General features: G+C 37.2%; 1 pseudogene; it reads right to left on the bottom strand.

Annotated features, from left to right (window-relative positions):
- Positions 1-11,686: 11,686 nt before the first annotated feature.
- On the bottom strand, positions 11,687-13,612 carry LOC149832435 (mitogen-activated protein kinase kinase kinase YODA-like; annotated as a pseudogene).
- Positions 13,613-144,179: the final 130,567 nt, after the last annotated feature.

The raw sequence follows: 144,179 nt of genomic DNA, 5'->3' as shown, positions 1-144,179 counted from the left end.
ATAGAGAAGATACCACTACTTACAATGGAGCCTCACTCGATGCCATTACAAATACAAGGGATGACAACATGAAACCTGGAACTATGGATTAGAAAACACAATACCTCAAAAAGGCAAAGAACACTTCATGTGAATTTATTCCTATCCAATGCTGAAAAATAACCCAAAACTTGTGAAAGCATTACCTTCCCCCTTTTCTTTTTCTTAACCAACCATGAATACTTCACCTGCAATTTTTTTTTTTTTTTGAACTACCAACAAATAGAGGTGGTCGCTGGTAAGCATGACGCAATAGAACAGCAAATGAGATGCATTTGGGGATCACGATACTTGACGCAGAAATACAAATGCCTAAATGTAATAAATGAACAGACATACACATACAGTATGTAGACAGGGAAAAACATAAACAAGTAGTAATATAACAAAAGAAAGATTATGCAGAACGGGTGATTTGTGCTGTAAACTAAACTACTGTGAATGAAAAGGCTAGAATCAGTGCCAGTGCTTCTGAAAACGCAAAATGCAGAGATGGATTTTGATATTTGAAATCTATTGATATACAAACGCTGTAACAGGATTTGTAGCATCAGGTGACCTTATCGATGGATCCAGGACTAATTTCAGAAGGAACTACCAGGAAGAAAACCAGAGCCATTGATCTCTCAGTGGGGCATTTTCGGTGTGTTGCGGAAGATGTAAGTATCTACTTACTGGTTATAATCTTACCGTGGGATCACTGAAATTCTTACATCAGCCATATAGAAAAGACGACATCGTTATGAATTCCTTACAAAATTTTATAATATTCCTGGAGAATCGGATGTGGCCGATGATGAAACACAAAAGGGGCATTAGATCTAAACTGCCTAGACAGAGATTCACGCTTACATCAACACAAGTGAATGATAATACAGGGGCAACTGTTGAGAAGGAAGCTAACCAGAGGGAGAAGCATACAGGATTATAAAGCTTTTAAATATGAACAAAATCAAAGACGAACGGCTACTGACATCGGCCATCAGATGATAAAATATATTATAAACTCGGAGAAAATGAGAAAGCGTGAGATGACACAACAAAGGCTTAAAACAAAACAGTCCAGAATTAAATTATAAGAAAAAGTGAGGGAAAATATTGGAACATGCAAGTTCCGTTACTATCGCATTGTATAAACCGATTTACTATATGTAAATCAGATTTATAGGATATGCATTTGCTGGGACAAAAATGAGAAATCAAAAGGAAATTTAATATCAGAAGGGAGAGGAATCCTTACCTGGTTCAGCTTGCACTGTCGGAGCTAATGATCTTGCAACTCTACAGGGGGTTTGGATGAAAGGGGAGCCCGGTTGTGGAATTTCCTTCAGAACTAGTAGAGAATAAGAAGGTTGGGGTGAAGACGATGAAGGAGATTGTTGAAGGAAAGAGAGGGGTGTGGGGGTGAAACGAGGTCTTCTTTGCTCGATGTGAAGAACACCATGAAGAGGTGAATGGCGGATTGAGAAGAAGGGAGAAGGTGCGGAGGTGAAAACGGATCGTCAGTGAAGAAAAGAGGAGGCTATGTACAGGAAAGGGGAGGGGTGAAGGCGGTCCGTGAAGGAGAAATGGGGAGGTGAAGAAGCGGTCCCGTTTAGGGTTTCTTGAATCCCCTTTTATGGAGGAAGAAGGAGGATGCGGTTGAGGAATCGATGGTTGGAGATCGAGCTGTTGGCGATGGGTGGCTTGCGGAGGAGGGTTCGGCCATGGAGGAGAGAGAGAGGAAGAAAGTTCTGGAAAAAGGGGGGGGGGGAGGCGCCTCCGTCACTCTCTTCTATGAAGAGTCTTAATCAAAACCCTAAAGAAGGACAAATTTCAAAGGGACCCCTCATTTTCATGTTTTTTGCACATAGGGGATTCCCTAACAAATTTTTGCAAAAAGAATTTTTCTCAAAAACCCGATTTTTCAAAAAGGGTGTTTTCAAAAAGATTATTTTGCAAAGAATGTTTTTTTTTTTTTTCAAAAGAGGTTTTTTTCAAAAAACTAATTTTTTGTTTCTTTTCTATTTTGCATTTTCCAATGTTTTTGTATTTTTGTAATAGAAAACTAAAACTTTAAAAGAAAACAAAGTTTTAAACACTAAATTTTTGTATTTTTCTGAGAAATATTTACAAAGAGTATTTTTCTGAGAGTTTCAGACCATTTTGGAGAAATTTCTTCAGAAAATGGGGTTTGGACCCAAGGTTTGAGAAAAATGTTCGAATTTTTAAAACTCAAATCAAGGAATACAACGTAATGGATCCAAACGAATGTCGGATGAACTGTCCGAGCTATTTAAAGGCTATTTTGGTATTTTCTATAATTTTAATTTAAAATTTGAACAAGGAGACTCAGATTTGGATCTGGACAATGGATCTAGATCCAAAATCATTTTAAACATATGAAATGAATTTAATTTCAATAAAACTTGAGAAATGAACTGGAATTTAGATTTGAAATGGCTCATTTGCTCAAAAAATGAATTTAGGGGCAAAAGGGGAATATTTAAAAGAATTTGAAAAATTTGGGGTGTTCACAGATGCCCCTCTTTGCTGCTAAGCCGGTTGAAAGCCGAGCTTAGTGGCAAAGAAAATGCTCCAAATTTTGAAAAATGCCCCAGTCAGTAGATCTGAACTGGGTGTGGAAGAAGACATGGTTTCAAGCTTAATACCTTATCCTGAATGGCTTGGGGGAGCGAAATCCTCGACCATGATGTGACTGAATGATAGAGATGGGGAAATCGTGATGGGACTTTGGGTGAAGATCCCAAAATGATGAAAGGTAAGAATTTAGATCAAGTCTCGTGGGCGAGACAAGATCAATCTTTTAAAATGACTCAGGTTTTGCCCTTAACCTGGATGGGACGAAGATATATCAAAATAACCTGAATGGGGAAAGGAATATATGAGGACTTTGATGGGACATTTATGAGAGAAGGCCTTGTGAGATGTAGCTCAAATAGGATCCTGTCCTGGATGGATATACAAAGCATGAATTCCTCGATGGGAAGAACCATGATGGGACTTGAGGAAAACACCTCGTCAAAACGAGACTCAGGTTTAACACAAACCTGGAAAAGGAAGGTACCTCGATGCACGAGGTTCAGGCTTAACCCTTAACCTGAAGGGGACTACCAAATGGAATCCTCGGGTGAAGAGACCATGATGGGACCTTCGGAGTTTGGACGAACAAATCCGAAAGGGTTTTTGCGAAAGGTGGAAGATGGAATTCCCTGAAGCTTTGAAAAAGGAATGGTCTTGGGTGTCTGAATAGCTTTTGAATTTAATGACCTCTCACAGAAAATACAAGTTTTGACCCTTAACCTGAGTGGGAACAACCATACGGAATTTCTCAAAACCGTGATGGGACAGGAGAGACACTTCAATTGAATGAAGCAATTCTTCTGGGGAAAACAACGTTAGGTTGCACCAAAATGGATATTGAGTATTTATTTTATTCTTCAGAATATCTAGAAAATTTTGCCAATAAGATAAATTTATAGTTGACTTCAACGCTTGAAAGTGTGTACATGTGTGCAAAGATATTCCCTCTTTTACCCAGAGTATTTTCCTCAACGAGGTTAACTTCTCGGTCTTTAAGAGTCAAATTCAAAACTTCAGCGCTGATGATTTTCTTCAAGGAAGCTATCCATTTCCTTGATATGAGAAGAGAAGATATATTCTTAATTTCATAAAAGCAAGTGGTGAAGAGATATTGATAAAAGAATTTCGCATAAGAAAAGATGACTTCTGGCAATTTAGGCAGTTTGATATCTGGGTGTTTTTCCCATGATGATCTTCTTGCACTCTTTTTGAGTCATTGGGCTTTTCGGGCTTTTACATCATCCTTCATTTTGGATGTTCCTGACTTTTCTCTCTTTTTCAGAGAAGGGTACATCACAAACTCCTTCATCTTGAAGATGTTCCGATCCTTCATTTTCTCAGGGATTATATATGATATTGGCTCAAAAGTCTTTAGATGATAGCTGGAATCAAATATCATTTAGGGTTTGTCGGTAGGTCTATCACACTCACCTTCATCTCGACGGTGATCTGAACTTTCCCTGGAAGGATCCTTCACAAACTCCTTCATCTTGGTAGATGATCCAAATCTTCTTTGGCCCCAGGGGTCTACTCGCTTAATTCGCCTTCATCTTGACGACAATTGAGAGATCCCTTTTGCCGATATTTGATTGCATCTTTAAACTGGATAAGGTGATATGGATTAAGTGGATTCTTTTATGGCTCAGGATATTTCCACTGTCTAATTGCCAGGAAATCATCTTTAAACATGCATCATAGCTATGATCAATATCAATTCGCTTCCGGCTTTTCAATGTCATCGAATATTTATTTCACTAATCATACCGAGGATATTTCTTTCATCCTTTTGGTTGATCAACAGGAAAAAGATTTGAATTTTACCTCTCTTTCACAAAGAGTTTCACCTTTTATGAAGAAAATACTAGAGGTAATCTGAGGTAATTCTTTTGTGCAGTAAGATTTATTTGGAATCAACAAATATTCTTAGCAAATTGGCAAAGTTTTCATAACTTCTATGTGAAATATTTACTCAATATAGATTTTGATGCGACCTTTAGTTTTATAATTTATGATTTTGGATATTCTAACCGGTGAACTGAGACCTTTCATTTAACGACCAGCGAAGTAGCTGGAACCTTTCATTTAATGACCAGCGAAGTAGCTGGGACATTTCATTTAACGACCAGCGAAGTAGCTGGGACATTTCATTTAATGACCAGAAAAATCTGGGACCTTTCATTTAACGACCAACGAAGGAGTTGGAACATTTCATTTAGTGACCAGCGAAGTAGCTGGAACATTTCATTTAGCGACCAACGAAGTAGCTGGGACATTTCATTTAGCGACCAGCGAAGTAGCTGGGACATTTCATTTAGCGACCAGCGAAGTAGCTGGGACATTTCATTTAGCGACCAGCGAAGTAGCTGGGACATTTCATTTAGCGACCAGCGAAGTAGCTGGGATATTTCATTTAGTGACCAGCGAAGTAGCTGGGACATTTCATTTAGCGACCAGCAAAGTAGCTGGGACATTTCATTTAATCATTTAACGACCAGCAAAGTAGCTGTGACATTTCATTTAATCATTTAACGACCAGCGAAGTAGCTGGGACATTTCATTTAATCATTTAGCGACCAACGAAGTAGCTGGGACATTTCATTTAATCATTTAGCGACCAGCGAAGTAGCTGGGACATTTCATTTAATCATTTAGCGACCAACGAAGTAGCTAAGACATTTCATTTAATCATTTAGCGACCAGCAAAGTAGGTGGGACATTTCATTTAATCATTTAGCGACCAGCGAAGTAACTGGGACATTTCATTTAATCATTTAGCGACTAGCGAAGTAGCTGGGACATTTCATTTAATTATTTAGCGACCAGCGAAGTAGCTGGGACATTTCATTTAATCATTTAACGACCTGATTTAAGATTGAGACTTTTGAAAGACAACCAATACGAGGACTGAACTTGATCTTTAGAATTAAAAACTTTAAGTAAATAACCAGTGCGAGCACCGGGTTTTTCCAACCGAGAGTCGGGAAGGAGATCGGCCTATTTAAGATATTTAGAGATTGAAGCAAGAAGAATGGCTGGGGTTTCAGGATTATCCCTTACCCTGAAAGGAAAATAGAATAGACATTTTGAAGAGAATTTAGAAAAAGAATGATTCAGGTTTATCCCTTAACCTGAAAGGAAAATAGAAGATTTTTATGAAGAGATAACCTGAGACTTGAATTTAGATATGACAAGATTTAGAATTTAAGATCTATGATTTAGATGGACCAGGTATGTGACGAGGAATATAAAAAGAAATAAACTTTGAGAAGACAAAAGGATATAGATCTTTGAAAAAAATGTAGAACATTTGAGGGAATTGATTTATTTTGTGAAAAGAATTCTCACAGGTAGCATGGTTGCCCCTATGAGTGATCTCAGGATTATCCCTTATCCTCAATGGGGAAAAAGAATAGAATCTGAGAAAATATAATGAAGGGAAATTGATATAAATCTAGAAAATCAACAAAGATTGACAAAACTTGTATTTACAAAAGAATCCTCATAGGTAGCATTGTGGCTCCTACGAGGGGTTTTCAGGATTATCCCTTATCCTGAATGGAATCAAGAATAGAATTTAAGAAAATTTAACGAAGGCAAATTGATATAAATCTAAAAAATCAATAAAGATTAACAAAACTTTGTATTTACAAAAGAATCCTCATAGGTAGCATTGTGGCTCCTACGAGGGGTTTCAGGATTATCCCTTATCCTGAATGGGAAAAAGAATAGAATTTAAGAAGGTGAAGAGAAGTTGATATAAATTTTAGAAAATCAATAAAGGTTGACAAAACTTGTATTTACGAAAGAATTCTCGTAGGTAGCATTATTGCTCCTACGAGGGGTTTCAGGATTTTCCCTTATCCTAAATGGGAACAACAAATAGAATTTAAAGATATTTAATGAAGGAAAATTTATATAAATCTAGAAAATCAACAAAGATTAACAAAACTCGTATTTACAAAAGAATCCTCATAGGTAGCGTTGTTGCTCCTATAAGGGGTTTCAGGATTATCCCTTATCCTGAATGGGAACAACAATAGAATTTAAAGATATTTAATGAAGGAAAATTGATATAAATCTAGAAAATCAACAAAGATTAACAAAACTCGTATTTACGAAAGAATCCTCATAGGTAGCGTTGTTGCTCCTACAAGGGGTTTCAGGATTATCCCTTATCCTGAATGGGAACAACAATAGAATTTAAGAAAATTTAACGAAGGGAAATCAATATAAATCTAGAAACTCAATAAAGATTGATAAAACTTGTATTTATGAAAGAATCCTCATAGGTAGCGTCATTGCTCCTACAAGGGGTCTCAGGATTTTCCCTTATCCTGAATGGGAGCACCTCGGACAACGAGGGTCAGGTTTATCCCTTAACCTGAGCGGGAACACCTCGGACAACGAGGGTCAGGTTTATCCCTTAACCTGAGCGGGAACACCTCGGACAACGAGGGTCAGGTTTATCCCTTAACCTGAGCGGGAACACCTCGGACAACGAGGGTCAGGTTTATCCCTTAACCTGAGCGGGAACACCTCGGACAACAAGGGTCAGGTTTATCCCTTAACCTGAAAGGGGCCACAAAGAATATTTAGAAAATACCTCATGGGAAAGAGGCATCAGGTTTATTCCTTAACCTGAAAGGGAAAAGAATTGATAAAATTTAATGGAATTTTGAGAAAATATTTGATAAACTTGATAAAATTTGATAAAATTGATGTAAACTTGATAAAAATATGAATAAAATGAATGAAACTGATAAAGATATCAAAATTAACTAAATATTTACAAGATTTGAGAAAAAGGAGTTTTTCTGATCCTGCCTGCATATGGGATCTTGAAAAAGAATGTTTATTTAAAAGATAAGTGAGAAATCATTTTTGGGAAGAAAATTCAATTGTAAGAAGAACGGTCAGTGCGAGATCTGACCCTTTTAAAAAGGAGAATTATCATGAGAGATCATCATGAGGTTTGATTTCGAAGATAGTGATTTAAAAACCAATTTTGAAAGAGAAAACAAACATGAGATGATGATTTTGAAGACAAATGGTTCTCGAAACCTAATTTGAAAAAAGGAAAAATCAACATGTTGGTTTATTTAAAAGGGATTTAGATCAAAATATTTAAAATTTTGAAGAATTTTGCAGAAATTTTATGATTTTGAAAATCCTCACAGGTAATATCATTTCTCTCATGATGGAGAAAAACAAGTTTTGAAAAATAAATGACAAGGATTTAAAAATTTTGAAAAATAGCAGGCAGGATCAAAAAGATTTTGAAGAAATCAGAAAGAAAAGGCAATACACCTGGGGTTTTAAAAAGCGGAAATTTTGAATAATATATACCCAGGGTTTTGGAAAATATAAGGAAGATATACATATATATAATATCATAGACATACAAGCAAGGATGCATAAATAGCATTCCCTAAAGCTGACTCTATATGCAATATTTGAAATGGCTGATAGGACCTTAATCCTAACTCTAAGGTTTATATCATCTGATTTCCATCAAGGTACGCCGATATACTCAAGACGAAGCTCGAAGTACGTGGCATATAAGATATCTCTTCGGTTCTAAAGTAATGGCTTCCCAACATCCTTGAGCACCTACCGATATACCTCGGACTATGGCCCTTAGGTACGTGGTAGGGGGGCGCGAACCCAAATCAGTGGTCCAGTTGTGAGGCTCTCTCCCGAACTATGGTTCAGTGAGACAGCCCAGCAACGTGAAGACCGGGACAATATAGGTAGGGATGTTTTCAAAATATGATCAACATGCAATAAAATCAGAAGGCTCTAATGCAAGTCCTAAAGAGATAGATTTAAATAAAGAGAAGCATACACTTGCATACATTGTTTACATTCAATCCCTAGAATTGAGGAGAGTTGTATTTAAGACCTAAGTATAATGTGAGCATGGAATAATCTCCTCAATATAGTCCAACCAAACCATACTTAGATCCTATATGCAAATAATGTCAGCTTAGGACAGAGTCTAGGCTCATAAGGTTTGCATGAAAAATGTAGCTGACACATGTTAGAATAAAGACTTAGACAATATTAAGGCAAAGCAAAGGCATAATTCGACCAGACGGGGACGAGTCCCATCACGGTCGCCAAAACTGTGATCATCGCAAAATTTTTCCTCTCTTGTGGTTTCTCTCTCTTCCTTTTCTAACCTCTATTTTCCTCCTTTTTGAAGGGAGAAGAATAAAAGAAAGAAAAGAAAGAGAGAGGAGAAAAGAAAGAAAGAGAGAAGAGGAACTATTTTGCGCGGTTTCACTTGAGCTTGATTTGAAAAATATTTAGAAAATCACTCGCCTCCGTTTTGAAAATATTGCAGGAAAAATGGAGAGACGGGATTCGTTCGTCGGTACGAGGTTCGACCGTTCCTGGCGCCTTTACCAGGGGTAATCGAACCAAGGATCGAATCTATGCCTTTTGCCTTGCCTAAATGTAATCTAAGAATTTATCCTAAAAGATCTAAATGCACAGAGAATCATGCTTGTGCAATGCAAGGATGTCTGCTCTTTTTGAAAGATGATTTGGGAATATCCAAGTGCTTCTGAGATGAATTTGATAAGGGAGTGAAGAAAATGATTGAATCTAACTTAGAACTTGAGATAGATCAGAGAAGTTCTAAGTTTTTGAAATAAATCAGAGTTGGAAGAATAAATCTTGATTTTGAGAATGACTTGAAGCTTTGAAAGGAAGGAAATGAAGTCTTAAAGTTGGAAATGGTATTTGAACTTGAATTTAGGAAAGGAAATGAATACTTGAGATGGAATTGAATTTAAATTTTGAAGTTTGAAATTTAGAATGGATCTGAGAAATCCAAATGGTGTTTAAAAATAGAGACGAATTTAAGAAATTCAGATGTGATCTATAGATGGAATTGGATTTGAAATATAGAATTGGAAATGGAATTGAATTTTGGATCCTAAGATGGTTTTTGGATCTGAAGTCTGAGATCCAAAAGTGGAACTGGGTTCTGGATCCTAACATGGATTTGGATTTGAAGTCTGAGATCCAAAGTTGAATTGGATTCTGGATCCTAGGATGGATTTGGATCTGAAGTCTAAGATCCAAAATGTAGAATTGTATTTAGAAAACTGTATCCAAGTTGATCTAATTTTGGATTTGAGTTTTTGAAAGTCCAAATGGGACTTTTGAAGATGGATCTGGGTTTTGAAAACCCAGATTGAATTTAAAATTTAGAAAAGGCCAAGCTTTTGAGATTTCAGAATCAATCACAAACTTGGATTTTGAATTTGAAGATAAACTTGGTTTTGAATTCGAAGATGAATCAGAAGTTTCAAAGTTTAATTTGAACTTTGAAATTTCTTTTAGATTTTGAATTTTGGATATACAAATGGATTTCAAAGTCAAATTGGACTTTTGAATTTTGAAGTTTAGAATTTGGGATCATAAGATGAATCAGAATTTCCAATTGAATTTGGAAGATGAAATTTAGAAATTGAATCTTGAATATATAAATGAATTTCAAAGTCAAATTAGACCTTGAATTTTGAGCTTGAATTTGGAATTTTTTAGAAAATGAATCAAGAATCTCAAAGTTAAATTGAACTTTGAGTTTGATTGGAGTTTTGAATATAAATTGAATTTGGAATTTCAAAGTCAAATTGAACTTTGAAATCTGATTTAATTTGGAATTTTTGAATATAAAATGAACTTTGAGCTTGAAAAATGAAATAGAATTTGAAAATGAAAAGATGAATTGGATTTTACAAGAATTGATTGAAGAAGATATTCATATCACTTGAAGTTTTGAAAAGGAATTTTCAAAAAAATATGATGTAATTCTATCCTAAGTGATGAATGAATTTAAAGAATTTAAAATTGGATTTTGAAAAGCATATCCCATTCTTTAAATGAATTAAAATAAGAATAAAAATATAATACATCCTTGACTATGGTCATTGAATGTATTATATAATAATCTATATTTAAATTCAGATGAAGAATAAAACATATTTTTGTGCTTTTATAGAGTTTAAAATGAAATTAACTCTCAATATACCCTGACTATGTCCATTGGTATATATTTTGAGCTAATTTTAAGTTAAACTTTAATAAAAGAAGGAAATATTTGAAAATATGATGATTTTGAAAAATGATCCAGTGTGGATCCAATGTTATTTTATAAAAGATAAGAATCCTAAGTTTTGTTTACATGCTGACTATGGCCATTGATGTAAATCATCAACTTATGATTAGTTACCTCTTACGAAATGGTGCACGTGCTATTCGTGTTTCACCATTGTGGGATTTTGAAAAATGAAGAAAAAAATATGAGAATAAGTAATTCATGATATTTATAATGCTCATTCATTCTATCTAAAAGCTGGAAATTTAAGTTTCTCATTTATACCTAATTTATTACAACTTAGAATTGCAAATGTTAGAAATTTTTAGTCCAAGAGAAAAATTCAAGCTTCTTATATCTTCCTGCAAAACAGAGTTAACACAGGACATATAATAGACGGATGTTATATTAAGAACTGATATACATCTATGTAGGCAATGCACATGTATATGTATATATGTAGGTATATACATATATCTATATATAGATGTCCACGTATATATATATATATATAGAGAGAGAGAGAGAGAGAGGACTGGGTTTTGGTGGGGACTAGAGTTATAAGAGATATATTGGATATATATGAGATATAGCTGAACCCATCTAATGTTGAATAACCAATGCATAGTATTATTAAAAGGCGCCAGACACAAGTGCCTTCTGCTTTATTTATACAAGAGTTAGAACTTCAGCAAGCAAAGAATTGGAGCCAGCAACTTCTAATGAGAAAGAGGAGCTTCTCCAAGTTGCCCAATCATAAATGTTATCACTCATCAGGGATTAATGGGCAGCTATCCATTTATAAGCACAATTATCACACCATTGGTCTCTATAATGTTGCTCAAGACACTAACTTGGGTTTGATAGAGAGATTGCATAAAACTTTGGGTTACAACTATACATGAAGAATCCAGTCTGTTTCAAATCTGTAACTGTCCAACAATAAAGTTGATACTAAGCAAGGACAGGTTTTGCCGCTGCTATCTGCAGGCGCAAGAGTGTCATAGTACTCAACCAACACCTTACATCCACCTCGGTGTATGAACCCATCTGGTGGATTCTCTCGATTCTTTGCAAGTGTACGCATCCTAATTTAAAGTCAGTGAACAACCTACCTTTGCGGGATGACTTTCAGCAATTGTTAACAAAGAATGTTTGCAGAGTTCTGCAGGGAGCAAATGTTCCCTGAATGCTAACAAGGTGCAGGACCAAAGAGATTGAAGGAAACCAACATAGGAGAGTGATGCTAAAGTCCATAGGTCAAAACCACATGGATTATGCAAATAGCAATGTGCCAACACGGGAGATTATGCATACAAAATGTAAAAATAGAAAACCTATCATGAAGTATCATAGCAATTATACAATTACCTTGAAACTCAGACAAGGAGACACCTTGTAATTATCAACCAGCCAAGTAAGCATGACAACCAGGGGAAAGTGGCATTGGATTACCATCTCCCAGAAGTCCTCAAAAATCTCAGTTAATGGACCTTGTGTAGCTATAAACCAAGAAACATTTCCAACAGAAGCAGGCTACATGTGAAGTTATAACTGAAGTGGTTAAAAGGAATATACAGAACCAGATACCTTATGCATATTGTGTGAATGAATAATATACTCTGAATCAAACTAAGTTCTGCAATGCTATACACACACATGAGAACCATGTAAATACATACCATGATGAAGCTAGCATTGGTATAGCCATTTCCCAACAACTTGTCATCCTTACTCGAGTCAAGAACAACTCTTGAATTATCAAATGGTAAGACATCTTCATAACGGTTCTTCTTCAAATTTTCATCTTCAAGAGCAACTCTGCATCTTCTCAGCAGACCCATGTAACTTGCAATACATGTCTATAAGAGAGTTCAAGAATACTACCTCCTATAGTCATCCTTTCCCGAAAAACAGGAGGATATTCTGGTCGCACGCCACTGTAACCTCCATTTGCATAAGTTGATGAATGTCCCAAATGAAATGGGATTGCTTCATTACCACCAGCAAGTGGTGTGGATGAGCCAGAAGTAGTGCTTGAGAGTGATATCCGTCCATTCATATGGCTCGGGGATCTGGCCTGGAGAGGACTTCCAGTGGGAGATACGGGCAATGACATGTTCTGTGGTATCACTGGATGTCTGAAAAGATTTTTCTCCTCGATGTTGTTGAACAGTTTGTGGCTTCTATGTCAAATGGGGAAAGCTGTCTATCATATCCAACACCCATATGTCTCATCATGTTTGTAACATTATTATCTAATTCAGGAGGCTCCCCATTGAGATCAAACCTAGCCAATGGCGCAGTATTTTTAACAAAAGAGTGCTCCAGTAGTTGAGCTGTTGTAGGACGATCTGATGGATTTCGTTGCAAACACAGCTTCACAAAGTCCTTTCCTTCATCTGATAGGCTATTAGGAATTGCAGGAAGCTCCCTACTGTTTCCAATTTTAAATAGTGTAGCAAGCCCTGTATACTGGCTCCATGGTGGTTTTGTCGTAGCCATCTCCAGCACAGTATATCCAAGACTCCATGTACCCACAGTAAGATTATATCCATTTGAATTTCTAATAACCTCAAGGGCCAGTAATGTGCTTTGCCATTCCAAAATCTGCCAGCTTTACACGCCATTTGGATCCATAAGTATATTTGCACCTTTGTTATCCCTGTGGACAGTATTTTTCGCATGCAGATATGCAAGGCCAGAGAAAATTTGTTGAGCATAACTCCAAATTACAGGTTCACCGAATGCTCCGTGCTTTTGCAGCAGCTTGTGTATAGAACCACCAGAAATATATTCCAGGTATGTGTACAGTTTGTCATCTACTATCTCAGATCCATGGTACCATACTTCGTTTGGATGACGCAAGTGACTGAGGATACGATATTAGCTTCTCTTTCATTTCATCATGAACAAGGGAAATTTCTCCACTTAATGTTTGCTTGGAAGGACTGATAGAGAAGATACCACTACTTACAATGGAGCCTCACTCGATGCCATTACAAATACAAGGGATGACAACATGAAACCTAGAACTATGGATTAGAAAACACAATACCTCAAAAAGGCAAATAACACTTCAAGTGAATTTATTCCTATCCAATGCTGAAAAATAACCCAAACTAGTGAAAGCATTACCTTCCCCCTTTTCTTTTTCTTAACCAACCATGAATACTTCACCTGCAAATTTTTTTTTTTTTGAACTACCAACAAATAGAGGTGGTCGCTGGTAAGCATGATGCAATGGAACAACAAATGAGATGCATTTGGGGATCACGATACTTGACGCAGAAATACAAATGCCTAAATGTAATAAATGAACAGACATACACATACAATATGTAGACAGGGAAAAACATAAACAAGTAGTAATATAACAAAAGAAAGATTATGCAGAACGGGTGATTTGTGCTGTAAACTAAACTACTGTGAATGAAAAGGTTAGAATCAGTGCCAGTGCTTCTGAAAACGCAAAATGCAGAGATGGATTTTGATATTTGAAATCTATTGATATACAAACGCTGTAACAGGATTTGTAGCATCTGGTGACCTTATCGATGGATCCAGGACTAATTTCAGAAGGAACTACCAGGAAGAAAACCAGAGCCATTGATCTCTCAGTGGGGCATTTCCGGTGTGTTGCGGAAGATGTAAGTATCTACTTACTGGTTATAGTCTTACCGTGGGATCACTGAAATTCTTACATCAGCCATATAGAAAAGACGACATCGTTATGAATTCCTTACAAAATTTTAAAATATTCCAGGAGAATCGGATGTGGCCGATGATGAAACACAAAAGGGGCATTAGATCTAAACTGCCTAGACAGAGATTCACGCTTACATCAACACAAGTGAATGATAATACAGGGGCAACTGTTGAGAAGGAAGCTAACCAGAGGGAGAAGCATACAGGATTATAAAGCTTTTAAATATGAACAAAATCAAAGACGAACGGCTACTGGCATCGGCCATCAAGTGATAAAATATATTATAAAGCAGGAGAAAATGAGAAAGCGTGAGATGACACAACAAAGGCTTAAAACAAAACAGTCCAGAATTAAATTATAAGAAAAAGTTAGGGAAAATATTGGAACATGCAAGTTCCATTACTATCGCATTGTATAAACCGATTTACTATATGTAAATCAGATTTATAGGATATGCATTTGCTGGGACAAAAATGAGAAATCAAAAGGAAATTTAATATCAGAAGGGAGAGGAATCCTTACCTGGTTCAGCTTGCACTGTCGGAGCTAATGATCCTGCAACTCTACAGGGGGGTTGGATGAAAGGGGAGCCCGGTTGTGGAATTTCCTTCAGAACTAGTAGAGAATAAGAAGGTTGGGGTGAAGACGATGAAGGAGATTGTTGAAGGAAAGAGATGGGTGTGGGGGTGAAACGAGGTCTTCTTTGCTCGATGTGAAGAACACCATGAAGAGGTGAATGGCGGATTGAGAAGAAGGGAGAAGGTGCGGAGGTGAAAACGGGTGAGAACGGATCGTCAGAGAAGAAAAGAGGAGGCTATATACAGGAAAGGGGAGGGGTGAAGGCGGTCCGTGAAGGAGAAATGGGGAGGTGAAGAAGCGGTCCCGTTTAGGGTTTCTTGAATCCGCTTTTATGGAGGAAGAAGGAGGATGCGGTTGGGGAATCGATGGTTGGAGATCGAGCTGTTGGCGATGGGTGGCTTGCGGAGGAGGGTTCGGCCATGGAGAAGAGAGAGAGGAAGAAAGTTCTGGAAAAAGGGGGGGGGGGGAGGCGCCTTCGTCACTCTCTTCTACGAAGAGTCTTCATCCAAACCCTAAAGAAGGACAAATTTCAAAGGGACCCCTCATTTTCAGGTTTTTTGCACATAAGGGATTCCCTAACAAATTTTTGCAAAAAGAATTTTTCTCAAAAACCCGATTTTTCAAAAAGGGTGTTTTCAAAAAGATTATTTTGCAAAGAATGGTTTTTTTTTTTTCAAAAGAGGTTTTCTTCAAAAAACTAATTTTTTGTTTCTTTTCTATTTTGCATTTTCCATTTTTTTTGTATTTTTATAATAGAAAACTAAAATTTTAAAAGAAAACAAAGTTTTAAACACTAAATTTTTGTATTTTTCTGAGAAATATTTACAAAGAGTATTTTTCTGAGAGTTTCAGACCATTTTGGAGAAATTTCTTCAGAAAATGGGGTTTGGACCCAAGTTTTGAGAAAAATGTTCGAATTTTTAAAACTCAAATCAAGGAATACAACGTAATGGATCCAAACGAATGTCGGATGGACTGTCCGAGCTATTTAAAGGCTATTTTGGTGTTTTCTATAATTTTAATTTAAAATTTGAACAAGGAGACTCAGATTTGGATTTGGATAATGGATCCAGATCCAAAATAATTTTAAACATATGAAATGAATTTAATTTCAATAAAACTTGAGAAATGAACTGGAATTTAGATTTGAAATGGCTTATTTCCTCAAAAAATGAATTTAGGGGCAAAAGGGGAATATTTAAAAGAATTTGAAAAATTTGGGGTGTTCACAGCGCCTTTACCAGGGGTAATCGAACCAAGGATCAAATTTATGCCTTTTGCTTTACCTAAACATCATCTAAAAATTTATCCTAAATCTAAATGCACAAAGAATCATGCTTGTGTATTGCAAAGATGTATGCTTCTTTTGAAAAATGTTTTGGGAATCTCCAAGTTTTCTGAGATAGATTTGATAATAGAGTGAAGAAATGGTTTCTGGATGATAAAATCCAATCTTAGAATTTTAAGATAGATCAGAGAAGTTCTAAGTTTTTGAAGTAATTTAGAGTTGGAAGAATAAATCTTGATTTCTGAGAGAGAATGATTTGAAGCTGAAATGAAGTTTCAAAGACAGAAACGGACTTTGAATCTTAAATTCTAAACTTGGGTTTAGGAAAGGAAATGAATATCTGAAAAGGAGTTGAACTCTCACTTTGAAGTTTGAAATTTGAAAGAGATTTGAGAAATCTAAATAGGATTGAGAAATAGGATTGATTTGAAAGTTGGAGTTCAGAATGGATTTGAGAAATCCAAATGGAATTTAAAAATAGAAATGGGTTTTAAGAAGTTCAAATGGGATTTGAAAGTGGAATTTGGATTTGAAATCTAGAATCGGGAATAGAATTGAATTCTGGCTCCAAGATCTGGAATCCAAGATGGGATTGGATTCTGATTCCTAAAATGGGTTCTGGATCTAAAAATGGTTTTAGGATATGAAATCTGAGATAAAAAAATAGAGTTGGACTCTGGACTCTAAAATGGATTTTGGATCTGAAGTCTGAGATCCAAAGTGAAATTGGATTCTGGATCCTGAATAGAATTGGATCCAAGATCAGGAATCCAATATGGGATTGGATTCTGAATCCTAAAATGTATTTTGGATCCAAAGTCTGAGATCCATGATGGAATTGGATTCTGGACCCTAAAATGGAATTGGATCTGAAGTCTGAGATCCAAAGTAGAATTGGGTTCTGGATCCTAAAATGGATTTTTGGAGTTTAAATTCAGAAGATGAATCAAGAACTTCCAAGTTTGAATTGGACTTGGAAAATGAAATTTAGAATTTGAATCTTGAATATACAAATGAATTTCAAAGTCGAATTACACCTTGAATTTAAAGTTTGAATTTGGAATCAGAAGATGAATCAGAAATTTCAAAGTTTAAATTAAACTTTGAATTTTGATTGGAGTTTTGAATATAAGATGAATTTGGATTTTCAAAGTCAAATTGAACTTTGAAATCTGATTTGAATTGGAATTTTTGAATATAAAATGAATTTGAAATTTGAACTTTGAAATCTGATTTGAATTGGAATTTTTGAATACAAAATGAATTTGAAATCTCAAAGTTAAATTGGACTTTGAGATTGAAAATGAAATAGAATTGAAAATGAAAAGATGAATAGGATTTTACAAGATATGAAGATTGATTGAAGAAGATATTAACATCATTTGGGTTTTTGAAAAGGGAATTTTGGAAATATGATGCAATTCTATCATAAATGATGAATGAATTTAAATAATTTTGAGACTGGATTTTGAAAACCATATTTTATTCTTTACATGAATTGAAATAAGGTTGAAAATATAATACATCCTTGACTATGGTCATTGAATGTATTATATAATGATCTATATTTAAATTCAGATGAAGAATAAAACATATTTTTTGTGCTTTTATAGAGTTTAAAATGAAATTAACCCTCAATATACCCTGACTATGGCCATTAGTATATATTTTGAGCCAATTTTAAATTAAACTCTAATAAAAGAAGGAAATATTTGAAAATATGATGATTTTTTAAGAGGATCTAGTGTGGATCCAATGTTATTTTATAAAAGATAAAAATCCTAAGTTTTGTTTACATCCTGACTATGACCATTGATGCAAATCATCAACTTAGGATTAATTACCTCTTATGAAATGGTGCACGTGCCATTTGTGTTCCCATTCATGAATTTTTAAAAAACAAAGGAGAAAATATGAGAACAAGTGATTCATGATATTTATAATGCTCATTCATTCTATCTAAAGCAGAAAGTGTAAATTTTCATTAAAATCTAACTATTACAATACCCCAAAATTGAACTTACAACTCCCAATGATGATATCTTCCACATATTCCCTGCAAAACAAACTGGGTTAACATGAAAATAGAAGAAAAATGACATATATCTTATGGATATCTAAAAAAATGTTCATATACCAAGACATGAATGATGGAAAGATGATATATATATGCTTATACATATGTATATATACATGCATATGTTATATATATAGGTATATATATACATATAGATATATAGATATATATGACATGAGAGAGAAAATGAGCTAATGGACTGTAGGTAGTGGTGCTGAATGAAGGTGGTGGTAAGCTGGATTATGATGGTGAAGATGAATTGATAAACACACATGGTGAATATAATATAAGAAATGCAAATGCAGATATATACATGAATAGTAACCACAATTGAAATACATTAACAGTTATTTACTGTGAACTCGCTCCCATCACGATAGCCAATTGGCCTTAGTTCTGCATACCCACTTCTGAAAGCGGTTGCAGCAAGCACAACCACAAGTGGTGATCAATTCTCAGTATCATCTCAACAACCTCCGTAGCAGAGTAGTATTGCTTCCTTAGCCTCAAATCAATGTGATATTCCCAGCTTTTCCATGTCCTCAACAAAGCCAGAGATGACATCAATTCTAGCATTTATTTCATCCTTGTGGTGCTCAGCCCGAAGTTGTGCAATCAAATCCGTGTTGTCTGGACCTTCACCAATCATGATTTCTTCAATAGGCTTGTAGTGCAGTGAAGTGAAAGCAATGAAGAGTTACAGTGCAGTGCTGAACACTGCTATGGATAGCCAAATGATGGGCGGTAAGTGTAAACACCCCAAATTTTCCACATTCATTCTCAAACAACCCTCCTCGTGCAATGCCAACCCTGCTAGGTCAGTGTAGGAGTCAAACCCCGAGCCAGTTTCAGAAAATCACCATTTTACCAACTTTTATTAGGAAAATTACTATTTTACCCCTAGGTCATCCCGGACCCCAGTCAGTCGGAGTCAACCAAGCTCATTGGTCAGTTCAGAACAGTTAGAATATCAGTCATTTCAAGCTCATCTGAGCTCACAATGAACAGACCATTTTCATTTCTGACCATTCCTGCCAAAATGAGATCATTTCTTCAGAAATGAGCTCATTTCTCACTCAAATCCAAGCCAATTGTCTCCGAGTTAGTCATTTATAGTCAGTCATATTCCCCAAAGTATAACTTGAGCTCACCAGGAGTTCAAGTGCTCCAGTTTCAGTTCAAAACCATTTCCAAGTGTCCAGTAGCCCATTTTAGTCCATTTCAACTCTTTTAGCTGAAATTGAGTTGAGTTTAGCCAATTGAGCTAGTGTTCAAGCTTTGATTTTAGTTCATGTCAGTATCACTGACCTTTGTTCTAGCTCAAACCTAGCTCAGGTTCGTAATTCACTTCACTCCAGTAATCATTCCGTACCATTTCTCTAAAAATGGCAACTTTTCTTGAAAATTCAGTCGGAAAGGTCAGTTGAGTCAGTGCCTGGTCAGTTCATTTGAGTTCTGAAACTCTAAAACCCAGCTCAATCTCGCTCATCTCAGTTCAATCCAGCTTGAACCCCAATTTTTAGTGTCACTCTGACCCAGTAGAGTCCCGAAAACCATTTCTTGAGCTATTTTGCAAATTTTATCAATTTTAATACCTTTTGAACTGGTACAACTGCCAATCGGGGTTTAAAATCTAAAATTCTTCATTCAGGGTTAGCATTTCGCATGTCATTTCTCATCATTTCATATCATTTCTCAGCATTTCATAACATTTCATCACATTTCATTTCATTTTCGAAGTCTAGAACTCCAGTTTTATAAATTTCAATCCAGATCGAGTTTTTAAAAGCTTTCAGAAATCAATTTCAAACCCCGGGTTTCCAAAATTGACACTTTTACCCCCGGGAGTCTAAATTTAGAAATGTTTTCTCAAGAAAAATAATCTGGATTTATTTCAAACACAAATTTTTGAATTCTACACTGGATTTGCTTTGCAACGAGCTATTAAACTTCAAAATCCGAGCTTGTTTCAAAAACTGCCAAAAATAGCTCGTTTCGTTTTGAAAATATTTTCTCGAGAAAAATAATCTGGATTTCTTTCAAAATTAAATTTTCAAATTCTACATTGGATTTGCTTCGCAATGAGGTATTGAACTTCAAAATTCGAGCTCGTTTAAAAAACTGCCAAAAATAGCTCGTTTCGTCTGGAAATTTTCTAAAAAGACTATTTTACCCATCTAATCATCAAAAGGAATTTCAAAAGTGGAATTTGGACCCGCTCTGAGATGGCCCATCCATTTGCATTTTCTTGTTTTAATTTATAAGAAAAAAAAATTATCTTTTTCTTTTGGTTTCTTTTATTTTATTTATTTTAATTTTTTTTTTAATTATTTTTATTCTTCCTAAGGTGGGACCCACAAGGGGGTCACCCAAACCTCCAGCCCATTTCCTTTCTTTCTTCCTCCATTTTCTTTTTTTTTATATTTTTTTTTATTTTTATTTTCTTTTCTTTTCTTCTTTATTTCTTTTCTTTCTTTTTTCTTCCTTTTTCTTTCTTTTTCTTTCTTTCTTTCTTTCCTCCTTTCTTTCCTCTCCCTCCATTCACGTATAGTCTTTCCAGCCCCTCCTTCTTCTTCTTTCCCTCTCCTTTCTTCCCCTTTCTTTCCTTTTCCTTCTTCCCCTCTTCTTTCCTTTTTCTTCCCTTCCTTCTTTCCCCTTTCTTCCTTATTCCCCTTTGGATTTTCCCCAAAAGCAATGGCTGCAGTCATTCACGTATATTCCTTCATGAAATATTATTAGTAACTTAGGTTTTGAGTTAATCAAAACCTAAGTTATGATAAAAAGAAAAAAAGAAAAGAACGGCTGGGGGATTCCTATTCAACGTCTCTCTCTCTCTCTCTCTCTCTCTCTCTCTCTCTCTCTCTTTTGGCTGCAGCTATCCTTGGCTGCAACTCTCAGCCATTGAAGCCACTTTGAAGCACCACCTGCACCAGCCTTCTAGCAGCCCACCTTGCTTCACCTTCAGCTGCACCAAGGCAGCCACCACCTTGAACCACTACCTTCAACCACCACAGCCACCTTTACCAAGGAGCTTCAGCAACAGCCTCTTCCTCCCAGCTTCCTTCAACCAAGGCAGACTTCCAGAGCTCCTCCATTCAGCCATCAGCACAACCAACTGAAGACTCCACTCCTTCCAGCCAAAAAGATCTCTCTCATTCAACCTTCAACAAGGCACTTCCACCTTCAATTAGTTCCAGCCATAGTTACCCCATCTACAAGGTGCAGCCATCCATGCCTCCACGCCCAGCCGGCTCTCTCATTGCAGCGGCATCTCTTTGAAGCCTCCAAGTAGCAGATCTCCAGCCTCTGTTATACTCCACCAAGGGTTCAGTCCACCACTCGGCTACAGCCACTTCCTCCAAGGCAATAGCAAGAAGCGTCTCCCCTCCAACAGGTTCCCTAGTCATCTTGCTCCAACCGTTCCAGCCCTCTTCGTGGGTGTCACAACCACCACAACCCCGTCACTCCAACAGTCCAGCCTGCATCCATTGGAAGCCCCATTAACCATAGCTACCACCTTCAGCTGATCCAAGGAGGAACCCAAGGTGAGTCAATAGTTTCTATCGTCTCACCGATTTCTCTTGTTATTATTATTATTATTATTTTTTTATGTGTGTGTCATCTATTTATTAAAATGCCATGGATATTCTCTGTAGAAGGATGATTCTAAATGTGAAAGTCAGTTTAAAACTAGATCCATTGTGCTATTTTGTTTTCTTTAATGAATCTCTCATGATTAAGGCTAAGCAAGAGAGGTGGTCCATCCGATGCATGGATCGGACCCCCTCCATTAATAGCCTACATCAAATCGGCTTCATATCCCCTTGTTTTTTTTTTTCTTTTATTTCAATCATTAGTTTTGTATAAATTGAGTATTTTAGGCATTTTATTTGATTAATTTCACTGTTTTATAGGTAGTTTTGTTAGCTTTATTAAGGTTTGCTTAGAAATCCATAGGCTTTAGTTTGTATATGAAGTCCAGTCATCATTTCATGGATATATTTTTGTTCAAAAATCCGAAAAAAAATTGTGATAACTTTAGTTGTATGTCTCTGCTTTTTTGCCAAAAATTGGATGCAATTTGGGTTTCGGAACCTTCTCAAATAAATCAAATCCCAAACTGGGATTTCCTATTTCTAGAAATTTCAATTTCTGCTTTAGCAGAAAAGAACCTACGACACCACCCTTGTGGGAGATTCGGATTGCTCTACAAAAATCACAGTGGATTCATGATTGAATGTACTAATGATCTGGAAATTTCAAGGTTTTTCCAAGAAGTTTTGGCCTCTTTTAAAAATCGGATTTCCCAGACCTCTGGGAAAATCTTGATTTTCTTTTGTCAGGGTATAGACAGACCCTAATTCACCAAGTCCATACAATCTGTAATCCGTATGCAAAAAGTTTAAACATGAAAGTTTTTTCTAACATAATTTCCTGTCATTGGCCAAAATTTGGGAATTTTTGGATCTGTTTCATTATTTTTCCCGGATTTTCTATTTCTGTCTAACAGATTCCAATGTCCAGAAATTCCAGAGATTTAGGTCTCTGATAACAGTGTGGCCTTTTCCAAATCGTAACCCGAATTCCAATAGTGTCAAAAGATCAAATCTTCCTATGTTTGTCAGGGACAGTTTCCCACAATTTCAGCCATTTACCATCTGTCTGCCAGTTTTCCCACATTTTCTACCAAAACCTGTCTGTTTCCTTCATTTACTAGAGTCGCCGGATTCCGATCCGACTTGCCGGAGTGGTACAGCTCCGACCATAGGTCAAAACCATAAAGTGTAAAAGGAAAAAATCCTTACCTTACTGTCTTCTGTCACCCCATAAAATTTGGGAAATTTTTATGGAAGTTTGATATCCTAAATCTCTTTTAGAATCAATATTTTAGGCAAAAATCACAAAATTTAGGGTTTTTATTTGAATTTCTATATTTAAAAATACAAAAAAAATAGATTTTCGAGATCCATTATGTTTATAGGGTTATTTTATGTGTCCATGACAAATTTGGTTTAATTCCAAGTTCATTTGCTCCATGTGTTAGTTTATCTTTAAATTTAGAAGCGAAAATCAGGTTAAATTTGATATTTTATGATATTTTCGTTATTTTAGAGTTTTTATCATGTACATAAGCATGTAGAATCATATTAGGGTTAATTTAAATCTCCTTTGCAATTCATATTTTTCAATTTTGCAAAATTTATTTCAAAAGACCCTGGTTTCAAGGCCATAGTCTTGTTATCAGGGGTATTTTGGTCATTTTGACCTAAATTTCGAAATTTCAATTTCTAATTCTCCAAAATTTCATGCATATCATCATATTTTATCATATTATGTTTGATTTATTTTATTTGATTTTCAAAATTCCAAAATCTACAAAAATTCTTTCAGAAAACCCTGATTTCAAGGTTATCAGAGGCATTTTGGTCATTTTGACCCCAATTTCGAATTTTCAAGTTTATTTTCGAAATTTATTCATTATTTATCATGTTTATATCAAAGGGGGTATGATTCTGGGTTTATATCTGAATAATATCCGATAATTTTCCATATTTTCGGATAAATTCAGAAAAACCTACATTTTTGTGCTAATTTTATTTTCCAGTTTTGCAGGAATATTCAAGAAGAAGACTTAGCCATTTTATTTCTTTTATTTCAATTCAATGTAAAAATCAATGTAATATTTGGAATAAGAGTTACATTTTCTGCTTAGAATAGGGTTGCATTGCATATAGTTTAATTTATGCAAATTTCAATATTTGATGTATGATTTATGTGCATTTATTTCAAATCCACTATGGTTTACACGAATGGCACGTGCACAAGCTTTTATGGAGTTTATAAACTCGGTGGGATTCGTATTTATGGCCATAGTCAGAATACGAAGAAAACCAAGATTTATGATCTTTATATCAGCCACATTCAGCCTACACTCTTAGGCTAACTTCAAAAATGCACTGCATTTTTCAAAGTTTCAAAAGGATTTCCCAATTTCTCAATGAAATTCCCTTTTCAAATTCATACTCATTCATTCATATCATTCAAATTGCATTATTTTCAAACTCATTTTCCAATTTCAATTTCAGAAAATTCAATTTTCTCAAGAATTTCCAAGTCTTTGTCAGGATCTGATTTTCTCAAAATCCTAAGTTTTCAAATGACATTTCAAAGCATTTCCCAAGTTCAAATCAAGATTTTCCTATGTTTTCGAATTCTCAAATTTCAAAATCCCAAGTTTTCAGAAATTCATTTTCTCATATTTTCCAGTTTTCTTGAGAATTCATTTTCCATTTCAAAAGTCATTTTCCAATAAATTTCTTAGATTTTCTCAAGATTCTCAAATCCATTTTCTCATAAAAGCAATTCCAAGTTTCCAATCTCAAAACCAATTTTCTCAGATTTTCAAGTTTTCCTGAGAAATCACTTTTCAATGCAAATTTCTGATTTCCCATGAAATTCAATGATTTTCCCAAAAACTCCAATTTCAAGCACTTTTCCAATCATTTTCCAAATGTATTTCAATTTTCCAAAGCAAACATCATATTTTCTCAAACTTGCATTTTTTAAAAATTCCATAGCACAAGCCTCATTCTTTGTGCATTCTAGGAAAAATAGAGCATAATTTAGATATTTGAGTCGAGTTAAAGCACATAATTGGTCCTTGGTTTAATTACCCCTGGTAAAGGCGCCAGGAACGGTTGAACCTCGTACCGACAAGCGGATCCCATTCTACGGAATTTTCCCACAAATTTTCAAAACGGAGGCGAGTAAATTTTCAAAAATCATTTTCAAAACTTTGGTCGAGTTTGACTCGCGAAATTCGTTTCTCTCTCGCAAGGGAGGGGAACAATTTTGCGATGATAACAGGTTTGGCGACCGTGATGGGACCTGTCTTCGCCTGATCAAGTATGTGCTTTAACTTAGCTCAATTATCAAAATTAGGCTCTATGGAATGTCAGCTTTTAATTTCTGATATCATGTGAACCTAGGAGCCTAGACTTGAACCCAGCTGACATGGATTGCATGTAGACTAGGCATGGTTTGGTAGGACCATATTGAGGAGAATTATGCATGCTCACTTAGACTTAGGTCTGAAATACAACACTCCTCAATCTAGGACTTGTATGAAAACAATGTTTGCTTCTTCAAAAAATTTCAAAATTCTATCTCTTTAGGACTTAGAGCCCTCTGTTTGCCTGCATGTGATCATATTTCAAAAACCACCCCACCTATGTCTACCCGGTCTTCACGTTGCTGGGCTCTCTTCCAGAACCATAGTTCGGGACAGAGCCTCACAACTGGGCCACTTATTTGGGCTAACGCCCCCCTGCCACGTACCAAGGGCCATAGTCCAACGTATATCGGCAGGCGCTCAAGGATGTTGGAAAAACACAAGCCTAGACCCAGAGATGAGTTTTATGCCACGTACATCGAGCCTCGGCTCGAGTATATCGGCATAGCATGATTGAACACAGTTGATCTGAGCCTAGAGTCAGGATTAGGGTCCTAAAGCTCTTTCAAAATCGATGCATTTAGAGTCAGCTTCTTAGGAAATGCTGTATGTGCATAATTGTTTGTAATTGAATGTATGATAGTCACTTTTGCCTTATTTTCTCATATTTTTTTTTCAATTTTTCCAAAATACCGAACAAATTTCCAAAATACCTCATTTTCCATCTTTTGTGAAATATCTCCTTTTTCTCAAAAACCCTGGACGATTTTTCTAAATTATCCACCTTTTCTTCAAAACTCCAGGAGATTTTCCATTCTTTCGTTCCTCTGGACTTTGAATTTCCAGCTTTCATTTTATCCTGCCTGCAATTTTCAAAATTCTTGTATTTTTCCAAAGTCTAATTCCAGTCTTCTTGTCCCTAAGTCCAATGGCATCTAGTCAGCTCGATTCTATTTTTCCTGAGGGTCACATCTCCTACGAGGTGCGACAAAGTCTTCCTGAGCATCGATCTTTTAGCACCGGACCCTTCTTCCCCCGGTGGTACTATGTCTGGTTCAAAAACTTCTCTCGTATGTTTCCGGACCACTTGAGCGATTGCGGGTTAGAACTGGCATCTGCAGTGGAAAAGTTGACAGTCAACAGCAATCTGATTCATGCACTGGCAGAGCGGTGGAATCCGCGCACTTGCACGTTCTGGTTCCCGTGGGGCGAGATGACACTACTGATGGATGAATTTTCAGAGATTATGGGACTGCCTGAACCAGCCGGTCAGCCTGGAGATCCGTTAGAGCACCAGTTTCTGATCAATGTCAAGGGTCTGAACCCCAAAGATGTCGTAGCTCGCATGACAGGGCGCAAGTCTTGGCCACTGATTGAAGAAAATGAGAATGAGTACGTGAGCCTGATCGAGATCTATCAACAGTACGAGGCATTTGCAGAAGTCAGCTCATTATCTAGAACAACTCGAGAAAGAAATCAGCATGCGATGGTTCTGTGCACTGAAGGGCTCGCCTTCTTCCCAAATATACATATGTGTATGGCAAGCAGTTCAAGCTACTTGGCCCATTTTTCTGTACCTACTACTATCCAGAGTGATGTGTCAGGCAATTTTCTCAGAGACAAAAGCGCGTAGAAGCTCGGCTACTATCAGGGGTTATGCTAGAGTTCAACCTTGTATCAGCGCAGTGGTCTGGAACATACCATTCTGCCAGATATGACTGAGATTATTTCATCATTCTCACTCTTTTCTCGGGTCCTCGTGTCTCTGCTGATCATTAAGAGTGGTGGCAGACTGTCTATATGCTCCATCTTTCTCAAGTTTATTATTAATACAAGCATGTTTTCCCTTCAATGAATAAAAATCTTTCAAATTCTTCATTCTTGGTTTGACGACCTCGCCCAGGTGACAAGGCATATTTGCAGTTGTTCGTTCTTCTTGCAAAGAATGACAACATAATTGTCGTGACTCCAGCGGCGACCCAATCCCTAGTAATGGAATGTTCTTCCAATTGTCTACCAAATTCTCATCAAATATTTTTTCTATATTCATTTCTATCTTGAATCTTCATCATCGAAATTTAATCATCCATTCTGTAGAGAGCATCAGTATTCCCAAGTGGTTCAGATCAAATCAAGCAAGAAGACACCACTGTATCAGGGCATCAGTGATTTTAGAAGCAGACAAGAAGAAATGGATTCTCCTAGATCTGCCAGAAGACAGAGTCTGAATGATAGAGATGACATTGATCCTGCTACATATCAGATGTTCAAGAAAATGATGATTAGGATGATGTCTGAGCAGGCTGAAGACAGTCTCAGAAAGGCTCCCATCAAGGAGAAGACATTTGTCTCTTTCTCTTAGAATACCACTCGACAAGAGCAACAAGTGATTCGGCATGCGCCTGCCCAATATTTTATTCTCGCTGATGTCCTCTATCATCGTGGATTCAGTTCTAAATATGCCAGATGCCTAGATGAAGATGAAGCCAAAGAAGTCATGCGGGAGGTACACGAAGGCATTTGCGGTGATCGCGTCGACTACCAAACTCTTATCAAGCAAATCATCCGGGCATGATATTATTGGAAGACTATGTAGCAAGATTGCTACCATTTTGTGAAGAAGTGTGCTCTATGCCAGATACATGCACCTTCTATTCATGCGCCAGCAACATATTTGCGAATCGCCATCTCTCCATGGCCATTTTCTATGTGGGCTTTTGATGTTGTAGGCCCCATTACTCCTCTTGCTTCAAACAGCTACAAATATTTTCTTGCCGCAACAGAATATTTCACTAAATGGGTCGAAGCTATCACTTTGCGTATAATAGAAGGTCGACACATGGTCTTATTCATCCACAAGAATATTGTTGTTTCGGCATACCGCACGATATCGTGTCAGACAATGAGAGTCATTTCAAGAATAAGAGAATGAGGACATTTGATTTAAAGTTCAGAATTCAGCATCGTTTCTCCGCTTCTTATTATCCTCAAAGGAATGGTCAGGCAGAGGCCACCAATAAGATTCTGATTCGAATCCTGGAGCGAACCTTGGAAACAGGCCATAATTGGCATGAGAAGATCCATGATGCATTATGGGCATACAGAACCACCATTTGTACTCCAACTAATGCTACTCCGTCAGAACTTGTCTACGGAACTGAAGTAGTACTGCCTCTACATGTTCAGAAACTTGCCTTGAAGTTCGCATCACTGCTGGAGTTATCGCTTGATCAATATCAACAACAGCGGCTGGTACAACTTGATTTGCTCAATGAAAGAAGACTCAGAGCAGTAGAGCATGCTCAATCATATCATCAGAGGATAGCCAGGCAATATGCAAAATTTGTCATTCAAAGGAAATTCTGAGTCAATGATCTAGTGATCAGATCAACGACCTATCTCAAGCACCGCCCGGGTGGCAAATGGTCATCGAATTGGGAAGGGCCCTATATTGTCGAGGAAGCATTACCTCACAATTCATATCTGCTCATCAATGCTGATGGTGTGGAATTATCAGACCCCATCAATGCTCAACATTTGAAAATTTTCTATACTTAAATCCTCTATTCCATCATTTGTAATTCCTCAATATATTTTCTTCAATATTGGTCAAATTCTTCTTTCCGAGTTACACTGGGGCATTATTTTGAAAATTTGTCTTCAAAACATTCTGTATGCAGGCAGGATCAAACAAATCTCTCATTTTGCATACATGTGCATTCATTTACATCATTTTGCATACATTTGCATTCATTTACATTTACATGCATTCATTTGCATCCATTTACATTCATTTGCATCAAATTCACTTTCCCTTCAGGTTAAGGGATAAACCTGAACTTCCCCTTCAGGTTAAGGGATAAACCTGAATCATTTTCCATAATTCTTTAATTTCGACCTCCGGGTCATCCAATTTCCAATTTTCAAATTACCAAAATTCTCAATTTCGACCGCCAAGTCATCCAATTTCTATCCCCGTTCAGGATAAGGGGATAATCCTGAAACCGTTCATAGAAGCAATCCAAGTCTATATAATAGTCCTTGTTCTTCATTGAACTGATAGTGTTCCGAGTGAACTGATAGTCGTTCTTCATTGAACAGATAATATTCCAAGCGAACTGATAGTCGTTCTTCATCGAACTGATAGTGTTCCAAGCGAACTGATAGTCGTTCTTCATTGAACTGATAATATTCCAAGCAAACTGATAGTCGTTCTTCATTGAACGGATAGTGTTCCAAGTGAACTGATAGTCGTTCTTCATTGAACAGATAGAGTTCCAAATGAACCAATGTCGCTCGTAGGCTGAATACCTATCGAACCCATGTCGTTCATAGTAAACCAATGTCGTTCTCAATTGAACCAATGTCGTTCGTAGGCTGAATACCTATCGAACCCATGTCGTTCCTAGTGAACCAATGTCGTTCTTAATTGAACAAATGACGTTCGTAGGCTGAATACCTATCGAACCCATGTCGTTCCTAGTGAACCAATGTCGTTCTTAATTGAACCAATGCTGTTCGTAGGCTGAATACCTATCGAACCCATGTCGTTCCTAGTGAACCAATGTCGTTCTCAATTGAACCAATGTTGTTCGTAGGCTGAATACCTATCGAACCCATGTCGTTCCTAGTGAACCAATGTCGTTCTTAATTGAACCAATGTCGTTCGTAGGCTGAATACCTATCGAACCCATGTCGTTCCTAGTGAACCAATGTCGTTCTTAATTGAACCAATGTCGTTCGTAGGCTGAATACCTATCGAACCCATGTCGTTCCTAGTGAACCAATGTCGTTCTTAATTGAACCAATGTCGTTCGTAGGCTGAATACCTATCGAACCCATGTCGTTCCTAGTGAACCAATGTCGTTCTTAATTGAACCAATGTCGTTCGTAGGCTGAATACCTATCGAACCCATGTCGTTCCTAGTGAACCAATGTCGTTCTCAATTGAACCAATGTTGTTCGTAGGCTGAATACCTATCGAACCCATGTTGTTCCTAGTGAACCAATGTCGTTCTCAATTGAACCAATGTCGTTCTTAGGCTGAATCCCTATCGAACCCATGTCGTTCCTAGTGAACCAATGTCGTTCTCAATTGAACCAATGTCGTTCTTAGGCTGAATCCCTATTGAACCCAGGTCGAACCCTTGCGAAACCAATGCCGTTCTCAATAGAACCAATGTCGTTCTTAGGAGGAATCCCTATAGAACCCATGTCATTTTCAGTAAACCAATTCACAATTTTGACCTTTTTAGCCAATCAATTTCCAATTTCCAATTTCCAATTTCCAATTTCCAATTTCCAATTTCCAATTTCCAATTTCCAATTTCCAATTTCTAATTTCCAATTTCCAATTATCAATTTCCAATTTCCAATTTCAAATATCAAATTTCAAAATTCCAATTTCCAAAATTTGACCCTTTTGGTCATCCAATACCAATTCCAATAAATTTCTCTTGCGAGAGACCCTTTTTATAGGGAGAGTTCGAGGGAGCTCGTTCTTTTCGCATGCTATCCAATTCGTTCACTTAGCCCCTTTTCAGGGAGAGTTTGAAGGGACTCGTGTCTTATGGAACCGTTTGCAAAACAAAATTCCAATTTCATACAAGGAACCCTTAGTTCAGGGAGAGCTTCGACGGAAGTTCGCTTTCCTTGTGACCATAATTTCATACTAGGCCATTTCATCATGAAGGACCCTCTTTTTGGGGAGAGTGTGATGGACTCGTTCCTTCATGACCAATTCACCGACCTCACCATTACCGGCCCCCTTTCTATAAGAGAAGCCTAATGTTAGGAAGTTTTGACGAAAGCTTAATTTCTCTTCGAAAGTTCATTTTGCAAACACCTCCTCTTTAGGGAAGAGAGGAGTAATTTCTATTCCCAAATTCTGAATCTTCTCCTTTGGGGAAAGGAGAAGAAAATTTCTGTCATGAATGCGTTGCGTTGTGCTTCAGATGCTCGCTCTCACCAAGGATTTCAAGAAAATTTGCCGATTTGTCATTAAATATTTGCTGATTTCAAAATCTTTATTGCACAAAAACATTACCTCAGAATACCTTCAGTATTACTTCCGAAAGGACAAAGCTTTCGCGAAAAAGGAATTAAAATTCAGAATCTTTCTATTGGCCGACCAAAAGGATGCAGAATAAATCCTCGATATGGCCAGCAAAAGGAAATTCAATGTTGTTGCAAAGCCATAAGTGATCGGTATTGATCGCAGTCAATGACACATTTTTAAAGATCATTCTTGGAAAATAAAGCAGTCAAAATATCCTGGGTGATACAGAAAAATCCATTCAATCTCTATATCTCCTCAATCACCTAAAGCTGCAATTAAATATCTGCAAAAGGGATCTCTCAACTGTCGTCAAGATGAAGGCGAATTAGGCGAGTAGACCTCCGGGGCCAAAGAAGATTTGGATCATCTCCAAGATGAAGGAGTTTGTGATGGATCCTTCCAGGGAAAGTTCAGAGCACCGTCAAGATGAAGGCGACTGCGATGAGCCTCCCGACAAACCCTAAAGGATATTTAATTTCCGCTATCATCACGAGATTTCCAACCAATGAGCCAATAACCGTCGATATAATCCCTCAGAGAAAAAGAAGGATCGGAACATCTCCAAGATGAAGGAGTTTGTGACGTACCCTTCCAAAAAAAAAAGAAGAGAGAAAAGTCAGGACATCTCCAAAATGAAGGATGATGTAATAAAATCCCCAAAAGCCCAAGAGAGCTCTAATTCTGCCAATAAAGAAAAAAAGTGGGCAGAAAGATCATCATGAGAAAAGAATCCCAGGATATCAGACTGCCAAAGAATCTTCTTTAATTTTGTGAAATTCTATTATCAATATTCTTTCACCAATTGCTCTCACAATATCAAGAATACTCTCTTTTCCGCTCATGTCAAGGAAATTGATAGCTTCCTTGAAAGAAAGCCAATTGCAAGCAATTTGAATTCGAATCTTGATTCTACGGAGTTAAGCCCAGTCGGAGGTAATACTTCAGGTAGAAAAAAGGAAAGATTTTCATACCAATATACATCAATTTCAAGCATTTTGAATCAACAAACAATTTTTAACATTTTGGCAATATTTTCTTACTATCTTGACATGAAGTGAAGAGCTCGATGTCTATCTTGACACATCCTGATATCACCTTTTACCTCCTTGAGAGAGTAACCTTTATCATCTTTCGCGTTGTCGAAAGAATTCATCTTTTGCGTTGTCAAAAGAATCGCCTTACTCCTTTGGATCGCTTTGTCATCTTTCGCATTGTTGAAAGAATCGCCTTGTTCCTTTGGATCGCCTTTTTCCATCTTTCGCGTTGTCGAAAGAATTCATCTTTTGCGTTGTCAAAAGAATCGCCTTACTCCTTTGGATCGCCTTGTAGTCTTTCGCGTTGTTGAAAGAATCGCCTTGTTCCTTTGGATCGCCTTTTTCCAGCTTTCGCGTTGTCGAAAGAATTCATCTTTTGCGTTGTCAAAAGAATCGCCTTACTCCTTTGGATCGCCTTGTCGTCTTTCGCGTTGTTGAAAGAATCACCTTGATCCTCTGGATCGCCTTGTCATCTTTCGCGTTGTCGAAAGAATTCATCTTTTGCGTTGTCAAAAGAATCGCCTTGCTCCTTTGGATCGCCTTGTCATCTTTCGCGTTGTTGAAAGAATCGCCTTGTTCCTTTGGATTGCCTTGTTATCTTTCGCGTTGTCGAAAGAATTCATCTTTCGTGTTGTTGAAAGAGTCACATTATTCCTCTTCAAGAAAATTGTCTTATTCACCATCCAACTTACCATTTTCATTTTCCGCCCAATCAGGATAAGGGTACAAACCTGAGCCTCCTTTGATGAGGTATTTCATTTTCCGCCCAATCAGGATAAGGGTACAAACCTGAGCCTCCTTTGAAGAGGTATTTCATTTTTTGCCCAATCAGGATAAGGGTACAAACCTGAGCCTCCTTTGATGAGGTATTTCATTTTCCGCCCATTACGATAAGGGTACAAACCTGAGCCTCCTTTGATGAGGCATTTCATTTTTTGCCCAATCAGGATAAGGGTACAAACCTGAGCCTCCTTTGATGAGGTATTTCATTTTCCGCCCAATCAGGATAAGGGTACAAACCTGAGCCTCATTTTGATGAGGTATTTCGTTTCCCAATTAGGTTAAGGGTTAAACCTGAGCCTTATTTTGATGACGTATTTCGTTTCCCGGTCAGGTTGAGGGTTAAACCTGAGCTTCGTTTCTACACGAGGTATTTACTGTCCCATCCAGGTCAAGGGCAAAAACTGAATCTCACTTCTTTTGATGTAAAATTTTTCTCTTTATTCTCCATTTCATATCTACAATTTTCATCAGGGCTAATATTTTCATACCCAGTCAGATCCTTCTAACTGGGGCATTTTTATAGCCAAAATTTGGTGTGTTTTTCTTTGCCACTAAGCTCGTCTTCAAGTCGGCTTAGTAGCAAAGAGGGGCATCTGTAAACACCCCAAATTTTCCACATTCATTCTCAAACAACCCTCCTCGTGCAATGCCAACCCTGCTAGGTCAGTGTAGGAGTCAAACCCCGAGCCTGTTTCAGAAAATCACCATTTTACCAACTTTTATTAGGAAAATTACTATTTTACCCCTAGGTCATCCCGGACCCCAGTCAGTCGGAGTCAACCAAGCTCATTGGTCAGTTCAGAATAGTTAGAATATCAGTCATTTCAAGCTCATCTGAGCTCACAATGAACAGACCATTTTCATTTCTGACCATTCCTGCCAAAATGAGATCATTTCTTCAGAAATGAGCTCATTTCTCACTCAAATCCAAGCCAATTGTCTCCGAGTTAGTCATTTATAGTCAGTCATATTCCCCAAAGTATAACTTGAGCTCACCAGGAGTTCAAGTGCTCCAGTTTCAGTTCAAAACCATTTCAAAGTGTCCAGTAGCCCATTTTAGTCCATTTCAACTCTTTTAGCTGAAATTGAGTTGAGTTTAGCCAATTGAGCTAGTGTTCAAGCTTTGATTTTAGTTCATGTCAGTATCACTGACCTTTGTTCTAGCTCAAACCTAGCTCAGGTTCGTAATTCACTTCACTCCAGTAATCATTCCGTACCATTTCTCTAAAAATGGCAACTTTTCTTGAAAATTCAGTCGGAAAGGTCAGTTGAGTCAGTGCGTGGTCAGTTCATTTGAGTTCTGAAACTCTAAAACCCAGCTCAATCTCGCTCATCTCAGTTCAATCCAGCTTGAACCCCAATTTTTAGTGTCACTCTGACCCAGTAGAGTCCCGAAAACCATTTCTTGAGCTATTTTGCAAATTTTATCAATTTTAATACCTTTTGAACTGGTACAACTGCCAATCGGGGTTTAAAATCTAAAATTCTTCATTCAGGGTTAGCATTTCGCATGTCATTTCATATCATTTCTCAGCATTTCATAACATTTCATCACATTTCATTTCATTTTCGAAGTCCAGAACTCCAGTTTTATAAATTTCAATCCAGATCGAGTTTTTAAAAGCTTTCAGAAATCAATTTCAAACCCCAGGTTTCCAAAATTGACACTTTTACCTCCGGGAGTCTAAATTTGGAAATGTTTTCTCAAGAAAAATAATCTGGATTTATTTCAAACACAAATTTTTGAATTCTACACTGGATTTGCTTTGCAACGAGCTATTAAACTTCAAAATCCGAGCTTGTTTCAAAAACTGCCAAAAATAGCTCGTTTCGTTTTGAAAATATTTTCTCGAGAAAAATAATCTGGATTTCTTTCAAAATTAAATTTTCAAATTCTACATTGGATTTGCTTCGCAATGAGGTATTGAACTTCAAAATTCGAGCTCGTTTAAAAAACTGCCAAAAATAGCTCGTTTCGTCTGGAAATTTTCTAAAAAGACTATTTTACCCATCTAATCATCAAAAGGAATTTCAAAAGTGGAATTTGGACCTGCTCTGAGATGGCCCATCCATTTGCATTTTCTTGTTTTAATTTATAAGAAAAAAAAATTATCTTTTTCTTTTGGTTTCTTTTATTTTATTTATTTTAATTTTTTTTTAAATTATTTTTATTCTTCCTAAGGTGGGACCGACAAGGGGGTCACCCAAACCTCCAGCCCATTTCCTTTCTTTCTTCCTCCATTTTCTTTTTTTTTATATTTTTTTTTATTTTTATTTTCTTTTCTTTTCTTCTTTATTTCTTTTCTTTCTTTTTTCTTCCTTTTTCTTTCTTTTTCTTTCTTTCTTTCTTTCCTCCTTTCTTTCCTCTCCCTCCATTCACGTATAGTCTTTCCAGCCCCTCCTTCTTCTTCTTTCCCTCTCCTTTCTTCCCCTTTCTTTCCTTTTCCTTCTTCCCCTCTTCTTTCCTTTTTCTTCCCTTCCTTCTTTCCCCTTTCTTCCTTATTCCCCTTTGGATTTTCCCCAAAAGCAATGGCTGCAGTCATTCACGTATATTCCTTCATGAAATATTATTAGTAACTTAGGTTTTGAGTTAATCAAAACCTAAGTTATGATAAAAAGAAAAAAAGAAAAGAACGGCTGGGGGATTCCTATTCAACGTCTCTCTCTCTCTCTCTCTCTCTCTCTCTCTCTCTCTCTCTCTCTCTCTCTCTCTTTTGGCTGCAGCTATCCTTGGCTGCAACTCTCAGCCATTGAAGCCACTTTGAAGCACCACCTGCACCAGCCTTCTAGCAGCCCACCTTGCTTCACCTTCAGCTGCACCAAGGCAGCCACCACCTTGAACCACTACCTTCAACCACCACAGCCACCTTTACCAAGGAGCTTCAGCAACAGCCTCTTCCTCCCAGCTTCCTTCAACCAAGGCAGACTTCCAGAGCTCCTCCATTCAGCCATCAGCACAACCAACTGAAGACTCCACTCCTTCCAGCCAAAAAGATCTCTCTCATTCAACCTTCAACAAGGCACTTCCACCTTCAATTAGTTCCAGCCATAGTTACCCCATCTACAAGGTGCAACCATCCATGCCTCCACGCCCAGCCGGCTCTCTCATTGCAGCGGCATCTCTTTGAAGCCTCCAAGTAGCAGATCTCCAGCCTCTGTTATACTCCACCAAGGGTTCAGTCCACCACTCGGCTACAGCCACTTCCTCCAAGGCAATAGCAAGAAGCGTCTCCCCTCCAACAGGTTCCCTAGTCATCTTGCTCCAACCGTTCCAGCCCTCTTCGTGGGTGTCACAACCACCACAACCCCGTCACTCCAACAGTCCAGCCTGCATCCATTGGAAGCCCCATTAACCATAGCTACCACCTTCAGCTGATCCAAGGAGGAACCCAAGGTGAGTCAATAGTTTCTATCGTCTCACCGATTTCTCTTGTTATTATTATTATTATTATTTTTTTATGTGTGTGTCATCTATTTATTAAAATGCCATGGATATTCTCTGTAGAAGGATGATTCTAAATGTGAAAGTCAATTTAAAACTGGATCCATTGTGCTATTTTGTTTTCTTTAATGAATCTCTCATGATTAAGGCTAAGCAAGAGAGGTGGTCCATCCGATGCATGGATCGGACCCCCTCCATTAATAGCCTACATCAAATCGGCTTCATATCCCCTTGTTTTTTTTTTTTTCTTTTATTTCAATCATTAGTTTTGTATAAATTGAGTATTTTAGGCATTTTATTTGATTAATTTCACTGTTTTATAGGTAGTTTTGTTAGCTTTATTAAGGTTTGCTTAGAAATCCATAGGCTTTAGTTTGTATATGAAGTCCAGTCATCATTTCATGGATATATTTTTGTTCAAAAATCCGAAAAAAAATTGTGATAACTTTAGTTGTATGTCTCTGCTTTTGTGCCAAAAATTAGATGCAATTTGGGTTTCGGAACCTTCTCAAATAAATCAAATCCCAAACTGGGATTTCCTATTTCTAGAAATTTCAATTTCTGCTTTAGCAGAAAAGAACCTCCGACACCACCCTTGTGGGAGATTCGGATTGCTCTACAAAAATCACAGTGGATTCATGATTGAATGTACTAATGATCTGGAAATTTCAAGGTTTTTCTAAGAAGTTTTGGCCTCTTTTAAAAATCGGATTTCCCAGACCTCTGGGAAAATCTTGATTTTCTTTTGTCAGGGTATAGACAGACCCTAATTCACCAAGTCCATACAATCTGTAATCTGTATGCAAAAAGTTTAAACATGAAAGTTTTTTCTAACATAATTTCCTGTCATTGGCCAAAATTTGGGAATTTTTGGATCTGTTTCATTATTTTTCCCGGATTTTCTATTTCTGTCTAACAGATTCCAATGTCCAGAAATTCCAGAGATTTAGGTCTCTGATAACAGTGTGGCCTTTTCCAAATCGTAACCCGAATTCCAATAGTGTCAAAAGATCAAATCTTCCTATGTTTGTCAGGGACAGTTTCCCACAATTTCAGCCATTTACCATCTGTCTTCCAGTTTTCCCACATTTTCTACCAAAACCTGTCTGTTTCCTTCATTTACTAGAGTCGCCGGATTCCGATCCGATTTGCCGGAGTGGTACAGCTCCGACCATAGGTCAAAACCATAAAGTGTAAAAGGAAAAAATCCTTACCTTACTGTCTTCTGTCACCCCATAAAATTTGGGAAATTTTTATGGAAGTTTGATATCCTAAATCTCTTTTAGAATCAATATTTTAGGCAAAAATCACAAAATTTAGGGTTTTTATTTGAATTTCTATATTTAAAAATACAAAAAAAATAGATTTTCGAGATCCATTATGTTTATAGGGTTATTTTATGTGTCCATGACAAATTTGGTTTAATTCCAAGTTCATTTGCTCCATGTGTTAGTTTATCTTTAAATTTAGAAGCGAAAATCAGGTTAAATTTGATATTTTATGATATTTTCGTTATTTTAGGGTTTTTATCATGTACATAAGCATGTAGAATCATATTAGGGTTAATTTAAATCTCCTTTGCAATTCATATTTTTCAATTTTGCAAAATTTATTTCAAAAGACCTTGGTTTCAAGGCCATAGTCTTGTTATCAGGGGTATTTTGGTCATTTTGACCTAAATTTCGAAATTTCAATTTCTAATTCTCCAAAATTTCATGCATATCATCATATTTTATCATATTATGTTTGATTTATTTTATTTGATTTTCAAAATTCCAAAATCTACAAAAATTCTTTCAGAAAACCCTGATTTCAAGGTTATCAAAGGCATTTTGGTCATTTTGACCCCAATTTCGAATTTTCAAGTTTATTTTCGAAATTTATTCATTATTTATCATGTTTATATCAAAGGGGGTATGATTCTGGGTTTATATCTGAATAATATCCGATAATTTTCCATATTTTCGGATAAATTCAGAAAAACCTACATTTTTGTGCTAATTTTATTTTCCAGTTTTGCAGGAATATTCAAGAAGAAGACTTAGCCATTTTATTTCTTTTATTTCAATTCAATGTAAAAATCAATGTAATATTTGGAATAAGAGTTACATTTTCTGCTTAGAATAGGGTTGCATTGCATATAGTTTAATTTATGCAAATTTCAATATTTGATGTATGATTTATGTGCATTTATTTCAAATCCACTATGGTTTACACGAATGGCACGTGCACAAGCTTTTATGGAGTTTATAAACTCGGTGGGATTCGTATTTATGGCCATAGTCAGAATACGAAGAAAACCAAGATTTATGATCTTTATATCAGCCACATTCAGCCTACACTCTTAGGCTAACTTCAAAAATGCACTGCATTTTTCAAAGTTTCAAAAGGATTTCTCAATGAAATTCCCTTTTCAAATTCATACTCATTCATTCATATCATTCAAATTGCATTATTTTCAAACTCATTTTCCAATTTCAATTTCAGAAAATTCAATTTTCTCAAGAATTTCCAAGTCTTTGTCAGGATCTGATTTTCTCAAAATCCTAAGTTTTCAAATGACATTTCAAAGCATTTCCCAAGTTCAAATCAAGATTTTCCTATGTTTTCGAATTCTCAAATTTCAAAATCCCAAGTTTTCAGAAATTCATTTTCTCATATTTTCCAGTTTTCTTGAGAATTCATTTTCCATTTCAAAAGTCATTTTCCAAAAAATTTCTTAGATTTTCTCAAGATTCTCAAATCCATTTTCTCATAAAAGCAATTCCAAGTTTCCAATCTCAAAACCAATTTTCTCAGATTTTCAAGTTTTCCTGAGAAATCACTTTTCAATGCAAATTTCTGATTTCCCATGAAATTCAATGATTTTCCCAAAAACTCCAATTTCAAGCACTTTTCCAATCATTTTCCAAATGTATTTCAATTTTCCAAAGCAAACATCATATTTTCTCAAACTTGCATTTTTTAAAAATTCCATAGCACAAGCCTCATTCTTTGTGCATTCTAGGAAAAATAGAGCATAATTTAGATATTTGAGTCGAGTTAAAGCACATAATTGGTCCTTGGTTTAATTACCCCTGGTAAAGGCGCCAGGAACGGTTGAACCTCGTACCGACAAGCGGATCCCATTCTACGGAATTTTCCCACAAATTTTCAAAACGGAGGCGAGTAAATTTTCAAAAATCATTTTCAAAACTTTGGTCGAGTTTGACTCGCGAAATTCGTTTCTCTCTCGCAAGGGAGGGGAACAATTTTGCGATGATAACAGGTTTGGCGACCGTGATGGGACCTGTCTTCGCCTGATCAAGTATGTGCTTTAACTTAGCTCAATTATCAAAATTAGGCTCTATGGAATGTCAGCTTTTAATTTCTGATATCATGTGAACCTAGGAGCCTAGACTTGAACCCAGCTGACATGGATTGCATGTAGACTAGGCATGGTTTGGTAGGACCATATTGAGGAGAATTATGCATGCTCACTTAGACTTAGGTCTGAAATACAACACTCCTCAATCTAGGACTTGTATGAAAACAATGTTTGCTTCTTCAAAAAATTTCAAAATTCTATCTCTTTAGGACTTAGAGCCCTCTGTTTGCCTGCATGTGATCATATTTCAAAAACCACCCCACCTATGTCTACCCGGTCTTCACGTTGCCGGGCTCTCTTCCAGAACCATAGTTCGGGACAGAGCCTCACAACTGGGCCACTTATTTGGGCTAACGCCCCCCTGCCACGTACCAAGGGCCATAGTCCAACGTATATCGGCAGGCGCTCAAGGATGTTGGAAAAACACAAGCCTAGACCCGGAGATGAGTTTTATGCCACGTTCATCGAGCCTCGGCTCGAGTATATCGGCATAGCATGATTGGACACAGTTGATCTGAGCCTAGAGTCAGGATTAGGGTCCTAAAGCTCTTTCAAAATCGATGCATTTAGAGTCAGCTTCTTAGGAAATGCTGTATGTGCATAATTGTTTGTAATTGAATGTATGATAGTCACTTTTGCCTTATTTTCTCATATTTTTTTTTTAATTTTTCCAAAATACCGAACAAATTTCCAAAATACCTCATTTTCCATCTTTTGTGAAATATCTCCTTTTTCTCAAAAACCCTGGACGATTTTTCTAAATTATCCACCTTTTCTTCAAAACTCCAGGAGATTTTCCATTCTTTCGTTCCTCTGGACTTCGAATTTCCAGCTTTCATTTTATCCTACCTGCAATTTTCAAAATTCTTGTATTTTTCCAAAGTCTAATTCCAGTCTTCTTGTCCCTAAGTCCAATGGCATCTAGTCAACTCGATTCTATTTTTCCTGAGGGTCACATCTCCTACGAGGTGCGACAAAGTCTTCCTGAGCATCGATCTCTTAGCACCGGACCCTTCTTCCCCCGGTGGTACTATGTCTGGTTCAAAAACTTCTCTCGTATGTTTTCGGACCACTTGAGCGATTGCGGGTTAGAACTGGCATCTGCAGTGGAAAAGTTGACAGTTAACAGCAATCTGATTCATGCACTGGCAGAGCGGTGGAATCCGCGCACTTGCACGTTCTGGTTCCCGTGGGGCGAGATGACACTACTGATGGATGAATTTTCAGAGATTATGGGACTACCTGAACCAGCCGGTCAGCCTGGAGATCCGTTAGAGCACCAGTTTCTGATCAATGTCAAGGGTCTGAACCCCAAAGATGTCGTAGCTCGCATGACAGGGCGCAAGTCTTGGCCACTGATTGAAGAAAATGAGAATGAGTACGTGAGCCTGATCGAGATCTATCAACAGTACGAGGCATTTGCAGAAGTCAGCTCATTATCTAGAACAACTCGAGAAAGAAATCAGCATGCGATGGTTCTGTGCACTGAAGGGCTCGCCTTCTTCCCAAATATACATATGTGTATGGCAAGCAGTTCAAGCTACTTGGCCCATTTTTCTGTACCTACTACTATCCAGAGTGATGTGTCAGGCAATTTTCTCAGAGACAAAAGCGCGTAGAAGCTCGGCTACTATCAGGGGTTATGCTAGAGTTCAACCTTGTATCAGCGCAGTGGTCTGGAACATACCATTCTGCCAGATATGACTGAGATTATTTCATCATTCTCACTCTTTTCTCGGGTCCTCGTGTCTCTGCTGATCATTAAGAGTGGTGGCAGACTGTCTATATGCTCCCTCTTTCTCAAGTTTATTATTAATACAAGCATGTTTTCCCTTCAATGAATAAAAATCTTTCAAATTCTTCATTCTTGGTTTGACGACCTCGCCTAGGTGACAAGGCATATTTGCAGTTGTTCATTCTTCTTGCAAAGAATGACAACATAATTGTCGTGACTCCAGCGGTGACCCAATCCCTAGTAATGGGATGTTCTTCCAATTGTCTACCAAATTCTCATCAAATATTTTTTCTATATTCATTTCTATCTTGAATCTTCATCATCGAAATTTAATCATCCATTCTGTAGAGAGCATCAGTATTCCCAAGTGGTTCAGATCAAATCAAGCAAGAAGACACCACTGTATCAGGGCATCAGTGATTTTAGAAGCAGACAAGAAGAAATGGATTCTCCAAGATCTGCCAGAAGACAGAGTTTGAATGATAGAGATGACATTGATCCTCCTACATATCAGATGTTCAAGAAAATGATGATTAGGATGATGTCTGAGCAGGCTGAAGACAGTCTCAGAAAGGCTCCCATCAAGGAGAAGACATTTGTCTCTTTCTCTTAGAATACCACTCGACAAGAGCAACAAGTGATTCGGCACGCGCCTGCCCAATATTTTATTCTCGCTGATGTCCTCTATCATTGTGGATTCAGTTCTAAATATGCCAGATGCCTAGATGAAGATGAAGTCAAAGAAGTCATGCGGGAGGTACACGAAGGCATTTACGGTGATCGCGTCGACTACCAAACTCTTATCAAGCAAATCATCCGGGCATGATATTATTGGAAGACTATGTAGCAAGATTGCTAACATTTTGTGAAGAAGTGTGCTCTATGCCAGATACATGCACCTTCTATTCATGCGCCAGCAACATATTTGCGAATCGCCATCTCTCCATGGCCATTTTCTATGTGGGCTTTTGATGTTGTAGGCCCCATTACTCCTCTTGCTTCAAACAGCTACAAATATTTTCTTGCCGCAATAGAATATTTCACTAAATAGGTCGAAGCTATCACTTTGCGTATAATAGAAGGTCGACACATGGTCTTATTCATCCACAAGAATATTGTTGTTTCGGCATACCGCACGATATCGTGTCAGACAATGAGAGTCATTTCAAAATAAGAGAATGAGGACATTTGATTTAAAGTTCAGAATTCAGCATCATTTCTCCGCTTCTTATTATCCTCAAAGGAATGGTCAGGCAGAGGCCACCAATAAGATTCTGATTCGAATCCTGGAGCGAACCTTGGAAACAGGCCATAATTGGCATGAGAAGATCCATGATGCATTATGGGCATACAGAACCACCATTTGTACTTCAACTAATGCTACTCCGTCAGAACTTGTCTACGAAACTGAAGTAGTACTGCCTCTACATGTTCAGAAACTTGCCTTGAAGTTCGCATCACTGCTGGAGTTATCGCTTGATCAATATCAACAACAGCGGCTGGTACAACTTGATTTGCTCAATGAAAGAAGACTCAGAGCAGTAGAGCATGCTCAATCATATCGTCAGAGGATAGCCAGGCAATATGCAAAATTTGTCATTCAAAGGAAATTCTGAGTCAATGATCTAGTGATCAGATCAACGACCTATCTCAAGCACCGCCCGGGTGGCAAATGGTCATCGAATTGGGAAGGGCCCTATATTGTCGAGGAAGCATTACCTCACAATTCATATCTGCTCATCAATGCTGATGGTGTGGAATTATCAGACCCCATCAATGCTCAACATTTGAAAATTTTCTATACTTAAATCCTCTATTCCATCATTTGTAATTCCTCAATATATTTTCTTCAATATTGGTCAAATTCTTCTTTCCGAGTTACACTGGGGCATTATTTTGAAAATTTGTCTTCAAAACATTCTGTATGCAGGCAGGATCAAACAAATCTCTCATTTTGCATACATGTGCATTCATTTACATCATTTTGCATACATTTGCATTCATTTACATTTACATGCATTCATTTGCATCCATTTACATTCATTTGCATCAAATTCACTTCCCCTTCAGGTTAAGGGATAAACCTGAGTTTCCCTTTCAGGTTAAGGGATAAACCTGAACTTCCCCTTCAGGTTAAGGGATAAACCTGAATCATTTTCCATAATTCTTTAATTTCGACCTCCGGGTCATCCAATTTCCAATTTTCAAATTACCAAAATTCTCAATTTCGACCGCCAAGTCATCCAATTTCTATCCGCGTTCAGGATAAGGGGATAATCCTGAAACCGTTCATAGAAGCAATCCAAGTCTATATAATAGTCCTCGTTCTTCATTGAACTGATAGTGTTCCGAGTGAACTGATAGTCGTTCTTCATTGAACTGATAATATTCCAAGCAAACTGATAGTCGTTCTTCATCGAACTGATAGTGTTCCAAGCGAACTGATAGTCGTTCTTCATTGAACTGATAATATTCCAAGCAAACTGATAGTCGTTCTTCATTGAACGGATAGTGTTCCAAGTGAACTGATAGTCGTTCTTCATTGAACTGATAGAGTTCCAAATGAACCAATGTCGTTCGTAGGCTGAATACCTATCGAACCCATGTCGTTCATAGTAAACCAATGCCGTTCTCAATTGAACCAATGTCGTTCGTAGGCTGAATACCTATCGAACCCATGTCGTTCCTAGTGAACCAATGTCGTTCTTAATTGAACCAATGGCGTTCGTAGGCTGAATACCTATCGAACCCATGTCGTTCCTAGTGAACCAATGTCGTTCTTAATTGAACCAATGTTGTTCGTAGGCTGAATACCTATCGAACCCATGTCGTTCCTAGTGAACCAATGTCGTTCTCAATTGAACCAATGTTGTTCGTAGGCTGAATACCTATCGAACCCATGTCGTTCCTAGTGAACCAATGTCGTTCTTAATTGAACCAATGTTGTTCGTAGGCTGAATACCTATCGAACCCATGTCGTTCCTAGGGAACCAATGTCGTTCTTAATTGAACCAATGTCGTTCGTAGGCTGAATACCTATCGAACCCATGTCGTTCCTAGTGAACCAATGTCGTTCTTAATTGAACCAATGTCGTTCGTAGGCTGAATACCTATCGAACCCATGTCGTTCCTAGTGAACCAATGTCGTTCTTAATTGAACCAATGTCGTTCGTAGGCTGAATACCTATCGAACCCATGTCGTTCCTAGTGAACCAATGTCGTTCTTAATTGAACCAATGTCGTTCGTAGGCTGAATACCTATTGAACCCATGTCGTTCCTAGTGAACCAATGTCGTTCTCAATTGAACCAATGTTGTTCGTAGGCTGAATACCTATCGAACCCATGTTGTTCCTAGTGAACCAATGTCGTTCTCAATTGAACCAATGTCGTTCTTAGGCTGAATCCCTATCGAACCCATGTCGTTCCTAGTGAACCAATGTCGTTCTCAATTGAACCAATGTCGTTCTTAGGCTGAATCCCTATTGAACCCAGGTCGAACCCCTGCGAAACCAATGCCGTTCTCAATAGAACCAATGTCGTTCTTAGGAGGAATCCCTATAGAACCCATGTCATTCTCAGTAAACCAATTCACAATTTTGACCTTTTTAGCCAATCAATTTCCAATTTCCAATTTCCAATTTCTAATTTCCAATTTCCAATTTCCAATTATCAATTTCCAATTTCCAATTTCCAATTTTAAATATCAAATTTCAAAATTCCAATTTCCAAAATTTGACCCTTTTGGTCATCCAATACCAATTCCAATAAATTTCTCTTGCGAGAGACCCTTTTTATAGGGAGAGTTCGAGGGAGCTCGTTCTTTTCGCATGCTATCCAATTCGTTCACTTAGCCCCTTTTCAGGGAGAGTTTGAAGGGACTCGTGTCTTTGTGAACCGTTTGCAAAACAAAATTCCAATTTCATACAAGGAACCCTTAGTTCAGGGAGAGCTTCGACGGAAGTTCGCTTTCCTTGTGACCATAATTTCATACTAGGCCATTTCATCATGAAGGACCCTCTTTTTGGGGAGAGTGTGATGGACTCGTTCCTTCTTGACCAATTCACCGACCTCACCATTACCGGCCCCCTTTCTATAAGAGAAGCCTAATGTTAGGAAGTTTTGACGAAAGCTTAATTTCTCTTCGAAAGTTCATTTTGCAAACACCTCCTCTTTAGGGAAGAGAGGAGTAATTTCTATTCCCAAATTCTGAATCTTCTCCTTTGGGGAAAGGAGAAGAAAATTTCTGTCATGGATGCGTTGCGTTGTGCTTCAGATGCTCGCTCTCACCAAGGATTTCAAGAAAATTTGCCGATTTGTCATTAAATATTTGCTGATTTCAAAATCTTTATTGCACAAAAACATTACCTCAGAATACCTTCAGTATTACTTCCGAAAGGACAAAGCTTTCGCGAAAAAGGAATTAAAATTCAGAATCTTTCTATTGGCCGACCAAAAGGATGCAGAATAAATCCTCGATATGGCCAGCAAAAGGAAATTCAATGTTGTTGCAAAGCCATAAGTGATCGGTATTGATCGCAGTCAATGACACATTTTTAAAGATCATTCTTGGAAAATAAAGCAGTCGAAATATCCTGGGTGATACAGAAAAATCCATTCAATCTCTATATCTCCTCAATCACCTAAAGCTGCAATTAAATATCTGCAAAAGGGATCTCTCAACTGTCGTCAAGATGAAGGCGAATTAGGCGAGTAGACCTCCGGGGCCAAAGAAGATTTGGATCATCTCCAAGATGAAGGAGTTTGTGATGGATCCTTCCAGGGAAAGTTCAGAGCACCGTCAAGATGAAGGCGACTGCGATGAGCCTCCCGACAAACCCTAAAGGATATTTAATTTCCGCTATCATCACGAGATTTCCAACCAATGAGCCAATAACCGTCGATATAATCCCTCAGAGAAAAAGAAGGATCGGAACATCTCCAAGATGAAGGAGTTTGTGACGTACCCTTCCAAAAAAAAAAGAAGAGAGAAAAGTCAGGACATCTCCAAAATGAAGGATGATGTAATAAAATCCCCAAAAGCCCAAGAGAGCTCTAATTCTGCCAATAAAGAAAAAAAGTGGGCAGAAAGATCATCATGAGAAAAGAATCCCAGGATATCAGACTGCCAAAGAATCTTCTTTAATTTTGTGAAATTCTATTATCAATATTCTTTCACCAATTGCTCTCACAATATCAAGAATACTCTGTTTTCCGCTCATGTCAAGGAAATTGATAGCTTCCTTGAAAGAAAGCCAATTGCAAGCAATTTGAATTCGAATCTTGATTCTACGGAGTTAAGCCCAGTCGGAGGTAATACTTCAGGTAGAAAAGAGGAAAGATTTTCATACCAATATACATCAATTTCAAGCATTTTGAATCAACAAACAATTTTTAACATTTTGGCAATATTTTCTTACTATCTTGACATGAAGTGAAGAGCTCGATGTCTATCTTGACACATCCTGATATCACCTTTTACCTCCTTGAGAGAGTAACCTTTATCATCTTTACCGTTGTCGAAAGAATTCATCTTTTGCGTTGTCAAAAGAATCGCCTTACTCCTTTGGATCGCCTTGTCATCTTTCGCGTTGTTGAAAGAATCGCCTTGTTCCTTTGGATCGCCTTTTTCCATCTTTCGCGTTGTCGAAAGAATTCATCTTTTGCGATGTCAAAAGAATCGCCTTACTCCTTTGGATCGCCTTGTAGTCTTTCGCGTTGTTGAAAGAATCGCCTTGTTCCTTTGGATCGCCTTTTTCCAGCTTTCGCGTTGTCGAAAGAATTCATCTTTTGCGTTGTCAAAAGAATCGCCTTACTCCTTTGGATCGCCTTGTCGTCTTTCGCGTTGTTGAAAGAATCACCTTGTTCCTTTGGATCGCCTTTTTCCATCTTTCGCGTTGTCGAAAGAATTCATCTTTTGCGTTGTCAAAAGAATCGCCTTACTCCTTTGGATCGCCTTGTCGTCTTTCGCGTTGTTGAAAGAATCGCCTTGTTCCTTTGGATCGCCTTTTTCCATCTTTCGCGTTGTCGAAAGAATTCATCTTTTGCGTTGACAAAAGAATCGCCTTACTCCTTTGGATCGCCTTGTCATCTTTCGCATTGTTGAAAGAATCGCCTTGTTCCTTTGGATCGCCTTTCCCATCTTTCGCGTTGTCGAAAGAATTCATCTTTTGCGTTGTCAAAAGAATCGCCTTACTCCTTTGGACCGCCTTGTCGTCTTTCGCGTTGTTGAAAGAATCACCTTGCTCCTCTGGATCGCCTTGTCATCTTTCGCGTTGTCGAAAGAATTCATCTTTTGCGTTGTCAAAAGAATCGCCTTGCTCCTTTGGATCGCCTTGTCATTTTTCGCGTTGTTGAAAGAATCGCCTTGTTCCTTTGGATTGCCTTGTTATCTTTCGCGTTGTCGAAAGAATTCATCTTTCGTGTTGTTGAAAGAGTCACATTATTCCTCTTCAAGAAAATTGTCTTATTCACCATCCAACTTACCATTTTCATTTTCCGCCCAATCAGGATAAGGGTACAAACCTGAGCCTCCTTTGATGAGGTATTTCATTTTCCGCCCAATCAGGATAAGGGTACAAACCTGAGCCTCCTTTGAAGAGGTATTTCATTTTTCGCCCAATCAGGATAAGGGTACAAACCTGAGCCTCCTTTGATGAGGTATTTCATTTTCCGCCCATTAGGATAAGGGTACAAACCTGAGCCTCCTTTGATGAGGTATTTCATTTTTCGCTCAATCAGGATAAGGGTACAAACCTGAGCCTCCTTTGATGAGGTATTTCATTTTCCGCCCAATCAGGATAAGGGTACAAACCTGAGCCTCATTTTGATGAGGTATTTCGTTTCCCAATCAGGTTAAGGGTTAAACCTGAGCCTTATTTTGATAACGTATTTCGTTTCCCGGTCAGGTTGAGGGTTAAACCTGAGCTTCGTTTCTACACGAGGTATTTACTCTCCCATCCAGGTTAAGGGCAAAAACTGAATCTCACTTCTTTTGATGTAAAATTTTTCTCTTTATTCTCCATTTCATATCTACAATTTTCATCAGCGCTAATATTTTCATACCCAGTCAGATCCTTCTAACTGAGGCATTTTTATAGCCAAAATTTGGTGTGTTTTTCTTTGCCACTAAGCTCGTCTTCAAGTCGGCTTAGTAGCAAAGAGGGGCATCTGTAAACACCCCAAATTTTCCACATTCATTCTCAAACAACCCTCCTCGTGCAATGCCAACCCTGCTAGGTCAGTGTAGGAGTCAAACCCCGAGCCAGTTTCAGAAAATCACCATTTTACCAACTTTTATTAGGAAAATTACTATTTTACCCCTAGGTCATCCCGGACCCCAGTCAGTCGGAGTCAACCAAGCTCATTGGTCAGTTCAGAATAGTTAGAATATCAGTCATTTCAAGCTCATCTGAGCTCACAATGAACAGACCATTTTCATTTCTGACCATTCCTGCCAAAATGAGATCATTTCTTCAGAAATGAGCTCATTTCTCACTCAAATCCAAGCCAATTGTCTCCGAGTTAGTCATTTATAGTCAGTCATATTCCCCAAAGTATAACTTGAGCTCACCAGGAGTTCAAGTGCTCCAGTTTCAGTTCAAAACCATTTCCAAGTGTCCAGTAGCCCTTTTTAGTCCATTTCAACTCTTTTAGCTGAAATTGAGTTGAGTTTAGTCAATTGAGCTAGTGTTCAAGCTTTGATTTTAGTTCATGTCAGTATCACTGACCTTTGTTCTAGCTCAAACCTAGCTCAGGTTCGTAATTCACTTCACTCCAGTAATCATTCCGTACCATTTCTCTAAAAATGGCAACTTTTCTTGAAAATTCAGTCGGAAAGGTCAGTTGAGTCAGTGCCTGGTCAGTTTATTTGAGTTCTGAAACTCTAAAACCCAGCTCAATCTAGCTCATCTCAGTTCAATCCAGCTTGAACCCCAATTTTTAGTGTCACTCTGACCCAGTAGAGTCCCGAAAACCATTTCTTGAGCTATTTTGCAAATTTTATCAATTTTAATACCTTTTGAACTGGTACAACTGCCAATCGGGGTTTAAAATCTAAAATTCTTCATTCAGGGTTAGCATTTCGCATGTCATTTCTCATCATTTCATATCATTTCTCAACATTTCATAACATTTCATCACATTTCATTTCATTTTCGAAGTCCAGAACTCCAGTTTTATAAATTTCAATCCAGATCGAGTTTTTAAAAGCTTTCAGAAATCAATTTCAAACCCCGGGTTTCCAAAATTCACACTTTTACCCCCGGGAGTCTTAATTTGGAAATGTTTTCTCAAGAAAAATAATGTGGATTTATTTCAAACACAAATTTTTGAATTCTACACTGGATTTGCTTTGCAACGAGCTATTAAACTTTAAAATCCGAGCTTGTTTCAAAAACTGCCAAAAATAGCTCGTTTCGTTTTGAAAATATTTTCTCGAGAAAAACAATCTGGATTTCTTTCAAAATTAAATTTTCAAATTCTACATTGGATTTGCTTCGCAATGAGGTATTGAACTTCAAAATTCGAGCTCGTTTAAAAAACTGCCAAAAATAGCTCGTTTCATCTGGAAATTTTCTAAAAAGACTATTTTACCCATCTAATCATCAAAAGGAATTTCAAAAGTGGAATTTGGACCCGCTCTGAGATGGCCCATCCATTTGCATTTTCTTGTTTTAATTTATAAGAAAAAAAAATTATCTTTTTCTTTTGGTTTCTTTTATTTTATTTATTTTAATTTTTTTTTTAAATTATTTTTATTCTTCCTAAGGTGGGACCCACAAGGGGGTCACCCAAACCTCCAGCCCATTTCCTTTCTTTCTTCCTCCATTTTCTTTTTTTTTATATATTTTTTTTATTTTTATTTTCTTTTCTTTTCTTCTTTATTTCTTTTCTTTCTTTTTTCTTCCTTTTTCTTTCTTTTTCTTTCTTTCTTTCTTTCCTCCTTTCTTTCCTCTCCCTCCATTCACGTATAGTCTTTCCAGCCCCTCCTTCTTCTTCTTTCCCTCTCCTTTCTTCCCCTTTCTTTCCTTTTCCTTCTTCCGCTCTTCTTTCCTTTTTCTTCCCTTCCTTCTTTCCCCTTTCTTCCTTATTCCCCTTTGGATTTTCCCCAAAAGCAATGGCTGCAGCCATTCACGTATATTCCTTCATGAAATATTATTAGTAACTTAGGTTTTGAGTTAATCAAAACCTAAGTTATGATAAAAAGAAAAAAAGAAAAGAACGGCTGGGGGATTCCTATTCAACGTCTCTCTCTCTCTCTTTTGGCTGCAGCTATCCTTGGCTGCAACTCTCAGCCATTGAAGCCACTTTGAAGCACCACCTGCACCAGCCTTCTAGCAGCCCACCTTGCTTCACCTTCAGCTGCACCAAGGCAGCCACCACCTTGAACCACTACCTTCAACCACCACAGCCACCTTTACCAAGGAGCTTCAGCAACAGCCTCTTCCTCCCAGCTTCCTTCAACCAAGGCAGACTTCCAGAGCTCCTCCATTCAGCCATCAGCACAACCAACTGAAGACTCCACTCCTTCCAGCCAAAAAGATCTCTCTCATTCAACCTTCAACAAGGCACTTCCACCTTCAATTAGTTCCAGCCATAGTTACCCCATCTATAAGGTGCAGCCATCCATGCCTCCACGCCCAGCCGGCTCTCTCATTGCAGCGGCATCTCTTTGAAGCCTCCAAGTAGTAGATCTCCAGCCTCTGTTATACTCCACCAAGGGTTCAGTCCACCACTCGGCTACAGCCACTTCCTCCAAGGCAATAGCAAGAAGCGTCTCCCCTCCAACAGGTTCCCTAGTCATCTTGCTCCAACCGTTCCAGCCCTCTTCGTGGGTGTCACAACCACCACAACCCCGTCACTCCAACAGTCCAGCCTGCATCCATTGGAAGCCCCATTAACCACAGCTACCACCTTCAGCTGATCCAAGGAGGAACCCAAGGTGAGTCAATAGTTTCTTTCGTCTCACCGATTTCTCTTATTATTATTATTATTATTTTTTTATGTGTGTGTCATCTATTTATTAAAATGCCATGGATATTCTCTGTAGAAGGATGATTCTAAATGTGAAGGTCAGTTTAAAACTGGATCCATTGTGCTATTTTGTTTTCTTTAATGAATCTCTCATGATTAAGGCTAAGCAAGAGAGGTGGTCCATCCGATGCATGGATCGGACCCCCTCCATTAATAGCCTACATCAAATCGGCTTCATATCCCCTTGTTTTTTTTTTTCTTTTATTTCAATCATTAGTTTTGTATAAATTGAGTATTTTAGGCATTTTATTTGATTAATTTCACTGTTTTATAGGTAGTTTTGTTAGCTTTATTAAGGTTTGCTTAGAAATCCATAGGCTTTAGTTTGTATATGAAGTCCAGTCATCATTTCATGGATATATTTTTGTTCAAAAATCCGAAACAAAATTGTGATAACTTTAGTTGTATGTCTCTGCTTTTGTGCCAAAAATTGGATGCAATTTGGGTTTCGGAACCTTCTCAAATAAATCAAATTCCAAACTGAGATTTCCTATTTCTAGAAATTTCAATTTCTGCTTTAGCAGAAAAGAACCTCCAACACCACCCTTGTGGGAGATTCGAATTGCTCTCCAAAAATCACAGTGGATTCATGATTGAATGTACTAATGATCTGGAAATTTCAAGGTTTTTCCAAGAAGTTTTGGCCTCTTTCAAAAATCAGATTTCCCAGACCCCTGGGAAAATCTTGATTTTCTTTTGTCAGGGTATAGACAGACCCTAATTCACCAAGTCCATACAATATGTAATTCGTATGCAAAAACTTTAAACATGAAAGTTTTTCCTAACATAATTTCCTGTCATTTGCCAAAATTTGGGAATTTTTGGATCTGTTTCATTATTTTTCCCGAATTTTCTATTTCTGTCTAACAGATTCCAATGTCCAGAAATTCCAGAGATTTAGGTCTCTGATAACAGTGTGGCCTTTTCCAAATCGTAACCCAAATCCCAATACTGTCAAAAGATCAAATCTTCCTATGTTTGTCAGGGACAGTTTCCCACAATTTCAGCCATTTTACCATCTGTCTGCCATTTTTCCCACATTTTCTACCAAAACCTGTCTGTTTCCTTCATTTACTAGAGTCGCCGGATTCTGATCCGACTTGCCGGAGTGGTACAGCTCCGACCATAGGTCAAAACCATAAAGTGTAAAAGGAAAAAATCCTTACCTTACTGTCTTCTGTCACCCCATAAAATTTGGGAATTTTTTATGGAAGTTTGATATCCTAAATCTCCTTTAGAATCAATATTTTAGGCAAAAATCACAAAATTTAGAGTTTTTATTTGAATTTCTATATTTAAAAATACAAAAAAAATAGATTTTCGAGATCCATTATGTTTCTAGGGTTATTTTATGTGTCCATGACAAATTTGGTTTAATTCCAAGTTCATTTGCTCCATGTGTTAGTTTATCTTTAAATTTAGAAGCGAAAATCAGGTTAAATTTGATATTTTATGATATTTTCGTTATTTTAGGGTTTTTATCATGTACATAAGCATGTAGAATCATATTAGGGTTAATTTAAATCTCCTTTGCAATTCATATTTTTCAATTTTGCAAAATTTATTTCAGAAGACCCTGGTTTCAAGGCCATAGTCTTGTTATCAGGGGTATTTTGGTCATTTTGACCTAAATTTCGAAATTTCAATTTCTAATTATCCAAAATTTCATGCATATCATCATATTTTATCATATTATGTTTGATTTATTTTATTTGATTTTCAAAATTCCAAAATCTACAAAAATTCTTTCAGAAAACCCTGATTTCAAGGTTATCAGGGGCATTTTGGTCATTTTGACCCCAATTCCGAATTTTCAAGTTTATTTTCGAATTTTTTTCATTATTTATCATGTTTATATCAAAGGGGGTATGATTCTGGGTTTATATCTGAATAATATCTGATAATTTTCCATATTTTCGGATAAATTCAGAAAAACCTACATTTTTGTGCTAATTTTATTTTCCAGTTTTGCAGGAATATTCAAGAAGAAGACTTAGCCATTTTATTTCTTTTATTTCAATTCAATGTAAAAATCAATGTAATATTTGGAATAAGAGTTACATTTTCTGCTTAGAATAGGGTTGCATTGCATATAGTTTAATTTATGCAAATTTCAATATTCGATGTATGATTTATGTGCATTTATTTCAAATCCACTATGGTTTACACGAATGGCACGTGCACAAGCTTTTATGGAGTTTATAAACTCGGTGGGATTCGTATTTATGGCCATAGTCAGAATACGAAGAAAACCAAGATTTATGATCTTTATATCAGCCACATTCAGCCTACACTCTTAGGCTAACTTCAAAAATGCACTGCATTTTTCAAAGTTTCAAAAGGATTTCCCAATTTCTCAATGAAATTCCATTTTCAAATTCATACTCATTCATTCATATCATTCAAATTGCATTATTTTCAAACTCATTTTCCAATTTCAATTTCAGAAAATTCAATTTTCTCAAAAATTTCCAAGTCTTTGTCAGGATCTGATTTTCTCAAAATCCTAAGTTTTCAAATGACATTTCAAAGCATTTCCCAAGTTCAAATCAAGATTTTCCTATGTTTTCGAATTCTCAAATTTCAAAATCCCAAGTTTTCATAAATTCATTTTCTCATATTTTCCAGTTTTCTTGAGAATTCATTTTCCATTTCAAAAGTCATTTTCCAATAAATTTCTTAGATTTTCTCAAGATTCTCAAATCCATTTTCTCATAAAAGCAATTCCAAGTTTCCAATCTCAAAACCAATTTTCTCAGATTTTCAAGTTTTCCTAAGAAATCACTTTTCAATGCAAATTTCTGATTTCCCATGAAATTCAATGATTTTCCCAAAAACTCCAATTTCAAGCACTTTTCCAATCATTTTCCAAATGTATTTCAATTTTCCAAAGCAAACATCATATTTTCTCAAACTTGCATTTTTTAAAAATTCCATAGCACAAGCCTCATTCTTTGTGCATTCTAGGAAAAATAGAGCATAATTTAGATATTTGAGTCGAGTTAAAGCACATAATTGGTCCTTGGTTTAATTACCCCTGGTAAAGGCGCCAGGAACGGTTGAACCTCGTACCGACAGGCGGATCCCATTCTACGGAATTTTCCCGCAAATTTTCAAAACGGAGGCGAGTAAATTTTCAAAAATCATTTTCAAAACTTTGGTCGAGTTTGACTCGCGAAATTCGTTTCTCTCTCGCAAGGGAGGGGAACAATTTTGCGATGATAACAGTAAGGTATGGGGAGATGAAGTACCGGTTGTGAACAGGAAGATGCTGATATTCCTACATCTGTAAGTGTAGTGACGCTACTGCAAGGAATGCAAATGAGATGTTGGGAAGTAGGGCAAGTATACATGGAAGTGTTGAGGCTGGAGGTAAGTGTGTACAGAATGTAGCAAAGGTGGGTGAAGAAGGTGAAACATAACATATTACAGAAAATGTACCTTCAATAGGTGGGTTCTATGTGCTGAAACGTTACAGAAAATGTACACGAAACATTACATAATATATGCCTTCAACAGGTAGGTGTTGTGTGGGGAGCTGCAGGAAGTAGGTTGGAGATGTAATGCCGTTGATGGTAACAGCAGGGGATGAGGCTTATGGAAAACTAGTACTTGGATTGAGCTCCCTCACAAACTTGATATTATCAAACACCCCTCCTTTTCCAAAGTGGAGGTGTGAAGGTATTAATGAAGTGAACAGTATGTTTTGTAACAGTGATAAACAGGTGATTGTGATGGGATGTGAGACTATTAATATAATGGAAACCTAATATGGGTCTAATGCTTGTGGGGTTTTGCAATGTAAACATAGATATACACACCCAAAATTTAGCTAACGAATACATCCTTGGCAGCTGATATACGCATGGTAAAGCAAAGGGGGCAACCTAATAGTAGAAAAAAAATAGAAAGCAGGGAAAGTAGATATAAATAGGGCACTTGTTATGATCACAGAGATGGCTATAGGCACAGATGTAAGGATTCCAATCACGAAATAAAGCTTATAATCTTAGAAAATAAAGAGAATTAACATAATCAGTTAAAAAAAAAATTCAGTAAAGAGGGATACTGACCTGGTAGGGATATGATTAATGTTGTTAACAAAAATTGTGCAGGTAACCAACAGGTGAGATACAGGAGGTGGCTGCATGGGAAGATGCTCTTCAGAGCTTTTCAAAGAGTTGAACCTCTTGTTAAACCAGTAAACGTCATACTGAAGGCTGCAAACAATAACTTTCAAGACCATTGTTATGACTGCTTCACAATGAAAAAAATGATTGAGGGCTCCTGGACGTCCCCCCAATAATGAGACCTCTTTTGCTATCAAGGTGTTGGAAAGTGTGCTATAACATAAAATAAAGAAAGAAACGAAAATTCTATTAAAGGCAAAAGCAGAACGCAGTAATAAGCCTTTGAGAGTTCTCAACTTCAATTAACAGAGTGAACACTGTATTAGGGGATTTAGAACCCATGGGCCAAAAGAATTTTTTAGAAAAATTGAATTACCAGATATTCTCCAGTATTTAAGGTATATATATATACAGCTTGAATGATGCATGCAAACCCCAATTTACAAGAGAAAATAAAAAAATAAAAAAAAGATGAAACTCGATAAATCGACATATCTTAGCAGGGATTTAATTGGAGAGTGCTCTTACCTTCAAGAACAGAGGTAGGTCGTCATGATTCGGATGTAGAAATTTTGTATTTCATCCCCCTGATGTGAAACTACCACTTTATGAATAGCAGAAGATGGTGCACACAGAAGGGTCTCTTGATGAAATCAAAGGGATTTCATTATGAACCCTCCATAAAAATCTCTTTTCCTTTTGAATCAAATCCAATTTGATTACTGGATGCCCGATCGGAGCACAGGAAATGGGATGGTAGTTAATGCTCTGTTATGAGGCCCCAACAATTTGGACATATAGGCTGGGCGGTAGGCCCTTGTGACGACAAAGGATATTGAAACCAGCACACAGTACCACAACACTGGTTTCATCAACTTGTTATGATGATTGGGTGCTTTATTCGTTGATCCTTCAACAACTCAGCAAGTAGACTTACAGATATTCAGAAAGAATCCCACACACCTCATAAGCCTGTGTTTGACCTCTTGAAATGCCATTACCAGCATTGAGTTTCTTCCCACTACGCCTTTGCTTGCCAATGTTTGAATAGAGCATATCGATACATGCTCATGCACAGAGCCTGGTGCTTTCATGTATTAAAATGGATTAATAGATGCACAATAGAGAATACAGACTTTAAAGCTAACGTGATGTGATGAACACAGTATTAAATCACACGATGAAGTAAAATCTAGCAGACTGGAGGTGAGCACGTTACTGAAACAATATGGTCCTAAAATTTTCTACAAAGAAAAATGCAAACATTGATGGGATATATGCACAGGGGGGTCAAACGCCTATCAAGAATCAGATGAGAAAACAGGAAGTCATTTTGAGAAAAAACTGCGATAGATAGTTATATGAAACATACAGATAATCATAGCATAGTTGAATACAAGAAAACACACAGTAAATGTATGAGAATGGGAAAACGTAATAGGATGAACACAATATAGCAAAAATGACGAATCAAATATAACCGGAAGATCAATCAAATACTATCGAAAGGGAAAATGTAAACAAAAAATCAGAATGTAGTAAATAATCCTAAAAGGAAAACGTAAACGATAGAAATGAATCGATACTATACCACACCGAACATGGGAAAAATCACAGGCAATTCATGGTAACTTACAAAAAAAAAAAAAGAAATATTGATATTGGCATATACGATGGTATGAACAATAGCATAAATAGGTTCTTGAAATAAGAGAATCTGAAAATAAATTAGAAAAAGAGGGAAAGATGTGGAGATATATGTATTCCATTGCTATTGCACAGATGTGAATTGACGTCACTATAAGCAACTCAATATCACAGGAAGCGCTTTAACGGGACGATGAACAAAACTAAAAAAAATCGGAAATAACAGAGAAAAGAGGGGATACTCACCTTCTTTATGCTGTAGGGATGGTCCACCTCTTTCAGCCGGTTGGGAGGGGAACAAAAGAGGAAAGAATATAAAGAAGAAGAGGAAAAGGGGGTGTAGAAGGCGAATGGGGAAAAAAAAGAGCGATATGTATAGAAGGGGGGGGGGGGTGAATGCGGATGGAAACGAAGGAAAGAGAAAAGGGGAAAAGGTGGAAACGGATCGTTCAGAAGAGGTGCGATGGAAGGGTGATGACGGGCCCCCTTGAAGTCCCCTGCGGGCTTCTCTTAAAGGGAGAGAAGGAAGATTTGGTTGGGGGATGGATGGAGGAGAATGGAGTTGGTTGTTGAAGATGAAGGGTTTTGAGAATGGAGGGAAGGATGTGCGCGAGAAGCAGTGGAGGAGCTCGGCGGTTGGAGGCACATGGGTGCTTCCGGAGGGCGATGGAGGGTTTGGAGTGGTCGCTCCTGCAGCTGAGGGTTTCGGTGGTGAAGGGGTTTGGGCGAGAGAAGGGAGATGGGCCGAGAGAGAAGGTTCGAGAGGTTTCTTGAAACCGTCATATCTTCGTTTTTTTTTTAAAAAAAAGCTTTCATGAAAAGATAAATTTCTGTTTTAACGATTTTCAAGAAAAGCTCCCCCTTTTAAAAGTTTTTTCAAAAAAATGTTTTTTAGAAAATGTTTTCAAAAGAAAGTTTTCAATAACTTATTATTTTTTTTTTCTATATATATATTTTTTTCTTTTCTTCATCCTCTATATTTTTTTGATATTTTTGCAAACAGAGCTCTAAAACTAAGGAAATTAAACTAATTTTGCAAAATTTCAAGATATTTTACAAAAGAAGAGTTTTTTTGAAAAATCAGGGTTATTTTGGGGAAATTTCTTCAAAAAAAGGGTTTGGGTCCAGGTTTTGAGAAAAAGTTTGAGTTTTAAAACTCGAATTGAGAAATACAACACGATGGACCCAAATGGATGCCGGATGGATTGTCCGAGCTATTTAAAATCTATATTTGGTATTTTCTGTAATTTAAATTTAAAAGTTGGACAACGAGACCCAAATTTTGATCTGGACAATGGATCCGGATCTGAAATAAATTTAAACATAAAAAATGAATTTAATTTCAGTAAAACTTGAGAAATGTACTGAAATTTAGATTTAAAAGTGACTCAATTGCTCAGAAAATGAAATCAGGGGCAAAAAGAGGATATTTAAAAGATTTTGAAAAATTTGGGGTGTTCACAATGTGGAGATGAGATTCCTTAAAGGCTGAGCAAAGTCATTCAAAATGATTTGCAGGGCGTGCTCCTCTGGGATGGGAACCTTCATTTTGTTACAAGTGCTCCTCCACCTATGGATAAATTCGCCGGCTCTTTTATTCTCATTTTGTTTCAAATTGTATAGATGGTTGAGAGTTGGTGAGGCCTCAATGTTAAACATGAAGCGCTCAAAGAAAAGGTTCACGACCTTATCGAACTCTCTTAGTTCAGTAGGATTGATGTGGTCTGCATACCACCTGGCCGTTGTTCCCTCTAAGCTGCGAGGAAAGCAAATGAATAATGCCCTGTTGTTCTTCCTGAAACAGCCACACTCAGCATAGAACGTAGCCAAATGAGCCTTGGGATTGCCTGTTCCGTCAAACTTGAGGAACTTGCGAGGGAGATTTTTCAGATTATCATCCCCGTCTAGGCCGTTATAGAAATCTTCACCCGAGTAGGTCTGCTTGCCCTTGCTTTTGGCCTGGATGTCCTTGATTGCTCAAGTCATTTCTCTCATTTGCTCGTGCATCGGATCCCCAACTGGAATAGGTTTGTTCACAGATTCAGGCTCTGTGGTGATCTTTACAAACTGCCGCAGAGGATTCTGATTGTAGACAAACTACTCTTCCTCTTCTAATTCTTCTTCGGCTGATTCTGATTCCTCAGAAGTGGTGTCAGGCTGGACTTTCTTTCTGACAATCCTGACAGACTCTTTCACAACTTTCTTCTTTGGCTTGCTCTTTGGAACAACCTTCTTCAGACTGGTCTCAGCCTATTTTGACATCATTCTGGTCATCATTTTCTGAAATAGACTGTACATAGCGGGATCGATATCATCGCCTTTGCCCTAACTCTGCCCTCTGACTGACTTGGGGGAGTCCATTGCTTCAATTTTGTTGTCGCTGTGCTGAGGGGCGGTCTCTTTTTCAGCTCTTGTCTGAATCATCTTGACAATGCCAATGATTTCTGCAGAATAAGGGAATGGTTAGAGCACAGAAAACTTTTGAAAACACGACCTTTGAGAAAGAGATAAGAATGGAGGAATTGATAGACAATTAAACAAGTTATCCCATCACCAGGGATCGGGTCACCACAAAATTCATGGTAATTGTGTTACCATTTTTGCGATAACAAAAAAATGTGCCTTGTTACCTAGGCGAGGTCGTCTATCATGATAAGAGACAATTGAAGAAGAATAGAAGGAAATGTCTCATCACTAGGTATGAAGCCGTCACGAGATTTGTGACCATTTATGTCAAATGAAAGAATAAAATTTTGGCCTAAAAAGTTTTTTACAGAATAAAAGTTGAACTTTATTGATGATAAAATTCAAATACAAAGAGAAGGTGGGTAAACAGTTTGCCACCATTCTCGATATTCAGAAGATACATTGGGTCAAGAAAATATAGACAAAGGAATGAAGGATTCCCAAGTGTACTTGGTTACATGGTATGCCCCAGACCACTGATCTGACTGCGGATCGAATTCTGGCATACAGCTCGTCGGGAAGCGAGTGTTGGCGCGAACCTGCCGCTGCGAGAACTATCTGAGACACCTCTCTGGCTGATAATTGACACAAAAGAAAGGACCAAGCAACCTGTAACGCTTGATGTGAGCATAAGTGTAGCGAGGAACTGACTCTTGCCTGTCAAAGTAACCCCAAAAGATTTCCTTCTGATGCAGACCTTCAATCGAAGCTCGATACTGAATGGCAGACTTCGACTTCTTGCTGCTGAACCTGAAGGAAATGGCTTTTGACGGCACATGACGCAGGAACCAAGATTGCAGGGCATACGTGCATCATTCCACCAGAATGGTCTCTCCAAGGGCAAAACGAGCTAAGCCTCGATAGAGAAAGGCTAGAGCTTCCATAGACACTGAAAGTTGACGGGTCTGCCTGCTTCCCCATCTTCGAAAGAGTTGGGAGACTCTGACATCGATGAAATTCTGACCGTCCTGGAAAAATGTCAATCCTATTGTGCATAGTACCATGACATGCTGAATTCTTTCTTTCGCTGCTCGAGACAAGGTGTCAACTTCCTCGTAAGCTCCATACTTGTGATAGAGTCTGAACAGGTCGATGAACTAATTTCCATTGATCTTAGTGAGAGACCAAGATCTGCTCCCTGTTGCTCTGGCCAATGCCTCTCGAACATCTATCCCCTTGACGTTGATCAGGAACTGCTACTCGACCGAATCATCTGGCTGACCTGCTGGTTCTGTGTGAACACCCCAAATTTTTCAAAATCTTTTAAATATTCCCCTTTTGCCCCTAAATTCATTTCTTTGAGCAAAATAAGTCAATTTTAAATCTAAATTCCAGTTCATTTCTCAAATTTTACTAAATTTAAATTCATTCTATATGTTTAAATTGATTCCAGATCTGGATCCATTGTCTAGATCCAAATCTGAGTCTCATTGTCCAAATTTTAACTTAAAATTATAGAAAATACCAAAAATAGTTTTAAATAGCTCGGACAGTCCATCCGACATCCGTTTGGATCCATCATGTTATATTTCTCGATTCGAGTGTCAAAACTCGAACATTTTCTCAAAACCTGGGTCAAAACCTCTTTTTCTGAAGAAATTTCCCCGAAATGGTTTGAAATTCTCAGAAAAATACTCTTGTAAATATTTCTCAGAAAAATACAAAAAAAATTAGTGTCTAATCTTTGTTTTCTCGTAAAATCTTAGATTTTCATTCCGAAAATACAAAAAATAAAAATATTGAGAAAAGAACGAAAAATTTCAGAAATAAATGAAGGAAATTGCAAAAAAATGGTTTTTGAAAACTCATTTTAGAAAAAACTTTTTAAAGAAGCCCTTTTGTGGAAAAAGCTTATTTTCGATGTTAAGAGTCGAGTTAGGGTTTTGAAAACCCTAACTCTCGCCCTTCTCCTCCCTCAGCCGCCGCTCTCCTTCCCATCTTCAAAACTTCTTCACCCATCACCAACAACCTCATCTCCACCCTTCATCTTCAACTGAATCCCTCCTTCTCCTCTTTAAAAGAAGCACGAAGGGGAAGGATTCGGGATCCGTTTTTCACCCCTCCATTTGCTCTTCTCGCATCTTCTTCTCCCTCTTCTTTCTTCCCTGGACTCCCGTGATTTCTTATTCTGGTCAGCTGGAGGAAGCCGACCCCCTACAACGCCAAGGCTAAGGTAAGTGATATTTCCCTTCCCTTTCTTTTTTTTTGGGTTTTGTTTTCCTATTCCATCTTATTTTCTGATTTCTCCTTTTCTTTCCCTTTTAATCAAAGTACCCGCGTAGAAATGATCTGTTTACAACAAGATCAACCTACGTACGTGCAACACTGACGGAATCTCCGATTCCCACATCTGATTTCCTGTTTCTTTCCCTTTTTTTTCCCTTTCTTTTACACATTTTTTTTTGTTCTAATAACGCTGGATCATATTTCGTCCACTTCAGTTGATTATATCTCTTTCTTGCCTTGAATTCCATTGTATTAGATCGTTCATTGTATTTTTTTTTTTTGTGGTTATATTGTCTTCCTTTCTTTTATTTTATGTTGTCGGTTTTCCTTACAGTCGAACCCTGTATCTCTATTATGTTTTGTTTTTCTGTATGGATACATCTGATCTGAAGGTACATTTCATGTTCTAACGGTTTATACTTCATCATTGTTCAAGTATGGCTTATATTATCCTCGTCCTAACCCCTGTTTCAGGTTTCCTTTAAAAAAAAAAAAAAGAAAAAGAAAAAGAGAAAGAGGGGTTATGATCTGATAAAACCTTCCAATAAATCAATTTTGTTGTTCACTGTTTCAGTAATCTCTAGATTTATTTTGGTATTAGCATATATTGCCATAATGCTGAAGAAATTTTCATTCAAATCATTCCTGTTTACCGCTATATTATTTAGTATGATCTATGTGTTGTATAGCATGCCACTGACGTCAAAAGAAACGTTAGGGATTCTCACATCCCTATCCTGGCCCCTCTGCCTATTAAGTTCGTTGTCTTCCTTGTCCATTTGGCTACCATCCCCATTCCAGAAACTGACATTAACTCAGCTAGGAGTCTTGAAGCTGCCAGCATCTTCAACAAAACCTCACGCCTGGCATGACTATTGGGTTTTCTGGGTTGGCCCCTTCATTGGCGAGGCCCTTGCTGCTATCTACCACCAAAATTATAATCAAAACCAAGTTGTTGCCATTGATCTTATTAATTCCAGCATTCTCTCTTCTGCTATGTAATAGCTCTGTGCCTCTCTATCTTCACAATCCCTTCCACATATATATGTTGATCTTCGTGGTTTTAATCTTAGCTCCTTGACTGTGCATTTGCTTCGGATTGTTTAAATGGCCTGTTACAAATTGGTTTCCTGTTTCTCTACATCTTCTTTACTAAATTCAGGTGAGATGGGTAATATAACATCGTTTTTTTTTTTTTCCTTTCACCACTAAGTGAATTTTCAGTTCTCTGTTATGGAATTTTCCCTGTTGCAATTTTTCATTCAGGTCTATGTATTCACTTACATAGTCATTGTCGTATTTACCTGCAGCACAAGGTTCCGTCCCTCTCATTTCACTAGCTTGTTGCATCCATTTTAGGTATAGCTCACATCATATATATGTTGTTTCTTTTATATGCACAGTGTCCATAATATGAGCCACCATCCTCTGTATATGAATATCTCGGCATTACTCATCGGTATTCTGAGCATACATCATATCATTTTGTTTGCCTTGACTGAAAGCATCCAAATACCCTATAACATGGAGGTCTACTGTTAGTAATATGTTGTATCCATGGTATTAAGGATTTTGGAATTGGGACCAACCCAGTTATGACTATTGATCCTCATCTCTCTGATTGAAGCAATATACTCACACTAAATACAGTGGCAAATGAAGTTGCAAGGATATTTTTCCTGCTCAGCAATGTGTTGACAATAGTGACTCAACTATTGTATGAATTCAGCATGTTGAAGGTGATTGGCCATGTAAAGCCAAAGGAGAAAATCAATTGCTATTAGTGTTCTTGTGTCATAATGTACATGCTTTAATACAGTGGCAGCAATCAAGGGAAGGATGGTATATCGACGGATTTCGCAAGGTTCGTTAGTTATAAAGAACTAATGGCTGAGCTGGACCATTGGTGTAATTTCTAAATTAGGTGATCCATGTTCTCGTATCCTGCAAAATGATATGTTCTCTGAAATGAATCTATGAGGTATGTATTTCTTCTTCTTCCCTTTTTGCAAAACTTTGGAAATATCTGTCAAGATGATATCTAAGTTGAAATGTGTCTTGTTGGAAGTTCATAACCCAAACGCAGGTGCTGAACCTTACAGGTATTATTAGAACCCAAAGTTTGGTGTTTAAAGTCTTAGGGTGCTGATGAAGTAAAAACTAAACAGTATTGATAAATTGGTTGATGCAAGGGCCAAGAAATTTTAGCCTTGGATTGCAGGTTAGTAATTTTTACATTGAAATTGTTTGTATATCAGAAATTTTGGTTTCTGTTTAAGTTTCTCTGAGGTTCTGATTTCTTGCTTTATTAAGTTTTAGCTTAGAAAGTTTTGGCTCCTCTGGTTTATTGAATGGCCGGTATGACTGTAAGCCCAATAACTGCAATATTGTTGTTTATCCATAGCCAATAATCTGCTTTTATGTGTAATTTTTGTTCTTCCATGGCAGCGCATAAGTTCGGTGTGTCTAGGGGAGTAAAACACTGCTAAATCTTGCTTCTTTCATTTCAAGAGACTGCAACTTTGTAAAAAAACAAAAAAAAGAGAGAGAACTGCCTAGTTTTAAATTATTGGGACTAGCTGTTAAGTAACTCGAACCATAGAACTCAATGAAGGTGTCGTTTCTTCCTACATGGCGACTGTCAGTGAAGCATTTGCATATTGTTGTGTTCATATTTTGTTGTCTCAAGCTGTTGGAAACATGAAATCTCCAGGAGACATCTATTTCTTTTTCATCAACTGTGCTTGTTACTTGGAAAAGGAGATATGATAAGAACAACTAGCTGGAATATCCAATCCTATGAAGTTTCCTTCTTCTGGAAACATTGTTGATAAAACACCTTCCTCTGTTGTAATGTCGTGCCCAGCCACATTCCCACCTGTCATTCATTCGCCTAACACCTTATGTGTTGGGACTCATGTCCTTTAGCAGCAACCAAATGAGTCACTGTGGCTCCTTGAAGTATATGGCAGTTCAAAGAACTGTTGTGTTTTGTACCTTTCACAACAACTTCAAGAGTTGCTATGTTATTTCAGGTTGTACAACAGTGCCTAGAATTGTCTCAATTCTTGAGTTGTCGTCATTTCCTTGGTTGCATTGTATTTGAAAGAACTGCTGTAACTAGTGTCTCCTTCATAGCAACTCAACAGATTGCTGTGATTGCCATGCTTGCATAACACAATGTAGCAGCCCATGTTATACCCCATTACCACAGCACCCGCCTGCTGTCCTCCCTGCTGCATCAGCATATACATACCCAGCCAATACAATAGCTGCCTGCATTCCCTACCATTTCCTAGATATTTAACTATATTATGTGCATAGTTGGTATGTTTCATCCACATGGCATATAAGCCATATGTATATATATTATGTATATGTATATACACGTATATACGTGTACATATACACATATACATGTGTATATATAGGCGTATATCACTTTCCATATGTCCATATAAACAATGCATCTTTGAAATCAAGGTGATGTTTTCTTCTACTAACCAAGTGTTTTGCAGGGAATACTAGGGAATGTCATTATTTGAGGATTGTAAATATTGTAATAAGTTAGATTTTAACAAAAATTTACATTTCCTGTTCTAGATTAGCATGAATGAGCATATAAATATCATCAATCACTTGTTTTCATGTCATTTTCATCTTACTTCTCAAAATCTCACATTGGTGAAACACGAATGGCACGTGCACCATTTTGTAAGAGGTAAATCAATCTTAAGTTGATGATCCACGTCAATGGCCATAGTCAGGGTGTGGACAAAACTTAGTATTTTTATCTTTTACAAAATAACACTGGATCCGCACTGGATCCATTTTCAAAATTCATCATATTTCCTTAAATATTTTCTCCTTTTATTAGAATTTAACTTAAAATTGACTCAAAATATATACCAATAGCCATAGTCAGGGTATATTGAGAGTTAATTTCATTTTAAATTCTATAAAAGCACCAAATGTATTTTATTCTTCTCTTGAATTTAAATATAGATTATTATATAATACATTCAATGACCATAGTCAAGGATGTATTATATCTTCAATCTCATTTTAATTCATCCAAAGAATGAAATAGCTTTTCAAAACCCAAATTTCAAAATTCCAAATTCATTCATCATAGAACTGCATCATATTTTTAAAAATTCCTTTTTCAAAACTCCAAGTGATGTAAATATCTTCCTCAATCTATCTTCAATTCTTATAAGATCTGATTCATCCTTTCATTTTCAAATTCAATTTCATTTTCAATCTCAAAGTTCAATTTAACTTTGAGATTTCGAAGTCATTTTTACATTCAAATTCAAATCAGATTTCAAAGATCAATTTGAGTTTGAAATTCCAAATTTATTTTATATTCAAAACTCTAACTCAAAGTTCAATTTTAACTTTGAGACTCTTGATTCATCTTCTAAATTCCAAACTCAAACTTCAAAAAATCAAGGTCTAATGTGACTTTGAAATTCGTTTGTATATTCAAATTCTAAATTTCATTTTTTTTAAGTTCAATTTAATACTTGGAAGTTCTTGATTCATCTTTTGAATTTAAACTCCAAATCCATTTTAGGATCCAGGACCCAATTCCACTTTTGGATCTCAGACTTCAGATCCAATTTTCTTATAGTATCCAGAACCAATCTCATATTGGATCTCAAACTTCAGATCCAATTCCTCTTTAGGATCCAGAGTCCAATTCCACTTTTTCAGATCCATTTCCCCTTTAGGATCTAGACTCCAATTTCACTTTGGATCTCTGACTTCAGATCCAGTTCCATTTTAGGATCCGGAATCCAATTCTACTTTGGATCTCAGACTTCAAATCCAAATCCATCTTAGGATCCTAAACCCAATTTTATATCGGATCTCAGATCTCAGATTTTAAATCCATCTTTAGATCCAGTTCCATTCCCAATTCTATATTTTAAATCCAATTCCCTTTTCAGATCTCATATAAACTCCCTAAATCCATCTCTATTCTTCAATACCATTTGATTATCTCAGATTCATTCCAAACTTAAAAATCCAAATTCAATTCCATCTCAAGTATTCATTTCCTTTCCTAAATTCAAATTCAAATTTAAAGTCGATTTTGACTTTGAAACTTCATTTCCTTTCATTTCAAAGCTTCAAGTCATTCTTTCTCATTTATTTTCCCAACTCTGATTTACTTCAAAGACTTAGAACTTCTCTGATCTATCTCAAGTTCTAAGTTAAATTCAAACATTTCTTCATTCCCTTACCAAGTTCATCTCAGAATACTTGGAAATTTCCAAAACATCTTTGAAAAGAGCATACATCCTCGCATTGCACAAGCATGATTCTTTGTGCATTTAGAGTTAGAATAAATCCTTAGATTATATTTAGGCAAAGCAAAAGGCATAGATTTGATCCTTGGTTTGATTACCCCTGGTAAAGGCGCCAGGAACGGTCGAACCTCGTACCGACGAGCGAATCCCGTCTCTCCATTTTCCCGCAATATTTTAAAAAACGGAGGCGAGTAATTTTCTAAATATTTTCAAATCAAGGTCAAGTGAGACCGCGCAAAATAGTTCCTCTTCTCTCTTTCTTTCTTTTCTCTTCTCTTTCTCTTTTCTTTCTTTTATTCTTCTCCCTTCAAAAAGGAGGAAAATAGAGGTTAGAAAAGGAAAAGAGAAGGAAGAGAGAAAAACCACAAGAGAGGAAATTTTTTGCGATGATCACATTCTGGCAATCCCATGATGTCGCTGAATTCATCCATCAGCAGAGTCATCTCTCCCCATGAAAACCAAAATGTGCAGGTACATGGATTCCATCGTTCTGCCATAGCTTGAATTAAACTATCGTTGATGGTTCGCTTGCCCACTGCTGATGATATCTCCAATCAACAGTCATCCAGGTGATCTGGAAACATACGCGAGAAGGTGGCGAACCAAGAATAATACTATTGAGAGAAGAAGGAATGAGACTGGATAACCTGATGATCCGGGGTTCCATTCCTTATTTGATAGAAGACATGATCTCTGGGAAAGACAACATTGAGGGAATTGGATGCCACTGGATTGATATTGAGGCAAAGAAGAAGAGAATTAGATAGAATGCAGGACTTATGGATAGACATTTGATGAAAAAGAGAGGATAGACACAAATCCTGAAAATTTTGAAAGATTAACGGAATTTAGAAAAGGGATTTCCAGGGTTTTTAAAGAAAATTTGACACAAAAGTGAAAAGGAATGTAGGAAAAGGAAAAATATATACCAAGGGTTTTTAAAAATAAGGGGAAATTCTTGAATAATGTACCCAGGGTTTTGAAAAGATTTTATATATATACGAGAATATAAGGAAAACATTGCATAATCACAGCTGCACAAACAAGGATGCACACACAGCACTCCCTAAAGGCTGACTCTAAATGCAATACTTCGAAATGGCTTGTAGGACCTTAATTTTAACTCTAGGTTTCAGATCATCCGATTCCAATCAAGGTATGCCCATATACTCAAGACGAAGCTCGAAGTACGTGGCATAGAAAATATTTCACCGGTTCTGAGGTAAAGGCTTCCCAACATCATTGAGCGCCTACCAATATACCTCAGACTATGGCCTTTAGGTACGTGGTAGGGGGGCGCGAACCCAAATAAGTGGTCCAGTTGTGAGGCTCTCTCCCAAACTATGGTTCAGTGAGACAGCCCCGCAACATGAAGACCAGGACAATATAGGTAGGGATGTTTTCGAAAACATGTTCAGCATGCAAGAAATCAGATGGCTCTAATGCAAGTCCTAAAGAGATAGATTTAAATGAAAAGAAGCATACACTTGCATACATTGTTTACATTCAATCCCTAGAATTGAGGAGAGTTGTATTTCAGATCTAAGTCTAATGTGAACATGGAATAATCTCCTAAATATGGTCCTACCAAACCATGCTTAAATCCTATATGCAATGATGTCAACTTAGGACAGAGTCTAGGCTCCTAATGTTTGCATGGAAATGAAGCTAACATTTATAGAACAAAGACTTAGATAATATCAAAGCAAAGCAAAGGCATAGATTCAACCGGACGAAGATGATGTCTCATCACGGTCGCCAACTTATGTGATCATGCAAAATTTTTCCTCTCGTTCCTCTTTTCCTTTTTCTTCACCTTTCTAGCCTTTATTCCCTTTTGAAGGGAATAGAAAGATAGAGAAGAAGAGAGAATGAGAAAAGGGAAGAAGAGAGAGGAACTCTTTTGCAGGGTCTCATCTGACCAAAATTTTGAAAATGTTTTAAAATCACTCGCCTCCATTTTGAAAATCTACGGGAAAGTGGAGAGATGGGATTCACTCGTCGGTACGAGGTTCGACTGTTCCTGGCGCCTTTACCAAAGGTAATTGAACCAAGGATCGAATTTTATGCCTTTTGCTTTGCTAAAAATATCATCTAAGAATTTATTCTAAGTCTAAGTGCACAAAGAATCATGCTTGTGCAATGGAAATGTAGAAATGTATGCTTTTGAGAAAATATTTTTGAAAATCTGAGATTTTCCAAGTGATTCTGAAATGAATGTGATAATGGAAATGAAGAAATGAAGAAATGATTTTTGGATAGTTGGATCTAGCTTAGAACTTGAGATAAATCTGAAAAGATGTTTGAAGTTCTAAGTCTTTGAGTTGGGAAAATAAATCTTGATTTGAAAAAGAATGATTTTGAAGCTGAGAGAAAGAGAAATGAAGTTTTCAAAATCAGAAATGGACTCTGGATTTGAATTGTGAACTTGGATGAGATTCAAAATGGAATTGAATTCCAGATTCGAAGTTTGATATCAAGATGGAATTTGGACTTGAGAAATCTAAATGGAATTTAAAATAGATTTAAGAAGTCCAGATGGGGTCTAAAAGTGGATTTGAAATCTGGAAATCAAGATAGATTTTGAATTTGAAATCTGGAGTTGGATCTAAGGTTTGAGATCCAAAAGGAAGTTGAGTTTTGAAATCTAGATTCCTAAATGGAATTTGGATCTGAAGTCTGAGATCTAAGATGGAATTGGATTCTGGACCTTAAAATGAATTTTGGATCTGAAGTCTGAGATCCAAGATGGAGTTGGATTCTGGACCCTAAAATAGATTTTAGATCTGAAGTTTGAGATCCAAGATGGAGTTGGATTCTGGACCCTAAAATGGATTTTGGATCTGAAGTCTGAGATCCAAGATGGAATTGGATTCTGGACCCTAAAAATGGATTTTGGATCTGAAGTCTAAGATCCAAGATGGAGTTGGATTCTGGACCCTAAAATGGATTTTGGATCTGAAGTCTGAGATCCAAGATGGAGTTGGATTCTGGATCCTAAATGGAATTGGATCCAAGATCTAGAATCCAAGATGAAGTGAAGTTCTAACTTCGGATTTGAATTTTGAAAGTCCAAATGGGACTTTTGAAGATGGGTCTCAGTTTTGAAAACCCAGATGAGATTTAAAATTTAGGAAGAGTCAAATTTTTGAGATTCAGAATCAATCTCAAACTTTGATTATGTATTTGAAGATAAGAAAATAAACTTGATTTTAAATCAGAAGATAAATCAGAAACTTCAAAGCTAAATTGAAATTTGAAGTTTGAATTTTGATTTGGAAATTGAAGTTTCGAATACAACATGAATTTTGAAATTTCAAAGTCAATTTGGACTTTGAAATCGAATTTTGAGTATTGAAAATGAGAAAGAATTTCAAAGTTGATTGGAACTTTGAAGTTTGACTAAATTTAGAATTTAGAATTTTTGAAGAATAAGATAGAATTGGTGAGTGAAAATAGAAATTAAAGACATATTCAAGATCACTTGGATTTTGAAAAAGGAATTTTGAAAATATGATGCAGTTCTATCCTAAATGATGAATAAAAAGAATTTTGAAATTTGATTTTAAAATCATACTTCATTCTTTAAAAGAATGTAGATAGGATTTGAAGATATAATATATCCCTGACTATGGTCATTGAATGTATTATATAACAATCCTATTTGAATTCGGGTGAAGAATGAAATATATTTTAGTGCTTTTATAGAGTTTAACATGAAATTAACTCTCAATATATCCTGACTATGGCCATTGATATATATTTTGAGTCAATTTTAAATTAAACTCTAATAAGAGAAGAAAATATTTGAAAATATGATGATTTTTGAAGAGGGTCCAGTGTGGATCCAATGTTATTCCATAAAAGATAAAAACCCTAAGTTTTGTTCACATCCTAACTATAGCCATTGATGCAAATCATCAACTTAGGATTAATCACCTCCTATTAGAATGGTGCACGTGTCATTCGTGTTCCCACTTGTGAGTTCTCAGAAACAAAGGAAAATAATGCAACAAATGTTATTTACATGATCATCCATTCTAATCTAAGACTGGTAATGTAGAATTTTTATTAAATATCTATCTTACTACAATACTTAAAGAGAGAAAAAAAATTCTATTTCAAGCTTTTCACCTATTCCTCTAAGAAAGAATTAACACAAAAGGGAAATAAATAAATAAAAAATACGAATGTAAATGACCATTCCAAATCTCACACAAGATGCTTTACTTATTGCGAATGTGAAAGGCATATGGCACACCCTGCATTGGTTAGAAAATGTATATATATATATATATAGACAATGCCATAGTTAAATGAACATCTACATGCAATGAGTGAAGGTGAGGGCCCGGATGGTCCAAGACGAACCATTGTGAAATATAATGGCCATAGCAGCTTGTGATGAACCGTTGTGGGAATGAAAGATATATAGCAATTCTCTTGGTGAACCACTATGAGAAATCACAGTTTTATGGCAGTTCTTTTGGTGAACTACCATATGGAAGAGAAACTATAATATTTCTCTGTGAATCATTGGAAAACAAATTCAGCACTGTGGTGTTTTACAGTGCTTGTGAATGGGCAACAACAGGGTGCTATTGCGACATCTACAGTAGGTGGTAAAGAGGCAGCAAGGGGGTGTTGGTTGCTGTGAAGGAATAGCTAATGGTGAATGGGGGGGGGGGTGCAGAGAGTTGATGTGCTACATAATGGAGCAATGCCAGCAGTAAGCTATATATGAGTGAAGGTATGAAGCTATTTGAGCAACGGATAGATGCAATGTTAATATAGAAAACAAAGGGGCTACAATAGGTTAGAATGGAGTTACAGATTATGCAGGGTATAGTGAGGAACGTGTTAACACACTGGAATAGAAGTTACCACAGCAAGAGGGTATGCTGATGGCAAACTAGAACTGGGAACGCTGCTGCGAATATTGCAACAGTGGTGTGGAGGTGAGGTGACACAGGAAAAGTGGATGTAAAACAAATCTGACCATTATACCCTAACTTTTCTCAAATCGGCTTTGGATCAACATAAAGAAAAAAAAAGAATTTTATTAGTTCTAAAAATTGACTTCTGGACAAATGAATGAAAAGCCTTCCATGGTTTTTACACGGCAAATAACTGGATTCTACCAGCCCAGTTTAATCAGTCTCAATATATTGAGATACGACATACAAGAGGCTATGGGTTTTTGCGCACATCGTGATATATGTAGGCACAACATATGGTCGGTGCACCACTACAAGAATTTAACAGATGGTGATTTGCGTATTAAGCTGCTAAAGGGGGCAATACCTTATGCTCTGGGCCGACATATGTACAGTGGTGTGTACAGAAATTATTATAACAAATGTTATATGAGATGAAAATAATATAGGGATGACAGGTAATTGTACTACTATATGCAAATACAGATGGCGCAGTTTACTAGATGTAATGCACAGAATGGAAAACTATAATGTTGTAAGATATATAATGTCTTGGGGCTGAGATGAGAGTATGTCATCTTCTTGAAATGTACAAGCAATTGCAGTTGATACTTACCTTTGAGGACAACAGGAGAATTTTGTACAGTCACAAGAGAGACATACAACTTTTGAAGTTAAAACCACCACGAAACCTATCGTGTGCTGTCAAAATCTTTTATGTATTTCAGCAACATCAGTGGATTCTCTTCTTCTCTCTTTTTTTTTTTTTTGAACACGAAAGGGATGCCACACGGCAAAATAGCCAGCAAGTGCGTTTTCATTAGCAGAAACTGACATAACAGATTTGATTTCCTTCAACATGAAATATTAGAGGAGCCTTCATCCCTTTTCCTCCATCCTCTAAACAAACATTGCCAGTATTTGCCACAACAATGGCTTTTCCTCCCCAGAATAAGCAATAACAGAAATGATGTAAACGATTTCACAATTCCAGGTTTGCAAATGTTAAATCAATGTTACTGCCCCTGTACTTTCTGTACCCTCTTACCTGAATTCCCCAATCCAAAGAGTTCTTCAGCATTTGCTATCACAGATATCTCATCTTACTGTTATAGATGAGCATAATCGCCACCCATGAACTTGCTTGAAATACGTGATGGAACATCAACATCCCATCGTATATACTCAATTGAATCACCAGAGAAGAAAAAAAAATTTGTAGAAATCAGTGTAATGGTCTATTAGATAAAGGTAAATAAAAAAAATTTAGTGTTGTTGAATCCTCTCCTTGATGCTTCACGATGGACCTTTAACTTCCAACCTCAATTCCCCAAGCACCTTAGCAATAGAACATACATATGACAGTTGAATATACAGGGAGGGGAAGTGAAAAAAAGGCATAAAGATGCATGATGAATCAGGTATAATGGATGTGCAACAATGAGAATACTCAGATGCTGTAATATATAGTGCAGTGGAGGAGAATCTAAAACTCAACAATCGATCAACAAACCTAAGTGATCCATTGCTTAAAAAAAAAGAAGGGAAAACAGAGCATATAGACTGAACAATTCCATGATAAACTAAAAAAAACAAAGATCCACCAGGACAACGAATTTTACAATAACTAGAGGAAGACATTGATGGTTTTGAATATATATTTCAGAAAAAAAATTACAATGAGGCAGATGACATAAGGGTTCAAAACAATATACCACAGGCATCAACAGTAAGAAATAATGACTTACAATAGGTATGAAGAGGATTTATGGTTAATCAAATTAAGCATGATGGACTTTACAGCAAACCCAATATATAATATCATCTTAATCTGACCAGATCACTAGATTTCATTAACATACTAGGAAGACATACACTGGTATTTCCAATTACCTGCATAGAGACAAAAGTAAACATATTCACCCCGGCTTTTCATACATTCATTAGAGCCTCCAGCCGTAAAGACTATATCTAGAAATGATTCTTCAATAAAGAAATAACGACTGCATTCTGAAGGGAGGGTATGTAAGTCGATGCTAGCAAGATGAGAAATCCACAGTGGACAGTAAATTAGACTAAAAAGAAAAAAAAAAGAAAAAAAAAAGTCAGACCCAACAGGAGGGGGGATAAGATGAAAAATCAGAAATGAATAAAGGAGGATGCCGATTGGAGCATCGTTTTAATACCACCACGCTATTAGATGCAATGTACATAGCATGCGACAGATGACATTGATATCACAAATTACAGAAATAACAAAGAAGTATAAGGTGAAAAAATAAGAAATCTAAAACTGGAGAAAACTTATAGTTAAGGATTTAGGATGTTAGAATCTAAAGATTCTGTTTGATGTTGCATAATGCATGTAGATCTGTATTTGCTATAGGCAAAACGATGCTACAAATATGCTTTTGTAGAAACAATAATAATAATAAAAAAAAGGAAAGCAAGATCGTAATAAAACCAAATCAGAGTGAATAAGGTGAGAAAGGGAAAAAGGAAAACAGGAAAAGGAGAGAGAGGTATAATACTTACTATGGCTCTCTGCTAGGTGATCGACTCCCTTCAACTTGATCGCTCAACAGGGATGATCTTCTTGCTTTGGCTAGTTCGTGGTTGCTTGGAGCTCGTGGCCAAGCTTCGACTCAGGGGGAGGAAGTATGACTCTTGCACGCTGCTGCGAGGTGATACAGTGAGATAAAACCGAGATGTTATAGAGGTGCTGACCGAATGGAGTCCTTCTCTCCTACAATGGATATCCTTGGCTATCGAAAAAGAAGAGAGGCTTGCTTGCAGGAGTTTCGGAAGAGGGGTTTTTGGCTCGTAGAGGAAACCAAGGGAACAGACCAACGATGAGGGTGATAGTCGATGGGAAAAACTCGATGGTGGATGCGTGAGGTTGAGGATTGCAGATGTCATATTACTCGAAGCAGATGGCTCTCCCCCTACCTCCGATCCTCAAGGTGTTTTATGTAGAAAGTGAAGCCCAGCTTGAGAAGGTGCTTCCGTTAGAGATGAAGGGTGGATGAAAGGTGGTGGCCGTTGGCGATCGACGGTTTGGAACATGGGCATGGAGGGGCTCAATGGGGAAGATGGTTCTGGAAGGAGGGTGACGGAAGAAAGGAGATTTTCTAGAGGGAGAGACTGTGATCGAGAGAGAGTCCAAAAAATCCTAAAAAAAAATCGTTAAAAACTCTTTTCAGAAGAACGTTCATTTTCAAAAGTATTTTCAAAAAAATGGTTTTAGTCAAAAGGATGTTTTTCAAAAAGAGGTCTTCAAAACTATTTTTTTTTCTTTGTATTTTCTATTTATTATTATTTTTTTGTATTTTATTATTTTTTTGTTATTTTTGGAAATAAAATTCTAAAACCTAAGCAGTACTAGAGCTAAAACTATTTTTTGTATTTTTGAGAAATATTTACAAAAAGAGGGTTTTCTGAAAATTTGGGTTTGATTTCTTCAGAAAATGAGTTTGGATTCAAAATTTTGTGAAGATTTTCAAGTTTTTAACCTCGAATCGAGGAATATCGAGCAATGAATCCAGACGTATGTCGGATGACTATCCGAGCCTTTCAAAGAGTTATTTTGGCAATTTTGAGAATTTGGTTTAAAAATTGGATAATGAGGCTCAGATTTGGATTTTGACAATGGATCTAGATCCAAAATTGAGCCAAATGGATAAAGATGGAGTTTATTCCAGAAAATTCGAAGAATAAATGAAATTCATATTGAAATGGACTCAATTTTCTCAGAAAATGGGGTCAGGGGCAAAAGGAGAATATTTACAACATTTTGAAAAATTTGGGGTGTTCACACCCCCCCACACATTTTCCGGCATGGGTTTGACCCCCTGCATTTTTTGGCAGGGGATCGACCCCCTGCTGTTCCGGCAGGGGGTTAACCCCTTGCGTTTTCGGCAGGTGGTTAACCCCCTACGTTTCCGGCAGGGGGTCGACACCCTGCCTATTCAGGCAGGGGGTCGACCCCCCCTACCGAAACACAGGGGGTCAACCCCCTATATTCCGACAGGGGGTCGACTCCTTGCTGTTCCGGCAGGGGGTCGACCCCCTGCGTTCCTGCAGGGGGTCGACCCCCTGCGGTTTCGGTAGGTCATTGGGTACTGGGCTTCTCAAGGCCTATACAAGATGTTTTCATTTGCCTCGTTTTTTTTTTGTGTGGTGACTTTATTTTAAAACAGTGTATTTTGTAGATTTCTCAACGGAACCCGCTTGTACTCAACCACCCGTGGTAAGTAAGTGACAAAAACAATGCAAATCGGGTAAATATCTGTGGTGAGTAAGTGATGCAAGTGTATCACATGTTATTTAATTTATTAGAACACTTTATTATTCACACACTCACTTAGTTGTTGATATCTAGGGTTGTTTTGTTGGAGTTCGGAGATCATGCTGAGCATGATTTTAATGTATGAATATAGATGTGAATGATTTGAATGCATTGTAGTACTTGATGTGAATGATTTTAATGCATTGCAATACTTGATGCGAATGACTTGAATGTATTGTAATACTTGATGTAAATGACTTGAATGCATTGTAATACTTGATGTGAATGACTTGAATGTATTATAATACTTGATGCCAATGAATGAGTTGTATTGCAATACTTGATGTGAATGATTTGAATTATCTAAATGCATTGCAATACCTGATGTGAATGATTTGAATGCATTGCAGTACCTGATGTGAATGATTTGAATGCATTGCGATACTTGATGTGAATGACTTGAATGTATTGTAATACTTGATGTAAATGACTTAAATGTATTGTAATACTTGATGTGAATAACTTGAATGTATTGTAATACTTGATGCGAATGAATGGGTTGTATTGTACTTGATGTGAATGATTTGAATTATTTGAATGTATTGTAATACTTGTTGTGATTCATTTGAATGTATTGCAATACTTGATGCGAATGATTTGAATATATTATAATACTTGATGCGAATTATTTGAATGTATTTTATGACATCTGTTATTTGTTAGAATATGGTTCGTGGAGGTTACAGTGGTCGTTCATCCTGTAATAGCCAGTCTCAGCCTTCATCTTCACGGGCTCTTGTGATAGGTATATCATTTAACTAATTGGATGCTTGATTAGTTCAAATGCGCATTCTGAGAATTTCTAACATATTTTTTTACAGATGATGTTTCGCCTGTACACGACCCACCTACACCAGTTGATCACACAAGTCAGGAGTCAACACAGGATGTAGGGTCTTCTCAGTTTGGCACAAGAAGACTCATTCGAATAGTGTATATCGATAATCGATCGTAAGTATTTTGTTTTCAATTATTGCATATCTTATAAATATTTTATATTGATATTTACCGTGTACCAATTCATACACAACACGAGGTTTGAGCCACAAGAAGTAGTACGCGAGATTAGAAATTGACTTCTTCAGCATCTACCAGGACCAGTCGCTCAATGAAAAGAGTATCCAAAAGAGGCGATAGATAGATTGTGGTCCTCATTCACGGTATACAGTTGTTTCTCATAGTTAATGTGTTTCATATTTAATTTTTTTTTAGTCATGTCTACTAACTTTCTGAAAATATTTGTAGGCTTCGAATCGCTTCACAACTATGGTGGAGGAAAATGATGTAAGGAAGGTGTGGCAGAAGGTGGTTTCCAATCGATTTGCAGACATGTTGCACAATATGAAGACTGCAGCAAAAAAAGCATCTGGCGGAATAGATGATCCACTATAGTGGAAGGACCATGGCCCTATTACTATCAAGAGAGATTATTGGGATGGAATGTGTAATAAGTGAGCGAGGGATGTATTTCAAAATTGCTTTGCGAAGGCTGCACAAAATCGAGCAAAAATGCCTGAAGCCCATCTACACACATGTGGATCTAAGACATTTGGGAGTCATTTGAAGAAAATGGTAACTCATCAATATATAATATTAATTCTATAAGTATTGTTCCAAACTTGTTAACTAAATCTTTTATCATTTAACTTCACAGGAAGCAGAAAAAAGGAGGCATTGTACCATATAAGGATATGTTTGTTGAAACACATAAACGGAAGACCACGGGAGACTTCGTATCAGAGAAGGCGAGAATGATAACAGTATGTATTTATTCTATTAATAATCATTGCAATATGCAAGTTATCATAATGTTATCATTAATTATTAATGCATACTTTAAACATTATTTTGTAGGAGGCATATGAGCAACAGATGGTAGAACGATATGGCGATGACGCTACTCAACATCCATCATTTGATCATGCAGCATGGGTGACTGCAACAGGTGAACCCAAAAAGGGTCATGCGTTCGGGTTTGTGAGTAATATGAACACTTCACCTGTTATTGCTTCTTCCAGTTATGGCTCACAGACTTCTTCCGTCGACATAAGCTCCAAGCAGCAGCCTATTCTTTCCGGTGATGATGTACGCCAGATCGTTAAGGACACAATGTGTGACTGCTTCCATGAAACTGTTGTCGATGTTCTCCGAGCTGAATTCAACAGTTTTTTGCTGAATAGGGGAACTTCGATTGCAGGTCCCTCTCAGGTATGAAAGTTTCATGCAATATATTGCATGTCGTTAGATTTCATGTAACTTTGATTGTCTTAACATATTCAGTTTTTTTGACTGTCTTAGAACACATATGAGCATGCTATAATCACATATTCAGTTTTTTGACTGTCGTAGAACACATATGAGCATGCTAGAATCACATATACAACTTTTTAACTGCCTTAGAGCACATATGAGCATGATAGAATCACATATAGAGTTTTTCTGACTGCCTTAGAATACATATGAGCATGCTATAATAACATATTCAGTTTTTTGACTGCCTTAGAACACATATGAGCATGCTATAATAACATATTCAGTTTTTTGACTGCCTTAGAACACATATAAGCATGATCGAAACACATATATAATTTTTTGCCTGCCTTAGAGCACACATGAGCATAGTAGAATCACATATAGAGTTTTTTGCCTGCCTTAGAGCACATATGAGCATGCTATAATCGCATATAAAGTTTTTTGCCTGCCTTAGAGCACATATGAGCATGACAGAATCACATAAAGTTTTTTTCACTGCCTTAGAACACATATGAGCATGCTATAATCGCATATTCAGTTTTTTAACTGCCTTAGAACACATATGATCATGCTATAATCACATATTCAGTTTTTTGAGTGCCTTAAAACACATGTGAGCATGCTAGAATCACATATAGAATTTTTTTACTGCCTTAGAACATATATCATTCATGATAGAATCACATATAAAGTTTTTTGCTTTGCCTGCCTTAGAGCACATATGAGCATGATAGAATCACATATAGAGTTTTTCTGACTGGTTTAGAACACATATGTGTATGCTATAATCACATATTCAATTTTTTGACTGCTTTAGAACACATATGAGTATGCTATAATCACATATTTAATTTTTTGACTGCCTTAGAACATATATGAGCATAATCGAATCACATATATAGCTTTTTGCCTGCCTTAGAGCACATATGAGCATGGTAGAATCACATATAGAGTTTTTCTGACTGCCTTAGAACATATATGAGCATGATATAATCACATATAGAGTTTTTTTACTGCCTTAGAACACATCATTCATGATAGAATCACATATAAAGTTTTTTGTCTGCCTTAGAGCACATATGAGCATCATAGAATCACATATAGAGTTTTTTTACTGCCTTAGAACATATATGAGCACATGTTAGAATCACATATAGTGTATAATTTATTTCAATATATTTTATTTATCAATATTGACTGTTCTTTTCTTGTGTAGGTTGCTAGCGATAATCAGCGCAACGGAGCTGAAGGGACAGATCAAGGCAATTAACAAGAAGACGCACAAAATCTTGGCGATGATTAGATTAATGTGTTGAATTTGTTCTATTTTTTTTTTCGAAAATGTAATTGTTGAATTGTAAATAATTAAACTGGAACGATTAATTGTTTTAGTTTCCTTTTATATGAAATTTTATGTGTACTTTGTTTTTTATTTACAGGAAATATAAATTGTAGCGTTCTCGATATTTAATTTTCAAATATTTTTTTTATTTTTTTTCTTGTTTGTGACGGATTAGCGACGGATATATCCGTCGCTATACATATAATTTAGCGACGGCTGTAAATCCGTCGCTAAGCCGAGGTTGCCGTTTAGTACCAGCGAATTTACGACGGAATCCATCGTTCGTTATTCCGTCGCAATTAGCGACGGAACTGGCGATAGATTTATTCCGTCGCTAGTTAGCATCAAAAAATTCGCGACGTAAGCTATTCGTCGCTACTTCGTCACTAATCTGTCGCTAAGCCGGTTAGCGACGGAATGAGGTCGTCGCTAATCCACTGCTTTGTTGTAGTGTCCAAACATATCTAGAGAAATCATCAATCATAATAGCATAATATTTAAAACCTTGGTGTAAAAGCTCAAGAGCAGGTCTTCAAAGATCACAGTGGACCGTATCACATGGTTCACTACATGAATTTTCAGAATCACTAAAAGGAAGTTGACTAGACTTAGCCATAAGGAAACTATCACAAAACTCTTTACTTTTGCAGATGAAAAATGAAATTAAATTTTTATTATGCAAAAAATCAACCACGTCCATGTTTGGGTGTCCCAAACGATGATGCCAATCCACTTTGTTGACCACACATTGCCTATTTGAGAAGAAAACTTCTTTATTATTCAGATCCAGAATTTAAAGATTATCACTTTTATGCCCCAAGGTTATCAACCTCTTGGTCTCCTTGCCCTTTATCAAAAAATGGTTATCATAGAATTTGAAAAATAAAGATTGATCAGACGTTAATTGACTCACCGATATAAGATTCTTTTTCATTTCTGAGACAACCAAGACATTGTCAAGTCTAAGGTTGCCTGATTGGACCATAAAGTCAGTTGAACTAACATGGGTAATTTAGAGCTTGTCTCCATTATCGACCATGATTTTCTCATGACCAAAATATTAAGAAATGTTAGAGAGCTTACCTGGATTAGTGGTAATATGTAAACTTGCAACAGTATCTGAAAACCATGCATTATTCTAGTTATCTAACACATGTATAGCTGCCAAAGCCTGTGGGATATCACATGCTTGGTACATCTGATTAAACCTATAATATCGCTTCAATTCATAATGATTAGGTTTTAAACAAATCTGACAAACAACGCCCATGCCTTTCTGCTGGTTGTTTTAGCTAAACTTTCCTTGGTGATTTTGATTGTTCTGAAAGCCCTAACTAGGATTCTGATTAATTTGACGTGAGGATTGGTTTCTCATATGTGAAAACCCATGTCCCCTTAAAGAGAACCTATTTTGGTTTTGATTTTGGTTTTGATAACCTCCTCTTTTATTGTTAAAATTTTTCTCTTGGCGTTGACTCATAAATGCCATGTTCTAATTGACTGAGTCCCATTATTTGGCTCTTGAAACCAACCTTTTATAGGTAGGGACATGGAGTTTCATCATAGAGATAACAACTGTCATATAGCCTTGGCTAAGGCCATTCGAAAGTGAAAAAACTTTGGCCCTATCATCAACGGGCATACCCATGGCAGCTAATTCATCACATGTATTTTTGAAAGTAGTGATATATTCAGTGAGGAAAAGATTAGCCTTTCAAAAAGTCTGCAACTTTTGGAGGATAGCACTCTCGCTCCTGTGGGTCGAGAGCAAAAGCTTCTTTGAGAGTCGACCAAACTCGTGTTGTGGTCTTGATCCCGACGATGAATCCAAGCACGTCTTCTGATAAAGTGTCAGTGATCCACTCTTTTAGCAATTGGTCAGACTTTCTCCAAGCTATGTAGTCGGTGTTTTCTATGTGATTGTTGCTATCAACAGTGGTTCTGGGATGAACACATAATTACTGATGAACCCCTATAAGTCTTGCCTCTCGATCATGCCTAAGACTTGAGTTCTTCAAAGTAAATAGTTAGTGTGGGTTAGTTTTAGAGAAACAAAGTTTGCAACATTCAAGGTTGTTGGGTATTGAAAATTGGAGGAGGAAGAACTTGGTGTCATTGAAGCCATAGGGAAAAAAACTGAACAGATTATGATCACAACTCTGATACCATAAATAGTTTTGAAACTCGTCAAAAGCAAGAAAGAAGGAAGATGAGAGAGAGACGACACCAAAGATATGTGGTTCGACTCTATGCCTACATCCACATAATGCAAAAGTAACTTTCTTCATTTTTTATATTTTGGCTAATGCCATTACATTTATATCTTCTTTTTGCTGCAAAGTCTTTTGATAAAAACGGTGAAAGGTTTTCATTGAGATTGATAAGATGTGTTGAAGTCATAGCTTCTCAAGCTTTTCAACGTCATTTTATATGCTCCCTTTAGAAGCCAACAATATCAAAGAGGATATGGAGATTCTATAGCTACCAAAATCTATTAAAGGAAAGTTGTTATGGGAATAGTGGTAACTAGCATGACACTTGACAACATTGTCAAACCACACATTTCCTAAAACCAACTACTTTCAAGAGAAGGTGGCAGTTACCAACATTCATGATTATTGTTACCCCAGTTGCCATTTTCAATTCTTGGACTGCTTTCTAGCATAGCTAGCAATGACTACCCAAGTTGTTTGTACTTTTCAAATATGTCATCCAAACAACCTAAGGCAGGAAATGACAATTATGTTTCAGAATCACTTATGGAACTCCCAAACAAACAATTAAAATTACTAATCAAAAAATGATTGTACTATATGAGTAATTTGATGGTATTTTTTAAAAATCATAGAATTTTTTATATTAGCCCGATGTCCAAAATCACAAATATCCGACATCGTTAAGATATTTTTACCCTTCATAACTACAAATTTAGGCATTTTTTGCGATAAAATTATACCGTCCGTCGAATATGTCCAACACCCACTTAAATCCAGAGTTTTTATGTGAATTTAGACCTCACGAACTCGCATAAATTTATTTGTGAAATCCAGTGAAACTGAAACCACAAAAAATCGCAAATATCTTACTTTTTTGCATATTTTATATTTTGCATAAATATATTTGTGAAACTCCTACTACTAATTTTGAAAATAGCTTATTTTCATATATTTTGAAAAGTTATTTGTGAATCTCTAGATATCGTAAATATCGTACTTATATATTTGCAAAATTATGATAAATATATATAAAAAAATTTGTGAATGTCTCGAATCATATACAAACTCGTTGTGGATTTTCGCATATAACAAACTAAATAACAGTGAATGTAAGCAAATAGACATTCAAATCATTTAAACATTCAAATGTTTTGAAAACATATAAACAATGATGTTATATACAAATTACTCAACAGTGCTTTCAGTTTGAACATTTAATTATTTAAACATTTAACAGTGGTTTAAGTTTAAACATTCCATATTGGTTTCAGTTTTATATTCAAATCATTTAAACATTCAACAATGGTTTCAATTTTGCATTCAAATCATTTAAACATTCAATTAATGATATTATATACAAATGAATGACAAGCAAACAACTTTATATAAAAATTCATTTATAGAAACATTCAAATGACATTATATACAAATCAATGACAAACAAACATCTTTATATAAAAATTTATTTATAGAAACATTCAAATGACATTGTATATAAATCAATGAGTTACAATATTGATTTTTAAATATATATAAAAAATAATCAAATGAATTTCTACGGTTGTGATTGTTGTGATCGTAGCTCCTCGATGACCTTATTTGCATTCTCCACAAAGCCAGCTTGAGTATGTATCATATCCTTTTGAGTACATACTATATTTTTCAGGATGCAGATTTCTTAAAGTGCAAGAGTCAACTCTCCTTCTGATCCACTTACGATCTTTCTCTACTTCTCTTCAAGTTTCTTCTTTCCTGAAAGGCCCTCTTTGCCATTAAAGAATATGCAACCTGCTGGGTGTCTACAAAATCATCATTAGTGGTATGTTCTATCAACGACAAGTCGATGGCTTTGTCGCCCTTGCATCGATTTTGAAGTTCAAAGAGGAATATTGTGGGGTAATACTTCATCTTATCCTTTATAGCATGCAATAAAAATTTTCTAATTGTACGAGGGTGATTGGTTAGTTGATGAACAAACCCAAACTGTCGACTCTGTTGGCAATTTGGTGCTCAACTTCATTCATGTTATGCATCCAAATATCCTTTATGGCGATGTTCTTCGCCCTCACAACTACATCGACATTCTCCTTCTCCTTTAACATGCCTTCATAGGGGTATAAGTTTACCTATATTTTCTTTATGGTTGGGCCTATAAATATGTATTTATTTAAAAAATATACGAAATATCAACAACAATACTTATGTTTGCCCTAAGTGTTGCACTGCAGTTGGCATGTGACATACAAACAAATCTTTGATTATAGCCCTCTTCGTTGTGTGACCAACTTTACATTAAGACACATAGAAATTCATGAGCAACATCGCACATTTGGAGTTTTTTCAATAGATGTGCTCTCATATCCAAACTTGCATAACAATATTTAACAAGAATTAATATGCACTATTCATCAAAACATAATATATAAGTATAAAAATAACTATAAATCAAAAGTGTATTTATAATGAAGGAATAAATACCTATACCAACACCAACATTTCAAAAATATTTTTTTTTGCTCATCGTGTTACTCATAATCTAGGTAAACTATGATCTACCTTAAAATGTTAGTCCTTCCAAAGCTTAGCTATTCATCCATAGTCCAAAGATAACGCATGACTCATTCCAAGGGCATGAATTCTCAAACCTCTCAAGAGTGAAAAGGATGGATAGTCGAAGCCGATTAAACAAGCCTTGGAATTTTCTTTTAAAAGATTACCTTGTGGGATTGGCCGCATCTACGTTCAATTAGTCCCACATAGTTAAGTTGAAACTAATTGGTCAAGATGCATGCATGTGCGTGCATACGCTTGTGGTTATTTTGGGCTAACCTTATCTCAGTTTCAGGTGGGTGTATATAGGTTTGACATTGGTTGATTGGACATGACCATCTAGACTTCGGTAGGTGGGGTAGGTCGTACGAGGATCTTTTTAATTGACCTAGGTTGGGTTGAAGTTGAACCCAGTTTTATACGTTGTAAAACATAAAAAAATCTTAGATCCAAGACTGGGTCGCCAGTGTGCGAGTATGGAGAGAGAGAGATTAAATCGGATGGTCCGTCCTGTTGTAATTATAAGCTAGACTCTTCATATTCCTCTCTCATTTTGGGAACTTGTTTTACATTAAGGCTATCTGCAGTTTTTTTATGCAAACTCTTTGGGTTCCTCTCTCATTTATTTATTCTCCTTGAAAATGTAATAGCTTTTTAGTTTTTCTATGGTAGGAATTTACTATGTAATTAAATTTTAGTGGGGCTTGATTGCTATATATATAGCAGCCATGTATCATCATTTTGATATGTCGTTGGAATGTTTTAAAGCCTTTTATAACCTTCGCTTTCTCTAGCATCATTTTTGCGTATTTTTTATTCTAGAAAACAATCTTCTTCTCTAGTTTGCTGTTTTATTTTCAACATAGTGGTATCAAAGCTAGGATGACTTTCATCAATATGGTGAAACCACAAGTTCCTTGCTTTGCTGAAAAAAATTATAACAAGTGGAGTATTCAAATGAAGGCATTCTTTGGCTCTCAAGATCTATGGGACATTGTTGAAAGTGGCTTCAATGTGATGGACAATGTGGAGGGCATCACTCCACGACAACAAACTGAGTTAAAGGAAAATCAGAAGAAGAACAATAAGACATTGTTCTATATTTATCAAGTTGTTGATGAAGGTATTTTTGAAAGGATATCTTCGGCGGAATCGGCAAAGAAAGCATGGGATACTCTCTATACAACATATAAAGGAGAAGACAAGGTAAAAATGGTGAGACTCCAAACTCTTAGAAGTGAATTTGATTCTTTAAAAATGAAAGAATCTGAAACTATTGAAGCATTTTTCAATGGAGTCTTCTCCATTGTTAATCAAATGTGAGTAAATGGTGAAAACTTGAAGATCAAAGAGTTGTTGAAAAAATATTGAGAAGCTTAACTCGCAAGTTTAAACATATTGTTGTTGTTATAGAAGAATCCAAAGACTTATCTACTTTGTCCATTGATAGTTTAATGGAATCATTTTAATCCCATGAACTTCGTATAAAGCAATTTGATTCTCCTCCAATCGAGCAAGCTTTTCATACACAACTCTCTATTTGTGGTGGTGCTCGAGGATGAAGAGGAAGAGGATATGGAGGTGGTATAAATCAAGAGACGAAAGAAGATGAATGTGATTCATCTTATTCTATGCGAGGAAGAGGTCGAGGTCATGGTCGCTCCCTCTCACAAGTTCAATGCTTTCATTGTCAGAAGTATGGTCACACCATAAAGTCTTGTAGAAAGAGATTGGCAGAAGAAAACCAAAAGGATGTTACTTTCATGCATGAGAAAAATGAAATTCTTGATGATGATATTCTCTTTCTTGCTTGTGATACCAAAGAAGAAACACATGATGAAGTATGGTATATTGATAGTGGTTGTAGTAACCACATGACTGAAAACAAAAAATTATTTATGGACTTAAATGAAATGGTCCAAACTGAAGTTAGAGTAGGTGATGATAATAGGCTTGCGGTTAAGGGACATGGTGATATTCTTGTTAAAACTAACCATGGCGACAAGCATGTCACTGATGTTTTCTATGTTCCAGGCCTCAAACACAATCTTTTGAGTGTTTGTGAACACCCCAAAATTTTCAAAGTTTTATAAAAATGACCTTTTTGCCCCTGACTCCATCTTCTGAGAAAATCAAAGCGATTTCAAAGCTAAATTTCAGTCATTCTTTAGATTTTCAGAATGAAGTCCATATTGATATATTCAAAATTCAATTCTGAATTCGAACCCAGTGTTTTAAATACAAATTCGAGCCTCGTTGTCCAATTTCCAAATTAAAAGTATAAAAATACCAAAAAAAAAATGGTTCTAAATGGCTCGGGAAATTCATCTGGCACTCTGTTGGATCACCAATCCTATATTTCTCAGTTCGAGATTGTAAAACTCGAATATTTCTTGAAAATCCGGATATAAATCCGTTTTTTGAAGAAATTTTCTCAAAAATTGCCTTGAGTTCTCAGAAAAACCCCCTTGTGTAAATATTTTACAAAAACACAAAAAAAATAGTTTTAATCTTTGTTTTCCCGTAAGACTTTAGGATTTTATTCCAAAAGATAAAAAAAAATGATAAAAAAAACAAACATAAAAACCAAAAAAATTGGAAAACTACGAGAAAAATAAATGCATTTAAAGCTTTTTAAGAGATTTTTGCTAAAAACCTCATGTTGAAAAACCATTTTATGAAAAACTTTCTTTAAGGGAAACCTCTTTTTGGAAAAAGGGAAGATTTCCAACGGACTCCTCCCGCGCTTCCCTCCTCTCCTCTCTCCATCGCAGATCTCAAACCGATCCTCTGTTCTTCACCTTCCATCTTCAACGAGTTTTCCACTCGAACCTTCCACCTCTTCTTTAAGAAGAGGCCTTCACCCAAGATCGAGGCAGCCATTTTTTTTCTTTCTTAACATTTCATACAACCCATCCTCAGGCTGGAAGTTCCCCTTCAGCATCGATCTTTTTTGTGAACATTTCATACAACAATTCACCTTCAGGAGTCAACCAGTCTGAAGCTCCAACGGATCTTCGGTAAGTATCTTCTCCCTCCTTCATTAACCTGTTTTCCCTTGATTTTCCTATTTCTCATCCATGTTTTATTGAAGCACCCTTGATAATATCAATTTGCTCATCGCAAATCGATTTATCTATGTGCAACATTATTGGAATTTTTATATTCCTACATTTTCCCTTTATTCTCTGGAAATTTGTTTTTATTTTCCTTTAATTTCTATGAATCTGAATGTATGCTTGTACTATTTAAGTTCATCGGAGCCCCGATCTAATGCTTGTTTATGCTCTTCAGGATAGCGTTTATAATAGATTATATCGCATTCTATTATGAATCGATTTATATTCCTGATAAAATCTATTCCAAATCCCTTTTTCTTACTGTTGTTATACGTTTTTTTTTAGCATGAGATTTTCTTGTATTCCTTCTCCTGTTCTATCCTAATTTTGAGCCGTTCTCCTATCTAGCATGTGTCGGGATCATTATCCCCTTTTTTAGTATTTTCGATTGATATGTATTTTCGAGAAGATGGCAGTCGCATCAAGCAAAAACCTCTGAGAGGTGGTGCTATGATTCTCAATACGTTATGTTGAGCCAATATTTGTCTGGCTCAATGACAATGGTGGCGTTAATGTGCTGGGTTCTGAATTTGGTGGTGCAGAAGTTCCAGAGGGTGACATTGTAAAAAAAAAATATAATAATAAATCTACAGGGTTGAGAGACATTATTGGAAATTTTGGCTCCAGATAATCACGATAAGGGATATACATCAGGTAAATCACTGACCTGCTTTTCCTTTCCCCGTTTCGCTCCTCCTGTTTTGAATTCAGTACAAGCATTCATATCCCTGCAATGTATTGCATATTTTGCCCCCCTTTTTTTATTTATTTTATTTCATTTCTTTTTTTTTTAATTAATCATCCATAGATCTGGTGCTATTATGTTGGTTTTAATTTCTGGTTTACACCAAAATCTCCATCTATTAACCAATTACGTTCTGTAGATACATTTGTTTATCTGGGTGTCGATCTGATTGGGTACCCTAATGTGCAATTAGAACCGATCTAGCCCTTTCATGAAATCTTGGCAATTCTGTTTAGAGGAGTCTTCCTTTAGGTGATCTTTGTTAACAAATCACAGTGGTTTTTTGCCTCCCAAGAAAGACCGAAGCATGATTCCCTATTGTTTGGCATTCACGAATTCAGATGGCAGAGCAACACATATTGTTTCCTGTTATTCTGAGAACATGCATGATCCATACCGTTGTAAGTATGGATATCGATGTCATCCTGTTTCGCTCAGGCCCCGAATTCTTGTTCATCTAGCATCCCACATTCATACAACGCCAGCGTCTGTATCTTCTGATCTTCCTTAGCATTTCATTCACGCCTCTTTCGTTAAGTCATTCATTTTTTGTGAATTTTCCACTGCTTGTTTCCCTTCATTCTATCACGTGCATCGAGTTGATGATGTGCATCATCATCTCGTCTTGCATCAAGCAGTTCCCCTGTTGCATTTGAAATACGTGTGGGTTCCAGCTGATTTAACTCATCATTACACTACCAGGGTTATCATGTATTTCTATTTTAACCTGCATAATACTCTCTAGTTTCCTAAGCATCTGTGTAGCACCATGTATTGTTAACCATAGCATATCTACCAGATCCTTTTGAGTAATTTATTCTAATGTCTTATTATGAATGTCGGTTTAAACTTGCACATTTCTTCTATAATTCTGCAAATACTTATGGTATGCCTCCCGTTTGATGGAGTTTTGCCTGAATCAGGATATCTATCAGTATCTATGTCGAATGTCTTTCACTCGGATCATGTCTCTCCTCTCCTTGACAGGATTATTGGGCACAATTGTTCAGGTCTTAATTCTACATAATTAAATGATTGTCTCTCAGATATAAAAGGTTTTGCGTATCTAGTGTCATCAACTGGATCAGTTATTCACTTTTGTGGAAAATTCATCTCACTCAGATCTGGCAATGAAGGTTCATACAATTTGGACTTTGCCGAAACTTTGCATATGCTGCTGCAAATCCTCCTGTGTAGTGAAATCCCTTGGTACCATTAGCCTGACCAGATCACGTCTGTCCATGTGATGGAAGTATAGGTTGCTGGATTCAATTAGCTGAAGTTTGTTCATTACAGTGGAACTTGCTGCAAAAGCACGACTGATCTTATCTGATAGATCTTCCCCTTGTATGTCTCAAATGCCTGTGAGCCTTGCGAACCCAGAAAATCACATTTTATGAGTTCTGATAATAACGTCAACAGGAATACAGAGCCCCTCCCGGTTTGTTATATTTGCATGAACAATGGTCAATCTCATAGATGATGTTTCCAATTTGGTAGTCAAATTTATTTATTTGTTTATCTATCATTTTTTTTTTGGCTCTCCATGACCAGTGTCTTAGTTGATTTTTCATTTAGTGTTGGAATTTGACTCTAAACATTGTGTTTGAATTACAAGAAAAATATGATTGGATATTAGTTTGGAAGTGCTTGGAGGATCAACTCAAACTTATGTAACCAAGCATGTTGGGTTTTTGTAGCATTTATGAACAATCATTTTTTTTTATGTATATATCTAAGTAGTTTTTTTTTTCTCTTTAAGGGAATTCGTGACTGAGGGTGAACAGCTTCATAGGTTAGTTGTTTATAAACCGATATGCAATACTAGTTGTTCATTAAATCTGATCTGTAATTATTGCAGCTAGTAAGATCCATCGACAGGTTTTCGCTTCAGCACAATAATCAGTACAGTACTGTCAAAAACCTGTCACCAGACCAACATCTTCGTTGATGTTTGTTGCGCAGTCACTGTCGCAGTATCATACCGGTCATCTTTCCCTTACACAGTACCCTGTTACTCCTCCTTTCTGGCACTTGCAACAGCAAAGCTGCATCCATTCACCTCTACTGTAGCCTATACTTTCATCACTGCCCCTGTGTCATCACTTTGAATCTGGCCCATACCGAAATAGTATTTGCGTGCTAGGATAAATTAACACCTGTATTCCATATCATTCCTCTCTCTTCCATTTTATCATTCATTTAGGATCCATTTGCATTTTATGGTCAGTTGTATAAAGGTCATATCATGTTCTTTACAATAACCCAAGTCGTAGATGATGAACTAATCATAAAAACAACAACCACCACCATTCTACTTATTGCATGTTGGTTTAGCATAGCATCATATCTCCATCATCTACAGCCCGGCCTACTTCCAGCACACACTCTGCACTTTCTTCATAAATAAATCTAGGTTGTTGCACCCCCACTCAGCTTCTTGCTGCCACTGCAACATTGTGGTCATTACCTGACAGCATCCACTACCAAATGCCCAGGCCTCTTCTCTAATGCTTGCACATCTGTTAATTTTCCCATTTGCTGAATTACTATGGATGTGCATAGTATGCCATTCACTACACAATAAACAAACTGTGTAAATACACATTTTATCATTCAATCAAGGCAAAATTCTGAATACCTTTTCATATATAGTTTCTCATTGTTTTTAGATATTTTGTACATAGATATATATATGTATATATGTCTATACCCACATATGTCTACATATATATGTACATATACATATATACTCATATTTTTTTTTACAAGCTATTGATATACATGTGTACCTATATATATATATATATATATCCATATATATATATATATATCATTTTCTATTCTTTTTGTCATATATATATCTTGGCATATGAGCCTTTCACTATTGATTCCCATATGATATGTATGATTTTCCTTCACTTTTCATACTAACCCAGTTGTTTTGCAGGAAATATGTGGATTAAGTCATTATTTGGAGTTGTAAATTTGATTTCATGTGTTGTAATAGCTAGATATAAATGAGAATTTACATTCCCTGCTTTAGGTAGAATGAATGGGCATTGTAAACATCATGAATTGCTTGTTTTCACGCATTTTTTTCTTTATTTCTCAAATTCTCACAATGGTGAAACACGAATGACACGTGCATCATTTCGTAAGAGGTAATTGATCCTAAGTTGATGATCTACATCAATGGCCATAGTCAGGATGTGGACAAAATTTAGTATTTTTATCTTTTACAAAATAACACTGGATCCACACTGGATTCTTTCCAAACATCATCATATCTTCTTTAAATATTTTTCTCTTTTATCAGAATTTAATCTAAAATTAATTCAATATATATACCAATGGTCATAGTTAGGGTATATTGAGAGTTAATTTCATTTTAAATTTTATAAAAGCACCAAAAGATATTTTATTCTTCATTTAAATTTAGATATGATTACTATACAATACATTCAATGACCATAGTCAGGAGTGTATTATATCATTAATCTTATTTAAATTCATTTAAAGAATGAAATATGATTTTTAAAACCAATTTCAAAATTGTTTAAATTCATCCATCATTTAGGATAGAATTGCATCATATTTTCAAAATTCTCTTTTCAAAAACCCAAGTGATTTTAAACATCTTTCTTCAAATTTCTATTTCAAATTCCAAACTCTATATCAATTTCAAAGTCCAATTTGACTTTGGAATTTCAAAATCATTTTATATTCAAAATTCCAAAATTCTAATTCAAATCAAAATTCAATTTCAAAGTTCAAATTAACTTTGAAATTTCTGATTCATTCTCAAAAACAAAATCAAGTTCATCTTCTTTTCTTCAAATTCAAAAAAACAAAGTTTGAGATTGATTTTGAATCTCAAAAACTTGGTTCTTCTTAAATTTTAAATTCAATCTGGGTTTCCAAAACCCAGATCCATCTTCAAAAGCCCCATTTGGGCTTTCAGAATCCAACTTTATCTTGGATCTCAGATTTCAGATCCAAAACCCATTCTAGGATCTAGAAACCAACCTCATCTTGGATCTCAGATTTCAAATCCAAAACTCATTTTAGGATCCAGAATCCAATTCCACTTTTAATCTCAGACTTCGGATTCAAAATTCATTTAGGATCCAGAATTCATTTCCATTTCAGACCTCAGATTTCATATCTGAATTCCATTCCTTCAGATCCAATTCCATTTTGGGATCCAGAATCCAATCTCATCTTGGATCTCAGACTTCAGATCCAAATCCATTTTAGGATCCAGAATCCAATCTCATCTTGGATCACAGATTTCAGATCCAATTCCATTTTAGGATCCAAAATCCAATTTCACTTTAGATCTCAGACTTCAGATCCAATTCCATTCTAGGATCCAGAACCTAGTTCCACCTTGGATCTCAGACTTCAGATCCAAATTCCATCTGGGATGCCAAATTTCGGATCCAATTCCATTTAAAATATTAGAATTCAATTCCATTTTCATCTCAGATTTCAAATCCAATTCCTATTTCCGGGTTCTAAATCCATAATTCAATTTTGAACTTCATTTAGAATCCAGACTTTGGATTCAGATTTCATCTTGAATTCCAACTTTCAAATCAATTCTATTTCTCAATTCTATTTAGATTTCTTACATTTCATTCTGATTTCAAACTTCAAAAGTTAGAATTCAATTTCATTTCATCTTTATTCTGATTCAAGGTCCATTTATGACTTTGAAATTTCCTTTCTTCTCATTTTATCTCAATTTCAAGATCCTTCTTTTCAAAAGTCTAGATTATTTTTCCAAGCTCTGATTATTCCAAAAACTTAGAACTTTAAATCTTAAGTTCTGAGTTAAAAAACATTTTTTCACTCTATTTTTATCAGAAACACTTGGAGATTCCCAAAATCAATTTTTCAAAAGGAGCTTACATCTCTGCATTGCACAAGCATGATTCTTTGTGCATTTAAACATAGAATAAATTTTTAGATAATTTCTTAGCAAAGCAAAAGGCATGAATTCGACCCTTGGTTCGATTACCCCTAGTAAAAGCGCCAGGAACGGTCGAACCTCGTACCGACGAGCGGATCCCGTCTCCCAGTTTTCCCGCAAATATTTCAAAACAGAGATGAGTTATTTTCTCAAATATTTTCAAATTAAGGTCAAATGAGACCCCGCAAAAGAGTTCCTCTTTTTCTTCTTTTCTTTTCTTTTCTCTTCTCTCTTCTTTTATGTCTTTTATTTTCTCCCGTAAAAAAAAGGAAATAGAGGAAAGAAAGGAAAAAGAGAAGGAAGAGAGAGAGTATACGAAAGGATTTTTTTTTTTGCGATGATCACAGATTTGGCGACCGTGATGGGACCCGTCTTCGTCCGGTCGAATTTAATGCCTTTTTCTTTTGCTTTAACATTATCTAAGTCTTTTCAAAATGTCAGCTTCATTTCCATGCAAACCTTAGGAGCCTAGACTCTGTCCTAAAGCTGACATCATTACATATAGGGTTTAAGTATGGTTTGGTAGGACCATATTGAGGAGATCATTCCATGCTCACATTAGACTTAGGTCTGAAATACAACTCTCCTCAATTTTAGGGATTGAATGCAAACAATGTATGCAAGTGTATGCTTCTTTTCATTTAAATTCTATCTCTTTAGGACTTGCATTAGAGCTTTCGGGTTTTATTGCATGTTGAACATGTTTTTGAAAACATCCCTATCTATATTGTCCCGGTCTTCACGTTGCTGGGCTGTCTCACTGAACCATAGTTCTGGAGAGAGCCTCACAACTGGACCACTTATTTGGGTTCGCGCCCCCTACCACGTACCTAAGGGCCATAGTCCGAGGTATATCGGTAGGTGCTCAAGGATGTTGGGAAACCATTACCTTAGAACCGGAGAAATATTTTTATGCCACGTACTTCGAGCTTCGGCTTGGGTATATCGGCATATCTTGATTGAAATCAGATGATCTGAACCTTAGAGTTAGGATTAAGGTCCTACAAGTCGTTTCAAATATTGCATTTAGAGTCAGCCTTTAGGGAGTGTTGTGTGCGCATCCTTGTTTGTGCAAATTTTTGTGATGTTTCTCTTATTCTCTCATATATATGTATCAAACCCTTTTCAAAAACCCTGGGTGTATTATTCAAAACTTACCCTTATTTTCAAAAACCCCAGGTGTATATTTTTTCTCTACCTACATTTCTTTTCTCCTTTTTATATCAAATTTTCTTTAAAACCCTGGAAAAATTCTTTAAAATTTCCTCAATCTTTCAAAATTTCCAGGTTTGATTCTTTGAAGAGTCTATCCGTAAGTCCTGCATCTTATCTAATTCTCCTCATTTCTTCTTTTGCCCCAGTATCATTTCGTTGGTGTCCAATTCTCTCGATGCTATCTTTCCCCGAGATCATGTCTTCTATCAGATTCAGGATGGATCCCCAGATCAACGGGTCATCCAGTCTCATCCTTTCTTCCATCGGTGGTATTATTCTTGGTTCGCCACCTTCTCATGTATGTTCCCAGACCACTTGGATGATTGTGGATTGGAGATGGCGTTGGTGGCAGGCAAGCGAACCATCAACGAAGCTCTGATTCAAGCTATGGCAGAACATTGGAATCCACGTACCTGCACATTTTTGTTTCCATGGGGAGAGATGACTCTACTAATGGACGAGTTTAATGATATTATGGGATTGCACGAACCAGCTGGTCAGCCAGATGATCCCGTTGAGCAACAGTTTTTTATCAACATCAAAGGGGTAGATGTTCGAGAAACCTTGGCCAGAGCAACAGGGAGCAGATCCTGGCCTCTCACTGATTATTGGTGGGAATCAATTCATCGACTTGTTCGGACTCTATCGCAACTATGGGGCCTACGAGGAGGTTAACACTTTGTCTCGAGCACCAAAAGACAGAATTCAGCATGCCATGATCCTATGCACAGTAGGATTAGCTTTCTTCCAAGATGGCTAGAATTTCATAGATATCAGAGTCGCCCAACTCTTTCGAAGATGGGAAAGCAAGCAGACCCGTCAGCTATCAGTTTCTATGGCAGCCTTGGCTTTTCTTTATAGAGGCTTGGCTCGATTTGCTCTTGGGGAGACCGTCCTGGTGGAAGAATGCACTTACGCCCTGCAGTCGTGGTTCCTGCGACATATTCCCTCGAAGACCATCTCCTTCAGATTCAACAGTAAGCAGCCGAAGACAGCTATTTAGTGTCGGGCTTTGATCGAGAAACTGCATCAGGAGGAGATTGTTTGGGACTTCTTCGACAGAAGAGAGACCATTCCTCGATACACTTATGCTCGCAGAAAGCGCTACAGATTGCTTGGCCTTTTCTTTTGTGTTGATTATCAGCCGGAACGATGTCTCAGGCAGTTTTCGCAGAGGCAGGTTTGTGCCAACACCTGCTTCCCGATAGGCAACATGCCAGAATTCAACCTGCAGTCGAATCAGTGGTCTGGGGCATACCATGTTACCAAATATACCTGGGACTCCTTTGTTTCTCTGTCTGTATTTTTTGGGCCAAATGTATCATCTGAATATCAAGAGTGGTGGCAAACTGTCTGCCCACCCTCTCTTTGTCTTTGAATGTTAAAAATATCAATAAAAATTACTTTTTGGACAAAATTTTATTTCTTGTATTTTGTTTTATAGCATAAATGGTCACAATTTTGGTGGCAACCTCATCCCGGGTAAATGGGACATTCCTCCCACATTTCTTCAATATATTTTATCATGGTTGACTACCTCGCCTAGGTAACAAGGCACACTTCTCTGTTATCATCAAATAGTAACGCAATTATCATAAATCTTGTGATGACCCAATCCCGGGTAATGGGATAATCTCTTGAAATTGTCTGCCGAAATCCTTCATTCTTTTTTTCCTCAAAAGTTATGATTTTTCAAAAAAAAAAAACTTTTCCATACTCTAACCATTCCCATATTCTGCAGGAAAACTTTGGCATCCGAAGATGGTTCAGACAAGGGCCGGTAAGCAGACTGCTCAGTGATACAGTGACAGCGAACCAGAAGAGACAAATTCTCCCAAATTATCCAAGAAGCATGACTCGGGGGATGAGAGCGTCGTTGATCCGGCCATGTACCAGGTCTTTCAAAAAATGATGTCCAAAATGATGGCCGAGCAGGCTAAGGCTGGTCCCAAGAAGGCGAATTCTAAGAGAAAAGTTAAAAAGAAGCCCGTGAAAAGGCCCGTCAAGATCAACAAACAGAAGGTACAGCGTGACAGTACTTCTGAGGATTTCGGGTCAGCAGAAGAAGTCTCTGAAGAAGAAGAGCAGCTGATTTACATCCCGAAGCATCTCCGGCAATCCAAGAGGCCAGTGGAAGAGCCATTGTCAGTAAACAAACCCAAGTACGGGACCACCGCAGAGGATTCGATCCAAGCCTTAACCAAGATAGTCAAAGACCTGCAAATTTGGGATAAAGGAAAGATGTCATACACTAGGCAAGACTTCTACCTCGGCTTGGAAGGGGACAACAATCTGGAGAATCTTCCCCAGAAATTCATTAAGTTTGATGGATCCGGCGATCCTAAGGCCCATCTTGCCATGTTCTTCGCAGAATGCGCCCAGTTCAGCGAAGACAATTGTTCCCTCTTTCTCTGTTTCCCCCGCAGTTTGGAGGGGATAACTGCCAAATGGTATGCCGAGCACGTCAATCCCATTGAGCTAAGGGATTTTGACAAAGTTGTCAACATGTTTGTTGAACGCTTCCTGTTCAATACGGAAGATCTGTCCACTCTGAACCACCTGTGCAACCTCAAACAGGAGCCCAATGAGAAAGCTAGGGATTTCATCCATAAATGGAGGTTCATCTGTAATAAGTTGAGAAACCCTATTTCTGAGGAACATGCCCTCAAGTCATCCTCAATAACTTCTCTCAGCCCCTAAAAAGCCTTCTTTTCTCATACCCATCCAAGTCATTTATTGAATTGATTGAACAAGCAGAATGACTCGAAATGGGGGTAGAAAATGGAATGTATGAAAGTGTCGCTTTGGCCAAGAATATCCAGGATCCAAAGAAGATGGCACATTTCACTTACTCAGCCGATGCTCCCGAAGATAATCAGGGCAGTAGTAGCAAGAATGACAACGACAATGGCACAAGGCCTGAGCAGAATAGAGGTAGAAAGGGAAAGTTCTTTAAGAACAGTGATAAGCCTCTCCCAAGCGGTCCTCAACAAAAAGGGGATTTTCAAAAAAAACCTATGCACATCAATTGGAGCAAGGACCGGAAATTCACAACTTTAGACCAGCCTCTAGAAAAGGTCTTGGAGTACCTACTGTCCCACGGGATGGTAAAATTGCCCAAAATTGCAGATCCTCCAATAATCATGGGAAGTACAGAGAGCAATATTGCAAATTTCATAGAGCGATGGGGCATGATACAGAGCATTGCTTTGTCTTGAAGCACTTCGTCCAGGACTGTATTGACAAGAGCATCCTCGTAGAAGATGAAGAGGAAGGTAAACTGGAAATTTTATCTACTCCATTCCCAAAACATTTCACATCAACCATTTCAGAACATTCATTCCTTCCACAAAGCCATATACATCCATGCTCTAGTGAGGAACTAAATCTCTAACATCAGGTAATGGTTCTACATCAGGATCAGCCTGTATCTCAGAAGATGGATATCTTCTCGTTGCTTAACCAAGTGAGTGTACCAGTTGAGAGCGAAAAAATTCAAATTTTCTCGAGAAGATTCCTTAAGAAAGAAGCCTACGCAGAGGAAGCAGAGACCTCCGAGGCAGCAAAAGAGTGGGTCAAAAGCCTCCTAAAGCCAATTACAGCGCTCTCCAACATTTCCATTTTCGAGTTAACTCATGATTCTCCCGAGAATCGAGAAAAGTTGGATGATCTATTGAGAAAGAGCAAAGTAAAGCTGGGCACTACGCCCGAAGATATGGCGCAAATCGTGAATCAGACAATGACTAATGCGCCTATCACCGTTTCAGATGAGGACCTGCCAAAACCTCATTCTTTTCACAACAATGCACTGTATATCATGGTAAGGACCAGGGACATGACTGTCCCACATGTTCTTGTTGATGGAGGCAGCAGTCTCAACATTTGCCCAGAGATGACAGCAAAGGCCCTGAGATTGAAGGAAGAAGAGTATGTGTCTGATCCCATTACCATCTATGGCTTCGACAATCACGGGCAGACTGCAAAGGGCAAGATCTTCCTGGAAATTTTTGTCAACTATTCAGTGCACACCGTCCTATTCCATGTCGTCAATGTGCCGCCAACTTACAATCTTTTGTTGGGACAAACATGGATCCATAACGCCAATGTCGTTCCATCAACCCTCCACCAGTGCATCAAGTGGTCCAAGGGCAGAATGATTACCACCATTCTAAGTGAAGACCCTGAAGAAAGGCTGCTATAACCTATGATTCACCATCCAACATTCACTGTTGATATTCCAAGCATCCGAGAAGCGGATGAAATCAATCTCAGCGAGAGCTTAGAGATGTTGAAACTGAAAGATGTCATGGACGAAGAGAATGTTGCAGCCACGGTCCAATGGCAGGGACCTTGTTTCTTCAAGTTAGGAGGCCGCATCAATTACACCTTCTTCAAAGATCATCCCTTATTTCCTCAGTTTTCCAAAGCCAGAAAGGGATTTGATATGCTGATAAAACATGGATACTAGCCATTCTGGGGCATAGGGAAAAATGAGGACGGCATAATAGAGCCTATCATTCCAGTTCAGCATGCGCACAACTCAGGGTTGGGGTTCACCGGCCAGGATTCCAGCAAAAAGACCATTTTTGTCCGTAGAAACCAATGAAAAGATGATGCCTTAGTTTTTCCTGCTTTCTGTCTTTTCTTTTCTACTGAATCTTGTAGGGACGACACAGTCCCATCTTTTTGTCAATCTTGTAAATATTTCACTTCCAATCAATGAAAGATCAATTTTCTCTCCATACTTGAGTATCCATCATTTCTTTCTTATATTTTGTCTATGTCATTTTTCTTTACTTTGTACAAAAAATTGTTTTGGCTTGTACTTTCCCTTAAAAACCTCTTCTTGGCATTTTCAGGACCATTAACTCCTGAATCAATGACGAAATTCATTATCAATCCCAAGTATTTAAAATTGGCAAGGTTTCCGGAGATGAAAGACAGAGCAGAGGTCAGTCAGGCAGCAGAGCAGACTGAAGAGCTTGCAGAGTTTTATTCAACTATTCAAGAATTACCAGAATTTGCTCACATTCAGAAGCAGGATGAACCCTCATCTTTGGTTCAAGATCCAACTGAGGATATCAACATTGGTTCAGAAGATGATCCAAAAATTCTCAAAATCGGTTCAATGAAAAGATGATGCCTTAGTTTTTCCTGCTTTCTGTCTTTTCTTTTCTACTGAATCTTGTAGGGACGACACAGTCCCATCTTTTTGTCAATCTTGTAAATATTTCACTTCCGATCAATGAAAGATCAATTTTCTCTCCATACTTGAGTATCCATCATTTCTTTCTTATATTTTGTCTATGTCATTTTTCTTTACTTTGTACAAAAAATTGTTTTGGCTTGTACTTTCCCTTAAAAACCTCTTCTTGGCATTTTCAGGACCATTAACTCCTGAATCAATGACGAAATTCATTATCAATCCCAAGTATTTAAAATTGGCAAGGTTTCCGGAGATGAAAGACAGAGCAGAGGTCAGTCAGGCAGCAGAGCAGACTGAAGAGCTTGCAGAGTTTGATTCAACTATTCAAGAATTACCAGAATTTGCTCACATTCAGAAGCAGGATGAACCCTCATCTTTGGTTCAAGATCCAACTGAGGATATCAACATTGGTTCAGAAGATGATCCAAAAATTCTCAAAATCGGTTCAATGAAAAGATGATGCCTTAGTTTTTCCTGCTTTCTGTCTTTTCTTTTCTACTGAATCTTGTAGGGACGACACAGTCCCATCTTTTTGTCAATCTTGTAAATATTTCACTTCCGATCAATGAAAGATCAATTTTCTCTCCATACTTGAGTATCCATCATTTCTTTCTTATATTTTGTCTATGTCATTTTTCTTTACTTTGTACAAAAAATTGTTTTGGCTTGTACTTTCCCTTAAAAACCTCTTCTTGGCATTTTCAGGACCATTAACTCCTGAATCAATGACGAAATTCATTATCAATCCCAAGTATTTAAAATTGGCAAGGTTTCCGGAGATGAAAGACAGAGCAGAGGTCAGTCAGGCAGCAGAGCAGACTGAAGAGCTTGCAGAGTTTGATTCAACTATTCAAGAATTACCAGAATTTGCTCACATTCAGAAGCAGGATGAACCCTCATCTTTGGTTCAAGATCCAACTGAGGATATCAACATTGGTTCAGAAGATGATCCAAAAATTCTCAAAATCGGTTCGGGTCTAAGCGAAGTTGAAAAAGCAAGACTCGTCCAATTTCTTAAGCAGCATTAGGAAGTATTTGCTTTGACTTATGAAGATATGCCAGAATTAGATCCCAAGCTGGTTGAGCATCGACTCAAGTTGAAACCAGAAGCCAGACCAATCAAAAAGAAAATGAGGAAGTTAGACCATCAAATCGAGCAACAAGTCAAGGAAGGACTTGAAGATTTATTAAAAGCAGGCTTCATCCGGGCCATTGATTATCCAGATTGGTTAGCAAATATCGTAGCAGTCCCTAAAAAGAATGTAAAAGTTCGGATCTGCATTGATTTCAGGGATCTTAATAAGGCTACCCCGAAAGATGATTATCCACTTACTAATATTGACATGTCGATCGATAGCACAACAGGTCATGCCATGTTTTCTTTCATGGATGGATATTCAGGCTACAATCAAATTAAGCTGGCCGTTCGGGATCAGTCAAAAACTTCATTTACTACACCATGAGGAACCTTCTGTTATACAGTCATGCCATTCGGGCTCAAAAATGCTGGGACAATCTATCAAAGGGCGATGACCGTTATTTTCCATGATCAAATGCACAAGAATATGGATGCATATGTGGATGACATTCTGGTTAAGTCTAAAGAAGAAGGGGATCACCTTGATGCTCTTAGTCAAGTTTTTAAAAGACTTACTCTCCACAAGTTGAGACTTAATCCTCAGAAATGTGTTTTTGGAGTTGAGTCTGGCAAATCACTCGGCTTCATTATCAGCAAAAAAGGAATCGAGGTGGATCCGGCCAAGGCAAAAGCCATTATTAATATGCCGCCTCCGACTAATCTCAGAGAACTATGAAGCCTTCGAGGGCGTATTCAGTCTATTTGCAGATTCATTTCCAATTTGGCTATGAGATGTGAACCTTTCAATCATTTGCTAAGAAAAGGAGTTAAATTTGAATGGGGATCAAAATGTCAGCTCTTATTCTAGCGCATCAAGCAGTATCTCTTTAATCCACCAGTTTTGAAGCCACCTAAGTTGGGGAAACCTCTCCTACTATACATTTCTGTCAATCAGAATGCCTGTAGTGGATTCCTCGCACAGTATGAAGAAGGCAGCCTGATAGAGCACGCCATCTACTACGTGAGCAAAACTTTCATTGATTATGAAAAGAAGTATTTTCAGATGGAAAAAACTTGTCTAGCTCTGGTTTGGATGTGCCAGAAATTAAGACATTACTTGTTGGCTTCTGAAATCAAGTTCCTATCGAAACTTAATCCTCTTAGATACATTTTGGAACAACCATTTCTCACTGGATGGATTGCAAAGTGGCAGGTCCTCCTAATGCAGTATGACTTAGAGTATGTTTCTCAAAAGTCGATTAAAGGCCAAGCGATTGCAGATCAATTGGCGGATTTCCCTTTGACAGAAGAAATTAAAGCAGAGGATGATTTTCCTGATGAGCACATCTGCAATGTCCAACAGCCCCCAGTTTGGAATTTGTTCTTTGATGGCTCTAAAAACATGTATGGCATAGGGATTGGAGTCTTGTTAATCACTCCAGAAAAAGAAATGATCCCTTATACCCTCAAGCTTGGTTTTCGATGCACTCACAATATGGTCGAGTATGAAGCTCTAATACAAGGCCTCAAAATTTTGCAGAGTGATTAACGTCAAGAGAGTGCATGCCTTTGGCGATTCATTACTTGTTGTCAGTCAAGTTAACACTGAATGGCAAGTGAAAGATTCCAAATTGATCCCGTATCAGAAGATCGTCTGTTATCGTCGCAAAATTTTTCTTGTCTTCCCTTCCTTGCGAAAGGGAGAGGGAAACGCTTTCGCGATTCAAACTTGACCGGATTTTGGAAAATGTTTTGAAATACTCGCCTCCGTTTTGAAAATTGCGGGAAAATCCATGGGATGGAGCTCGACCTGTCGGTACGAGGTTCGACCGTTCCTGCCGCCTTTAACAGGGGTAATCGAACCAAGGACCAAAATTGTGCTTGACTTAGTAAAATCATCGAAATGGTGTTCTATCCTAAATGCACAGAGAATTCAGGCATGTGCTATGCAATTTTGTAAAATGCAAGTTGGAAAATATGATGTATGCTTAGAAAACATTTGGAGTTGAAAAGCATTTCTCAGGAAAAAGATGGAAATCAATCTCTCAGAAAAACTCAGACGAAGAAGGTTTGAAATCTCAAGAAAGTTTATAAAGAGTTGGAAAATCTTGAAGAGATGAGAACCTCGGGAAAATCTTGAGAAAGTTTAGATGAAAATCTCAGGAAAATCTTGAGAAAGTTTAGATGAGAATCTCGGGAAAATCTTGAGAAAGTTTATAAAGATTTGGAAAACTATGAAGAAATGAGAATCTCAGGAAATTTTAAGAAAGTTTAGAAAGACTTAGAAAACTATGAAGAAATGAGAATCTCAGGAAATTTTAAGAAAGTTTAGAAAGACTTGGAAAATGAGAGAAAAAAAAAAAAATAAGAATCTCAGGAAAATGAAGGAATTCTTGAGAAAAGATGATCGCTTGAAAAGAAAAACACTTATCAGGAAAACTTGGATTTTGAGAATTTCTTAAGAAAAGGATAGAAAATTTATAGGAAAGATTTATTGGAGAAGGAAATTCAAAACTTAGGAAATTGAAATCCTGAGAATCTGGTCTTTGAAATGTTTGAAAATCAACTTGGATTCTTGAGAAAATGAGAAATTCCTTTGAAAAGAATCTTAAGGAAATAACTTTTTAAGGAAAATCACAGGAAAACATTTGATTTGGGAAATCCAACTCCGAATATCATCATAGTTTCTTGAGAAAATCGATTCCATGAAGTGAAAATCTTTTGAGAAAATCATGAGAAAAACAAATGATGCAGATGATGTGAATGAATGAATGCACTTTTGAAAATATTTCTGAAAATTTTATTGGAAAAATGTGGATTAAGCCAAAGTAAATCCTTCATATATTCTGACTGTGGCCATGAATATACTCAGGGTTTATTTGAGTTAATTCACAATATTTTGAAAACATTGGAAATATGAGGTGCATTTTCAAGATAGCCTAAGAGTGTAGGCTTAATGTGACTGGTAGAGAGATGATGGATCTGGGTCTCATCCATATTCCGACTAGGGCCATAAATATGGATTCCACCGAGTTCATCAACTCTCTAAGAGTTGGTGCACGTGCCATTCGTGTTCATCCACGGTGAATTTTGAAAATTTGAGATATATGCATCATAGAATCAGGATATTACTGAAATCAAACTATATGAGATGCGGCCTAATCTAAGCAGTAAAAGTAAATCTTATTCCAAGGTTTACATTGGATTGCTACATTGCATAACATAAAGTAAAAGAAAATTGAAATGGAGCCAAAGAATCTGCATCTTCTAGATTTTCCTGCAAAATGAGAGTTAGTACAAGATAACCAAGGGAATGGGTATATATATACTATATACAACAAAGATATACAGGTAAATATAGAAATACTTGAATTTATGATAAATGATATATGATATATGATAATAAAGATATATTTGCAAAAAGTAAAAGAAAAGAAAAATATGTGTGATAACCAATGCACATGAAGGGATATATATATACATATATACATATATATATACATATATACATATACATATAGATAGATATACATATATATTGATATATATATACCTATAATAAGAAAATATACACATTTAAGGGAAATTCTATATAATGGGTAAAATCAGGAAATACAGGTATATACAGTTTCTGTAGGGGATTTTACACAGCTGTAATTCTCAAATTATAATGTATTTTTCAGTGAAACTGGGTATGGAGCTTCCCCATATACCAATAACTAGGCCTGCCTAAGATGGTATATAGATCATGAACGGATATGGATATATCTGTTCATGAAGGTGGCTGATTATCAAGACTGCACACCTGCAGAAAAAGAGATGGATAAGAATAACAAAGATGATCCTGTAAGTGATGGCTGGGAAGGATGATAGGTGGAGGTTGTTAAGACATAACACAACGATAGTGTTGGATCGTACAAAGTATTGAAATATAAACCTTGATGATGCTAGGGGTTAGAATCAGATGGATAAAGTTGATGATGGTTGGGCATCAAAAACAGGAAATAACAAAAAGGAGAAGAAAGAAAGAAAAAAAAATGATCAAAAGAATGCTGTCAAATGAAAACCATGCTGTAAAATTATTACAAGAATGTAAAACAACATATAGGACATTAAGAAAATGATCAAAAGAATGGAAAACAGGGAAAACAAGAAAATCGTGGAATGAAATATAGGAAATTGAAATTGTAGTCAAATGGCAACAAGACATCGGATCAACTATTGCAACAATACATCAAAATTGTAAAAAAAAATACAAAACAGAAATGTAGGCTGATGAAATCATACAGGCATTGATGTCCAGACATGGCTTCATCAAACAGAAAATTTTACTCTTCAATCACATAATTCAGATGGTGAGGTCCAGCCATAGTTTTATCAAACAGCAACTTTCAGCATTAAGCTAAATATCACTTCATCACATAACTCAGATGGTGAAACTGAAGAAAAGGAAGACTAAAAGTAAAACTGGATGCATCGAAGGAATATTTGGCATCCCTTAAATATCATCCATTGAGCATTACTCAATCAGTAAACGATATTGGCTGTGGCAAAAATAAGCAGAAAAAGGTGAAGCTGTAAAAAGAATGCAGGGATTGACCGTGATCTTATTTGCTGCAGTGAGATTAGTACAATGGTGGTTCATTCATGCAGCAACTACCTGAGAATGCTTAACTTACAAATGCACTGTTGTTTTGTTTTGCTGCTGCTTCTTACTACGATAAGTAGGAGGGAGACGCACTTATGGATCTTGTACCCCACACGATCTATAGAGAGCAAAAAGAAGCAGGTCCCTTGTTGCTGGGCTTGTGTTTCCTCTGTTCCAAATGTTATGCATAAAACAGATTGGGGGTCGACTTTTGTAGTTGGGCTGAAGAAATGAGCAGCAGCCGTTGGAGATCTCCTGCTTTCAATGGATTTTGTAAACGGCAAGAATAAGTGGCTCTCTGCTGCTGGGGCTTCTGCTGTATATCCTGCTGATAGGCTGAAGAAGAGGGAGACGTTGGCTGGTTCTTCAGCTGGGCTGAAGAAAGAGAAGTCCTTCACGCTGGATGAAGGAAAAGTGCAGCAACAAAGGTCTGTTTTCAATGGCTGGGCTGAAAAATGGATGACAACGTTAGGCTAGATAGCAGTAGGCTGTGCTGGAATGGAGAAACAATGGTTCCCCTGTGGCTGGGTTAAAAATGAATGACAACGTTGGGCTGGAGGAAGGTGGGCTGAAGGTAGGTGATATTCAAGCTGGACCTCCTGTTGGCTGGGCTGAAGGATATGCAGGAAACGATGGTGGCTGGATCTTCAATGGGCTGAAGGAAGATGGGTAAAACGTCTGCTGAGTCTCCTCTGCTGGTAGGCTGAAGAGGATGCAGAGCCGTTGAAATGTCTGGTGGCTGGGCTGCTTTCCTGTTGTGGCTGGACTGAAGAAGGTGGAAGATGGGCAGCCTCCTGTCTGGAGTTTCCTGTTGGATTGTGGATTGAAAAGGGGCAGCTGCGGCTGAAGATGGGGTGAAAGAAAAACCACCAAAACCTGTTGCTTCCTCTGCTGCTGGAAAGAAACGTCCTGCGAAAACCCAAGAAGACCAGAAAATCACGATTTTTCCTCCCTTCCTTCAATCGGTCCAGCCCCCTTTTTAAAGATTTTCCTCCTGTCTCAAACCCCAAAAGCTCTCTTCCCCACCCATTTTCCATCGGCTACCTCTCCCTTTCTTAAAGAATTTTGAATCTCCTTTCAAAAAGAAAACGCAGCCCCTTTCATTTATGAGGTTCCGTTACCTCATTTTTTTTAAAAAAATTTGAAATGGCCGTTTCAAGAGAGGCGCATTCCCTTTTTTTTCAAATTTTGGTTTTTATTTCCCTAAGTTTTAGGCAAAATCAAATCTATTGCTTTAGGGAAATTCGGCTGTGCCATTTAAGGCTGCCTCTTTCTAAAAAAAATTTTTATTTAAACAAATAAAAAGAAATAAAAAAAATGAGAGGCTTTTATGGAAATGCCACCTCAACCCACTTTTAAAATCCTTTTGAAAATAAAGTTTTGTTTTGTTTTTGAAAGTCTTTTATTTTCAATTAGGGTGCCACATGTGTGTGTGCCCACTAACTTTTAAAAATAAAAAAAAATAAAAAAATAAGTAAATAAATAAATAAGTATTGAGAAATGAAAAAGACAATTTTGCAAATTGGTATGAACTCCAGGTGGGCCCCGCTTGAGAATAAACAACTTACCTGAGGGTCTGAGTATGATGCTAGTTCAAAGGCGGGTCCCGCTCCATTTATTTGAAGATGCGAGATAAAACATTATTTGTTTTTCAAGAATTTGGAAAAATTGGGTTTTCAGGGCAAAAATATGGATAAATGTAAAAACAAAATTTGTAAAGAGATTTAAAATCTTTTGCAAAAAGTTTTGAGATAAAATCTTTAAAATCAATATCCAAATATCCAGATTGTTTTTCTTGAGAAAAATTTTTGTAATTCAAAGTCCTGGGGGGAAAATGGGAAAGATTGGCAATTTTGAAAACCCAGGGTTTTAAAAATCAATTTTGAAAAGTTTAAAAATCAAATCTGGATGGACAATTTTGAAAATTAGGAGTTCTGGATCTCAAACTGATATGCTATGTAATGAAATGATGCAAAGTGTTCATGCAATGCGATGCAAAGACATGTTTCAGTGAAATGTCACTCTGAGCTCGGACTTGAAAATTCTAACTTTTGTCCAGAAAGAGGATTTTGAAATTTTGCAGTTTGAAGATGTCTCTGAACCTAAATAAAGAAATTTTGAGGCTCAAGAATGAGATTTAGGACTTTCTTCAAGGTTCAATCTTGGAAAATGACTATTTTGCCCTTCATTGCTTCTGGAGAACTGACACGTGCCGATTGAGGGCGATGTCGAGAGGGTGAGTGAAAATTTGGGGTGTTTACAGATGCCCCTCTTTGCTACTAAGCCGACTTATGGCCGAGCTTAGTGGCAAAGAAAACACACCAAATTTGGGCTATATAAAAAAAATGCCCCAGTTAGAAGGATCTGACTGGGTGTAAGGAAATTAGCCCGAGGAAAATGGTAGATATGAAGCGAAGAATGGAGAGAAAAGACTCACTCTGTGAGAGTGAAATTCAGGTTTATGCCCTTAACCTGGATGGGACAGAAATATCTCGTATGGAACAAAGCTCAGGTTTCAACCCTTGACCTGATTGGGGAATGGAATATCTCATCGAAGTGAGACTCAGGTTCGCACCCTTAACCTGATTGGGCGAAAAATGAAATACCTCTTTGAATGAGGCTCAGGTTTATACCTGATCGGGCGGAAAAATGGAATACCTCTTTGAATGAGGCTCAGGTTTATACCCTTATCCTGATCGGGTGGAAAATGGAATACCTCCTTGAATGAGGCTCAGGTTTATACCCTTATCCTGATCGGGTGGAAAATGGATGGAATCCTCGAAAGAAGAGACCATGATGGAACCTTCGGATTTTGCACAATAAATCCGACAGGGGTTTTGCAAAAGGAAAGAAAATGGGGTCCCTAAAGCTTGAAAAAGGATTGATTTTGGGTGTCTCATTGCTGAGACTAAATAGCTTTTGAAATTACCTTTTGCGACAAATGATTGTTGGTTCGACCTCGAACCGAAATGGGACTGTCTATGATGGGACAGTGGGGACACAGGGAAGTGTGCAATCTGAGAGTTCATGCTCTCAAAGAAGGGAAGGAATCAAGTCCTTCAGAGGGATTAAAATTGGTGTCAGGATGCATCGAAAACGAACATCAAGCTCTCGCTTCACGTCAGGATGACTAGAAAATATTGTCAAAATGTTGGAAATTTTGATGTTGATTCGAAATTTTTGAAAATGTTGCACATTGTTGCAAAGATATTCTTTCTTTTCTACCCAAAGTATTACCTCCAAACAAGGTTCACTTCGTAGAATCGAGACTTGAAATCCAAATTGCTTGCAATTGACCTTCTTCAAGGAAGCTATCAATTTCCTTGATATGAACAAGAAAGAGAATTTGATATTGTGAAAGCAGTTGATGAAAGAGTATTGATAATAGAATTTCACAAGATTAAAGAGGATTCTTGATAGATTTGGCAGTTTGATATCCTGAGAGCTTCTCTCTTGATAATCTTTCTGCACTCTTTTGGGCCTCTTTGGTGTTTTGGCTATATTCTCCTTCATTTTGGAGATGTTCTGACTTTCTCTCTGTCTCTTTTTCCTTTCTTGCTCTCTTTTGGGAAGGGTACGTCACAAACTCCTTCAACTTGGAGATGTTTCGATCCTTCTTTGACGATATTGGCTTCTTGGCTAGAGATCTTGGGATGATAGCTGAAATTAAATATCTTTTAGGGATTGTCGAGAGGTTCATCGCATCTGCCTTCATCTTGACAGTGCTTTGGACCTTCCCTGGAAGGATCTGTCACAAACTCCGTCATCTTGGAGATGTTTCGAATCTTCTTTGGCCCCGGGGGTCTACTCGCCTAATTCGCCTTCATCTTGACGACAGGTGAGAGATCCCTTTTGCGGATACTTAATTGCAGCTTAGATGATTCTGAGGAGACAAGGCTTGGGTAAATGCTCTCTTTTCTAGCACTCAGGATATTTCAACTGCCTCGTCTTTACAAGAATAGCCTTTAAAGATGCGCCATTGACTGCGATCAATATCGATCATCCATGGCTTTGCAAAACATTGAATTTTCTTTGCTGGCCATATCGAGGATTTATCCTTCATCCTTTTGGCTGGCCGATAGAAAGAATTTGAGTTTTGAATCTCTTTTCGCGAAAGCTTCACTCTTTTGGAAATGATGCTGAAGGTAAACTGAAATAAAGATTTGTGCAATAAAGATTCTGAAATCAACAATTGATTGACAAATTGACAAAATTTTCTTGAAATCCTTGGTGAAAGTGAGTATTTGAAGTCCGGTTCAACACATCCGTGACGAAGATTCTCCTCTCTTTTTCCCCAAAAAGAGAGACTCAGGCTTGGCCCTTACCTGAATGGGAAATGGGAAATACTCCTCTCTTCCCTGAAGAGGAGGTGTTTGCAAAACGAACTTTCGAAGAGAAATTGAGCTTCCGTCAAAGCTCCCTAATATTAGGCTTCTCTTATGGAAAGGGGGCCGAAAATAGTGAGGTCTGAAAATTGGGTCATGAAAGGAACGAGTCCATCACACTCTCCCTGCAAAGAGGGTCTTTCATGACGAAAATGGCCTAGTATGAAATTGGGGGGTCACAAGAAAAGCGAGTCTCCGTCAAGCCTCTCCCTTTAAAAGGGTTTCTTGTGTGAAATTGGAAATTGTTTTGCAAACGGTTCACAAAGACGCGAGTCCCTTCAAACTCTCCCTGAAAAGGGGCTAAGTGAACGAGTTGGATAGCATGCAAAAAGAATGAGCTCCCTCGAACTCTCCCTAAAAAGGGTCTCTCGCAAGAGAAAATGATTGAAATTAGATATTGAGATTGATTGACCCGAAGGTCAAAGTTGGATGACCTGACGGTCGAAATTGAGAATTGGTTGACCAAAAGATCAAAATTATGTGACTCGAAGGTCGAAATTTGGAAATTGAGTGACCCGAAGGTCGAAATTTGAGAATTGGAATTTGAAATTGAAAATTGGGTGACTCTGGGGTCAAAATTGGGAATTGAATGACCTAACGGTCGAAATTGAGAATTGATTGACCCGAAGGTCGAAAATTTGGAATTGGTTAACCGAAAGGTCGAAATTTCGGAAATTGGGCGACCCAACAGATCAAAAATTGATTGACCCGAAAGTTGAAGGTAGGAAATTGATTGACCCGAAGGTCAAAATTGGAAATTGGTATTTGAAATTGAGAATTGAAAATTGGGTGACCCAGAGGTCGAAATTGGAGAATTGCCTGATTTGAATATTTAAATTGGAATTTAGAGGGCAAAACATCGAATTTTGAGCAACTGACAGACTCTGATGATCGAAATAACTTGGATAAACAAATGAGAATAATGAATTCGAGTCAAAGCTCGAATGAAATACAGAGATCACGAGTCGGAACCCGGATCAACCAATGAAAATGATTTGAAATAAAACCCGAGTCGGAACTCGGTTTTCTGAAAAATTGGGATTTTGAAAATGTGCCAGTTTGAGTACTGGATTTTGGAATAATACCAGTCCGAGCGCTGGGTTTTTGGTTCAGTATTGGTGATGACCTTTTGATTTTGAATCGTTAGGAATTGTGATGGGACTGTTTGTTGAAATCCCAATACTGACTGGATTGTTGTTCATGCAGTTGAATGCAAATGAATATGAATTGATGCCTATGAATGCACAAGTGCATGAAATGAGAAATTTGTTTATCCTGCCTGCATACAGAACAAAAATTTAAAAATGCCCCCAGTGTAACTGGGAAAGAAGGTTGGATCATTATCTGAAGGAAACAGGAAGGATTTACAAGAGAAGAATAAATGTTTCAAGTATAAAACTTTTTCAAATGTCGCGCGTTAATAGGATCTGACAATTCTACCCCATCGGCATTGATGAGCCGATATGCGTTGCGGGGTAATGCTTCTTTGACGACATATGGGCCTTCCCAATTTGGCGACCATTTACCGCCAGGATGATGCTTGAGATAAGCTGTGGATCGAAGCACTAACTCATTGACTTTGAATCTTCTTTCGATGACCGACTTCGCATATTGCCTGGCTACTCTCTGGCGATAAGATTGAGCATGCTCTGCTGCTTTTAACCTTCTCTCGTCGAGTAAGTCTAACTGTACCAGTCGCTGGTGCTGGCATTGATCAAGGGGTAATTGCAGAAGCGATGCAAATTTCAAAGCGGGCTTTTGAACGTGTAGCGGCAACACTACTTCTGTTCCATAGACCAGTTCTGATGGGGTAGCATTCGTTGGTGTACGAATGGTGGTCCGATAGGCCCATAGTGCGTCGTGGATTTTCTCATGCCAGTCACGGCCTGTTTCCACAGTTCGCTCCAAAATACGAATTAAAATCTTGTTGGTGGCCTCTGCCTGACCATTCCCTTGAGGATAATATGGAGCGGAAAAATGGTGATAGATCTTGAAATTTGAGCAGAATGTTTTCATCTTTTCATTCTTGAAATGACTGCCATTGTCTGACACAATGTCATGTGGGATGCCGAAACAGCAAAGGATGTTCTTGTGAATAAAAGAGACCACGTGTCGGCCTTCTACTGTGCGAAGAGTGATAGCTTCTACCCACTTGGTGAAATATTCTGTTGCAGCAAGGAAATATTTATGGCCATTTGAAGCTGAAGGAGTGATGGGACCTACGACATCGAAGGCCCACATAGAAAATGGCCATGGAGAGACAACAGACTGTAAATAAGTTGCCGGAGCATGGATGGAAGGTGCGTGTATCTGGCATTGCACACACTTCTTCACATAATGATAACAGTCTTGTTGCATAGTCTTCCAGTAGTAACCTGCTCTGATGATTTGCTTGACAAGGGTTTGGTAACCGACGTGGCCACCACAAATGCCTTCGTGTGCTTCTCGCACGACTTCTTTGGCTTCATCTTCGTCTAAACATCTGGAATACTCTGAACTGAATCCACGACGATAGAGGACATTGGCCAAAATAAAATATCGAGTAGACATACGCTGGATTGCTCGTTGCTCTTTCTTTGAGAGTTCTGGAGGAAATTCGCCAGTTTCTATGAAAGTTTTGATGTTGTAATACCAAGGCTTTTTCCTTTGCTCAGCTTGGTTTACTTGTTCCGCTGGAATGAAAGCAGGTTGGTCAAGTCTGCCAATTTCAAAAGAGCGACAAGATTCTCCATTTTTGAATGCTATAATGGAGCCTAAACTGGCGAGACTATCGGCTACTTGATTAAAATCTCTCTTGATGTGGAATAACTGAAATTCTTCAAACTTGCTGACAAGAGCTGAAACAATCTTTTGATAGGGAAACAACTTCTGATCTTTGACCTGCCATTCGGCTCGAACTTGATTGACAACAAGTAATGAGTCACCGTAGGCATGTACTCTCTTGACATTGAAGTCTAGTAGAATCTTTAGACCTTGAATTAGGGCTTCATATTCAGCCATATTATGAGTGCATTGAAAATCTAACTTGAGGGAAAATGGAATCATCTCCTTCTCAGGAGTGATTAATAAAATTCCGATGCCTATTCCGGCCATATTCTTAGAACCATCGAAAAATAGATTCCAGACTGGAGATTGCTGGATATTGCAAATTTGCTCATCAGGGAAGTCATCTTCGGCTTTCACCTCTTCTACTAGAGGAAAATCTGCCAATTGATCTGCAATTGCTTGGCCTTTGATTGATTGTTGTGAAACATATTCTAAGTCATACTGCATCAATAAGACTTGCCATTTGGCGACTCGTCCGCTGAGAAAAGGTTGCTCCAAGATGTATTTGAGAGGATTGAGTTTAGACAAGATTTTGACTTCTGATGCCAACAGGTAGTGTCTTAGCTTCTGACACATCCATACCAGAGCTAGGCAGGTCTTCTCTATATGAGAGTATTTCTTTTCATAATCTATGAAAGTCTTACTCACATAATAAATGGCGTGCTCTATCAGGCTGCCTTCTTTGTATTGTGCCAAGAATCCGCCACATGCGACTTGATTGACTGAGATGTATAGCAGAAGAGGTTTTCCCAATTCTGGCGGCTTCAGGATTGGAGGATTGAGAAGATACTTCTTGATTCTATCGAACGATTGCTGACATTCTGGTCCCCATTCGAATTTCACTCCTTTTCTGAGCAAGTGGTTGAAAGGTTCACATCTCATCGCCAAGTTGGAAATAAATCGCCGGATTGATTGCATGCGTCCCTGAAGGCTACGCAACTCTTTGAGATTTTTCGGGGGTGGCATATCAATGATAGCCTTGGCTTTGGCTGGGTCAACTTCAATTCCCTTTTTACTGACCAGAAAACCCAACAGTTTGCCTGATTCGACTCCAAAGACACATTTTTGCGGGTTAAGCCTTAACTTGTAAAGAATGAGTCTCTTAAAGACTTGATCAAGGGCTTCGAGGTGATCTTCTCCCTCTTTAGATTTCACGAGAATATCATCAACATACGCATCCATGATTTTGCGCATTTGATCATGAAATATAACAGCCATTGCCCATTGATATGTTGCTCCAGCATTCTTGAGCCCAAAAGGCATAACCGTATAGCAGAAAGTGCCCCAAGGCGTAGTAAAGGAAGTTTTAGATTGGTCGCGGGCGGCCAACTTAATCTGGTTGTAGCCGGAATATCCATCCATGAAGGAGAACATGGCGTGTCCTGCTGTGCTGTCAATCAAAAGATCAATGCTTGGCAGTGGATAGTCATCTTTCGGAGTTGCCTTATTGAGATCTCTGAAGTCTATACAAATCCTGACTTTGCCGCTTTTCTTTGGGACAACGACGATATTGGCTAACCAATCTGGATAGTCAATAGGTCGGATAAATCCTGCTTTGAGCAGATCTTCAAGTCCTTCTTTGACTTGTTGCTCTATTCTAGGATCCATTTTTCTCAGCTTTTGCTTAACTGGCTTAGCATCCGGCTTCAAAACGAGTCGATGTTCGACCAATTTGGGATCTAAACCCGGCATATCTTCATATGTCCATGCGAACACTTCTTCATGCTGCTTGAGAAAATTTGTAAGTCTTTCTTTCTCTTCCGGACTTAGACTGATACCGATCTTGAGAATCTTGGGATATTCCTCTGAGCCGATATTGACATCTTCAGTAGGATCTTGTACTAGAGCAGATGGTTCATCTTGCTTCTGAACTGAGGTGAATTCTGGTAATTCCTGAAGAGACGGGTCAAATTCTGCATAATCATCTAACTGCTTTGCAACCTTGCTGTCTCCTGTGCTTGCTTTGACTCGGTGAATTGCTGCCGATTTCTGGAAAACCTTTGGATTGATAACGAGTTTCTTGATTGCTCGGGAAGACATTCCTGAAATTTTGGATAAGAAATGTGATTCAGGAAAAATCGTCCATCATACGACAAACCCTCAAAAAGAATTATGCATAAAATGACATTGAGTTATAAAATGAGAATGTAGAGATAAAAGAGGCAGATGGCACCCAGATAAACAGAGAAAATTGACATTTTATTGATTTGAATTGATAAAAGACATGGAGCATTTATTTTGAAAGGAATAGAAGGAAATGCAACAACGATTCTCAATGTGCCCCTCTGACAAAAACAGTCTTCTTTGGTGAGTTTCCGCCGAAAAACCCTAATCTTGCCCTGTGGGGACGATGCTTTTGGATTATTGGCTCGACACGACCATCTTCATTTTTGCCCAGTCCTTTAAACGGTTGATAACCATGCTTCAGAAGTAAGTCAAATCCCTTTCTTGCTTTCATGAATTGTGGAAACAATGGATGATCTTTGACAGTGTCGTAGCTGACACGACCTCCAACTTTGAAGAACTTGGGACCTTTTCATCGGGTCATGGCTACAGTGTGCAAGGATAATTCTGATGTTGCCTGGAATATCTCCTGACTTTCTTTGAGACTGATTTCTTCATTCTCTCTGATGCTAGGAATATCTGCAGTAAATGATGGTCGAGGTATCATAGGCTGTGGGAGCCTTTCTTCTGGGTCCTCTCCGAGCACAATTGTAATCATTCCACCTTTTGACCATTTTACGCATTGATGTAAGGTGGAAGGCACTGCATTTGCATTATGAATCCATGTCCTTCCGAGCAGCAAATTGTAGGTGGGTGGCACATTGACCACATGAAAAAGCACGGAATGTACCGAATAATTAATGAATACTTCCAGGAATATCTTCCCTTTAGCCGTCTGACCATGATTGTCAAACCCATAGATGGTAATAGGGTCTGGAATGTATTCTTCTTCCTTAATGCCTAGCGCCTTTGCGGTCATTTCAGGACATATATTGAGGCTGCTACCTCCATCTACTAGCACATGGGGTACTGTCATTCCCCTGACCCGAACGACGATGTAAAGAGCATTATTGTGAAAGGAATGAGGCTTTGGAAGGTCCTCATCTGAGAAAGTGATCGGCGCATTAGTCATGGCTGAATTCACAATTTGTGCCATGTCTTCAGGAGTGGTACTGGGCTTAACTTTGATTTTTCTGAGCAGATCGTCCAGTACTTGCTGATGCTTGCAGGAACTTTTGGCCAAGTCAAAAATGGAAATATTGGACAAAGCGGTCAGAGGCTTCTGACTTGAATTCCCCGGCTTGGGCTTGATGATTTGATTGAGAAAATCAGGAAGTCCCTTTGACTTGGGGACTGACTTTACCGATGCTTCGGAGACTTTCATCTTACCCAATGCTGAGATTAGATCCATTTTCTTAGAATCAGGAGTTGCTTGTCGAAGTACTGATACCTGATGTTGAACTTGAAGATCTTGTGCAGAACATGGCTTGATGCGCTCATGTGGCAGAAATGGTTGGGCAGATACTACTGCTGTGGTGTGTGAAGGAAAAGGCTGCTTAAGAATGTCCATTTTTTCTTCTTCTTCTCCTTCTACCAATAGATTTTTATCGATAAGATCCTGCACAATGTTCTTGAGAATGAAACAATTCTCAGTGCTGTGTCCCACTGTTCTGTGGAACTTGCAGAATTGATCCTTCCATTTCCCCATAGGCACAGGGGGATTAGCCAACCTCGGTAATTTGACCATTTCCTTCGACAACATATACTCGAGCACATCTTCGAGTGATTGATCGAGAGGAGTGAATTTTCGATCATAACTCCATCCTTCATGTTTAACTTTTTCACGCAATTTAGGCCCTTGGTCTTGCTGAGAAGGCTTGCTGAACTGAGGAACAGGCTTCATTTTCTGATCTCCTTTATTGTTGGGATTGCCTGCGCCGTAACAGTAATCTTTCTTCTGCCCTTTGTACTGATTTCGGCTTTTGTTGTTATTATTGTTGGCAGAGAAGGTGAAGTGAGCTTTCTTCTTCTGCTCACCTTGGGGGTTATTTTTGGAAAAAGTGAAGCCTTCATAGACTCCATTTTCTACGCTCAGCTCGAGCCATTCTGCTCGCTCAGTTAATTCAATGAAGGTCCTGGACGGTGCGGTAGAGATTAATCCTCTTAACGGCTGCGAAAAGTTATTGAGGATTAGGGACAGGGCGTGCCTTTCTGAAATGGGATCTCTCATTTTATTACAGGCTGACCTCCACCTGTGAATGAAATCCCGTGCTTTTTCATTCTCATTCTGCCTCAGACTGCAGAGATGACTTAATGTCGGGAGCGCTTCTGTATTGAACAAAAAGCGTTCAATAAATAAATTCACCACTTTATCGAACTCCTTGAGCTCGATGGGATTGATATGCTCAGCATACCATTTAGCTGCAACTCCTTCCAAGCAACGAGGGAAACACAGGAACAGTGCTCTGTTATTTCTCTTGAATCTTGAGCACTCTGCGAAGAAAGTGGCGAGATGGGCTTTCGGATCGCCAGAACCATCGAACTTGATAAATTTTCGGGGAAGATTTTCGAGATCGTCATCCCCTTCGAAGCCGTCATAGAAGTCCTCACTGGTGAAGACTTTCTTGCCCTTGTCGCGGGCTTGGAGATCCTTAACAACTCGGGCCATTTCCCTGAATTGTGACTGCAGAGGTTCTTCTGTGACTTGATTCTTTGCTTTGCGGCTCCTCCTTTGTTCTCGGCCACGTTTCTGAAATGCCGGAGGCACCTCATATTCTTCCTCAGTGTCTTCAGTTGATTCGGATTCATCTGAGATTTCTTCTGACTGAATCTGCTTTTTGGGAGCTTTCTCATTCTTATGTCCGTGGAACTTTTCTCTGAATTGATTTTTTTCTGCACTAGTTCCAGCCTGTTCATTCATCATTTTATTCATCATCTTTCGGAACATGGCGTACATTTGAGGGTCTATGCCATCATCCTCTCGTTGCTGCTCTTGACTCTTCTCGAATCGGGGAGAGCCCATCTCTTCTTCTGAGGCTGACGAGTATTGCGATGCCGTTGTTCTTTTGCCTGATCTTGTCTGAACCATCAAATGTTATGGATGCTCTCAGATTTTGCTGTGGATGCTCTCCTGTAGGGCAAAGACCTGATTAGATTATGAAGGAATTGGCTTTTGGAAAAATATGGTAGACAATTTGAAGAAGATATCCCATTGCGAGAATCACGACAATTGTGTTGTCAATTCTTGGCACGAGAAACAAACAACGAAAATATGCCTTGTTACCTAGGCGAGGTCATCAAGCCATAATAGAAAAAGAGAGAATCTTATTAAAATGAGAAAACATGATTTTATTGATCTTGACAAAGAGGTGGAGGACAGACAATTTGCCACCATTCACGATAATCAGCAGACACTCTAGGACCAGGAAAAATTTTAAGAGAGACAAAGGAATCCCAGCCGTAGCGGGCAGAATGATAGGCCCCGGACCATTGCGCGGAAGTGAGATCAAACTCTGCCACAACACCTGATAACAATCGGGCTTCGACGTACTGCTGTCTCTGGGAGAACTGCCGGACACACCTCTCTGGTTGGTAGTAAGTGCAGAAGAATGGGCCCAGTAACTTGAACCTCTTACCATAAGCATAGGTGTATCTAGGAGGAGATAGTTGTCGATCAAAATAGTCCCATACCACATCATCTTCTTGAATGTTGTTGATCATAGACCGGTACTGGGCCACTGGAAGGAGCTCTTGTCCATTGTATCTAAAAGAGCTTGCTCGGGCTGGAACATGCTGAAAGAACCAGGATTGAAGCGCATAGATACATCCTTCAACTAAGATAGATTCTCCAAGTGAGAATCGAGTCAGACCTCGATATAGGAAGGCGAGCGCTGCCATGGCTATAGAAAGACGATTGGTTTGCCGACTTCCCCATCTTCTCATAAGCTGGATTATTCTGATGTCCATGTAATTCTGTCCATCTGGGAAGAGGGATAATCCTACAGTGCACAGAACCATTGCATTCTGAATCCTTTCTCTGGCTGTTCTTGATAGCGAGCTGACTTCGACGAAGGTCCCGTACTGGCGGTATAACTCTAGTAGGTCAACATATTCATTTCCTTCTAACTGGATTAGGGGCCAAAATCGGCGGCCTGTCATACGAGCTAAGGAGTCTCGGGGGTCTAAACCCTTGACATTGATCAAGAATTGATGTTCTAATGGATCGCTTGGTTGACCGGTTGGTTCTGGCAACCCCATGATTTCTGAAAATTCATCCATTAAAACGGTCATCTCTCCCCATGGGAACCAGAAGGTGCACGTCCGAGGATTCCATCGCTCCGCCATTGCATGGATCAAGTTGCCATTGACGGTCTGCTTTCCGACTGCTGACGCCAGTTCTAATCCGCACTCGCTCAAATGGTCCGGGAACATTCGGGAAAAGCTCTTTAGCCAGGAATAATACCACCGGGGAATGAAAGTTCCGGTGCTAAGGGCTCGATGTTCAGGACGACCTTGTCGCACCTCGAAGGAGATGTGACCTTCAGGAAAGATAGGATCGACTTGACTGGATGCCATCGAACTGAAAACAGAGAAAGACTCAGAATGAGACTTAGGAAAATATGAGAAATTTTGAAAAATTTTGCAGGCAGGATAAAATGCAGCTAGAAATTTGAGATCCAGTGGAAAGGTAGAATGTAAAATCACCTGGAGTTTTGAAAAAAAAATGGATATTTGGGAAAATCTTCCAGGGTTTGAGAAAAAGACCTTGTGGAAAATAAGGATATTTTGAAAAAGACCTAATGAGTTGAAAAATATTGGGAAATATAAAGAATTGAAGAAATAACACCCATACAATCACATCCTGCACAAACATTTATGCGCATACAACATTCCCTAAAAGGCTGACTCTAGATGCATCAATTTGAAAATAGCTGTAGGACCTTAATCCTAACTCTAGGTTTAGATCATCTTCGTCCAATCCAGTTATGCCGATATACCCGAACCGAAATTTGAGGTACGTGGCATATAATTTCAACTCCGGTTCTAAGGTAAGGTTTTCCAACATCCTTGAGCGCCTACCGATATACTTCGGACTGTGGCCCGCGGTACGTGGTAGGGGGGTGTTAACCCAAATCATTGGCCCAGTTGTGAGGCTCTGTCCCGAACTAGGGTTCTGGAAGAGAGCCCAGCAACGTGAAGACCGGGTAATAATAGGTAATGGAGATTTTGAAAAATGATCACATGCCAGAAATAGAGGGCTCTAAATCCTAGAGAGATAGACTTTGAAAATCTTTGAAGAAGCATACATTGTTTGCATTCAGATCCTAAATTGAGGAGAGTTGTATTTAGACCTAAGTCTATGGGAACATGAAAATATCTCCTCAATCTGGTCCTACCAAACCATGCCTAGTCTATATGCAATCAGTGTCGGCTAGGTCAAAATCTAGGCTCCTAGGCTCACATGATATTGAAAGTAAAAGCTGACATTTTGTGAACATAATTTCGATAATTGAACTAAGTCAAGCACAATTTTAGTCAGACAAGGACAGGTCCCATCACGGTCGCCAAACCTGTTATCGTCGCAAAATTTTTCTTGTCTTCCCTTCCTTGCGAAAGGGAGAGGGAAACGCTTTCGCGATTCAAACTTGACCGGATTTTGGAAAATGTTTTGAAATACTCGCCTCCGTTTTGAAAATTGCGGGAAAATCCATGGGATGGAGCTCGACCTGTCGGTACGAGGTTCGACCGTTCCTGCCGCCTTTAACAGGGGTAATCGAACCAAGGACCAAAATTGTGCTTGACTTAGTAAAATCATCGAAATGGTGTTCTATCCTAAATGCACAGAGAATTCAGGCATGTGCTATGCAATTTTGTAAAATGCAAGTTGGAAAATATGATGTATGCTTAGAAAACATTTGGAGTTGAAAAGCATTTCTCAGGAAAAAGATGGAAATCAATCTCTCAGAAAAACTCAGACGAAGAAGGTTTGAAATCTCAAGAAAGTTTATAAAGAGTTGGAAAATCTTGAAGAGATGAGAACCTCGGGAAAATCTTGAGAAAGTTTAGATGAAAATCTCAGGAAAATCTTGAGAAAGTTTAGATGAGAATCTCGGGAAAATCTTGAGAAAGTTTATAAAGATTTGGAAAACTATGAAGAAATGAGAATCTCAGGAAATTTTAAGAAAGTTTAGAAAGACTTAGAAAACTATGAAGAAATGAGAATCTCAGGAAATTTTAAGAAAGTTTAGAAAGACTTGGAAAATGAGAGAAAAAAAAAAAATAAGAATCTCAGGAAAATGAAGGAATTCTTGAGAAAAGATGATCGCTTGAAAAGAAAAACACTTATCAGGAAAACTTGGATTTTGAGAATTTCTTAAGAAAAGGATAGAAAATTTATAGGAAAGATTCATTGGAGAAGGAAATTCAAAACTTAGGAAATTGAAATCCTGAGAATCTGGTCTTTGAAATGTTTGAAAATCAACTTGGATTCTTGAGAAAATGAGAAATTCCTTTGAAAAGAATCTTAAGGAAATAACTTTTTAAGGAAAATCACAGGAAAACATTTGATTTGGGAAATCCAACTCCGAATATCATCATAGTTTCTTGAGAAAATCGATTCCATGAAGTGAAAATCTTTTGAGAAAATCATGAGAAAAACAAATGATGCAGATGATGTGAATGAATGAATGCACTTTTGAAAATATTTCTGAAAATTTTATTGGAAAAATGTGGATTAAGCCAAAGTAAATCCTTCATATATTCTGACTGTGGCCATGAATATACTCAGGGTTTATTTGAGTTAATTCACAATATTTTGAAAACATTGGAAATATGAGGTGCATTTTCAAGATAGCCTAAGAGTGTAGGCTTAATGTGACTGGTAGAGAGATGATGGATCTGGGTCTCATCCATATTCCGACTAGGGCCGTAAATATGGATTCCACCGAGTTCATCAACTCTCTAAGAGTTGGTGCACGTGCCATTCGTGTTCATCCACGGTGAATTTTGAAAATTTGAGATATATGCATCATAGAATCAGGATATTACTGAAATCAAACTATATGAGATGCGGCCTAATCTAAGCAGTAAAAGTAAATCTTATTCCAAGGTTTACATTGGATTGTTACATTGCATAACATAAAGTAAAAGAAAATTGAAATGGAGCCAAGGAATCTGCATCTTCTAGATTTTCCTGCAAAATGAGAGTTAGTACAAGATAACCAAGGGAATGGGTATATATATACTATATACAACAAAGATATACAGGTAAATATAGAAATACTTGAATTTATGATAAATGATATATGATATATGATAATAAAGATATATTTGCAAAAAGTAAAAGAAAAGAAAAATATGTGTGATAACCAATGCACATGAAGGGATATATATATATATATATATATATATATATATATATATATATATATATATATATGTATATATATACATATATACATATATATATACATATATACATATACATATAGATAGATATACATATATATTGATATATATATACCTATAATAAGAAAATATACACATTTAAGGGAAATTCTATATAATGGGTAAAATCAGGAAATACAGGTATATACAGTTTCTGTAGGGGATTTTACACAGCTGTAATTCTCAAATTATAATGTATTTTTCAGTGAAACTGGGTATGGAGCTTCCCCATATACCAATAACTAGGCCTGCCTAAGATGGTATATAGATCATGAACGGATATGGATATATCTGTTCATGAAGGTGGCTGATTATCAAGACTGCACACCTGCAGAAAAAGAGATGGATAAGAATAACAAAGATGATCCTGTAAGTGATGGCTGGGAAGGATGATAGGTGGAGGTTGTTAAGACATAACACAACGATAGTGTTGGATCGTACAAAGTATTGAAATATAAACCTTGATGATGCTAGGGGTTAGAATCAGATGGATAAAGTTGATGATGGTTGGGCATCAAAAACAGGAAATAACAAAAAGGAGAAGAAAGAAAGAAAAAAAAATGATCAAAAGAATGCTGTCAAATGAAAACCATGCTGTAAAATGATTACAAGAATGTAAAACAACATATAGGACATTAAGAAAATGATCAAAAGAATGGAAAACAGGGAAAACAAGAAAATCGTGGAATGAAATATAGGAAATTGAAATTGTAGTCAAATGGCAACAAGACATCGGATCAACTATTGCAACAATACATCAAAATTGTAAAAAAAAATACAAAACAGAAATGTAGGCTGATGAAATCATACAGGCATTGATGTCCAGACATGGCTTCATCAAACAGAAAATTTTACTCTTCAATCACATAATTCAGATGGTGAGGTCCAGCCATAGTTTTATCAAACAGCAACTTTCAGCATTAAGCTAAATATCACTTCATCACATAACTCAGATGGTGAAACTGAAGAAAAGGAAGACTAAAAGTAAAACTGGATGCATCGAAGGAATATTTGGCATCCCTTAAATATCATCCATTGAGCATTACTCAATCAGTAAACGATATTGGCTGTGGCAAAAATAAGCAGAAAAAGGTGAAGCTGTAAAAAGAATGCAGGGATTGACCGTGATCTTATTTGCTGCAGTGAGATTAGTACAATGGTGGTTCATTCATGCAGCAACTACCTGAGAATGCTTAACTTACAAATGCACTGTTGTTTTGTTTTGCTGCTGCTTCTTGCTACGATAAGTAGGAGGGAGACGCACTTATGGATCTTGTACCCCACACGATCTATAGACAGCAAAAAGAAGCAGGTCCCTTGTTGCTGGGCTTGTGTTTCCTCTGTTCCAAATGTTATGCATAAAACAGATTGGGGGTCGACTTTTGTAGTTGGGCTGAAGAAATGAGCAGCAGCCGTTGGAGATCTCCTGCTTTCAATGGATTTTGTAAACGGCAAGAATAAGTGGCTCTCTGCTGCTGGGGCTTCTGCTGTATATCCTGCTGATAGGCTGAAGAAGAGGGTGACGTTGGCTGGTTCTTCAGCTGGGCTGAACATAGAGAAGTCCTTCACGCTGGATGAAGGAAAAGTGCAGCAACAAAGGTTTGTTTTCAATGGCTGGGCTGAAAAATGGATGACAACGTTAGGCTAGATAGCAGTAGGCTGTGCTGGAATGGAGAAACAATGGTTCCCCTGTGGCTGGGTTAAAAATGAATGACAACGTTGGGCTGGAGGAAGGTGGGCTGAAGGTAGGTGATATTCAAGCTGGACCTCCTGTTGGCTGGGCTGAAGGATATGCAGGAAACGATGGTGGTTGGATCTTCAATGGGCTGAAGGAAGATGGGTAAAACGTCTGCTGAGTCTCCTCTGCTGGTAGGCTGAAGAGGATGCAGAGCCGTTGAAATGTCTGGTGGCTGGGCTGCTTTCCTGCTGTGGCTGGACTGAAGAAGGTGGAAGATGGGCAGCCTCCTGTCTGGAGTTTCCTGTTGGATTGTGGATTGAAAAGGGGCAGCTGCGGCTGAAGATGGGGTGAAAGAAAAACCACCAAAACCTGTTGCTTCCTCTGCTGCTGGAAAGAAACGTCCTGCGAAAACCCAAGAAGACCAGAAAATCATGATTTTTCCTCCCTTCCTTCAATCGGTCCAGCCCCCTTTTTAAAGATTTTCCTCCTGTCTCAAACCCCAAAAGCTCTCTTCCCCCCCCATTTTCCATCGGCTACCTCTCCCTTTCTTAAAGAATTTTGAATCTCCTTTCAAAAAGAAAACGCAGCCCCTTTCATTTATGAGGTTCCGTTACCTCATTTTTTTAAAAAAAATTTGAAATGGCCGTTTCAAGAGAGGCGCATTCCCTTTTTTTTCAAATTTTGGTTTTTATTTCCCTAAGTTTTAGGCAAAATCAAATCTATTGCTTTAGGGAAATTCGGCTGTGCCATTTAAGGCTGCCTCTTTCTAAAAAAAAATTTTATTTAAACAAATAAAAAGAAATAAAAAAAATGAGAGGCTTTTATGGAAATGCCACCTCAACCCACTTTTAAAATCCTTTTGAAAATAAAGTTTTGTTTTGTTTTTGAAAGTCTTTTATTTTCAATTAGGGTGCCACATGTGTGTGTGCCCACTAACTTTTAAAAATAAAAAAAAATAAAAAAATAAGTAAATAAATAAATAAGTATTGAGAAATGAAAAAGACAATTTTGCAAATTGGTATGAACTCCAGGTGGGCCCCGCTTGAGAATAAACAACTTACCTGAGGGTCTGAGTATGATGCTAGTTCAAAGGCGGGTCCCGCTCCATTTATTTGAAGATGCGAGATAAAACATTATTTGTTTTTCAAGAATTTGGAAAAATTGGGTTTTCAGGGCAAAAATATGGATAAATGTAAAAACAAAATTTGTAAAGAGATTTAAAATCTTTTGCAAAAAGTTTTGAGATAAAATCTTTAAAATCAATATCCAAATATCCAGATTGTTTTTCTTGAGAAAAATTTTTGTAATTCAAAGTCCTGGGGGTAAAATGGGAAAGATTGGCAATTTTGAAAACCCAGGGTTTTAAAAATCAATTTTGAAAAGTTTAAAAATCAAATCTGGATGGACAATTTTGAAAATTAGGAGTTCTGGATCTCAAACTGATATGCTATGTAATGAAATGATGCAAAGTGTTCATGCAATGCGATGCAAAGACATGTTTCAGTGAAATGTCACTCTGAGCTCGGACTTGAAAATTCTAACTTTTGTCCAGAAAGAGGATTTTGAAATTTTGCAGTTTGAAGATGTCTCTGAACCTAAATAAAGAAATTTTGAGGCTCAAGAATGAGATTTAGGACTTTCTTCAAGGTTCAATCTTGGAAAATGACTATTTTGCCCTTCATTGCTTCTGGAGAACTGACACGTGCCGATTGAGGGCGATGTCGAGAGGGTGAGTGAAAATTTGGGGTGTTTACATCGTCCTAGCTCTTGTGGACAACTTCGAAGAATTTCAGCTCAATCATATCAGAAGAGAGCATAATGAGATAGCTGACGGTTTGGCTAGTCTGGGCTCCATTTTATCCTTCAAAGGCAATGAATCATGTCGCTCTTTCGAGGTTGACAGACTTGAGCAACCCGCTTTTATTTCAACCATGCGAGTAAACCAGGTCGATCAGAAGGAGAAACCTTGGTATCAAAATATCAAAAATTTCATTGAGACTGGTGAATTTCCACCAGAAATGTCAAAAAGGGAGCAGCATGCAATTCAGCGTATGTCTACCCATTATTTCATTCTGGCCAATGTCCTCTACCGCCGTGGTTTCAGTTCTGAGTATGCAAGATGCTTAGACAAAGAAGAGGCTATGGAAATCATCCAAGAGGCACATGAAGTGATCTGTGGTGCCCATGTCGGCTATCAAACTCTCGTCAAGCAGATCGTCAGAGCAGGTTACTATTGGAATACCATGCAACAGGACTGCCATCGATTCGTGAAGAAGTCCGTCAAGTGCCAAATGCACGCACCTTCCATTCATGCTCCAACCACATATCTATAATCAGTTGTTTCTCCTTGGTCATTTTCTATGTGGGCATTCGATGTCGTAGGCCTGATTACTCCTTCTGCTTCCAACGGCCACAAATACTTTCTAGCTGCGACAGAGTATTTCACAAAATGGATTGAAGTTGTTACTCTACGCACAGTAGAAGGACTCCATGTGATTTCTTTCATTCACAAGAACATTCTTTGCCGCTTCGGGATACCACATGATATTGTCTCAGACAATGGAACCCATTTTAAAAATGAGAGGATGAAAACATTTTGTTCTAAATTCAGAATTTTCCATCATTTCTCAGCTCCCTATTATCCTCAAGGGAATGACCAAGCAGAAGCCACCAATAAAATCTTGAACCGTATTCTGGAAAGGACTATGAAAACAGGTTGAGATTGGCATGAGAAAATTCATGATGCACTTTGGGCATACCGAACCACCATTTGGACTCTGACTAATGCCACTCCTTCAGAACTTGTTTACGGAACTGAAGTGGTGTTACCTCTTCATGTCTAGAAGCCCGCTCTCAAATTTGCCTCTCTTATAGAATTACCACTCGATCAGTATCAACAGCAGAGATTGGTACAACTAGATTTACTGGATGAAAAGAGACTCAAGGCAGCAGAGCATGCTCAAGCTTATCAACAGAGGATAGCTCGACACTATGCCAAGTCCATCATTGAGAAAAAATTTTGAGTTAACGATTTGGTGCTCAGATCGACAGCTCATCTCAAGCATCGACCACGGGGCAAGTGGTCACCCAATTGGGAATGCCCTTATGTGGTTAAGGAAGCACTTCCTCGCAATTCGTATCGTCTAATCAATACAGACGGAGTGGAAATGCCAGACCCTATCAACGCTCTGCATCTGAAGAAGTTTTATACTTAGAATTTTTCATTCTAAAGCCTTTTGTACTATTCAAAGAGTCATTTCAATAAAACAAATGATCTTCTATCAATTCTTACATTCTTCTCCATCATACTGGGGCATTTTATTTTGATCTATAATCGCCTTCTTTCATCATATGCAGGCAGGATTAGACGAAAGCTCTTTTTCTCAAATTTTGTTAATTCTCAATTGATCTTGTGGTCTTTATTTTCATTTCTTTTGATTCACTTTTGATTTGATCAAATTTTCATCAGACTATTGCCAATTTTTGTCAAGTTTTAACAAAGTTTTCAATCTTTAAAATTCCATCTACTTTTATCTTTAAAAAAATACCCTTTCAGGTTAAGGGATAAACCTGATGCCTCCTGTCAATGAGGTAATTCTCTTTGTTATTTCCCTCGTTCAGGACAAGGGGACAAAATCCTGAAAGTCGACCACATGCAATTAAACTATGATGGTCCATTAATTTTTACCAAAGAATCTTTATTTTCTAAAAATTTCACTTTGTTTAGCTAATTTTTACAACCCAGTCCTTGCACTAGGGTATTTCTCAAACTTTTCAATCATATATTGAGCTCATTTGGAAAATCCGGTTCTCACACCGGTAACCTTCTAAATTCAAGTCCTGAAATTTCATGTATTTCCAAAAGATCCAGCATCTCGCTGGTCATGTATTTCCAAAAAGATCCAACACCAGTTGGTCATGTCTTTTCAAAGGATCCAGCATCCCGTTGCTCATGTATTTCCTAAGGATCCACCATCTCGCTGGTCATGTATTTCCAAAAGATCCAACACCAGTTGGTCATGTATTTCCCAAAAGATCTAACACTTGTTGGTCATGTATTTCAAACATTCCAGTTTTTGCTGGTCAGAAATTTCAAACGCTCCAGCCTTTTGCTGGTCAGGTATTTCAAAAAAGATCCAACACTCATTGATCATGTATTTCAAACGTTCCAACTTTTGCTAGTCAAATATTTCAAATGTTCCAGCTTTTGCTGGTCAGGTATTTCAAACGTCCCAGCTTTTTGCTGGTTAGGTATTTTAAAAAAGATCCAACATTCGTTGGTCATGTATTTCAAACGTTTCAGTTTTTTTTGCTGGTCAGGAATTTCAAACATTCCAGCTTTTTGCTGGTCAGGTATTTCAAAAGATCAACACTCGTTGGTCATGTATTTCAAACATTTCAGCTTTTGCTGGTCAAATATTTGAAATGTACCAGCTTTTTGCTGGTCAGGTATTTCAAACGTTCCAGCTTTTTGCTGGTCAGGTATTCCCCAAAAGATCCAACACCCGTTGGTCATGTATCTTCAAAAGATCCAACACTCGTTGGTCATGTATTTCAAACGTTCCAGCTTTTGCTGGTCATGTATTTCAAACGTTTCAGCTTTTGCTGGTCATGTATTTCAAACGTTTCAGCTTTTGCTGGTCAGGTATTTCAGACGTTCCAACTTTCACTGGTCGGGTATTTTAAAAGATTTTAACATCTATTGGTCATACATTTCAAACATTCCAGCTTTCGCTGGTCAGGTATTTCAAACGTTCCAGCTTTTGCTGGTCATGTATTTCAAACGTTCCAGCGTTTTGCTGGTCAGGTATTTTAAATGTTTCAGCTTTCGCTGGTCATGTATTTCAAAGGTTTTAGCTTCTGCTGGTCATGTATTTCAAAGGTTACAGCTTTCGCTGGTCATGTATTTCAAAGGTCCCAGCTTTTGTTGGTCATGTATTTCCAAAATCGAAGATACAACTAAAGGTCGCATCAAAATCTATATCGAGTGAATATTTCACACAGAATTCATGAAAACTTTGCCAATTTGCTAAAAGCATTTGTTGATTCTAAATATTCTTACTCACAAAAGAATTACCTCAAGATTACCTCTAGTATTCTTTCCAAAAAAAAGGTGAAACTTTTTGCAAAAAAAGAGGTAAAATTCAAATCTTTTCCTGTTGGTCAACCGAAAGGATGAAAGAAATATCCTCGGTATGATTTGTGAGAGAAATATTCAATGACATTGAAAAGCCAGAAGCGAATCGATAGTGATCTTGGCTATGACGCATGTTTTAAAATGATTTTCTGGCATTCAGACAATGAAAATATCCTGAGCTATAAAAGAATCCACTCATATCTCCTTATCCATTCAAGCCGCAATCAAATATCCGCAAAAGGGATCTCTCAACTGTCGTCAAGATGAAGACAAATATGCGAGCTAGACCCTCGGGGCCAAAAAAGATTTTGATCATCTCCGAGGTGAAGGAGTTTGTGAAGGATCCTTCCGGGGAAAGTTCAGATCACCATTGAGATGAAGGCGAGTGTGATGAACCTATTGACAAACCCTAAAAGATATTTGATTTCTGCTATCATCTAAAGACCCTTTGAGCCTATATGATACCTGAAACAAAAGAAGGATCGAAACATCTTCAAGATGAAGGAGTTTGTGACGTACCCTTCCCTGAAAAAGAGAGAAAAGTCAAGACATCTCCAAAATGAAGGATGATGTAAAAAACCCGAGAAAATTCAGTGACTCAAAAGGAGTGCAAAAGAATCATCATGGGAAAACACCCAGATATCAAACTACCAAAGTTGCCAGAAGTCATCTTTTCTCATGTGAAATTCTTTTATCAATATCTCTTCATTACTTGCTTTTATGAAATTAAGAATATTTCTTCTCTTCTCATATCAGGGAAATGGATAACTTCCTTGAAGAAAATCATCAGCGCTAAATTTTGAATTTGACTCTTAGGACCGAGGAGTTAACCTCAATGGAGGAAATACTCTAGGTAAAGAGGGAATATCTTTCGCACATACGTGCACATTTTCAAGCGTTTGAGTCAACTATAAATTTATCTTATTGGCAAAATTCTCTAGATATTCCAAGAATGAAATAAATATTCAATATCCATTTTAATGCAACCTAGCGTTGTTTATATTTTCCAGAAGAGTTACCCCATTCAGTTGAAGTATCTTTCTGTCCCATCACGGTTTTGAGAAATTCTGTATGGCTGTTCCCACTCAGGTTAAGGGTCAAACCTGAACCTTCTGCGAGACATCACTCATTTTAAAAGCTATTTCAGTCTCAGCAATGAGGCGCCCAATTCCTTTCCCTTTTTAAAGCTTTAGGAAACCCTATATTTTCCTCCTTTCGCAAAAACCTCTTTCGGATTTATTCGTCCAAATTCTGAAGGTCCCATCATGGTTTCTCCATTTGAGAAACCCGTATGGTAGATTTCCTATTCAGGTTAAGAGTTAACCTGGAACCTTGCTTCGCGAGGTATCTTCCTTGCAGGTTTGGGTTAAACCTGAGTCTCGTTCCAACGAGATCCCTCATTTTGACGAGATGTTTTTCTTCCAGTCCCATCATGGCTCTTCCCATCGAGGAGTTCATACTTCATATATCCACCCAGGATAGAATTCCACTTGAGCTTCATTTCACGAGGCATTTTCCAAAAATGTCTCATCAAGGTCTTCATGTATTCATTTTCTCATTCAATGCATTTTTTTGATATATCTTCGTCCCATCCAGGTTAAGGGCTAAACCTGAATCATTCCAAAAGAGTATCTTGTCTCACCTACGAGACCTGATCAAAATTCTCATCTTCCACCATTTCAGAATTTCAATCCAAAGTCCCATCACGATTTCCTTATCCTCTATTATTTCAATCATATCATCTTCGAGGATTTCATCTCCCCAAAACCATTCAGGATAAGGTTTTAAGCCTGAGAAGACATCTTTCAAATAAATTCTTCCACACCCGGTTCAGATATGCTGACTGGGGCATTTTTAAAATTTGGAGTGTTATCTCTGCCACTAAGCTTGGCTTTCAACCGGCTTAGTAGCAAACAGGGGCATCTGTGAACACCCCAAATTTTTCAAAGTTTTGTAAAAATGACATTTTTGCCCTTGACTCCATCTTCTGAGAAAATCAAAGCGATTTTAGAGCTAAATTTCAGTCATTCTTCAGATTTTCGGAATGAATTCCATATTGATATACTCAAATATCAATTCTGAATCCGAACCCAGTGTTTTAAATACAAATTTGAGCCTCGTTGTGCAATTTCCAAATTAAAAGTATAAAAAGACCAAAAAAAAATGGTTCTAAATGGCTCGGGCAATTCATCTGGCACTCTATTGGATCACTAATCCTATATTTCTCAATTCGACGTTGTAAAACTCGAATATTTCTTGAAAATCCAGATATAAATCCATTTTTTGAAGAAATTTTCTCAAAAATTGCCTTGAGTTCTCAGAAAAAACCCCTTGTATAAATATTTTACAAAAACACAAAAAAATAGTTTTAATCTTTGTTTTCCCGTAAGACTTTAGGATTTTATTCCAAAAGATACAAAAAAAAATGATGAAAAAAACAAACACAAAAACCAAAAAAATTGGAAAACTACAAGAAAAATAAATGATTTTAAAGTTTTTTAAGAGATTTTTGCTAAAAACCTCATGTTGAAAAACCATTTTATGAAAAACTTTCTTTAAGGGAAACCTCTTTTTGGAAAAAGGGAAGATTTCCAACGGACTCCTTCCGCGCTTCCCTCCTCTCCTCTCTCCATCACAGATCTCAAACCGATCCTTTGTTTTTCACCTTCCATCTTCAACGCGTTTTCTACTCGAACCTTCCACCTTTTCTTTAAGAAGAGGCCTTCACCCATGATGGAGGCATCCATTTTTCTTTCTTTCTTAACATTTCATACAACCCATCCTCAGGATGGAAGTTCCCCTTCAGCATCGATCTTTTTTGTGAACATTTCATACAACAATTCACCTTCAGGAGTCGACCAGTCTGAAGCTCCAGTGGATCTTCGGTAAGTATCTTCTCCCTCCTTCATTAACCTGTTTTCCCTTGATTTTCCTATTTCTCATCCATGTTTCATTGAGGCACCCTTGATAATATCGATTTGCTTATCGCAAATCGATTTATCTATGTGCAACATTATTGGAATTTTTATATTCCTACATTTTCCCTTTATTCTCTGGAAATTTGTTTTTATTTTCCTTCAATTTCTATGAATCTGAATGTATGCTTGTACTGTTTAAGTTTATCAGAGTCCCAATCTAATGCTTGTTTATGCTCTTCAGGATAGCGTTTATAATAGATTATATCGCATTCTATTATGAATCGATTTATATTCCTGATAAAATCTATTCCAAATCCCTTTTTCTTACTGTCGTTATACGTTTTTTTTTAGCATGAGATTTTATTGTATTCCTTCTCCTGTTCTATCCTAATTTTGAGTCGTTCTCCTATCTACCATTTGTCGGGATCATTATCCCCTTTTCTAGTATTTTCGATTGATATGTGTTTTCGAGAAGATGATAGTCGCATCAAGCAAAAGCCTCTAAGAGGTGCTGCTATGATTCTCAATACGTTTTGTTGAGCCAATATTTGTCTGGCTCAATGACAATGGTGGCGTTAATGTGCTGGGTTTTGAATCTGGTGGTGCAGAAGTCTGGAGAGTGACATTGTAAAAAAATATATATAATAATAAATCTACAGGGTTGAGAGACATTGTTGGAAATTTTGGCTCCAGATAATCACGATAAGGGACATACATCAGGTAAATCACTGACCTGCTTTTCCTTTCCCCGTTTGGCTCCTCCTGTTTTGAATTCAGTACAAGCATTCATATCCCTGCAATGTATTGCATATTTTGCCCCCCTTTTTTTTATTTATTTTATTTCATTTCTTTCTTTTTTTTAATTAATCATCCATAGATCTGGTGTTATTATGTTGGTTTTAATTTCTGGTTTACACCAAATTCTCCATCTATTAACCCATTACGTTCAGTAGATACATTTGTTCATCTGGGTGTCTATCTGATTGGGTACCCTAATGTGCAATTAGAACCGATCCAGCCCTTTCATGAAATCTCGGCAATTCTGTTTAGAGGAGTCTTCCTTTAGGTGATCTTTGTTAACAAATCATGGTGGTTTTTTGCCTCCCAAGAAAGACCGAAGCATGATTCCCTATTGTTTGGCATTCATGAATTCAGATGGCAGAGCAACACATATTGTTTCCTGTTATTCTGAGAACATGCAGGATCCATACCGCTGTAAGTATGGATATCGATGTCATCCTGTTTCGCTCAGGTCCCAAATTCTTGTTCATCTAGCATCCCACATTTATACAGTGACAACGTCTGTATCTTCTAATCTTCCTGAGCATTTCATTCACGCCTCTTTTGTTAAGTCATTCATTTTTTGTGCATTTTCCTCTCCTTGTTTCCCTTCATTCTATCACGTGCATCGAGTTGATGATGTGCATCATCATCTCGTCTTGCATCAAGCAGTTCCCCTGTTGCATTTGAAATACGTGTGGGTTCCAGCTGATTTAACTCATCATTACACTACCAGGGGTATCATGTATTTCAGTTTTAACCTGCGTAATACTCTCTAGTTTCCTAAGCATCTGTGTAGCACCATGTATTGTTAACCATAGCATATCTACAAGATCCTTTTGGGTAATTTATTCTAATTTCTTATTATGAATGTCAGTTTAAATTTGCACATTTTTTCTATAATTCTACAAATACTTATGGTATGCCTCCCGTTTGATGGAGTTTTGCCTGAATCAGGATATCTATCAGTATCTATGTCGATTGTCTTTCACTCGGATCATGTCTCTTCTCTCCTTGACAGGATTGTTGGGCACAATTGTTCAAGTCTTAATTCTACATAATTAAATGATTGTCTCTCAGATATAAAAGGTTTTGCGTATCCAGTGTCATCAACTGGACCAGTTATTCACTTTTGTGGAAAATTCATCTCACTCAGATCTGGCAATGAAGGTTCATACAATTTGGACTTTGTTGAAACTCTGCATATGCTGCTACAAATCCTCTTGTGTAGTGAAATCCTTTGGTACCATTAGCCTGACCAGATCACGTTTGTCCATGTGTTGGAAGTATAGGTTGTTGGATTCAATTAGCTGAAGTTTGTTCATTGCAGTGGAACTTGCTGCAAAAGCACGACCGATCTTATCTCATAGATCTTCCCCTTGTATGTCTCAAAAGCCTATGAGCCTTGCGAACCCAGAAAATCACATTTTATGAGTTCTGATAATAACGTCAACAGGAATACAGAGCCCCTTCCGGTTTGTTATATTTGCATGAACAATGGTCAATCTCATCGATGATGTTGCCAATTTGGTAGTCAAATTTATTTATCTGTTTATCTATCATTTTTTTTTGGCTCTCCATGGCCAGTGTCTTAGTTGATTTTTCATTTAGCGTTGGAATTTGACTCTAAACATTGTGTTTGAATTACAGGAAAAATATGATTGGCTATTAGTTTGGAAGTGCTTGGAGGATCAACTCAAACTTATGTAACCATGCAGGTTGGGTTTTTGTAGCATTTATGAACAATCTTTTTTTTTATGTATATATAAGTAGTTTTTTTTTTCACTTTAAGGGAATTCGTGACTGAGGGTGAACAGCTTCACAGGTTATTTGTTTATAAACCGATATGCAATAATAGTTGTTCATTAAATCTGATCTGTAATTATTGCAGCTAGTAAGATCATTCGACAGGTTTTGGCTCCAACACAATAATCAGTACAGTACTGCCAAAAACCTGTCACCAGACCCACATCTTCGTTGATGTTTGTTGCGCAGTCACTGTCGCAGTATCATACTTGTCATCTTTCCCTTACACAGTACCCTGCTACTCCATCTTTCTGGCACTTGCAGCAGCAAAGCTGCATCCATTCACCTCTACTGTAGCCTATACTTTCATCATTGCCCCAGTGTCATCACTTCGAGTCTGGCCCATACCGAAATAGTATTTGCGTGCTAGGATAAATTAACACCTGTATTCCACATCCTTCCTCTCTCTTCCATTTTATCATTCATTTAGGATCCATTTGCATTTTATGGTCAGTTGTATAAAGGTCATATCATGTTCTTTACAATAACCCAAGTCGTAGATGATGAACTAATCATAAAAACAACAACCACCACCATTCTACTTATTGCATGTTGGTTTAGCATAGCATCATATCTCCATCATCTACAACCCGACCTACTTCCAGCACACACTCTGCACTTTCTTCATAAATAAATCTAGGTTGTTGCACCCCCACTCTGCTTCTTGCTGCCACTACAACATTGTGGTCATTACCTGACAGCATCCACTACCAAATGCCCAGGCCTCTTCTCTAATGCTTGCACATCTGTTAATTTTTCCCATTTGCTGAATTACTATGCATGTGCATAGTATGCCATTCACTACACAATAAACAAACTGTGTAAATACACATTTTATCATTCAATCAAGGCAAAATTTTGAATACCTTTTCATATATAGTGTCTCATTGTTTTTAGATATTTTGTACATAGATATATATACGTATATATGTCTATTCCCACATATGTCTTACATATATATGTACATATACATATATACTCATATTTTTTTTTACAAGCTATTGATATATATATGTACCTATATATATATATCCATATCCATATACATATATATATATATATATATATATATATATATATATATATATATTTATATGTATGTATATATCATTTTCCATCCTTTTCGTCATATATATCTTGGCATATGAGCCTTTCACTATTGATTCTCATATGATATGTGTGATTTTCCTTCTCTTTTCATACTAACCCAGTTGTTTTGCAGGAAATATGTGGATAAAGTCATTATTTGGAGTTGTAAATTTGATTTCATGTGTTGTAATAGCTAGATCTAAATGAAAATTTACATTCCCTGCTTTAGGTAGAATGAATGAGCATTGTAAACATCATGAATTGTTTGTTTTCATGCATTTTTGCCTTTATTTCTCAAATTCTCACAATGGTGAAACACAAATGACACGTGCACCATTTCGTAAGAGGTAATTGATCCTAAGTTGATGATCTACATCAATGGCCATAGTCAGGATGTGGGCAAAACTTAGTATTTTTATCTTTTACAAAATAACACTGTATCCACAATGGATTCTTTCCAAAAATCATCATATCTTCTTTAATTATTTTTTTCTTTTATCAAAATTTAATCTAAAATTAATTCAATATATATACCAATGGTCATAGTCAGGATATATTGAGAGTTAATTTCATTTTAAATTTTATAAAAGCACCAAAAGATATTTTATTCTTCATTTAAATTTAGATATGATTACTATATAATACATTCAATGACCATAGTCAAGAGTGTATTATATCATTAATATTATTTAAATTCATTTAAAGAATGAAATATGATTTTCAAAATCAATTTCAAAATTGTTTAAATTCATCCATCATTTAGGATAGAATTGCATCATATTTTCAAAATTCTCTTTTCAAAAACCCAAGTGATTTTTAACATCTTTCTTTAAATTTCTATTTCAAATTCCAAACTCTATCTCAATTTCAAAGTTCAATTTGACTTTGGAATTTCAAAATCATTTTATATTCAAAATTCCAAAATTCTAATTCAAATCAAAATTCAATTTCAAAGTTCAAATTAACTTTGAAATTTCTGATTCATTCTAAAAAACAAAATCAAGTTCATCTTCTTTTCTTCAAATTAAAAAAAACGAAGTTTGAGATTGATTTTGAATCTCAAAAACTTGGTTCTTCTTAAATTTTAAATTCAATCTGGGTTTCCAAAACCCAGATCCATCTTCAAAAGCCCCATTTGGGCTTTCAGAATCCAACTTCATCTTGGATCTCAGATTTCAGAACCAAAACCCATTCTAGGATCTAGAAACCAACCTCATCTTGGATCTCAGATTTCACATCCAAAACTCATTTTAGGATCCAGAATCCAATTCCACTTTGAATCTCAGACTTCGGATCCAAAATTCATTTAGGATCCAAAATTCATTTCTATTTCGGATCTCAGATTTCAGATCCGAATTCCATTCCTTCAGATCCAATTTTATTTTAGGATCCAGAATCCAATCTCATCTTGGATCTCAGACTTCAGATCCAAATCCATTTTAGGATCCAGAATCCAATCTCATCTTGGATCATAGATTTCAGATCCAATTCCATTTTAGGATCCAAAATCCAATTTCACTTTGGATCTCAGACTTCAGATCCAATTCCATTCTAGGATCCAGAACCCAGTTCCACTTTGGATCTCAGACTTCAGATCCAAATTCCATCTGGGATGCCAAATTTTGGATCCAATTCCATTTAAAATATTAGAATTCAATTCCATTTTCATCTCAGATTCCAAATCCAAATCCTATTTCTGGGTTCTAAATCCAAATTCAATTTTGAACTTTATTTAGAATCCAGACTTTGGATTCAGATTCCATCTTGAATTCCAACTTTCAAATCAATTCTATTTCTTAATTCTATTTAGATTTCCTACATTTCATTCTGATTTCAAACTTCAAAAGTTAGAATTCAATTCCATTTCATCTCTATTCTGATTCAAGGTCCATTTATGACTTTGAAGTTTCCTTTCTTCTCATTTTATCTCAATTTCAAGATCCTTCTTTTCAAAAGTCTAGATTATTTTCCCAAGCTCTGATTATTCCAAAAACTTAGAACTTTAAATCTTAAGTTCTGAGTTAAAAACCATTTCTTCACTCTATTTTTATCAAAAACACTTGGAGATTCCCAAAATCAATTTTTTAAAAGGAGCATACATCTCTGCATTGCACAAGCATGATTCTTTGTGCATTTAAACATAGAATAAATTCATAGATAATTTCTTAGCAAAGCAAAAGGCATGAATTTGACCCTTGGTTCGATTACCCCTGGTAAAGGCGCAAGGAACGGTCGAACCTCGTACCGACGAGCGGATCCCGTCTTCCAGTTTTTCTGCAAATATTTCAAAACGGAGGCCAGTTATTTTCTCAAATATTTTCAAATTAAGGTCAAGTGAGACCCCGCAAAAGAGTTCCTTTTTTTCTTCTTTTCTTTTCTTTTCTCTTCTCTCTTATTTTCTGTCTTTTATTTTCTCCCGTAAAAAAAAAAGAGGAAATAGATGAAAGAAAGGAAAAAGAGAAGGAAGAGAGAGAATATATGAGAGGAATTTTTTTTTGCGATGATCACAGTGTTGGGCAACTTAATCTAAAAGGATATGATCTTCATTTCAAAAAAGAAATATGTGAAATCAAGGATAAGAAGAATACTCTCATAGCCGAGGTGAAAATGACTCAAAACAAAATGTTTTCATTTATATTTCAAAGTGTTGTTCTTCCTTGCTTCAATACTATTATTAAAGATTCATCATGGTTATGGCATCTTCGATATGGGCATTTGAATTTCAGTTCATCTCTCATGTGCAAAAAATGTATGGTCAAAGACATGCCTAACATTCATCAGCAAGACAAAATTTGTGAAGTTCTTGAAAAACATCACAGAGACTCTTTTCCTGGTGGCAAATCTTGGCGAGCATCAAAACCACTTGAGGTGGTTCATTCTAATCTATGCAGTCCTATGCGCATCACATCTACCGGAGGTAATCGTTATTTTTTAACATTCATTGATGACTTCAGTCGGAAGACATGGGTTTATTTTCTAAAAGAAAAATCTGAGGTGTTTAAATGTTTTAAGCAATTTATGACATTTGTTGAAAAACAAAGTGATCTCTCTATTAAAACCTTGCGTACTGATCGTGGGGCTGAATATATATCCAATGAGTTTGAGGAATTCTTAAAAGAGAAGGGCATCCATCATCAGTTGACTACTCGGTACACACCTCAACAAAACGGCATTGCGGAAAGAAAGAATTGCACGATCATGGAGATGACAAGAAGTATGTTAAAATCTAAAAGTATGCCTAACATATTCTGGGTTGAATCAGTGGCATGTGCTATCTATCTTCTTAATCATGCCCCCACTAAAAGTGTTCAAGACCTAACTCCTTAAGAAGCTTGGAGTGGGCAAAAACCACGTGTTGCTCATTTGAAAGTATTTGGCAGCATATGTTATTCTCATATTTCCAATGAACGAAGGAGCAAGCTTGAAGATAAATCTGAAAAATGTATCCTTGTTGGGTACAGTGAATGCCCAAAGGCTTATAAGCTTTACAATCCAATCACCAAGAAAATTATCATAAGTAGAGATGTAAAATTCAATGAAGAAGAATCTTGAAATTGGAATGGCGAGAATGAAAATAAAAATTCACATTTCATCAATAAGGAGGAGAGTCATGAACCTAATAGTGATGGTGGCGAAGGAGATACTTCACTCTCCTCTCTATCTGCACATTTATCACTGTCTTCCTCATCTTCAAGAAGTTTTGAATATCCTCCTATAAAGACAAGAAGTCTTCAAGAAATTTATAAAACAACAAAAAGAAATCTTGAGAAAGATTTGGTGAATTTTGCTTTATTTGCGGATGCCGATCTAATTACTTATGGAGAAGCATCTCAAGAAGAGGAGTGGAGAATTGCTATGAATCAAGAAATGGACTCCATTGAAAGAAATCATACTTGGGAGTTGACTGAGCTTCCAAGTGGACACAAATCTATTGGCGTCAAGTGGGTATATAAAACAAAGTTCAACTAAAATGGAGAAGTTGAAAAATGCAAAGCTCGGCTGGTGATAAAAGGTTACAAGCAAAGGTATGTCATCAATTTTAATAAAGTTTTTGCTCCTGTGGCTCGCCTTGAAACAATTTGCATGGTGTTAGCTTTGGCTGCTAAAAAAAAATGGAAGGTCTATCAAATGGACGTTAAATCGGTTTTCTTGAATGGTTTCCTTGAAGAAGAAGTGTATATTGATCAACCTCCGGGTTATGTGAAGAAGGATGAAGAAAACAAAGTGTGTCGATTGAAGAAGGCTTTATATGGGCTGAAACAAGCGCCAAGGGCTTGGTATAGTCGCATTGATGGATATTTCTTGATGAATGGTTTCAAAAAGTGTCCTTTTGAGTATACTCTCTTCATCAAAGAAGACATTCAAGGAGAGTTCTTAGTCATATGCTTATATGTTGATGATTTAATCATTACGGGCACTAGTGTAAGCATGTCTGAAAATTTCAAGAAGGATATGATGCACGAATTCAAAATGACTGACATGGGGCTTCTCCATTTTTTTGGGCATTGAGTTTAAGCAAGCTGAAGATGGAATATTCATATCTCAAAAAAAGTATGCTGAAAATATATTGAAGAAGTTCATAATAGAGGGTGCTACACCTCTTCATACTCCCATGGAAGTTGGATTGAAACTTAGCAAAAATGATAGTGAGAGAAAGATCGATGCAACTCTCTATAGAAGCCTTGTTGGTAGTCTTATGTACTTAACTGCTATAAGACCTGATCTTATGTTTGTTGTCAGCATGATTAGCAGATTCATGGAATATCCTTCTAATACTCATTGAGACATAGGCAAAAGAATTTTGAGATATGTGCGTGGCACTATCAATTATGAAATTCATTATAAATGTGTCAAAGATTCAAAATTGGTGGGTTTTTGTGATAGTGATTGGGGTGCATATAGAGATGATAGTAAAAGCACTTCAGGTTTCATTTTTCACATTGGCTCAGATGCAATCTCGTGGGCATCGAAGAAGCAAGTTGTTGTTGCTCTCTCCACAACCGGAGCTAAGTATATTTCATTGGCTCCTTCTAGTTGTCAAGCTCTCTGGCTAAGGTGGATTCTTCATAAGTTGAAGCATCTTCAATGTGAAAGCACTCCTTTGTTTTGTAACAACAGTTCAACCATAACACTCGCTAAAAATCTAGTTTTTCATGACAAAAGCAAGCATATTCGAATCAAATATCATTTCATTAGAGACTTGGTCAAAGATGGAGATGTCAATGTCAAGTTTTGCAAGACCCAAGATTAAGTGGCTGATATCTTTACAAAAGCATTGAAAAATGAAACTTTTAATAAATTGAGAGAGAAATTAGGTGTCGTTATAGTCTAGCTTAAGAGGGGCTGTTGGAATTATAAGCTAGACTCTTTGTATTCCTCTCTCATTTTGGGAACTCGTTTTACATTAAGGCTATCTGCAGTTTTTTTATGCAAACTCTTTGGGTTCCTCTCTCATTTATTTCTTCTTCTTGAAAATGTAATAGCTTTATAGTTTTTCTATGGTAGGAATTTACTATGTAGATAAATTCTGGTTGGGCTTGAATGCTATATATATAGCAGCCATGTATCATCATTTTGATATATCGTTGGAATGTTTTGAAGCCTTTTGAAGCCTTTTGTAGCCTTCTCCTTCTTTAGCACAATTTCTGCGTGTTTTTCATTCTAGAGAAAAATCTTTTTCTCTAGTTTATTGTTTTATTTTCAACATGTCCAACCAAAACCCAAATTCCGTTTTTTCTTCCTGATCTCTCTCTCTCTCTTCGATAGATCGCCCCTCCGGCTCTCCGAGAACTCTCATTGACGTTCGCAGCGTGAAGAAGATGACTTCAAAACAAGTATCCCCGTCTCTCTCTATCTCTATCTTTCTCTCTCGAACAGGTGGGTTGATGGGTGATCCATTTGTCGTTGAAGATCAAAACCTTTTGGATTGCCATATATCATATATGTCTCTAGGGTGGCGCAAGAAGATATTTGGAGTTCATATTATCTGTAGGAAAAAAAATTGGTGGAAGTCATTTGGTATAGATCGAAGAAAGAGAAAGTAACATTTCTTTGGGGTTTTCCCTCCTTTTCCCATGTTGGTTCTCTTTGCGTTTTATCATTTATTTAATGGGTTGTTGTGTTGTAGGCTTCTTAGAGGTTTTTATCGTTGCTATTTGTTGTTCTATTCATTGGTCATAGCATTTTCTCCGTTTGCGTGCGTGTTTTTTTTTCTGTCTCGTAACGAGGGCCAGATAGTGTTTTGTATTTGAATCGTGGTTTTGGGTATTCTTCCTTCTCACCATGTTTAGCAGGCAACCTAGTGGGAAATTATTGGTAGCACTAGTTACTTGTTCGCAAGATATTAATTAGTATAGATTTTGTGAGTTCTTCAGTAATAAATCACCGTCGTGGTTGGAACCTATGCTAGATTTGTCTTGGAAAAAGATGTGTGAAAAATAGAATGACTTAAGACTCTTATATTGATGACAGATGCTCTTAGACATGATTGTGAATGCAAGACATGCTCTAACTGTAGCTAATTCATCGTATTAGGTACGGGACATGTTGGGCATGACCAATACGGGTAACGATACGCTAGTTACAACCTTGGTTTCAAAAACTATCCACAGCCATTGCTTTAGACTATTCACTCTCGGAGTCATCTGGTAGTTTGGCTTGTCTATGCAATGAGAGTCAATGGTGGACTACGACTCAAAAAAGTGGATGACAGATGAGGGAACATGGGATTGAGGCAAACCTCATGAAAACTCTGGAATGATATGTGATTTAGCCTTTGGAAGCGGATGACATAATATATAGATGAAAAAATAAGTCATTATTCATGCTTGGCTCATGCTTTTTCTCGGTTTGATGGATTCATGTTTATTCAAATGACCTTTTCCTATGACTGTAACCTTAACCTCCTTCAAGTGATAGCTTAACGAGCTGGGTGACTGTGTTTTGTGAATCCTCACATGCTTTCCTGTTTTACAAGGAATGGTTTCCTCCTTTTTCATATATTGCCTTTATTGACTTTTTGAATCATTGAGGCCTTAAGCTGCTTTAAATTGTATGATCTCGTTCGTAACCTTTAACCGATTTATAGTAGAGGCAAAAAAGTACAAGTGCATTTAGGTTTCAATAGTTTAAAATATTTAAACATGTGATTTGAGAAAAAAAATTAAAAGTATTCTTAAATTCTGACTCTCCTTTGTTATATTTCTTGTTTTTATTTTCTTTATAAAAGAGTGCCTAACATCACTTGGGAAATATCTATACCTTAAGGTTATTATTTTATTCAAAATTAAATATTCAGTATTTTGTCATCTTGTAAGGATTCCGTTGTTGGATATTGCTTTTTATCTATGACCTCTTTCTTAATGATGATCCTTTCAAGTCTTTCTATTCTATGTGGATTTTGATGTTCCTATTTTCGTTTTTAGAGCCATAAACAGAAAAGGAAATCATACCAGGGTGACAAGAAGTTACTTTAGCTGGTCCACATGATCATTGGGTGATCCAAACTTAGAAGCAGAAATGGTTGGCCGTCCTTTTTGAGCTTCAATTCATCTCTAACACATGCTGCAACAACTTTACTGGAGTCACAACTTACAAGATCCTTGAAACTCTCTCTCTCTCTCTCTCTCTCTATATATATATATATATATATATATATATATATATATATATATGCAGCAACAAGTTCAATGGAGCCACATGATCCTCAAAACATCTCTCTCTCTCCAACCAGATTGTTGTATCTTGCCTTCCAGGCTAAAGGTGGATATCTCCTTCCTCCATCTCTCTAACTTTACATATTTTATTATTGTTGGGTTCAGAGAAATATTGATTGCACCAGTGGCTCTATTTGCCCAAGTCCATGATTGGGATTGTCATAATGTTGTATCACATGTAATT

The sequence above is a fragment of the Nuphar pumila genome, chromosome 7, assembly GCF_984573655.1.
Source record: "Nuphar pumila chromosome 7, dmNupPumi1.hap1.1, whole genome shotgun sequence".
In the NCBI taxonomy this organism is placed as follows: domain Eukaryota; kingdom Viridiplantae; phylum Streptophyta; class Magnoliopsida; order Nymphaeales; family Nymphaeaceae; genus Nuphar; species Nuphar pumila.
This window is presented reverse-complemented; position numbering and strand designations above follow the sequence as displayed.